Source organism: Crocuta crocuta, unplaced genomic scaffold (genome assembly GCF_008692635.1).
Source record: "Crocuta crocuta isolate KB4526 unplaced genomic scaffold, BGI_CrCroc_1.0 scaffold196, whole genome shotgun sequence".
Classification (NCBI taxonomy): Eukaryota; Metazoa; Chordata; class Mammalia; order Carnivora; family Hyaenidae; genus Crocuta; species Crocuta crocuta.
In genome coordinates, this window is record NW_027531026.1 from 3,970,104 (window position 1) to 4,114,282 (window position 144,179).

At 36.6% G+C, this 144,179-nt stretch overlaps 1 protein-coding gene and 1 long non-coding RNA gene across 2 annotated transcripts in view; both read right to left on the minus strand.

The window, feature by feature from the left end:
* Positions 1 to 21,673: 21,673 nt before the first annotated feature.
* On the minus strand, positions 21,674 to 102,549 carry LOC144237331 (uncharacterized). The gene is made up of 3 exons (XR_013336829.1): positions 102,454 to 102,549; positions 29,499 to 29,625; positions 21,674 to 21,966 (listed from the first exon to the last, which is right to left on the minus strand). It is a non-coding gene; the product is annotated as an uncharacterized LOC144237331 (long non-coding RNA).
* Positions 102,550 to 132,097: 29,548 nt separating this feature from the next.
* Positions 132,098 to 144,179, minus strand: part of CETN3 (centrin 3) — a 17,407-nt gene continuing 5,325 nt past the window's right edge. The window contains exons 4-5 of the mRNA XM_077770987.1: positions 139,856 to 140,047; positions 132,098 to 132,439 (exon numbers count right to left, since the gene is read on the minus strand). Coding sequence (XP_077627113.1) covers positions 132,396 to 132,439; positions 139,856 to 140,047 — 236 coding nt within the window. The 3' untranslated portion in view covers positions 132,098 to 132,395. The remainder of the gene's footprint in view (positions 132,440 to 139,855; positions 140,048 to 144,179) is intronic.

A 144,179-nucleotide genomic window follows, 5' to 3' on the forward strand; every position in this document is an offset into this window, starting at 1 on the left:
TATAAGTATGATAAAACAGTATATTTTTGTAATTAATCATCAAATCTCTAATGATTCAAATAAGTGATTAAGTCCAGCTTTTTAAAAACATTTTTTAAATGTTTATTTTTGAGAGAGAGAGAGAGAGAGAAACAGAGTGCGAGCAGGGGAGAGGCAGAGGGAGAGGGAGACAGAATCTGAAACAGGCTCCAGGGTCTGAGCTGTCAGCACACCTGAACCACAAGATCAGGACCTGACCTGAAGTCAGATGCTTAACCCACTGAGCCATGCAGGCACCCCAAGTCTAGCTTTAATGCTAAGAGAATAAGCCTGATCTGAACAACCCAAATTAAAAATGTTAAAACATGGACTACTGCATATAGATAGTTTGAGGACTTCTGTCCCATGTTTATCTACATCCAAAAGTGATCATTTGGGGGTGCCTTGATGGCTCAGTAGGTAGACCATGTTACTCCTAATCTCAGGGTTGTGAGTTTTAGTCATACATTGGGCATGGAGCCTACTTAAAACAAGTTTTTTTTTTTTAATGGAAATTTGGGAATCAGCAAGATCTATATAAGATTTGTCATTTACTAGATGTCTAACTGTAGAAAAGTTAGTCTCATTTTCTTCATTACAAATAAGAATAGTAGGGGCGCCTGGGTGGCTTAGTTGGTTAAGCGTCCGACTTTCGCTTAGGTCATGATCTCGTGGTTCGTGGGTTCGAGCCCCGCGTCGGGCTCTGTGCTGACTGCCAGCTCAGAGCCTGGAGCCTGTTTCAGAGTCTGTGACTCCCTCTCTCTCTGACCCTCCCCTACTCATGCTGTCTCTCTCCTAGAAATAAATAAAACATTTAAAAAAAAAACAAATAAGAATAGTAATAACAATATTGTGAGAAGCAATATATAAAAGAAATGCCTGCATTCATACATAATACACTGTCAAAATTATAACCAGAAATGGAATGTGAGAAAAGTAAATGATAATGTTCCATGTCACTGCATCCACAAGAGTTGTTGCTAAATAATGTTGAGAACAATATTAATAAAATTATAGAAATCCCAAATTATGCTTGGCAATATATTTCTATCATTTTTGTATATGATTTTATCTTTATTTTCTCCCCAGGTTAGGTTGAGACAGAAGTTTTATCACTAGGACACTTAATAATTTCCACCCGTGCCTTAATTGTACTTAGTTGATGAGACTCCTATCTATCAAGACTAGTAATAGCATTTTCATTTTTCTTCTCATAAGGCAGTCAGAAAAAAATATAATAAAATATTCAAATGCACTAATTGCCCAAGACAGCAATAGTGACAAATTCAAATGACTGTCTAGGAGGCAACGATGCCTTTTGTCAGCTCAGGTGTGGATGGTGCAATTTGTGAAAGAGATGCTGCACTTATATAGTAACCACTACTACATGCGGCTATTTAAAATAATTAACATCAAATAAAATTTTAAATTCAGTTTCTCACTAGTCATATTTCAAGTGACCAATAGCCCCATGTGGCTAATGGCTACCACAATGCACAGCATAGAGAACATTTCAAAAATCACAGAAAATTCAGCTGAATGCAGCTCATTCAGAGACTTTCCCTTGTGCAAGGTTTGAATATGTAACTATTTTCTAAAGCCTGTCAGTGCTTCACTCATTATATTTCACCCTTTACTTTCTATTCTCACAGCTTTGCTTTCTGAGTTCAAGATGCCCATGAGTTAGCTACGGCAATAATCTGTAAACGGTTTCACTATATCTAGTCTCTTCTCCAGCTAACCCATCCTATAACCCAAAGTTTATTAATTTTTCTCAAGGAATGTTTCTTCCCCCACCCAAAACTTTCAGGGTGTTAACCTTATGATATATGGCACATATATATGTACTAAGCAAAAATGTTTAGTTCATAAGAATCTTCCATCAACTGGCTTATTTCTGTCTCCTACAAAGAGATCTCTAAACCTAAGCCAGTCTTCTGTTGCATCACAGATATCAGCTCATTGTCCCCTCATTATACTTTGCCCATTTCCACTTTTGCTTAAGCTTTCCTTTTCTACTCGGAAATACTTGTAGATTGTATCCTGCATACTTGAATGTTATCCCATCATCCTAACAAATCCAGTTGGTCTGATATTATCCAGACAGCTGGATTTGACCACCTCACATCACAGCTATCTCTAACCACCCATGTTGGTGATATCTCTTCTGTAATTCTGTTAGTCTCCATATCTTATGATGTTCATGATGGCTGCTGTTCCTCACACTCAAGGAATTTACAATCTTTTCTCTAAAGAGAATTATTTATCTATAAACAGTAACCAAGACCTGTGGGAGTCTTTTTGGGTGCTCCACACCATCTACTGCCCGTGTTCATTACGGTTAGTTTTTAAAATAATAGTCAAATTTTATCTAGAAAAGGGAATGAAATGGTAGAGATAAATAATATTTCCTTTTTCAAAATTTTTTAATGTTTTTACTCATTTCTGAGAGAAAAAGAGACAGCATGAGCAGGGGAGGGTCAGAAAGAGAGGAAGACCCAGAGTCCGAAACAGTCTCCAGGCTCTGAGCTAGCTTTCAGCACAGAGCCCGACGCGGGGCTGAACCCACAAACTGTGAGATCATGACCTGAACCGAAGTCGGACACTTAACGACTGAGCCACCCAGGTGCCCCGAGATAAATAATATTTCCTGATCATAACTCTGGGTCCACACAAATTATTATTAGTTCCATTTTATATATGAGGTTCAGAGAAGTTGTGTAAATTATTTGAGGTTATAGCTAAGAAATGGTAGATCACAGATTTTAAAACAAATTCTACAGTGCATGACCTTTTAACTAAAAGTCACGTCTCCTTCAAGAAAGAGCTTAGGCTTTTTCCTCTAGAGCCAGTACTTTGAAAAGTGCTCATGGCACACAATCAAAAGTTATCTCTATGATTTCTGTCTTCCTTTGTACTTTTAAACGTGATCAAGCAGGAAATTCATTCCTGTCGTTGAATTAAAAGTCAAGGAGTCCCCATGATTTTCTACTCTCTTCTTGGTAATAGAAATCCCTATGGTCACTTTAACCCTTCTCTCAGACATCAAAGTATTTAAACCAATCTATTAATGAATGCTTCAAACTTCTTTCACAACTAAGACTCTTGCACTACTCTCTAGCTAAGCCTGGCAGCAGATGGGCCACCCGCCTTCAGGAATGAGATGTGGTCCATTTCTTCTCTCTTTCCCTTACTTTTCTTATCTTTCTCCCATAATCAATAGCTGCTGGGTCTTGTTCTTACAGGTTCAAAAGCGTGGTGAGAGGTGGGAGAGGAAAAAGACATAGAAAAGTTCTTATCAACTTTACCGACATGGAGAGGTAACCATGTTCTTCAGATCTCACAAAATCATTCTTTCATAGGTGTATTTGGAAATTCTTTAGGGACTTTCATGCTAGGCACCTTCAAATGTGATTCACTTGACCAAGGCAGTGCCTCACCTATGACTGGCTGCTCCTAAACCTCCTGTGGCTTCTGACTTGAGTGGCATACCCCTTAGCCACTGACTCTGGGATCTCTTTGCCCTAATGCACCATCTTCTTTTGCAAAGTTCCATGTTTAATTGACTTCAGGCTAATGTTTTTACTGAATTTTCGCCATGCTACAATTGATGCACCTTTGGCCCCTAACAGAGGCATATACAGAAACTTTGCAGACATGTTCCTCTTTCATGAAAGGCTGCTTCAACTTACTCAGGCATGAATCAGATGTCAGTCCACTCTCTTCCTAACTGTAAAAAACACACATGTAGTTCCCTGAGCCGCAGTTCTCTCACAAGACTCCAATCACTCCTGTGTAGAGGAGGGGCGACCCCCACAGAACTCAAAGTTCTCTCCAAAAGCTCCCCTCATGAAATCCTGCTCTCTTCCCTCTTTCTTGGTCCTCAACATAATCTTCATATCTCTGATTCTCAGGTAAGGGGTCTCCCTCATAATTGATTCTTGAATGCAGTCTCCAACATCTTCATGACTCAACCAAAATTGAGAGAAGTCTCATTTTAACAACCTATTACACGTGTTAAGGTGCAATTACCTCAGCCAGATAGCATCTCCATTGTGGGTTACAGAGAGTATTGATCACAAAGTGGCAACTTATTTCTCTAAAGTACCCATTTTCTATGTATCAACTCACCTTGCCTCCTTTCAGTTCCCAACCATTGTTTCATGGCAACATGATTTTTCTCACTGTTTTCATGACTGTACATATCATACTCAAATCTTCCAAGTACTTAATTATATTTTGTTTTCCTTTTCATCTCAACTATCACGTTGGCTTTCTTCCTCCTTTCACCTTTCTCCATTTACCTAGCTAATTGTTGTTCATTGATATTCCTCATCTCCACATATTTTGAGTCAGAAAAAGCAAAAAGCAGATATTGTTTTCTCTGCTTCTAATTTCAGAGAAATTGCTAGTCTTACTGCAAGTAGTAATCTTCCCTCATCCAGTTGTCTTTCACAAATAGAGCAAAGCAGAATCTGCTTCTAAGTTAAACAAAAAGCAGAAATCAGAATGTCAAATTATAATTGGCATATCCCAGACATGATCAATATTGCCTTTTGCAAGTTCCTCCCACAGTAAAAGCAAACCCTGGTTAGCGCTGGCCAAATCTTGACTAATTTGGCTTCAAGTTATTACCATACTTAATATCTCTGAATCAACAGTGATGACTAAGATAAAGTGAACTACAAGAAATGATCAGTCTTCAGTGCAAAAACTTTTTCACTTTGTGCCAACTATTGCTGGTGCACCTGTTTTATGTTCAGAGTGGGAAGAAAATCAAAAAAGACATGGCCAATTTTGAAAGAGACACAATGTTTTCAATGTCTCAAAATAGCTCAAATACATAGCATTGCTTCTACTACTTATTCAAACTACAAGGCTAATTAAGCATATGTGGAAGGCAGCATGCAAAGAAAAAAATTACCTATTCACATCCCACCTTACTCTCCCAGGTTCCAGTTTCTTATCTAAGAATTGATACTGCACCAAGTAGAGACAGAGAGAAGCCAGTAAGCCAGGGAGTTTTCAATGGGGTATACCCAAAGAAGCAGTATGCGAGGAATTCCAGAATTTCTGATACTGCATTTGCTAAGGACTCTAGAAATTATCTACACCAGAGTCTGCTTTTCAGAGGGAGAACTTAAATTGTAGTTAAAATAGAGTCCCCTGGTTCAGCTAACATGATAGTTCAATAAAGCCTCTGTGATCTAAATCTAGAAAACTGAGAAGTGGAGTTTATATTAACTAGAGTCAGATTTTTTTCCTGAAGTTATAATCCTAGAACCATGACAGGACTCACAGATCAGTGATAAGAATGTATTTTAGGGGCGCCTGGGTGGCTTAGTCGGTTAAGCGTCCGACTTTCTCTTAGGTCATGATCTCGCGGTTCGTGGGTTCGAGCCCTGCGTTGGGCTCTGTGCTGACAGCCAGCTCAGAGCCTGGAGCCTGTTTCAGTCTGTGACTCCCTCTCTCTCTGACCCTCCCCTGCTCACGCTGTCTCTCTCTCTCTCTCCTAGAAATAAATTAAAAAACATTAAAAAAAAGAATGTATTTTAAAGGACTATTAAGTGAATAAATCAGTATAATTTGCCTGGAGATCTCATGGAGGGAAAGTTGAACTACGAAGAATCATGTTCTAGATTCATTCCTCTACCAATTTTGTGGGTGCCATGACTCCTTTCAGGGTTCAGGACAAAACAAGGGATTACATACAGAGCGGAGGTCTGAGACTCATGATTGTGCCCAGCAGGTGTAGCTTGTGAATGACAAGAGACTATGTCCAACCATCAAGCACAATGGATGGATACACTGTAATGAGACCTAAGTGTGACTCAGAACTGTAGATAAATCTGTGGGGGGGAGGGGGAAGATACCCAGGGTTTTCATACAAGTAGCTACAAATTCAAACCAAGTTCAAGATTCAGAGTGTATACCCAAGAAATACGGGACAGAAAGTGGTTAGAAATCCATATGGGTAAGGATGCATGTCCAAAGAAGATCTAAGCACCCACTAGCAGAACAGTGGAGAACATAATGATACAATGCCTCACTGAAGGGTAAATATACATTGTTTGTATGGATATTTTTCTATTTATCAAAAACGTCATTTCCTTTCATCTTCAAGGGAAATTTTGTTAATTAAGTTGACAAAATGGCATTTTAAATAATCCATCAACCCTTTCTAAAACTATTAGGTCACATTTTTTTGGCAATTGATCTGTAATTGAATTTTAAATCAACTTAATACAATATAAGGCAAAAATATGTTTCCTTTAGCTATCTGGAACAAGATAACCAAGACACAATGATGAACAAATAGAGGATTCACCTTCACAGAATTCATAGTGTGACAGTGAAAATACCCAAACAATTAAAAATGTGATGAGTGTTGGGAAATGACTGTTATGGGAGTACTACAAAGGGAATTCAGTCTAGTATACAGAATCAGAAAATGTCTCCTAGACAAAGTGATATCTAACTGAGATTTAGAGACAGAGTATAAATTTTCCAGATGAAAATTTAAAACAAAGGGGGGAATTTTGGACTATCATCATAACTAGAGAGGCTCAACTGGCATTTATAGTAATTAACTACCCAACCAACCAACTAATTTGTGAGAAATAATATAGCATTGTTGCTCTAAACCATTCAGTTTGGGGGTATTTTATTATTTTGCTTTCAGATGGCCTAGGAAGGTGCTAATAAAGCAAAAATGGTCTTCTGATAATACTGAGACACTACTGATTTCTTGTGCTTTTGCAGACTAAAATCTATGGGTGCCCAAGATTGAATCAGACATTTAAGTATTTTATTTCCATAGTGATAGAGGGTGCTAATACCATTTAGTGGATGGTGCCAAGGAATGCCGGACATCTTGCACCATAAGAAATTAGTAAGCATCTCTTTTGACTTGAGGATATCATGCCAAATATTGAATTAGGTGAAAAACCTGAGCTTACCACTTAAGTTCCTTCTACATATAAACACAAAGTATGCTTTGCACAGTCTTTAGGTCCATAATATTCAAAGAATGTAGCTACTATGGAAAGTGAGAGGAGACTGTATTTTATTTTGTTTGAAAGCATACTCATAGTTGTTCATTATTCTGGAAAATCACATCCCTGAGAGCAATACCACTCATGGTATCTGGACTGCTAGTATAACACAACTATGTCAGTTTGCATTTGTATCACTAAATCCACAGCAATTCCTCAAGTAGGAACATACATCTGTTTACTCCATTCTGTCTTTTAGGGTCACTTTGCCAGAACATTCACATGTAGAAATATATACTGTTTTAATATTAATATTTTCATTTATTTTCTTTTATATAGAAATAGTAGTGTTATTGATCTTATATTATCTGTGGATTTTATTTAAGGAAAGTATAGGTGACATTACCAAATAAATATTGTAAAAAGAGAACTTTGGATCAAAGAGAACTAAGTTCTAAAGGAAAAATGTGTCCATCATGACCCATCAAATTCTTGAAAGCATTTTAAATGTTGGCATTTTAAAGGAAGATATTATCTTTGCATCCAACTGATCATTGCCCCATTTTTTGATAATTGAGATATGACTCAAATGTGCAATGCTTACAGCCAGTCTTAATGCATATAGTTATTGACTGCCATCCATGTGTCTCACAGCTTGGGTGAATCTCTCAGCAGTTTGTCCCTATTTTCCTGCTAACCAAAGGACAGGATCTCTTTGGTCATTAGTGAAGCCCAATTTTTTTCATTCAGAGTTTCAATCAATTCATCTATTGAATATAAAAATTGCCTTCTTTGAACAACTCAACCATGCGTTTGCATCAGGACTTTACTTTGTCCACACAAGTTCCCTGAATTAACCTTTCTTGCTTTTCCTCAAATTATTTCATTTTCCATCTTTACTCACTGCTTTATCTATGGATTCTCCTCATAAAATTCCAAGAGACATATTCCTTGTATACTGAATTTTCCAGCACTCTTACACTTTCTATACTACCATCTACACTGCCATGTGAGTCTTCAAATCTCTCCTGGTCACTAGATCTTAATTCAATAAATCTCTAAGTCAGGCACCCACTTTCCTGATTTTTTGCCTCTTCCTACACAAATCCCTTAAACTTGAGTCCATATAGAATTTTGTTAAAAGGTTTTGTCATGCAAGAAAAAAGGTGAGATGTTTTGTATAACCTTGAGTTTTTGTGTAATTTAAGCAAATCACTTCACCTCTTTTGGCCTTAATATCCTGATATATAAATTGAGGTCAATAAGAAAAGCCTAATCTCACAGAGTTGTGAGGATTAAATGAACTAATATAGGTTAAGCAATGAATACCAGTATATAATATATTATTATTATGTACAACTTTATAAGTTATATTTTACAGTCTAGCTTGGTTTTTAAAGGCAATAATTTTAACTGTACTTAGTAAAACACACCAATTTCCACTTAATTAGAAAATGTGCTGATTATACAAATATAAACATACACTATAAAATTCTAGCATCCCCCAGAATCTGAGTTGTTTCCAAATTGAATTAGCTTCAACACCAGCAGCATGGTCCTGGCCCTTGGCATTCACTAGTGTTTTGGTCCGAATGAAGCTTAGTAAGCCCTCCAATGTGGCAGCATCATAAGTTCACTCCAGGTTATAGGATGTGAAAAGACATCCATTGAGCTTTCTAGAAGATTCAGTCTCTTGGGAAAATGGCTCACCATGTAAGCAGTTGTTCTATGCATGCCAAAGAAACAAAAAAGCCCAGAGAAGGTAAGAAATCAGCTTAAGGTCTTTCCAGTAAGAAAATTAATCAGGCTAATGTTCTATTCTTCCCCTTAGCTTTCAAATCTGTGCTTTAATTAGACTGGTGAGGGGGAACCAGACAATAAACTGAAACCAGTCATGAACCTCATTTCATTAAGCCTCTGGCAGGCTTCCTTATTAATTGCCTACCCAACATCTTCCTTGACTGATAAGTTCATCCAGTTGTGCAAAGGTCCAAAATAGAATTCTAATTGTATGGTTGAGGCCCCTACATCATGTCTAACACTTCATTCTGAGATTCTCAGGAAAGAGACAGGTATGTCCCAAGCACTTAGTTTCAGCAATTAAGATTGGGTGTGAAAAGGAAATATGAACACTGCAAAGCCAACAGTATTTAAATCACCAGAAGAGAGATGGTTTAAAGAGATGCTGGTTCCCACGTTCTCAGTTCCACAGGCACCAAGATGATCCTGGCCTTCAGATAAAGGTAGGCTTTGGGGAGAAGCAGAGGCATGGGTTGCAAAAACAGTAGAGTAGCCAAGAAAGAGATATTGAGTGCCAGGCAACAGTCATGGATTTCAATAGACATTGGGTAGGAGAAAGATGCTTTTCCAAACCTTTGGAAAGAAAAGTTAGAGCTTAGGCAGTAGAACAAAGAAATATATGAATTCAAAATGCAATGAATTAAAGATTCTGTCCTCAGACTCTTCCCTTTTCTCTTTCCCTCAGTGTCTCTCATTTTTTAACTGGCCATGGTATAAAATTGTATTTTGAGGCACCTGGGTGGTTGGGTCAGTTAAGCATCTAGCTCTTGATTTCAGCTAAGGTCATGATCTCACCGTTTATGAGATCAAGCCCTACATCGGGCTCTGCACTGAGAGCGGGGAGCCTGATCGGAATTCTCTCTCTCCCCTTCTTTCAGCCTCTCCACCACTCATGTTCTCTCTTTCTCCCTGTTTCTTTGTCTCTCTCTCTCTCTCAAAATAAATAAACATTAAAAAAAATAAAATTGTATTTTTGTATAGCTTGTGGAATGTATATTTATGCCTCTCACTAGAAAATAGATTATAGTGCTTGAGCTTGGAAGTTGGGGGCTTTTCCTTCTTCTTCTTTTTTTTTTTTTTTTTTTTTTTTTTTTTTTGGCTAAGGAACATTTGCCCTTCACAGGAAAAAAAAAAAAAGTAGCTACATTGAGTAGTTCCTTTGCTAAAGCAGTAAATTGTATAGCATAGTTATCAACTTTTTTAAAGGACATGAAATTTATCTGAAGAATTTTATTGATTGAAGATGTGAATTAACATACAGAAAATTCATCATGTGGATGGTTCACTCAATTCTGGATAGTTACAAAGTTATAGAAGCAAAATAATGGTTTCGATGACAAGCAGAAAATATTATCTCCATTTCTTCCAAATGGTTATTTTTTAGCAAGAGATTTCAAAAGCATCTCTAGTGTGCTTTAATTACCCTTTATGCCTCATGCCATTTCTTTAGAAGGTATTTATTAAACATTTTAAATGATATCACTTCCTATTTATATGGGGTATTTAGTTTATAAGATCTTTTCATATCGTGGCATTTGACAATCACCACAGTTCTATAAGGGAGATGGAAAAGTAACTTTTTATTTGAATTCGCTAGATAAGGAAATTCAGACTCAGAATATATGACATTCCAAGCATTCACTTAGCGCCAATTGGCAGAGTTAATATTCAAGCCAGGGTCTTCCAATTATAAGTTTAGTGTATTTACCCTACACCACAGGACTTCTTTGGTTAGAACCACCAATCAAGGGATATCACAGTTTGAGCAAATGATTTACAATTATGTAAGAGGCGAGTCCATGAGTAAAAAGAAAGTACAATACTTAGATTTATCTTCAAATAATACAGTTTTGTATCATTTAAATATATTGAAGTCCAAAAGAGGGAAACAACCATCCACTTTTCAGGAGTTATATTGACAGAATATAAACAGTGCTTCTACTCAGATAATACAGAAAATATTAATAACAAAAGAGAGTCAGATAATCCCACCATGTCACACCCCAACATAACCAGACACATCCACAGTAGCCCACTCCACCCATAAGATACCAAATTTTTTAAGTAAGAACCTATGTTAATAGCCTGAGTGTCCTCAACTCCTCCAACTGTATTTAATCTTCCTTACGTTAAATACATTTTTAGAAAATTAACATTATCTCACAATATGATGAATAGAAAATCCAGTCTTGAAGAGCCTGGATTGCTGAGTTGGTTAAGCATCCAATTCTTGATTTCAGCTCAGGTGAAATCATGACTGTGTCATGATCTCACAGTTCATGAGTTCAAGCCCTGCAAAGGGCTCTGCACTGATGGTACATAGCCTACTTGGGATTCTCTGTCTCCCTCTCTCTCTGCCCCTCCCCTACTCGTTTGCGCTCTCTCTCTCCAAAAATAAATATTTATTTAAAAAAAAGAAGGAAAGAAAGAGAGAGAGAGAAACAGGCAGGAAGGAAGGAAGGAAGGAAGGAAACCCAGTCTCAAGTCCACCCTCCCATAAACATCCTCAAGGTTCTCTGATTAGTTATTATTCTTCTGTTCACGCAATTATGAAATATGGCCCATATTTCCATCAATTCTCCCCTGAGTACCACTAATAAAAAGTACTAATGAATAAAAGGCAGTGTGTGAAGTGTAGTGTTTTTTTTTTATTTTTTTAATGTTTTATTTATTTCTGAGAGAGAGAGAGACAGCATGAGTAGGGGAGAGTCAGAGAGAGAGGGAGACACAGAATCCAAAGTAGGCTCCAGGCTCTGAGCTAGCTGTCCGCACAGAGCCTGACGCAGGGCTCGAACCCAGGAACCACGAGATCATGACCTGAGCCGAAGTCAGATACTTAACCGACTAAGCCACCCAGGTGCCCCATGAAGTGTAGATTTTTGACTACAGGTTAAATAGAATGTGTCTGAAGACAGAGGTAATACATGGAAGCATTGTGCAAACCAAAAACTTAAAAATGTATTCCACACATCCCTACTCCTTATGTGCTTGTGCCCACCCTATCACACCATTTTTTTTTTTCCACAGGCAATGTTTGCTCTTTAGGCCTTGGCCTCTGGCCCTCTCACATCACCCTTTCCCTTCTTGCTTTATAGCTACTGGTTTCTCTCCTATCACTTGCCCATTACCACCTCCCTGTTTGGAAGCCCTTGAAAAAAACATATTTTTCCAGCAGAGCTAGTGAGCCCTCACCTTCCAGACCACATCCTGAGACCTATCTTTTCACACTCAAATGGCCCAATTATTTGCTTTGCTAGGAGAAAAAAAATCTCTCCCAAAGAGGAAGTATGATTAAAACTTTTAGAATAACCTCATTTTCCTCTCACCACGAAAGTCTTGATTTTTATCCTATAAACCCCAGAATTTCCAGTAGAAATGTTCTAGTATATTCTATAAAACAACTATCTTTGATATAAAGTATTGTTTTGGCTTTTCATAAAGTAAAATCAATACTCAGAATACATTCACAGAGAACATTAAGACAAATAGATGGAAGTTACAGGAAAATAGGATTTTGTTCAAAAAAAAGTTAAAACAGTCCCTAGAGTTATTTGAAGTCTCACAAGCTAAAGGTGTTGGAAACTGGAAAGGGTCAGAAAGACACTAGATAATGACTTATGGGATAGGGCACGGAGAGAGACATTCGTAATGTGGAAAGTTGGGTCCCATGGTCTCTTAGGTCCCTTCCAACCCTCAGAGCCTAGATGCCCAATTTCACTGCTCACTGCAGAGCATAAGTCTCTGCACACTTGCAGGCCTGCCTGTGGTTGGCAGTATGTCTTTATTACTTGGTTCAAATTCTTTTCTATGTCCAAATATTTGTACTTAATATTCAAACAATAATATAAAGCATATTACAAATTTCAATAAAAGAAACATTTAGAGAGATGTTCACACAACTAATCTGCTTTAGTGGTACATATAGCCAAGACTTAGTTATGTTGGTTATTATGGATAATATCTATAGATTTAAAAAATTGTTCTAAATATTATCTTATCTAATCATGCATGTTAACGATCATTAATCACATATATAGAGTTAAAGAAAAAAGAAACTCAGCCTTCAAACATCCACATATCAGCTGATTCACACAGGAAAATAAATAACAAGCTCTGTATGGAAACTGGATATATGAGAATGCAGAGCACAGAATCTATAATCTAGTGGAAACATCCTTATACCATGCACTTCACAAAACGTTTCCTAGAAGTCTTCTTTATATCACTCATAATTATATGGTATATAAGAATTCTGCTAGGTGATGCCAACAATTTTAATTAAGCAAATACTTGTAGTTTTTGTTTCATAACCCTATGTATCAAGTGTCAGTTATGAAATCTAGAGTATTCCATATTCATGCCCTTGACAGTACAATGTTAACATGGTCAGGTATCCAAACTTCTTGGAATTTCAGACAGTTTTCCCATAAGAAATTCAAATTATCGTCAAGATTTTTTAAGTCAATCTTCCTTGGTATAGACTTATTTATTCAACCAACCAAAATGTCCAAAACATCTATTAAGTGTTAAAAACTAAGGATAAAAGATACTACTCCGACTGATGCCAACAACAACAAACAATACTTATCACACACATAGTGTACACCAGGCACAGTTATGCATTTTACTTGCATTGTCCTTTTAAATTAATAATCCATTATAATAGATTTAGAAATGCCAAACTTGTCTGGTCACACATTTGATTAGGACTGTGTAACTTCAAAGGCCACCTTCCAAGCCACTCTTCTCTATACCAGAGCTACACAAAACACTGAACCCACAGAGACAACACAATTAAATCACATGGTAGAGCCAAGCACAGAATGCTAGAAAAGCCCCTAATTCCACCTAGTAAGGGGGTGCCTGAGTCAGGAGCAGGGGCTGTTTCAGTGCTTATCAGAGATGGGTTTTGATCTGAGACTTATGGAATGATTTGGAGTTAGCCAGAACACTAAAAAGAAAGGGGAGAGCCAGCGAAAGAAAGAAAGAAAGAAAGAAAGAAAGAAAGAAAGAAAGAAAGAAAGAAAAGAAAAGAAAAGAAAAGAAGAGAGAGAGAGAGAATTTGAAAAGTCACAGCCTTATGAAAGACCAGGTGTATGTCAAAATCTACATTTCACTGTAACTTAAATGGGAATGGCAGGAGATGAAAACAGACAAACAGGTAGCTGGGAGACATCAGTTGTTTATTAAAGACTTTGTCTGACTGGCCAATAAATTTTATTTGAAGATAATAAAAAGTCACTGAAGAATTTTAAGTGAAGGAATGAAGTGATTAACTGCATTTAAGAAAACTCATTCTAACTGCCTTACTTGGTCAACTGATATGGAGGAAAGAAGATGGATTCAAGAAATAGGCTTTAGGGACCAGATGAGGGTGAGAGGAGAAAGGAGAACAGAGGAACTGTAAAACGTCCATGTTCTGACTTAATCAAACGGGTTGATGGTGGTGCATTTGCTGCAATAGTGAAGAAAGTGATAGAACAACTATGGGGTAAAATAGCTGTTCTATTCTGCTTTAGATTGTTGAAACCTAAGGTTGAAGATTTGAATTACTTTAAATTTAAATTTGAACGGTCGAATCAAGATTCCTTAGCTTTTGACTCAGAGGTCTATCAAACTCAGAAATCAAAAGAATACAAAAAACAGCCTTTGGATGTCTAAACTTGCACCCTCTTTAGACTTGGAGAACATAGGGAAAGAGAGGGAGAAGGACCCTATTGTCATATTTACTACTAGCTAAGGAAGGAATCTGTTGTAGGTGATACCGGTAATCTGCAGCTGTGAACATGTGACTGAACACTAGTGACAATGGACCTAGGATTACAAGGCGAAAGCAGACCATGAGACGTAGGGGTGGCTTGCTTAAAGATTTTACCTATTCAAGTGAATGTAACTGGAATTTGAAAATTATAGCTGGAAGCTTTGGATTCCAAATCTCCTACCTTGACAAATGGCTCCTTCTTACTACTACAGATACTTTTCCTCTGACGTCTATTTCATCTGCAACTCATAAATGCTTTCGTTAATGCCCTGTCTACATCATCTTGTATGGTGTGAAGAGGTGAATTTGTGGTACATGTGTATCTGAGTAATGGTAACAGGGCTACAACTAGTACATAATTAGAAAAATATCACTCTTTAAGATGTATAAATTATACAAGAACAATACTCTGAATAGTGAATTATTAAATATTCCCCTAGTTGGGATAGACCAACTAGCAAAAGGTGCCCCCTTCCTAGGGAAAGACACAGTCCCATGATATGATGCATTTTCCAATCCCCAGCCAGCCCCTCAGGAGAACACAACCATACATGGGGGCCCTCAGTGCAAATAACATCCTATTTCATAATCCTTACAGACAACAAAGCACGATCAATATGTCATAGCCCCAGGGCCATCCCAATGCACAATTCCCAGGGACACCAAGCACATGGAAACGTTGTGAGGGTCCCCCTGGAGTTGTGCCATATGGCTGCACTGCACAGTATTTCTCTTCAAAGGATGGAATTACTGTACAATTGTGTGGGCGGTTAGTGGGGTAGGAAGTCTCTGACACGTGATATTCTCGTAAACCCTTCCCTACCACACATTGCTCAACAGCCATTCTATCATTCTACCTATCAATTCAGTATCCATTCAATATTCGGAATCTAACAATCAACTCAAATTATATCTTTGTTCCATGTCCCTCTCTCCATCCCCACCTTCTTCTCTGAGACACCATCCTCTCTTAGCTCAACCTCTGTTCTCATGTTTCTACTATGTTCCCTCCTCCAGTATATTTTCCACAAATAGCCACAGTGATCTTCTTTAAATAAAATTCTGATCATGTCAATCCTTCTTAAAATTTTTCAATTGTTTTCTATGTCTCTTAAAAGAAAATCCTAAATTCCATATCAGCATAGTCTTTGTACGGTCTTCTCCAGCATGTGCTGTTTACCCTTGCCTGGAATTCTCTTCCTCCCAATCTTCCACCAGACACAATTGCTGCTTCCATAGAGAAGCTTCCTAACCTAAATCGGGTCCCATCATGAGGCAATAATCTCTCTTCTCTTGTGCTTTACTGAATACTAATCACAATTTACGATGAGATAATTATTTCTATCATGTGTCAATGCAACTCCCTGGGGGTAAGTGCCGCCAGGGCAAGAGCAGTGTCTCTTCTGTTGAACACCGGATCCACTCACTGTACCTAGCTCAGGGCCTACTATATTTGATGAATAACAAGGTAGGTAATGGCTCATTAACCATTAATCCATCAACCTATTGCTTTAAAACATTAATAGTAAGGATATACGCTGAAACATCCCTATGTATGGGCAGGCTTATGCCCAAGCAAGTCAATTCCCTGCTACCCAGGTGAAAAAAGAAATATCTATGTGAAAATAATGGTAGAATTTGTGGTAGTGGCCTTGAAAGTAGCAATGAGGTTGGCAATGGTGATAAAGAGAAATTCCTATTTTTCCTACTCACCGTTTTCTGCGCAATTTTAGTAACCTGTTTTGATGTCAAACTTTATCACAGCCGAGTACTAACTTCTAAGCATATAAACTACGGAGCATAAAATCCTCCTCTTTGAAAACCATAGGCAGTTTTGACAATATATTTGAATTCATTAACCTCTCAACTCTGGTACAAGTCCATATTCACAAGTATGACAATGATTAAGTTAATGAGTTAATCATTCCCTTCTAGTTACAGTCTTTCTTAATTAGTTGATTTAAATTGGGGAGTGGGAGGAGGAAGGGGAAGAAATCTTCTGTGGAGTCTATTTTCATAGTGCCAGATAAAATTTCTGAAGGCTTTTTTTTGAAAGATTTAGAAATGTAGACATCTTTTCCATACCGTTTATGATTTTTTAAGCTACCAAGTCCTACTAAGCTGATTATCATATCTTAGCAAAATAAATCACTTGGCAAGCATTTCCTACATGCCCGCCCTGCAGAGACCATACCCTAAAATCAGGCCCTCCAGGAAAGACAGAGAGGCTAAGGGATGTGACATGGGCTTTGCAAGCTGGTGAATTTAAAGTTTGTTAGTCATCTAACCAAAAATCAAGGGCCATGGATCATATTTTCAGGATCAGCTGCATCCCCTTGAAGGGCCCTAGTTCACATGCACCATGGTGTTCCCAGGTTTTAAAAAAGAGTGTGAAAATTTACTCTAATGTCCTCGCATAAATTGGACCAGGCCCCAAAATGCCCTATCATTATATTATACAGACATTGTTCAAATAATAGTCTCAGCATTTTAATTTCCCTTTCTCGCTTATGATTTTAAAAGCTCTCTCAAGCGACCTTAAAAAAATGCTAGACGTTAGTCTCAAATTTCCTCACTTCAATAATTTTTCTCTTAGCAGTGCACTTGCAAGTTTTTTAATATCTTTGTTCTTCCCCGTACCCCCTCCTCCCACACACACACATAGTACACCTAATTGGGATGGTACATACTTGTTTTATACCTTGGGAGTTCAAGAGCCTTTATACTTTTATATCCCAGTGTGAGCAGAAAGAAGCAGCAAAGGTGTGTTATTTAGTAAAAGAAAGACAAGCTGAAGAACTTGGAAGGTGATACCAGGGATTCAGTGAGGCACTTGAGAGAAGTGACTTACATCCAACTTCCCTTTCTACTTCTGTTCTCCTCCACTCCCTCCAACACTGCTCACTCTGCTTCTAGGAGTCTATTTCACATACCTCATATAAGCAGGCGCATACAGTAGTTGTCTTTCTGTGACTGCCTTGTTTCAGGTAGCATAATGTCCTCCCGTTTCATCCATGGTGTCACATATACAGGATTTCCTTCTTTCCTAAAGCTGAATAAGAAAAGCAGAGAGTGGCATGGTGATTACCAGAGATTTGAGAGAGGGAGAAGTGGGGAGTTGTTCAACTCGTATGTAGTTTCACTTATGCAAGATGAATAAGTTCTAGAGATTTGCTACAACATGATGACTATGGTTAATGATACTGCATTGTACAACTAAAAATGTGTTGAGTGGGCAGATCTCATGTCAGGTGTTCTTACCACAATAATAATAATTTGTTTAATTTTTCAATTTCTCTCCCCCTACACTAATCCCCCCCATACATATATACACATACACACATATGTATGTATATATAGTTGTCTTCTTCCTACAAGTATCTTCGCTTCTTCAAATAAAAATCTTACTAGGATAAATTGATATTTTTTCTTTCCACTACTTTTTAATCAAACTCAAAACACACTTTCATTTAAATATTTTTAGGGTTTTGGTGTTTTGCCTCTGCATTAATCTCCAGGACCCAAAGTAATCAAAATTGGAACTTTGTGATGATGCTATCATTTGGAAGCATAGAAAAGAGAATTTTTTCTTTAGAAGGTTTGTTAGATACCACCTACTTGTTTATAAATTTTTACAAATTTATCTTACTTTACAAATGAGAATATTAAGGTCTCCCTGGGAGTAAACTGCCATAATTTTCTTTAGTAAATTTAATTCATTATAATAAAGAAAGAAAGCTTTGAAAAGGCAAGAATGTAATGAAAACTGAATCCTTTTTCAAAAAGGCCACTGATACCAGACTTCCTCCTGGTTCTACAGAAAGATCTGGTCCTTTGTTTAGCTTCTCCTTGGCTTAAATATCCCCCCTCAAGGCAAGGGGGGTGGGGTCTCAGTGTAGCTGAGGTCCCTAATAGGACCAAGGGAAGAAAAAAGAAGTGGGGCTGGGGGAACGAGAAGCAAGCTAAGCACTGACTCTGCACAACCATTCTGTCATTTAGTTACTGATTTGCATTTTTTCACATATTCTGAAAAACAAAGAGTATAAGAATTATATGTGAGAAATCAAAAACATTGGGGCGCCTGGGTGGCTCAGTCGCTTAAGCTTCCAACTTCGGCTCAGGTCATGATCTCACGGTTCATGGGTTCGAGCCCCACGTCAGGCTCTGTGCTGACAGCCACCTCAGAGCCTGGAGCCTGCTTCGGATTCTGTGTCTCCCTCTCTCTCTGACCCTCCCCTGCTCACGCTGCCTCTCTCCCTCTCTCAGAAATAAATAAAACATTTTTTAAAATTTTTTTAAAAAGAAAGAAAAAACATAATCAGACAAAGAAAAATAAGTCCCCAACAAATAAGAATATGTAACTCACGAACTTGACTTGATATAGCACAGGATAAAAAAATAATAGGGCACCTGGGTGACTCAATGGGTTGAGTGTCTGCCTCTTGATTTTGGCTCAGGATCATGGGACTGAGCCCCTGCATGGGCTCCACACTGAGCATGCAGCCTGTTTGGGACTCTCTCTCTCTCCCTGGGCCCCTTCCCCCACCCCACCCCTACACCCCCATTTTCACTCACGAAAAAGAAGAAAAGAAATATTTAACCATTATAAGTCCAACAGTACAATATAAGCAGCCAATGTTTCGATTAAAATGGTCATTTTCCACACTGGGTTATGCAGTTTGACAATTTCACTTCTTTTTTTTTTTTTTTTTGTTTTTATTTNAGGTGCCCCGACAATTTCACTTTCTATATCAATTCATTTAAACAGGTTGATCTATGTCACCACCTAAATTCTTTCCACATGGATATAGTTTAAGAATGTTACATGAATCTAAGAAAGCTCATATGCATAATCATTTCATAAATGGTTGACCAAAAATGAAATTTCCAATACTAGATAAAACAGTTCAAGTACGTGGATGGTGGTGGAAATAATGTCTGTAGTTTAAAGCTCTGAAACATATGGTTCCCTAGATGTGTGTCCTGTTTTGGAAAGCTGCCCCCAGGCAGCCTTGTAGAAGGGTTAGGGACAGGATCACAGAGGCTCACAGAAGCATCTCTGGGCTAAGAAAGGGACTTGCAGGCCACAGCATTCTCTTGAGTTCCAAGGAGTCATTCTCAGTGAGAGAGACCACATTCGAAGAGGATTGACAGTTTAGACTGAAAACAGCTTTCAAAGAGACTAATCTTATAAAGTATTGCAAATGAATAAGGGCAACAGGAGTAGGTGTTCACCTGCCAGTCTCCGCCATGCAAGATGAGAGCCTGTCTGTACTCACACATGTGCTGACTTAGAAAAAAAAATCACATAAAAAACAACATCTTTGCTTCGGAGACGTTTTTAACAAGTATTACAGAAAGAGCACCAGCTACCAAAAAGAGTTGCCAAGGCCAGAAGGAGCCATCAATCGAAACAGTTTACATTTCAAAGTTTTTCCAAGAAGAGTGAAAAACGTCTCCCTGCCTTGATGGAAAACAGAGGCGCGGTAGTAAAGAATCTATGTGCTGCCTTCTCAGTCAAGTTTCTTTCTCTAGAGCGGCCTTTTAAACCTTGGGTTGGTACCTACGGGTAGAGAGAAATAGAAGTGTTAGCATCTCCTGGGGCTTGAGCCCTGAGCAGCTTAGTGGCCTGTGGAATCAGGATAAACATTCTCTTCCTTTTATGAGTTTCACAAGGAAAAAAGCCTTATTACTCTTAGGCACTGTTTGAGATTAATCAGTCACTTTTACTTCTATACTATGTGCTTCCTGACATCACATAACAAATAATTATACATATCTGCCTTGGAATGTTTTCTTCCCCTGGAGATAAATCTGGAATCAAGTCTTACTTACGGAGTCTCGGCCTCTTTTACAATGGAGGGAATGAATGCTAACAATGCTACATTTTAACCAGGGTGTGCATTTGTTTGTCCCTTGTAAAGAAAATACTTTTTTATTTGAAAGAAAAAGTCTGGATGCTTTTCTTTGGCCCCGGGGAAGGAAAAGAAAGAACATTTCTTAAATTCAGTAAGGATTTTCAAAAGATACGTCATCTAATGGATACTTTTGGTTTTAACTTTTAATTTTCTGCTTAATTTTTCCATGACATTACTAAACACCAAATCTAATTTCCTAAATCTATTAGAATAATTTCTAAATACTTTCATTTTTCGTTCCAGAAGCAGGTCAAATGGAAACAATAGTCTAAGGAAAAATTTTAATTTCATAATTAAGACTTGGGAAAGGAAGATAACAGTGAGAACCTTTTGTCATTGATTTGTGTCCCATGAAAATGGTTATTTGTGCATCTCCCTCCCACACACAATATGCCAACAATCTCTCCACTGGATCCAAATATGTCACCACATCTCTTTGACCAAAAAGCAATGTGTATCACCGTACCAAAGACTCAAAGACTGGGTAATGCCCTGATTACCCAGAAGTAGTGCCATGACCATTTTCTTAGATTGCAACAGAAGAGATTAGAAAAGGACCACCCTCTCTTTTTGCACAAACACACACACATACCCTGTTCATTATGATTACAAAGGTTACAGTCAGTTTCTTAGGTTGACCTATTGATACAAATTACACAATATCACTGAAAAATATTACCAATTTCCATACCAACATCCTTTGTAAATACCATTGGTTCTCAGTGAACTCCTTCTGACCTCCTGGTCTGAGGCTGTCACCATATGATGCACATAATTCTCTCAACACTGATCCATTACTTCTGCTCAGTGTTGAGGGTCAGGCCAATAGTGTAAAGTCAAAGATAATTAGCGACCCTATCAATAACCAGCTCCAGAATTGTCGCCTAAGTGACAGGCCAGAAAAGCCAAGAAAAGAGGTAGCAATAGAAAGTAGAAGAAAAGTGCTGGTACATTCTGTGGTTCGAGCAGCTGCTATGGACTATCAGCATCACCAGGAGACCTCATTGCATTAGCATAAATTCAAATGACAAATGCACAGTGCTATTCAGAGACTCATTAATTTGCAATGGGTGCAGTGCTCATGACATATTAGTGCAAAATTCAAATGTCTTTGTAGCAATGTGAATTTAGTTGTGAGACCAAAGTCGCTAAAATGAAAATGTGTGGTTTTTTTAGCAGTTTATTAAATTATGAACTGTGATGACTATATCCGTGCATCTTTTTAAGCAGATGAGGTCCAGCGTGCTCCAGCGGCAAATCGCATGGTTTGTGTTGATATTTTTCTGTCAGACAATTTCCAAGCAGCAGATAAGATACTAGACTGTCTGCTTTGCTCTGCTGCATGCGGACTGAGAGCTCCCCCTTCTGGACAAATGACATGGCCACTCTAAAAAAATACTCGAGCATTTATTGTCTTCTTTTTGTATCTTTAACAACAGGTTTTGATGTAAAGAATTTCAGTGTCCACCTAAAGCTGAAAGAAAATAATTAGGTATCATTTACTGTAAAGGGTAGTATATGATAACTTTCTACGAAACGCAGAAGTCACCCTCAGTTGAAATTGGTCTTACATAATTTTCCATGAAGCGACTCCAAGATCTCATTTACAAGCATCTTTTTAAAAAGAATAGCCTGGTTTAGGTATTGCTAAAATATAAGCAAAATAATTTTTTAATTGTTATTATCATATCGTTTCCATAATACCATAAACAAGCTTATATTTACTAAGCATTCAATTGTATAAAGAAAATAGCATTCATATACGTAGACAGAGCCTTTTAAACAAAGCTACTAAGTATATCTTGTACTCAACTTGGTTGAATCAGATTATGAATAGACACAGACAAGGAAAGCCAGAACATACCTGTGCCATTTGTGTCTAGTGGACTAATTTGTCTTTTTAACGCAACAAACCTTCTGCCCAATGATTTCAAGTTAGTCAAAGCAAATTTATCACTGCTGTGCCTTTTCAAAACTGTATATATACATATATATATACACATACATATATACACAGATATAGATATAGATATATATGACTCAGATCATTACAATAATGGAATGAAGAAGGTTAACTTTGTCTGCAGTATTGATGTAACCCAAATATACGAAATGAAATGTCACACCTGGACTTCTCAGTATCCAGAATTCATAGTTTCTTAGAGCAGACCTGAATCCTGGTTTATATTACACAAATACTCAAGTTCATAGCTAATACTCATAAAGACATACATTTATCATTTTTCAGTAGAAGCAATAGCTTTCCAAATCATGTATCATACCTCTGCAAAAATTGAAAAGCAGGCTACCATTTGAAAATTGCTGTTAGGAGAATAGGAAATCTAAAAGTAAAAGATTTACCCTTTGGCCAAATGAACTAACTAATCTCCACTGGGCTATCCAAAGTGTGCTTTAGGAGATCTTTATGAAAAACTATGTTTATCACTTTCTAAACTTTGAATACATTATATCATGTAAAAAGGGGGCTATGTCACCCTATTATTGCTTCTAGACTTAATTATGTACTCGCTGAACACTAGATTTATATATAGTGAATTTGGGGAAAGTCATTACACTAAAAGCTGTGTACTTCTAAATTACATTTTATAATATCATTGATGCTTTGTGTCATCTTCAACAATTAAAAGTAAGATCACTATAATCTATTCTACTTACTTGAAATTGAATTGGTCTTGAGTTATTTAGCAGGCTCATTTTATTTTACAGTAACTGCTACATGAAAGATACAGAACTAATGAGAATTGAGAAGGATCGCTGTACATTAAACATGTGGAAGGAGCATGTAACTGAGCAATATCAGATTTATCTCTGTAGCCGGGTGTCTCGGCATTGCTTATCCTTACTGCCTTCCCTTTCACCAAGTAATTAGAAACCCAGACTCACAGAATGTTAGGGCTGGAAGGGCCATTGTTGATCATCTCTCATTTTACAGACACAAGCAGAGTCTCCAAAAAGTTCAGCAAATTTCCAAGATCTAACAGCTAGAAAGTGTTAGAACTTGAGAAAAGAGCTCTGGTCTCCAGACATTCCTTCTCAAACTTTAGCACACAAAAGAATCTCTTGAAGGGCTTGTTAAAACAGATTGCTGGGCCTGCTACCAGAGTTTCTGATTCAGTACTGGGGGAAGGGTTCTCATTTCTAGCAAGCTCCAGGTCTACCAAGCTCTAATACTCCTCTTGCTGGCCCAAGGGCCACATCTTCAGATATTAAGAACTACTGTTCTTTAACCAGTTTTTTGTAAACTGCTGTTATCTTATTTCTCATAACTTCTCTAATCATGATACACAAATCACACTCAAGTCAATATCACATTACTTTTCTGTCATCTCTCTAATAGAGGATAGGGGTAATACCTACAGTGGTAAAAATCAGGAAGGGCACAGGAAAACAAAACAAAACAAAACAAAACAAAAATCAAGGTACCCAGAGCCAGATTAAGGCATTTAGAGACACTAAACACTGAAAAGATTATGACCACTGAGGTGAATCGCTATTCCAATTCAACCCATCTCAATTTCAAGGTAAAAAGCAATATTAAACCATACACAGTGTAAAAGAACCAATCAAAGCCTTAAAGCCTTAAGGTTCTCTCTCTCTCTCTCTCTCTCTCTGTCTCCCTCTCTCCGCATCCCCCCTCCCTAAACCCTCACTTACACCCTAAGCATTTCATAGTGTATCAGGTTATTCTAAAGACAGCTCTATTTCTAAGCTACTCTTTTTCATTTTGTTCTGCCATGATTACTTGTCTATTTTGTGAGTGTAATATGAACTCTGAGCTGCAGTTTTCTTAAATCATTACTTAGAAGCCAAATATAGGCAAGATAGCCTTACCTCCGCTGCTTTCCCCCACTAGGTATCAATATTGAGGCAAACAGAAGTTTACCTTCTTTTAAGTCTCTAAAATAAGGTAGCATTTACAGACCTAATGCATCAAAGTGCAACTTACCATTGCCTATATAATGTATTAGCAAATTTAGGTCACAAGAACCAGAAAGAAAGAGCTCCTGGGTAAGGAGACTTGAAATTGCCTGTCCTTGAAGAACCAGCTCAGAAGAACAGGAGCATCTTCAAGAATTTCACCCAAGCATTTGCCAGTTCCTGAGCCTACTGCACAGAATTCAACAAAACCTGTTCGGCACTCTGGTTTCACAGTTGCCTTTTTTTCCTGGTTCGGAGAACGGCTGTAATGAAGTGAATCACCAAAAAACAATATATACATCTATATATTGTTTTTAAAATAGTGTCAGTTTGGAAAATGAAAGTGACTAATGATAGGAAAGTATTTTAATTATATATATATATATATATACACATATATATATATATGCCTTGATATTNGATTTTAAAAATTACCTTTTATCAGTTTCTAGAAATTTTCTGAATTCATGGAAGAGATTTCTTCCAATTCATACTATGAATACTGCATTTTTGTGAGCATTAAGAATCTCCTCCCAAAAAATTACATCCTTATTTCTGGAGTTCTTTAGTAAGTTACAACATTAAAATTCGCTTTAATGTATTACTTAAACTTCTGCAGAAAATTAACTTTTCATTTCAAAATAATTTGCAAATACAGTTTCCATGCAGATTTTGCTGTGTTTTTGCCTTATATTTTCTACCATCGTCCCCATTTTTCAGATAAGCCAACCAATCACAGAAAAATTAACACAGGTTTGTCATGATTGCCGGTGCACCCACGCTGTTCCTGAGCTTATTACATGCCTAAAGCAACATGGTATGTTGACCATCATTTCACCAGACCTTCCAGTAATACAAAATTCTTTCCCACACTAGATGCTTCCTTTCACATTTCTTCTTCGGGTTTAGATAAAATAGATCTCCTATCTACCACAGTCCTTGAATGCTATGCAATTTCTAAATTGTAACGAAGTTTTATTTTCCTCTGTCTATATTAAACTGAATTACTTAGTGTTTCAATGAGTGGCAAACACAGAATTTGTTTATTCAGGACAAAAGACTGAGAATATGATTCTTCTTTACAACACAACACAATACTTATTCCTTCCAAAAAATTCTGCCCTTTAAAAAAATGTATTAAGTGAGATCAAGTATTGTAACTCAGAGGTTATTTGGAAAAAAGTTTTACTAATGTAAATGACTAAAATCTAGCCTCATATGAATACTAAGGCAAATAAATAGCAGTCTATTAATCAGGTTATCTGCTCTACAACTCCATTTTTATTTATATACTTTCATTTCAAAATATATGCGCATTTACTATTTTTATCTCTTAGTAAAAATAAAGCTAGATATTTTCTGGTATATTAAGGAAGTCTGTTTTACCTGTTTCTAAAATCTTCTCTCTGATATTTTTAAGACAGTTATCTTACACAGACTCTAGAAATGCAAAGGCAATACAAATGAATCGTTTTGTTTCATGCAGGAATCTTTATTAATGAATATGTGAACATTCTCTGTACAATTTAATATGCTGTATCCACTCATATAATTCTACAAAGAAGTATATTTTTGTGCATAAGCTGATTGGTAAATTTGATTTTAATAAGAAATCAGTAAAATATGCATATTACAAGTGAAGAGAGTACAGGTTCCTAGCTGCCATTTATAGTAAGATCTTCTATTTCAGAGCTTAATAATGAACCTCCCTGGGGAAGATTTAATAAAGCAGGTGCTCTGGTATTGCAGGCACTTTTGCTTCTGTCTTTCCTTTTTTTCCTATCCCCATGGAAAAAAAAAAACTCAGTAAGATTCATGACCCTGTTTATCAAGGATAAATCTAGTATAGTCTGGACTATATACCACCCAAGCTGATCCAGATCTCCAACCCAACCCACTGTTTGTCACTGCATTTATAGAGCAGAACATGCCCTGTGAAATTATGTTTAAGCATTCTCCGTCCTTACCACAAGAAGCAGAAAACCAGTTTAGAGTAACTGTCAATTGCACAGTGTTACAAATTTTTAAAAATACAAGTTGGTGGGGGGAAGGGGGAGTAGATCGTAACTATTCTTTTCTCCTACAGAACACTGAACGTCTAAAACATGTTCAATCCTGTTAATGCTTGTCAAATATTTCACAGTTCAGCTTTGTTCACATTTTTTACTGACTATGAAAAATCAATTTGGTGGGATTCATATTCTAGAGATGGAAGAGATGGAAGAGACCTTAAATAACCTTGTTCTACCAGGTTTATAGGTGAAAAACTGAGTCCCAAGAAAATTAAGTGACTTGCCCAAGGTTTTGCAAAGAATCCAGTTTAAAACTCAAGTCTACAGACACGTACTTCAGCATCCTTCTCACTGTTCATTTCATTTGATTTTTTCTTTAATAATTAACAAATTCAAGAAGATACACAATGTGATTTCACAATTAAGATAAAGCAGCCACATTACATCCAGGATTGTGTAGAATTTCACTCGTACAGCGTTTCATCTGGTATTTAGTCATTATAGTCACATAGTATCATTATCTTTCAATTACAGAGATCAATTCTAGTTCATTAGCAAAATAAAATGATTGCAGAAGGTCCACATGAATTCTTCAGAGTTGCAATCTTCCTAATGTCAGAAGTGAAATACATTTCATAAAAAAACAAAATTTAACAAAAGTAGTTAAGGTTAAATTAAACTGTGCAAGCCTGACTCACCTAAGTTATCACAGATCTATATTAAAAAGTATAATTCAAAGATCTGAAAAAAATACATGCCAAGACCAACTAATAATAGCCATTTCCCCCTATTGCTTGGTTTTAGTAACTTTTCTAAGAAAGATTAGGGTCACAGAATATTATAACATGAAGAAAGATTTATAAGTATAGATTCAAACTAAGATGACCTAGAACTACATAAAAGGAAGACTAGATTAATATTTAAGCCTTACAAGAGAATTCTACCTGTAGGTAAAAACAATGGCCCAAACAATATAGTTACTAAAGACAGTGGCAACATTATCAGGCTTTCTGAATGGACAGCCTTAATTTTTTTAAAATAGTTTATTGTCAAGTTGGTTTCCATATAACACNTTTATCTGATATGGACAGCTTTAATTGATATTCAAGCAAATAAGCAGAGCTAAAAGGCATAAGGGTAACAATATTATTAATCAAAACTGATGCTAATATCTTGTCAATAAAACTATATTGGTGTCTCTTGGAAGAAGTCAACATTTACAAAATATATAGAGAGCTGTAGCTCTTTAATATGTTCAGTTATTATAAAGTTATCATATTACAGTTTCAAAGATGATATGAACATTTCAATGTCAATTGTTAGAATATGTAAACTAAAATTATAGCCTTTGGCTTTCCAACATATTTTTAATTGTACTTTTTTCTAAATAAAAGAATTGATGATTGGGTTGTGGGAGGGGGCAATGGGCTAAATGGGTAAGGGGCATTAAGGAATCTACACCTTAAATCATTCTTGCACTATATGCTAACTTGGATGTTAATTTAAAAAAATAAATTAAAAAAAAGTAATTGATGATCTACTCAGACCATGATGTGGCCATACAAATAGCACAACTAGTTATGATCATGGTATAATCAGGCTTGTAATAAATGGGATTTTCCCCCCATTATATATGGGCAAAATTTTTAAATAAAAAAAGCTGAAGATAGTTACATTGTGCTTTTATATATCAACACTTTTCAATAGGAATCAACCCTTCATAAAGTCGGTTATCCAATTTAACATACATTATCTCATTCTTCTTAGTAATTATTTATTTCATGGGACACAATCCCTAGAATTCTCAATTACTAGAAACTCAAGATGTTTATCTTGTTAAATAGTTTGCTAATATAGAAGAATGATCTTTTTGTGTCATACTAAACAAAGGACAGTGGTAGCCAGGAAGCCTGGATAGTATGTAAAGCAGGCAATTAAGTAAGCAGGTATCATGGATGCAATAATAGTTGTCAGTACACAAGAGGAAGAGCCAGGTAAGAAAGTAAGTGAAGAGAAGCAGATGTAGCCTAATAAGTGAAAGGGCCCTAAAGGATTGAAGAAAAGTCTGGCCTAGAGAGTAAACTTCCGGGCAGAAGATAATACCCTTGTCTAATAGGAGGGAAGAATACCCAGATTAAGTGTGGGATTCTCAATGGGCAGATTGAAGAAACTCTGTGTTCAGCAATGGGATTTCGAAAGAGAAAAATTGTGGGCATAATTAAGACTAGGGGTGCCTGGGTGGCTCAGTGGTTAAGCAGCTGACTTCGGCTCAGGTCATGCTCTAGCACTTCATGAGTTCAAGCTCCCCATCAGGCTCTGTACTGACAGCTCAGAGCCTGAAGCCTACTTCAGATTCTGTTTCTCCCTAGCTCTCTGTCCCTTCCTTGCTCACTCTCCTTCTCTCTCTCTCTCTCTCAAAAATAAATAAACATTAAAAAAAACTCTTTTTAAAGGCTGGACACTGAGACCCCGCTGAAGAACACCCAAAGTCATCTTCCTTCAAAAGACCAGGTGTGCGAACCCCAGTGAAGTTCGGTGCTGCACAGACTAGCAGATGGAGAAAGTCTGGGGCTCAGTAGCAAAATATGTCAGTGAAAAGCAAACTGATGGCAGCCAAGGATACAAAACTGATGCAGGGCTCATCTGTATGCATGAGTGCTGTTGGGGAGGGCTTCCTTTTTGTCAGCATAATTTCTGAAATTCTTAGACAAACTTGTAAACTGGTTGGCCCCCACGAATGCAATACTATACTTCTAGCCAATATGGCCTCTGGAGGCATGAGCCAGTCCTAATGGAACCTAGCAAAGGAAAAGCCATACATCAAGAGTCTGGGGATTGGTTTATCCAAATCATACTGTGTTGGTGTCTCTTCTATTTTAAAAATACCCCTACTGAAAGTAAATGCTACATATGCAGATCAAAGGGAAAACTCCACTACACTAAACTCTTGATGTGTGTTGTACTTTTCACCTGCAAATTTAGTCTTTTGGATTATGATATTTGTAAGTAAAAACTTATACACAAAATGTAGTGTTGTTCCTATTCTTACTCTTACACTTTAGTCCAGCAATAACTCCAGAACATGGAGTGTTAGTGTTCTGAATGCTGCCATTACTTGGATATTTTCAGCAATGCCCTGTAGTTTCATGAAACGTTGCTCAGCATTCTTCACTTATGTTCACCTTTTAAAAAGAAAATAAAAACAAAAGAAATGCTTAGAGATATTTATGTTCTCTTAACTTAGAGACAAAGGAAACAATGTTAACCATGGGTGAGTCTAAAAAATACTAGAATGGCTAAGAATGAAACTCTCCTTCCATAAAAACTTTTAAGTAGAAAAATACCAGGCTATCTTGAATAACTTAGATGTTCTGTTTAAGGGCAAGCATATGGAAAACATAACTTTAACTTATTTTAATTTAGGGGGCACCTGAGTGGCTCAATCCAGTTAAGTTTCTGACTTTGGCTCAGGTCATGATCTCATGGTTAGTGGGTTTGAGCCCCATGTCGGGCTCTGTGCTGACAGCTCAGAGCCTGGAGCCTGCTTCAGATTCTGTGCCTCCCTCTCTCTCTGCTCTTCCCTCAGCCACTTCTGTCTCTCTCTCTTTCAAAAATAAAGTGAACATTAAAATTTTTTTGTAAACAAAAACATAAATTATAATAATTTTTAATTTTTCAAATGACAAATTAATGCATGTGCACTAAACTACAAATGTTACAAAGAATTCTAAAGTCACACTCCATTCATCACCCCAATCCAAATCAGCTCCCATGAGGTAAGCACTGATACCAGTTAAAAGTGTATTCTTCTAAACTATTTGTTATGCACTTATAAAGATATAAAGAATAAGTGTACAACTGCCTTTATACATATAATTAGTGCATTGGGATATATCAATTTTATTTTGCTTTTACATGAACAGAGAGGAGATACCCTTTAATTCTAGGATTACATAATTTCATTAATTGTCCTGAGAAAATAAAACACTTCCTTGGAACTATTAGCCCAGAGCTAGTATTGCATTTTGCTTCTGAAATAGCCTATTAGGAGGAGCATCCCTTGCCTAAAGAAGAAAAATCTGCTTCAGTAGCCCTATCATGTCCTTTGCAACCCTCTGACAAACAGCATATATTTAGCTTCAGGTTCATCGACAAACTACCAATGTCATTCGTACTCAGTATCCATTATAAAAACTTTCACCTGATGAACCTCAAAGCAAGTTTCCAGATCACATACCCTTTTGGTCCAGCAATCCACTTTATTCATCTTTTATCATCATTGCTTGTTAAATTTGCAACGCACACACGCACAAATATGCAGCTATGGAGAGAATTAAACCCTACACTGTTCTCCCCTTGGGGTGAAGGGAAGGAAAGAAAAACAGGAAAGTCAATATTCAATATTTGCTGTGGTTATTTAAGTATATATACACTTGTTATATATATATAAACCCATAGAGGATGGGTTTACAGAAACTTTAAAAAAGTGGGTCATTCACTGTAAGATGCACAGAGACTTAACTTTTTTCCAACTCTATTATTTGGGGCTGTTCGATTTAATGTTTGATATGAAATTAAGAGCTTTAAAGAAATGCTTGGAAACTATACGGAATGGCAGTATTTAGCAATCTTGTTTTCTTTACATAACATAACACACTAATGGACTACATTTTTCTTTGCTTTTTGCCATTAACTCTGAAAATAAGCAAGTTACTGTCCAAATCAGAGCCAAAAACACCACAGGGTTTCTGGCTGCAAAGGGACACTTCATGCATGAATGTGGGAAAGGAAAAAGTTGATAAACAGCCAGTTGGGAAGTGTGAAGAGATTATTTTTATTTCATGGTGTTTTCAGTGTGTAGTATCTCAGATGTTCAAAAATATATCACTGTGCCTGAGAGTTTACAATCCCCATAGCAGATATTATCCAATGTAGTGGATGTGAAACGCTTATAATGAGGATGCTCTCCCTCCATCTCTCCCTCTTGCCCTTCCTCTCTCTTTTCTCTAGTCCAAATCTAATAGGGTTAAAATGCAGCTTCACAGAAAGCAAGCATAGGCACACTGGAATTTTAATGAATGGGTCCATGAGATGCGATTCCCAAAAAAGTGAAACAGATGCTGTCCCTCTGCTGCTGTTCTCTCTTCCTGGTTATTTTTATTTCTTTGCCAGTCAAAAGAATCTGGTGCTTCGGGGTGATTTTCCTTTGCTAACCATCCTCTTTCCAACACTGAACACCGAAGTATTATGTTCAGACCTCAAGGTTTGCAATAATAGTGTTTGAACAAAATTAGGGGGAAAAAAACTTAACAAATTACAGTCTACATTTCACTGTTGATCCTGTAGAATTTTATATTTATCTATATCTATATATATAAATGCACACACACACATGTATACATACACATACAATAGGACTAGCCTGGGTCTCCAAAATGATAAAAATTAATTATCTGACCAAAGTGCTGACCTCCAATATCTTTGGAAGGTTTTGGTGTGTGATACACATTTTCTGTCTACATGAAACATTACCTTTGCTAGTCTTGCTCATTAGTTCATCCTTCTTATTGCCATTGCCTCTTTTTATTTTATTAATTATGATCTTGAATTTTTTATTATTATTTATAGTCTGTACTGGTTTTATAATATAAGAAACATTTAAAATTTAATAAAGCAAAATTATAATTGTCTTATTTAATCATTAAAGGTGTGTTGTTTGGGAGCATAAATGGGAAGTTAATTTGTTTTGCAGAATAAATGCCACAATAATGGAAAGACAAAAATATTCAAAATTCTCTTAATAAAGGACAGAGTGGAGAATATTTTCTTCTGATACCTTAGAATAAAGGAGAATGAAAATATAATCAATTGACCCTTGTATAATCATATAATTATATAATTATAAATATATGTATATATCTGCCTCCCTCAAAAAAGCTAAAAGCAAAGAAATTAGCACATGTGAACTCAAAAGTACTCACATCTATAGAATATATCTTCTGCTCATACATAATAAATCTGTTGAATGAGGGGCACCTGCGCAGCTCAGTCGGTTAAGCCTCTGACTCTTGATTTTGGCTCAAATCTTAATCTCACAGAGTTGTGAGATTAAGCCCCACATCTGACTCTACACTGAGCATGGAACCTGCTTAAGATTCTCTCTCACCATCTGCTCCTTTTGCCCACTCACACTTTCTCTCTGTCTCTCTCTCTCTCAAGTAAAAAATAAAGAAAGAAAGAATAAATTTGTTGAGTGAACATTCTAAAAGGCAGAGGATTAGAGTTTTGTGAAGTTAGGAAACAATTTGAAAACACTGTCTAATCAAAATAGGTAGTTAATCCGTGTGTTGCTCCTCTACATATCCCATGCCTGTTCATTAGTTGAAAACAACAAAACTCAGTATAAAACTTATTTCTTGGACCCTCCATCCAAAAGAAACCAAATTACAGAATTCCCAATTTAATTTTAGAAGCTAGTCCACCCTCTGTTTAAACTTCTGAAATAATATTGGTAAAACGGTCAAAAACACAGACTTCTATCTGTTAGCTTTCCAAAGATATGTGGTCCTTCTGTACTTATGCAACAAAGAGGTTTATTTCTAGTAAATAAATTATTTCCTAGAAAAAAATTATTTCATAAAGATAAAACTAATACTTTCACAAAAAGTAAAGAAAAAAACAGCGTGCTTATATTGTATGATAGTTTCTTTATGTATTAGCAGCTGCTCATCAAAACAAGGAAATAACATCGTTCTGAAGATATTAAAAGATTAACCTCTGGGGGCGCCTGGGTGGCTTAGTCAGTTAAGCGTCCGACTTTCGCTTAGGTCATGATTTCACGGTTCATGGGTTCAAGCCCCATGTCGGGCTCTGTGCTGACTGCCAGCTCAGAGCCTGGAGCCTGTTTCAGAGTCTGTGTCTCCCTCTCTCTCTGACCCTTCCCTGCTCACGCTGTCTCTCTCTCTCTCCTAGAAATAAATAAAACATTAAAATTTTTAAAAAAAGATTAACCTCTGAAGATAAGTGATGTTTGACAAGTACAAAGGAAAAAACATAGGGATGTTTCTTTTTCTAACTGTAAAGGTTGGTAAATAAATCTAAGAAATACAAGGGACTCAGTAGCACCGAGAGAAGTGTTGGATGCAGAGAAAATTCTTAACTAAAAATCTCCTGCCAAATTTCTTACTTTGTTTTATGAATAAATCTATTGATGGAATAGGCGGTTGGGTGTTAAGTCTTGAGTCTTCTTAGTTTAGAAATAACCAAAAAAACTATGCTCCCATTATGGGTTAGAAAATGACTTACATCTTTATACTTCAATCCTTTGAGGAAATGGTCTATACATAGATGGCCACCCTGAACTCCCTCTCCTGGGTAACCTCCATGAGAATACCTTTATGGCTGTCTTGCCTACAAAATTAACTCCATAGTTCCTCAAAAACTTTAAAATAGAATGATCATACAATCCACCAATTCTACTCCTAGGTATATAAACTACAAAAAAAAAGAAAGAAAGAAAAAACCCTGAAAATAGGTGTTCAAACAAAGACTTTTATAAAAATGTTCATAACAGCACTATTCAAAATAATCCAAAAGTAGAAACAGCCAAATGTCCATCCATAGATGAACAGACAATGGAATATAATGTACCCATGGAAAGTAGTGAAGTACTGATGCATGCTGCTACGTGGACAAACCCTGAAAACGTTATGTTAAGTCAAAGAAGTCAGACACAGAGGGCATATATTATACAATTTCACTTATATGGAATATCCAGAAAAGGCAAATGCATAGGGACAAAAAACAGTTTACTGCTTGCCAGGGGTCAAGTAGAATGGGGAATACTGACTGATTCCTTAATACGAATGAGCCTTCCTCTTGGGGTAATAAAAGTGTCTCCTAACCAGATAGTGTGGATGGCTGTACAACATTGTATACTATAAGACACTAAACTGTAAATGGTTAAAATGGTAAACTATATGTTACGTGAATTTTAGCTCGGTTAAAAAAAAAAAAACTAAACTAAACTAAATTCCAGTGTTTGTGATCTGGCCCAAAAACTCTTCAGGGGTGCCTGGCATAAGTGAGCTGGGCCCCTGGCAGCCAAGACTCCTCACAGCAGTATTGGAGAGGTCATTTTTAAGTTGGGTCAAGTTCCCACTTCAGTGCCTAAATAAACTTTCTTAAAATGTGGCCCAAAAGGCAAAAACCCTGTTATGTTGACTTTTATTAGTCATTTTAACAGTATGCATTTCAAGAGATGTAGATCTTGGATTTTTTTTTTTTTTTTTCAAATTCAAGACCTTCTACCTTTCAGCTCTTTGGCCATTAGATTAAAGAAATTTTTTCAGAGGATATGATGAATTGGCCTCCTTATAGGGTAACCATACATCCAGTTTCCTAAAAGACTTCTGAGTTATATCTATTAACTTAGTAATTAATGGTAGTGTCCCTACTGCTCTCAAACATGTCCCAGTCTGGATGATGCATTGAATGATCTCCCTACTTCACAGAGACCACAGTTAAGCTTCCCTGACTGATCTGTCCAACAAGAGTCTTTTTTTTGCGGCAGCTTTGATCCAGTTCTCTGGCAAGTTAGATGTGATTTGTCTTAATATATGCATTCTGTTTGCCAAGGCATACATAGCATGTTTGGACAATATGGTCTCATTTCATGATCTTTTGCTCTTATTTTTTCTTCATACCCTATGATACAGTTAATCATTTGTGGGAACCAAAATGTTAGGACTGATGCCACAGCAACACTTTCCTAAAAGATATACTTTCTAAAGTGGATTAGTTTTTTTTTAAAAAAAGGCTTAATATATTCACTTTGGTAGACCCTGATGTTACTATATGGTAGTATTGAGCTAACCTTGGTTGAAATTTCCCTCACAGCTACTTGATAGGATCAAGTGCTCTAGATAATTTCATAGTTATCTCCCTATGCTTATGAACACCCCTCTAGGTAAAAATTAGTCATCCTTTTTTTTTCTTTTTTAAACTATGCATAGTCTCAGAACCTATGTCCATATGAGATTAGATCAGAGAAGTAGGTAGGCTGAGAAGACTGACAGGAGCTGAGAGATTTTGAAATCAGATTACCAATGAGCATATTAAATTTGATGCATCCTTTTAAACAATGCTGTTTGCTTCTTATATCTAGAAATGTAGTGGCATAGTGATTATATATTTCAATATTTGCTGTCAAGATCACCCTAAACAAAAATTAATCAGGCAGTGTTTTAGTTGGATTCCTTTGAATACAAGAGAGATTGGCATAGGCCATCATAAGAAAAGCAAAGTTAATTATGAGATTACCCACAGCCTTGAAGAATAAGTTGCTTTTTATCTCTGTAAGCTACGTAAAAACTTTGGTTTCATTATGGTCCACTCTGGTGCCAGCTTCACACCAGAGCATCCTTTCAGCTCTAGCTCTTACTTCTTTCCATTAATTTAGTTCAAATAACTAAAAGGGAGTATCTAATTGGTCTGACTCACCTTGCTGTATTAGGCCATAGCACAGGTCACTGGCTCCTCTACAAAACAGCTGCCCCTATTTCAGATTCATTACCCTCTTACCATCCCCTCAAGCAAGATAAACTGTTCTGGCCAAAGAAGAAAGGCTCAGTCATGTAGTATAGTTAAAATCCCCCCACCTTCCTGCCAGCAGGGGTTTTAAGTGAGGCAGTCAGTTTCCCTCAGAATGGGAGATTCTATATGCCCAACGGGGGCAATTTTTCTCTTGTGTTTTCTTCTCATTCTTTCCAACTCCTCTTAGTGAAAAGCTAGCTCTGGAAAAATGCTTTAACTCCATTCTGTTCAACCTACCGTGGACCCATTCTCATTAACTCTTACACTTAGATATCAAAAATTTCCAGTATCAATTGTTAATGACACCCTGATGCTACTCTCAAGAGATTACTTTTAAATTAGCAACTCCTCACAGCTAAGAACCTCTCTGCGCTACTAGAGAAATATTTAGAAACAAGAACTCCTGCCAAGCACCTTCCGAGCCCCCATTATATCATATTTCTGTCCATGTACTTGACCAGCTCAGAATTTTCTTGCTTTTCCATTTAATTCAAAATACAGTCAAAACATATTTTGCTTTATGTTTATAATTCTGTAACTGTTTCAAAGCACAAATATTCATACAATGAGGCAAGTCTTATTTTTTAAGTATTCTTCAATTATAAATATAAGATGTATTTGAAAGTCCTTTCTTTCAAATGAAATGAAAGAATCAAATCAAATGAAAGAAATGAAGAGCAGCCACCAATGGATTAAACATGCTGTGTATCTGTGGTCTTTGCTGCACAGTCTGCAAAGCCGTTTCTGTGAAGTTTTTAAAAACTGAAAAATATTTACTAAGCGACTACCTGGCATAATACAGTAGTGCAAAGTAATTGATTTCTTTTATAAAAACTATCTCCCTGCCCTTGAAAAACCTATATTCAGTTCACAGGCTCCTCAACATTCCCACTTTTGCTCAGTTTCTCAAGTTGTCTAAATGAAAAACTCATTCAGAGACCTGGGAAAAGAGCAAGTAGACAGCCCTAGAAAGCTTCTCTGGGCAGAAAAAAATCCCACGGGGGGACCTGGGTGGCTCAGTCAGTTAGGCATTCGACTCCTGATTTCAGCTCAGGTCAAGATCTCATGGTTTGTGGGATCCATTCCCCCCACCCCAACCCCACCCCCTCGTAGGGCTCTGTGCTGACAGCGCGGAGCTTTCTTGGGATTCTCTCTCCCTCTCTCTCTCTCTGCATCTCTCTCTATCAAAATAAATTAAATAAACTGAAAAAAATTCCATGAAATTTAATGTCTTAAGAAAATATCTTTCTTGGGGCGCCTGGGTGGCTCAGCCGGTTAAGCGACCGACTTCGGCTCAGGTCATGATCTCACAGTTGGTGGGTTCGAGCCCAACGGGCTCTGTGCTGACTGTCAGTCAGCTCAGAGCCTGGAGCCTGTTTCAGATTCTTTATCTCCCTCTCTCTCTGTCCCTCCCCAGCTCATGCTGTCAGTCTCTCTCTCTCTCTCTCTCTCACTCTCAGAAATAAATAAATCATTAAAAATTTTTTTTTAAAAAGAGAATAAATCTTTCTTATCTCTCTGGTCCCCTAAGCAAATCTATTGAATTTTCCTTCTTGTCTGTGTAAGGGACCACACCGGCAGTCAGAGTTCAGAAGAGTGGCATGTAGGGACGGCTGGGTGGCTCAGTCAGTTAAGCATCCGACTTCAGCTCAGGTCAAGATCTTACAGTTTGCGGGTTTGAGCCCCACATCGGGCTCTGTGCTGACGGCTCAGAGCCTGTTTCAGATTCTGTGTCTCCCTTTCTCTCTGCCCCTTCCCCACTCATTCTCGGTCTCTCAAAATTGAATAAATGTTTTAAAAAATTTAAAAAAAAAAAGAGTGTCATGTACTAAGCAGAGGGACGCATCCAGAGCAAGGGCAGAAAATAAAGACACACCTATCTTTAAGGGGTTGTGTGTTTGGGAAAATTTTTGTTCTTTCTGTTTTCCTAGGAAACATCATTTTGGAAAGTGAAGGTATGACAAATGGAGAGAAGGCAGATACCAGATGAGGGAAAGAGAGGGGAAGTAGATAAAGAGGCTGGCATTTCAGTATGTGACGATTTTCCCTTTTCTAGGAAGTTAAAAAAGAAAAGTCTCCTCAAGGAAATTTAACACTTTCATACTATGATTAATATATTAACACTTTAAAAAAAACAGTGATATAAACTCTAGCTAATTCTGTGTTGAAGATACTGAATTCAGGCACAAATCATGCAAACAGTCCTCAAGCTTACAATGAAATACACTCCCGGAAGAGGAGCTATCAATAATATGATGCTACTAGATCTAGCTTTTTCAATAGAAGTAATGTCATAAGTGTGTGGAGGGAGGTAAATCCCTGGCTAAAGCTTGACATTAAACATTTTACAGACTAGGCAGCAAAAAGCTATTTAATCTCCCTAGCATAATGTTTGCTTCAAAGTGGTACAGATTAAAACCTTCTAAACTATACTGAAATTGAACCGCACTCAGTTTTGAATCCCAGCTCTATCATTATCTAGCTATGTCACTTCAGTAAGTTACCCTGAGACAGGGAAACTAAAGGGACCCCATGAAAACCTTTTTTTCCCTCCTTTTCCTGCTTCTATTTTTGCTAGGACCTTGACCTCCACCTTACACACATGCCTTATAAAACAGATAATAACATGTGTCCTCCATGGAAAGGTCAATGAGTTTTTCCAGTCTTCCAACACAGTCAATAACATCTATCATGGAGGACACATGAGCATTCTTGTCCGTCTTTTGACCAGTTTCTAGATGCCTGAGTGGACACGTACACCAGACCACAATCCTTAGTAAAACCCCAGTCCCCAAGCAAGGACAAGGCTCACTCACCTTTCTTTCTGAGTCTCCCATGGAGACTTCTGAGTCTTTCTTTCTGCGTCATCCCAGGGACGCTCTGTCCATATCTGCACTCTCTGCATATCTTCCATCTGCTCTCACTTCCTCTTGGCTTCACTTTGATTTCTATCCTGCTCAAAGCCAAGGACCCTCTTGACTGGTCCTGTGGAACTCTCTCTGGGTCCCCAGACCCTGCCTGCCTGCCTCAGTCCTCTCAGACCCAGTTTCCTCTTCTATAAAATTAGATTATAAAGATATCTATCTCATAAAGTATGAATTTGTGATAAAACAAGCAATATGTATTTTGGTCTTCATTCCCTGGCTCCCCACCAGAGCTCCTAAAACCTTCACAATTTACTAAGTGAAAAAGGTGTGAGGGGTATCTTTTGTTGTAATATTTGGTTTTTGTCCCTGGCTCCTGATATAGCTCTAGAGTGATAGAGGTGAGAGGAGAATCTTTTGTTATTTATAATAAAACCTTTTCAACCACACCTGAGTTTATGTTAATGAAGCGACTTTGGAAAGCCCCTAAGAATGGGAAGGCTTGTTGCCAGGGGAACCAACAATGTGATGAGAGGTTGGCACTTTCAGCCCCATCCCCCCAGCAACCCAGTGAAGGAGAGGGGATGGAAGTTAAGTTAATCACTAATTGCTGAGGATTTAATCAGTTTATTTATCTAGTAAAGCCTTTGTAAAAACTCTGACCCAAGGGGCTCAGAGAGCTTCCAGGTTCAAGGTGAGGGGAGGGTGACCCACCCAGAGAAGTCATAGAAGCTCCACACCATTTCCCACATATATTGTCTTATGCATCGCTACCATCTGTCTGTTCCTGAGTTGTATTTTTCACAATAAAACAGTAACAGTAAGCAAAGCCCTTTCCAGAGTTCTGTGAGCCGTTCTAGCAAATTATCAAACCCAGAGAAGGGGTTGCAGAATCCCTGATTTATAGCAAGTCACTCAGAACTACAGGTGACAACCTGGGACATCCAATTGGTGTCTGAAGTGGGGAGCACTCTTCTGGGACTGAGCCCTTAACCTGTAGGTTCTTCACTAATTCCAGTCAGGGTCAGAATTGGGTTATATTGTAGGACTCCCAGCTGGCATCCTCCAAGAAATGGAGAATTGCGTGGTTTATAAAAGTTCACGCATTTGGTGTCAGAAGTACTATGAAAATAGAGAAAAGGAGTTTTCCTTGTATATGGTGTTCAAAAAAACACAAAACACAACGGGTCCAAAATAGAGTCACTTTTCCTAAGCCCTACTACAGCAAAATAGGTCTTAAAACCTAACCTAATTGCAGTTTCAACCTCTCCCAAAGACTAGAATTTTAAACGTATCAGTCTGGAATTTACTGATCAATCTTAAAGAGGTAATCAGCCCAATAGACCCCGGTCCACTCCCCTTCCCCAGAGGAAGGTGAGCTTGCCTGAAATAATACTATCTTTTGTTTATGACTTCCTTGTCCCTGCCCCCTTCTGCCTATAAAAGCTTTCTATTTTCTACAGCTCCTCAGAGCTCCTTTCTGCTTGTTAGATGGGACGAAACCCAATTGTGGAGTAAAGCCAATTAGATCTTCAAATTTAGTCAGTTGAATTTTTGGTCTTTAGCAAGGGTATTGTAAGATTTAATTAAATAAGCTATATAAAGCACTTAGAAATGCCTAACCAATACTATGCATTCAATAAAGGTTAGTTGTAATTATTATCTATGTACACATAATAAACATGTTCCTCTATTGTCACTCATCCTGTAAAGTGGACTAGTTCATCAAAACACCATGTAGCCCATATGCCCTAGACAAAAATACTAGCCAACTGTGTCATAGAGCACCCACTATATTTATTTCTGATATTATTTTGATTTAGTCAGTTCACCTGGCTTGAATCATACCTCTGGCTTCCAACAGCCTCTTTGTGCCCTCATTTGTTCTAGCCCCTATCTTCATCCCCAACACCTCATCGAGACCTGCTAGAGCCAGCTATGCTACCTGCACCAACCTTCCCCGGTCAGTGAAAAGATTTAGATCATTGTAATTAATCGTGTAAAGTTATATGTAAATAATGCAGTATAAATGTATAAAACATTTTCCTTAATTTAGTTGAATCTTGATTCTTCCCCTACTTCTATCCCATCAAAAACTGCTCTTCCTAAGAACTCCTCATTTCAGTAAAGAGTGATCCCCAAGATCCCCAAAATTCTAGGTGTCAAATCCTCTCTTTTTCCACTCCCTAAAGTCAATTCATCGGCAAGTTCTACCACCATAATTGTAAAGTACATTCTGAATCTTTCCCCTTTTGTTTATATTATTAGCATCTTTGTTCATTGGAGAGTCGGCATCAGTATCATCTGGGAACTTGTTCAACAGTTCTTAGGCCCCATCCCAGAAATACTGACTCAGACACCTGGTGGAGGGAAGGAGAGGAATCAGAGGTGAATGTGACAAACACTCTGGCCTGCAAACCACTGCTCCCATCAAAACCACTGCCAGCTCCCAGTGTCTGTGTGTAGCAATATCAAAGCAGCATTATAGGAGTCTCTACTCTTGCTCCCCTACCATCCATTTTCCTCTCAGCAACAGAAATAGTATTTTTATTTTTACTTGAAATCTTCCAGTGACTCTCCATGTCCATTAAACTAAAATTGTTTTCCTTGCTCTGGCTTACAAATCCCTACATGACCTAGCTACATGCGTCTTCTCCAATCACATTGCTCTCCATCTTTTATGCTCTACCAACACTGGTCTTTCTCTTTCCATAATTTAAACACACCATGCTGGGCATTTGTAAAAATTTGCTCCTTTGCTGGTCTCATCCTTATCATTCAGGTCTCAGCTTCAACGTTTTCTCCTCAGAAAGGTCTTCACACTATGGGAAGCTTCTGGTGTCCAATAATTAGTTATTCACAGATAACCAACATTCATTCTCTACATGTCACTTACTGTGACCTCAGAGCTTTCTTATTTGCTATTTTTACAGTTTATTATCTTTCTTCTACTAGATGGCCTGAGAGGAATGATTTGTCCATTATATTCGCCTTTGTTGATTCAGAAACCAGAATAATCATGGGCTTACAGCAAATGTTTAATAAATATTGATTGAAATAATTAATTAAGTGTAACAAAGCAGCAGAGGAAGAAATACTTGCATCAGTATCAGGAAATTTGGAAAATCTTTGAGAAGATTGTGTCAAGTGACTCTAAAAGGAGACAGAGGAGGACAATGGATCAAAACTAAAGCTGAAGTCAGATCTAACAGGACTCAAGTCCCAACTCTGCCCCTCACAAGGTACAGGACCTGGAGCAAATTTCTATCTTTTTTCTTTTTTCTTTTTTTTCTTTAACAAATAGTTTATTGTCAAATTAGTTTCCACATAACACTNTGCCATCTTCCCCCCAATTCCGACACTTGTATTTTTCAAAATCACTCAGGTTCGTTGTGTTTCCTTACACCACACAGGGAACACAAAGCCCACAGAAACATTTCTCAAAATCCCTACTTATCTGTGTCCTACTCTTGTTACTTCCTGCAGCTTCTCTTGCACTCTTTCACTTCCAAACTCCCCCAGCCCCCAGCCCTGGACTAAGACTCTGCACATCTCTCCTTCTCTCTCTTTTTTTTTAACCTTTTCAGTATCATCCTCCCAGGGTTGTCATTGGGAATAACTCAAATAATATAACAGGAAACTTAACACATGGTAAATACACTGTAATTATAATTTGGAAATTTACAGCAGATTTGGAGTTCTTTGAAAAATATGTTATATATTATATATGATAATAGAAATGTTAATCAAAATGAAATAAAAGAAAAATTCACCTATAATCTTGTTACCTCAAAAAACAGTTTCATCTTGTCATTTCCCTTTTATATACATAGAATATTTTTACATAATAAAAATCCTAAAGTAGATTCAGTTTTGTAATTTTTTGACTTTTTGAAAACTCAATTCAGAGATGTCTCTTTTTCCATCTCGTTTTTAAATTTCCATCAAGCAGGCAGAGAGAAGCAATCAAGTTTCTGGCTTCCCTGTCTTTGAAGCTGAAAGCTTTACTACCTTCTTGAACTGCAATCTCTACTTTAGCGATTTCATCTTGCACTCTGATATTATGAATGTCATGTCTTTATAATGCATGAAACAACTTTTATTTGCACTAAAATCCCCAGCCTTTGATCATTTCCCATCCTTTTGTCTCAAAAATAACTGCTCCAGGTTTTGACTAGAAGAGTGGTCAACTCAAAGGCATACATCTCTGTGTTTGATCATGAATCTACAAAATTAAAAGGCTTTGTTTTCATTGGAGGAGTGCTAGTAGCAGGGAGAGGAATGAATTCTGAAGGCAGATGGAAGGTGGAAGTCACAGTGGCATGATGACTATTGTTGAAGAGAAAGCCCGAGTACCATAATTTTTTGAGTACTCGTGGTCACTCTAAGCAACGGGAAGGAACACCATAAGTGTAGTGAGAAGATCATTGTAAACTGATGAATTTTCAAAAGTAAACAGAGGAAAGTGAAAGTCTCTAAATTCAGTCTGTCTAAACAATATTAATCAAATGGCTACTATATGCCATGCAACGTGTTAAGTGCTGGGGGGATCACGATGATCAAAAAATAAATAAATACATAAAACTGAAACCTAAGTATGGTTCCTATCCCCAAAATGTATAATCTTGTGTAAGAAACACCAATAAGCCAAATAAACACTCAAGAAAACATAAATTTGTAACTGAGATTACTGTTGGGAAAAAAACACATGTAGTGTTATAAGGTCATGAAATAATTGTATCTCAGCTAGATTTGGGAATAAGGAAGGCCTTTCTGAGCAGGAAGCATTTCAGCTAGATCTGAAAGTAGATGTTAACTGGATAATTGCTTTTGACTTGGGAGTAGGAGGGAATGGGTGTGCAGAACATTCCAGAGAGAGAACAGCATACACAATGGCCCTGAGTTAGGAAGAACAAAGCATATTAATGGAACTGATAGAAAATCAATACTATTATGACCAAAGCTGTTCAGAAGGTCAGCTGAAACATGCTGCCAGTCAAGGTTGGATGTATCTGCATTGGTAATGGGGTTCTAACTCACAAAGTCTGTTGTAGGGATCAAATAAATTAAATGAGAACATCCTGGTAAAGGTATAGTGTTTGGCACAAAATAAAGTGCCTCGTAAGTGCTCTCATTTGGCATTACCATGTCCACTGTTTATACGTTAATTATTTTCCATCATTTCTGCCACTGTATCTGGTCAGCTCAGGCTGCTATTGTCCCTCACATGGACTCCCTACAATAGCTCCACTCTCCACACTGAAACCTCCGCTTCCCACATGAAAGCATTTAAGGACTCCACCTCTGGTTAGTTGTATATAATGTTGGTTTGGTATATTGTATATTGCATATGAAGATGATAAGATTAAAAGCCAGAGTTATTTATACTGGCCAAAATATACATAAAATACAATGTCATTATTACCTGAGAGAGCAGTACAGAGAGTTTAAATAATATAAATTTAAAATATAAGATAGAATTAAAATACTATTCAGAGTAATTATCATTTTAACTAAGAGTCACATGTCGGTACAAGCTGTAAAAATCAAAAGCTCAGATAGGGTAGCTAGGTAGATAGACAGGGTAGGGAAGACAAGACCACACCTGCTGGGTCGAAGACCAAGAGAGAGATGAGAACCCTAACTTGAGTCTCTGGCCACTTCACAGTAATACCAGCCTTCAGGAACATCTCTCCAAAACGAAGTTCCAAGAGAGTCACAGTCTCTGCTCCTGCCAACTAATCCAAAACCCTAGCCCAAGTGTCTCCCACTCTTTCTGACCCAGGATTTTAACTTCCTGTTCAACAGGATAAGAGATGAGAGTGGGAGGAGACCGAAAAGCAATCAAATGACTGCTTAAAGATCTCCCAATCCTCTTCTTCCTTTACTTTCAAATTACTTCCCGCTAGCCGGCAGGTAAATACCTACTATAACAACAGAACCTACACAGAGGACTCTTCAAACCCAAGAGACGTACAAAGGCCCCTGAGTGGTTCAGTAGGTTGAGCATCTAACTCTTCAACTCAAGTTATGATCCCAGAGTCATGGGATTGATCCCTGTGTCAATCAACACACTGAGCATGGAGCCTGCTTAAGATTCTCTCTCCAGCTCACTCTCTTCTCTCTCTCTAAAATAAAACAAACAAACAGAAAACAAGATAAGTACCAATATAAGGGAGTATTTTCTTGATCCAAAACCCTACTGCAGATTCACCATTGCATCAAGATAAAACCCTAACCTCTCAGCACTCCGTGTAGGGCCTCTATGATCTGTGTCCTCTGGTGCCTCCAACTTTACCTTTCATTACAGCTCCATTCACTGAACTCTAAACAGTCTTTTTTTTTTTTTTTTTTTTCTAGGAGAGAGAGAGAGACAGACAGCGTGAGCAGGGGAGGGTCAGAGAGAGAGGGAGTCACAGACTCTGAAACAGGCTCCAGGCTCTGAGCTGGCAGTCAGCACAGAGCCCGACGCGGGGCTCGAACCCACGAACCGCGAGATCATGACCTAAGCGAAAGTCGGACGCTTAACCGACTAAGCCACCCAGGCGCCCCCCCCCCATTTTTTTTAATGTTTATTTATTTTTAAGAGAGAGAGAGAGAGCACGAGCAGGGGAGGGGTAGAGAGAGAATCTGAATCAAGCTCCAGGCTCTAAGCTGTCAGCACCGAGCCTGACACAGGGCTCGAACTCTCAAGCCATGAGATAGTGACTTGAGCTGAAGTCAGACACTTAACCGACTGAGCCACCCAAATGCTCCTTAACTCCAAACAATCTTAACCATAGGTTTTGAAGTTTCTTCTGTGGACAACACTCCAGCTCACCTTTGGTCTTGGTGCATGTGTGCTGCTCTCTTTGCCTAGAATTTGTTCTCTCCTTCTCACAACTCCTCCAGCATTCTAATTAGAAATCACCTTCTACAAGAAGTGCATCCTAGATGCCATATTCTGAGTTTTGTATCCCACCTAAATGCTCCACATAAAAAAAAAAAAACCTTTTCTATGCTTATCATGATGCACCCATTGCCCATGTAAATTTTGCCCCAACTAAATTGTCACCTCCACAAAGGAGAGAAAACGGTGTCCTCATTCATTTATTTTTCCATTCATACACCACAGTGAGGGCTTTCTTTATAGCACTGAATAAAGTCCCTGTCTTCAAGGGATTTATTTATTTGTTTGTTTGTTTATATGACATTATATACCTCATTTAGCTTGTCTTTCTAACATGCAGCAGAGAACCTAGTATATGGTAAACACTCAATAAATAGGTGAGGAGGAGAGTTTGGGTGGATAGCAGCTGTTCCATCATGGTTATTGACTGGGAAACCTCTAAGCATAAGAGTTGAGAACAATTTACTCTGTTTGCATTACTTGATTATCTGCTTACTGAAAAGTACATTCGGTATAGAGAATTTGAAAAATAAGTATTAAAAACCATGAAGAAGCAAGTAGAAAAACAGCTGAAATTCACATGAAGCCTTTATTAATATTTTGATATATTTCTTTACAATATGATTCTTCTGTGCTTATGTTTGGGTATGAATACTTTTTTAAAAATATTCTTATTTATTTCTAGGAGAGAGAGAGAGAGACAGCATGAGCAGGGGAGGGTCAGAGAGAGAGGGAGACACAGACTCTGAAGTAGGCTCCAGGCTCTGAGTTGGCAGTCAGCACAGAGCCAGACATGGGGCTCGAACCCACGAACTGCGAGATCACGACCTAAGCGAAAGTCGGACGCTTAACCGACCAAGCCACCCAGGCGCCCCTGAGTATGAATACTTTTAACAGCTTTATTGATATATTCATATACTATTGAGTTTACCCTTTTAAAATATACAGTAAATGTTTCTTAGTAAGTTCACAGTGTCATGCCACCATCACCACAATCACTTTTAGAAAGTTTTCTTCCTCCCCCAAATTAACCCCTATATCATTTACTTAAGAGCCACTCCCTAGTCATTCCAGTGGTCCACCCCCCAGCCCAGGCAACCACTCCACTACTTTCTGAATCTACAGATTTGCCTATTCTGGGCATTTCATATAAACAGAATCTTACAATATGCAGTTTGTATGACTTACTTTTCACTTAGTATAAGATTTTCAAAGTTTATCCATAGTACAGTGCATACCAATACTTCATTCCTTTTTATAGTTGAAAAGTACCTCATTGTATAGATATACCATATTTCATTTATCCATCAATTAATGGACACTTGGGTTTTTTTCTACTTTTTGGCAATTAGGAATAATGCTGCTATTAATATTTATGTACAAGTTTTGTGTGGATATATGTTTCCACTCCTCTGGGATTTATACTAGGGAGTAGAGTTGCTAGTCTATATGCTAACACCATGGTTAACATTTTGAACAATTGCTGAACTGTTCTCAAAATGGCTACACTATTTTACACTCCCTCCAGCAACGTATGAGGGTTTCAATTGCTTCTATACTTTCTAAGTTAAGAACTTGGTGCATATGAAATTGTGCCTCGAAGGGTTAATAAGGTTAAACTGTCACCAGGAAGACCCCCACAGACCCCATTCTTCTTCACAGGAATGTTAACCTTATCTTTTAGAGTCAAACAATGGGAAGAGCTCCCACTGGCTTAGACCAGTTTGAGCTTAACCACTGACTCAATCCTGAGCAGATGGACCATGAAGTGTCCCACAGTTACCTCTGCCTCATTATAATGTTAAAATCTCTACCTAAATTGAAGCATGAGCTTCATTTACATAACATGGATACATGTATAGGTGTGTTTCCTAAGTACCCACCGCTACATGTGATGACAAAACTCCCCTTTCTGAATATTCATCCTAACCCTAACGAACAGAAGCCCCCTTACCCCGCTCAGGGAGTCAAAGCTTTAGAAGTTGTTTCTCGTGATCTCTATTTGCTGCAAATAGTTTACAAACTACAGAAGTGCTTTTCTCTTTAAAAGAATTTCTTTTAATGGCTTACTAGTCTGTTCAGGCTGCCATAGCAAAATACTATGGATTGGGATGCTTAAACAACAGAAATTTATTTTCTCAGTTCTATAGGTTAAAAAGTGTAGGATCAAGGTTCTGGCAAGGTTGGATTTCTGGTAATAACTCTTTTCCTGGTTTGCAAATGGCCACCTTTCTGCTTTATCCTCAAATGACCTTTCCTCAGAACACATGGGAAAAAACAGAGAGACATCTGGTCTCTGTTTCTCTTCTAGAAGTACACCAGTCCTATCAGATTAGGGCCCCACCATTATGACCTTTTTTTAACCTTTATTACCTCCTTATAAGGCCCTATCTTCAAATACAGTCACATTGGTTGCTGGGCTTCAATATATGAATTTCAGGGGGATACAATTCAGTCCATAGCAATGACTAAACAATAGTCTGAAAAATTCTATATGAGAATAATGCTCCAGGAGCAACATACTAAAGTTAAGAAACTTTTTCCTTAAAATATATTATTTTCAAATTTCCTTTAAAATTCATTTTGTTGTGTTAGCTACATACCCTTCACGTCCAAGTGTGGGTAAAAGTGTCTTTCTGAAATTTCTCACCTGCATCTACTTGCAATCTGGAAGAACAGACTTCACACTCTTTCAAAAGATATTTAAATTTTCTGTGTAGCTCAACTGTTGTTGTCTCTAACTCCATTTCTATGCTAAAGAAAATGATGCCTTTTACACCATTGAGAGCCTGAATAATCTTGAAAGTTTTCATATGAACTGATGGAGGAAAAGAGGCCATCCTAGAGTTAGCCTTATTGGAAGCTTCTACTAAGCAAAAAACTTTAGAATTCCAAAGAAAACTAATTGGAACCCTGAAGCAGATGGGAAAAGCAGAAATTTCAGAACACCTTTGTGACCTCATTACAGGCATAATGAAGGAGGCAACGATGGAGTTAATTAGAAAAGAGGCAAGAAAAAGATTAAATGAGAGTACAAAAACAACAAAATGTAACTCACAGAAAGGGAAGCGTTTAGCAAGAAATAGAATATGCTGATCTCTGCAAAACTATTCAGAACCAAAGAAGATGGGAGCTAGAATCAAACAAAAGGAATATAAACCAAGTGGCCACTGAGGATGAAAAGTCTGTAGAAAACACAAAAAGCAGGCACCTGGGAAGCAACTAGCAGGTATCTGCATCAAGCAAAAAATATAGCCCTAGTAGCCAGGGGAATTTAGCTGGTTATACAAGAGGAGTCATTCTTAGTTGGGCAGCACTAATTGTGTACCTATGTAGGTGATGAATAAAACTCATGGGTTTCTTAGTAGCCACAAATAGACATTAGTCCAAATTTGTCCTTCGTCACCTAAGACCATCTTAAACTGTTAACATCTTTACCAATTTCCACTACGTGTAGAGACTGAAAATGACCTCTAAAGATCAATGATAATTTTCACAAGCAGTATATGTCCAGATATAGTCTGTAGACAGTAAATTTTAAAATCTGTTAATAAAATGTCATTGTACACATGCACTTTGTCCATCTATGTTGTTTTGACAAGAAGAAGACAGTGTCATAAGCCCAATTTCACTGTGAAAGTTTCTGATAGATGAAAAGTACCATTCTTTTTAAGTTTACTTATTTATTTTGAGAGAGAGAGAGCATGAATGGGAGAGGGGCAGAGAGAGAGGAAGAGAGAGACTCCCAAGCAGGCTCTGAATGATCAGGGCAGAGCCTGACATAGGCCTCAGTCCCATGAACAGCAAGATCATGATCTGAGCCCAAATTCTGAGTTGGACACTCAACCAACTGAGCCACCTAGGTGCTCCCCCCCAACTTTTTTTTAATAGCCTTACTTTTTTATTTTTTGAGAGAGAGAACACATGCAAGTAGGGGAGGGTCAGACCTAGAGGAGAGAGAGACAGAGAGAGAGAGAAAGGGAGAGAATCCCAAGCAGGCTCTACACTCCATGCCAAACCCGACACAGGGCTCCATCCCACAATTCTGTAATCATGACCTGAGCCAAAATCAGGAGTCAGATGTTCAACCAACTGAGCCACCCAGGCACCCCAAGAGTACCATGCTTTCTGATCCAAATATAGCCATGCTACTTGTATAGACCGGTGGTTTAGATTGTGAGGAATAAGTAGAGAAGGGATCAGGAAATTATTCAGTTTATACAAGACAAATTCTGGCAAGTTCAGCCCAAAATCTTGTTTCTGAATTATATAGATGAGCTAGTAACAATGAGTACAGAGATGAGACATTTTCTACATAATTTCTTTATTTATATTTAAAATAATCCATGTCTGTATGATGTGATTAAATTGAACATGAAACCATAAAATATGACTTGCTATGATTCACCTTAATACCACAATGGTGATAAATTTAAGGCTCCAGGGACTTACTCATGCACTGCACCGGGAATGTCACTGAACAGGCATCAAGTTGGACTGACCAGTCATTTTTGCTATAGTCACACAGCTCTGTGTATCAAGAATGTAAGATTTCTTCTAGCTCAAGATTGATACATGAGTAATGTAGGAGGTACATTTCTCACGTGTACCACATCTTTAAACCTCTCACAGAAACCTTACATTGTAAAGATACATGAAAAGTTAATGTCTCAAACATCCTTTACAGTGTAAAGGAAGAAATGAAAATTTGAAATATAAACAGAGGGAAGGGTCAGATTATTTTGAATATGACTTTTGGAGAGTTTATAGCACCTGAGAGAAAGATAGAACTTACTTAAGAATGTATACCATGACAGCCTGTATCACTTAACTCCATCATGACAATTATTTCCTAGCAATTAGTCTCTCCTAGAAAGTCAGAACCTCATTTTATCTAGTCCACTAATGTCTTTAATCACTCCACCTCAAACCTTTCCAATTATCTGCATCGCCAATTCCAAAGCCTCAAATTCCTAACTGTTGTCTTCTTCTTCTGTTCTGAGATTAGATCATTTCTAAAAGAAGTCACATAGCAATATACATTGGCTTCTACAAACTCCTACCATGTATTTTTTTCCCTCAATTGCCTTTAACATGCAAGATTTCCACCATTGAAGAAACAACAGGAGCTGTTCTCATGTCAGCTCTGAAGTTGTTCCTGGAATTGTTTTGTTTTGTTTTTTAATAACTTCACCCCAGCCTTTTTAAAGATGATTGTATTTGTTAATAATCTTGACTCTTTATATAGATTCCTCTCTTGACTGGCCACTTGGATTTGAGCCAGGTTTTGAATAGTAGTTATTTGTACTTGGCTTTCCTTTTTTACAAGGTGCATTCACTGCAAAATACACTAGTTAATCTTTGATGATAGGTCTCAGTCACCCTTGATTCCTACACACAAAGATACCATTGCAGACAGTGATTGGTATCCTGTCCCCATAATCCACCCAAAAGTTCCTAACTAACCTGGTGCTCCTTCTTCTTGGCTGCTTCCAGGTGGAGATCAATTCCAAAACGTTTTCCACCTTATTCAGGCCTCAACACTATTTGATAATCCTTTTCCAATTCCTGGTTTAATTGTATCATGTTTCCTCCTGTGTTCTTCCCAGCTTCTACCATTCTCCAGAAGGCTGCCAACCACTCTACTCCTTTGCAAGAGACATCCTACTCTATTAATCAGTCCAAAGTCTTTCAATATTATTAAACAAAAATATTCAACAATATTAAGGTGCTCACCTTCTTAACATCGTAAGGGCAAGAATCACTTTCTCAAAAACTGAGTTTGGAAATGCCCTGAGTTTGGAATGGCCATCTATAGCCCTAACTCTTGAGGCTGCTTGCAGGATCCTTACAAGTATGGCAGAAGCAAGATGGTCTCCAAACATAAATGCCCTCAACTGGAGTTCTGCTGGCTAAATTGGTTTTGTTTGAAACAGGTTGGAAAACTTAATAAAGGAATGGGTATAAAATGTCAAAGGCACAAATGAAGAAAAAAGGCTACTAATATCAAACTGTGCTCATGAGGATCTTGGAAAATATTTAAAAAACTCATCAATCAAGGTGTAAAAGGTAACATCAGTCTCTAGGAAGTTTCAGAGTACACAAAACGAGCAGTAGTAGGTAGAACTGCATATACCAGAATGATCACGCACATAGAGCAGGGTGGGAGTAAAGGCATGTCTGCCTTAGACGGACCTGAGCTGTAGATGACAGTGATGCAGGGTGGTGACAAGGGTAGAATGAATCACATTGACTAAGCCAAGAACCAAGTGCCAAGTCCTCTACTCTCACAGCAGAGTGAGGAGAGGAAATAAGACCACATTATTAAAAGGGCACCTAGCTGGTTCAGTCGACTAAGTGCCTGACTCTTGATTTTGGCCCAGGTCAGTGATCTCACAGTTTGTGAGATCGAGCCCTCCATCAGGATGCTGATAGCATGAAGTCTCTTAGGATTCTCATTCTCTCTCTCTCTCTCTCTCTCTCTCTCTCACACACACACACACACACAATAAATAAACTTCTTTTAAAAAGACCACATTAACAAATCATGCTCCTCTGATCATTTTACAGCAAGATGGATAGTATGGGAAGGTCTAAGGGCTGCCAGGAGCACACAGGCACCATTTTGTGTGCATCTGTATCTAAACTATCCTGGGATTAATTTGGGCCTGTGATCCTTCAGGATTCAAGAAACACTATTAAGATTTTTTAAAAAATTTTTAAATGATTATTCTTTTTTTTCTTGAGAGAGAGAGAGAGAGAGAGAGTAATTGGGGTAGGGTCAGTCATAAGAAGGGAGACAAAGAATCTGAAGCAGGCTCCAGGCTCTGAGCTGTCAGCCCAGAGCCCAACACACGGCCCAAACCCAGGAACCGCAAGATCACAGAGCCAAAGTCAGACACCCAACCAACTGAACCACCCAGGTGCCCCCCATTAAGATTTTTTAATGGTGCTACACTACATTTTCTGAGACTACAGAATATAATCTCAGTTCTGCAAAATGTTTATATTATACATATGTATGTATCTAATTTTTTAAATGTAATTGCTTTACATTTAAGTTTCCTAATATTAAGCATGAATTAATTTCAAATAATAAGGTTCTTTTCTTTCAGTTAATTCCTTGGTCTGTTTTGAACACCTTAGTGCCACATAATAAGTGGAATTCAAACAGAAATAGAAGCAGATAATGCAGTATAATTGTTTCACATGGATATAGCATCAATGTCTCTGAAAGAGTTAATATAACTTCCAAAAATACCAAACCAAGGACTATAGGAAAGCAGTGAGAAAACTGGTTCAATATGATATTGATTTGTGGAATTCTTGAGTTCAGAGCAAGAGTTCCCCACTTGGTCTATAGATCTAGATATTCCTGGAACCACTATCCATAGTTCAGACAGAGCTCACTAGTGATCCAGCAATCTCTAACCTTGGACCAAATTAATCCCAGGATAGTTTAGATACAGATGCACACAAAATGGTGCCTGTGTGCTCCTGGCAGCCCTTATGCCTTCCCATACTATCCATCTTGCTGTAAAATGTCCCGATAAACCCCAGCAGCCAGGTAAATAATAGATGGCATTTAATAAAAGCAAATCAAATTTAATGTTTTGAATCAATTTCTTGCCCTAATATAGCAGCAGAAATTTAAAGCAAATGCTTTAATTGTGCATTTCCTCTGGTCGATCTCATTCTAACATTAAAACAGTGCCTCCCACAACTCTGTCACTCCCACCTGCCAGGACTAATGTTGTAGTTATACAGGCATAACCCATGTGCAGTTAGGTCCAAATTTAAAATATTATGGAAGTTAGTGTTCCTTTTCAGTGTACATTTCCATATACAAACAGGAAGACGTTAAGCCTAGACAAAATCTGCATCTCTTAAGACATTTTTGTCTTTTTTTGTTTTTTGAGGTATAATTAACATAGGACATTTTGTCTTAAGCATTTTCCTCACACTTGTTAATCTTCTTCATAAAATTGCTTTGTCAAATAAGAGCAGCTAAATTCTTAACAAAAACAGCAGAGAAATGTAAATAAATAAAGAACAGTTAAATAGTTCCTTGCTCCAAATTAATACATTTCCTATTATATTCTGTCAGTGTAGTTACAGCTTAAAAGATATAAAAGGACTGTCCAAAACAGCAGCATAAACAATAAATATTATCTAAAAATGAAACTCACTTTATGAGCTATTTAGGACTTTCTATTTCTTTTGGCTAATAAAGTGAATAATTCAGATATATTTGAAGCTGATTCATAAATCCATCAAAGAGCTTATTTTCCTTCAATCACAACTTCCAAGACATATGGAAAATTGCCTTAAGGTAGAGAAAGTTGTTGCCTTTATCATACTGTGCATCTAAATTCCCAAGATGATTGATTTAACGAGGTTTGCACATTAGAAGCCTTTTCCATTGTTACAATAAGAGGAAATCACAAGAAAGATTAATGCCCTCTGCATGGTGCCACTGTATTAAAATGTCTTTGAAATGTCTTCACTCCAGGAGCACTTCCTAACCATGCCTGTGCTTAGTAAAGTTGGTCTCAGTGTAAAGAATTTATTAGTTATGGCGATGAAGCTGTTGTGCTGGAAATAAATACCTGTGACATGCTTACTTTCAAAGAGAAGTATAAGCCAGTCAGTTTCCAAACAAAATTTGATTTCATGGCTTGGTTACAAGGAAAGCACATCTCTGAGGTGTTTGCAAGTGAGGCCACCCACAGGTCTGCCATGGTATCTAGGATCTTGTCACAACAATTGCAGTGTTAGCAAAGCGGAGCAATCCTCCTAACACTTGGAAAGCTTCTCACACTTAGATCTTTACTGGTGTTTTCTCTGAAGTGACAATGTTTTTCTTGCCCTCACCTTCCCTCTTCATCGCAGACACAGGAGAAAGGAAAATATTTCAATCCAGTCTCACAAATCACTGCGATGGTGACATATACCTGAGTCTGTCCCTTCTTACACCACTCTAATTATATAAAGACTTCAGAGAATAATTTTCTTTTTAAAGAGAGAGAATGTGTGCTTGACTTCAGGAGAGGGGCAGAGGGAGAGAAAGGGGGAAAGACACAGAAAGAGAGAGAGAGAGAGAGAGAGAGAGAGAGAATGAGAATGAATCAGAGACAATCTCCATGCTCAGCGAGGTGCCTGATGCAGGGATCAATCCTATGACCACGGGACATGACCTAAGCTGAAATCAAGAGTCTGAGGTCAGATGCTCAACCAACTGAGCCACCCAGGTGCCCCAAGTATAATTTTTAAAAAAAAAAAATCTATTTAAGCCTTATACATCATATGTAATCAATTATCACACTAATAACATTAACTGGGCACCAATCATATGCCTGGTATTATGCTAAAGGCTGGGATATACACATGAAACAATTTATGAACCAAAAAATATTAGTACTTTGTTACCACAAAGGAAAATAATGAAGTCCAAAGAGTGCAGCAAAGCAAGTTAGAAATATTGAAAAGCAACAGAACTGTGGCTGACAGTTACCAAAATGTGCATGGCACAGAAAGATAACTGTTGGCACACATCAAATATTAACCTAACAAGCACGAAAACAGAAGGATTTCTATCTATCACTTCAGCCTTATTCCCTGGCATTCGTACATTTCTGTTTCTTTGTCTTTACTCATGCTCCCTTGGTCTGGAATGTTTTCTCCCCTCTTCATCCATCCAAGGGATGCTCTCCTGAAAGAGCCAGCTGAAATCCCATGTCTCCCATAGCAACTCCCAACCCCAGCAACCTCTTATTTCTATGAATTCTCATACTTTTTCTAATCTCCACCTTCTACTTCAGCAGATGTTGTCCCATACTCCTTGCTCTTGTTTCCACTTGGTTAATTTTATAATCCTACCTACCTTCAACTGTAACTTCAGCCTCTCCACCATACTGATTACAGAGTGAACACATTATTATCTACATGTGATAAGTACTTGACAATGTGTTCTAGGATGTCCTGTTACCAAAAGGGCTTTATGAGATTACAAAAAAAAAAAAAAAAAAAAGTGGAGAATTACAGAATGGATCATGTATTCATTCACCACTTTGTAGTAAAAAATGAAAACAGTTATCAAAATATATAGAAAACTCAGACACTGAGCTACAAATAATAAAGTGGCAAGTGTTATTTAGGTCAGTGGTTTAGAACACTAAAGATTAGAATTATGAAAAAAATCCACAAACAAACATAACAGGAACAAATATTAATGTATGAGGAGAATTCATAGCGCCTTTGCCTGACTCCAAAAACTCTAGCATTGCTTCCTGGCCATCTCCTTCCCTTGCATTGGAAAAGTTAAGATTTACTCGGTAGATCAGGCTGTGAGACACAGAGGATCTGTACACATGAGATATTCTGGGAGTCATTCTGGAAGAGAATTTAAAGAGAGGATAAAGAGAAAAGCTATTGGGGAAGGTACTGGTGAGAGAGGCAGGAGTGAAAGTAAAGACCAAGGTTCCAGTTCTATCCAGCTACTACGGAGCAGAAAGATTTGGGAAAGTTATCTAAACCCTTAAATTACAGATTGCTTATCTGTAAAGTCAGAGCAATAAAACCTAGCACACTAGGCTGTTGGGAGGATTGAGTGAGTTCTCAGCCTATGAGTGATTCTCAGTAAATGGAGTAAATGTAACCATGTTATTAAGAATAACAGGCTTTGAAATTTTGACTGATAATTATTTGAAAGAAAAAAATGATTTGAAAACATGTTTCCTCTTACGAAGCAGTATATCCATAGGCAAGTTTCAAGAAGCGGGCACAATCAGAGGACATAATCACACCAGAGACTCATCCAGTGAGCTGGTGGTGCAGAGAGGAAACAGGAGAGCCTGGCAAATGCTAAATAAACTTTCCACAATTCTCCTTTCTCTCCATTTTGCAGTTCACCCTTCCCTTTCTTTTCACTCTTTGTTCAAGCATTGTGGCCCTCTTCCTACTTACATCCTATCTTCACCCTTCCTCTTTTCTTATATTTTCACAACTCCCCTTTCATCCACTTTATTGGCTATATATATTGCTCTTAAGAACACAGAAATGCAAAATTGAAAAGTCTTGATTCTCTTTCATGCATGTAATAAATGAACCATACGAAATTGTAATTTTGTAGGGAAAATGTATATAAACAAAATATACAGTATGCTTATAATGGTATGTCCGCCTACAACTACTACAGATATCTTCTAATGTTCTTACTATTTTGAGTAGGTGAAAAATGAAGGTAACTTCACTTTGGTAACATTGCAAAGTCCTGTTCAAAGTGTGTTGAAATTTCAACTGGTTTTGAATAACGTTAAAGCTCTTTTTCATTTGGCCAAGATGTGACTAAATTTGTAAGCTAAATGCTTTTTCAAAAAAATGAATGATAAAACATGGATGAGTGTGTGTGGATATGCAGTTAGGGTTCTTTGATTTTAAGCAGTAGAGGCCAGCTCTGGATAACTTACACATAAAAGGGTAAGGGATAGTTCAGAGAATTTTTTAAAACTCTGAACAATCAGTTCTTGGTAAAAAGAGAAAGCCAACCATGGGATCTCAGAAACAAAAAATTCATGTTTAGAAGCTTTAGGAAGCTCCCAAAGAATGACAAAGCTCCATTGGAAAAAAAAAATAGACTTTATATTTTAGGTAAGTTTTAAGTTCATGGCAAAACTGAGTGGAAGGTACATAGATTTCCCATATACTCCCCGTATCCATCTGTGCATAGCCTCCCCCATCATCAATGGCCCCGGCCAGAGTGGTACATTTGGTATAATCGATGAATCTACAGTGACGCATCATTTTCACCCAGAGTGCAGAGTTTACATGAAGGTTCATTCTTGGTGTTGTACGTTGGACAAGTTTTGACAGACATATAATGGCATGTATCCACCATTATAGGCCCATACAGGGTAGTTTCATTCCCCTAACAAATCCTCTGTTTTCCACCTATTCATCCCTCCCGCCCCCAACCCCTAGCAACCACTGATCTTTTTACTGTCTCCAGTTGTGCCTTTTCCAGAAAGCCATAAAGTTGGGATCTACAGTGTCTTAGAATTTGTCTGAAGGAAAAAATAGGAATAATTTTCCTACCTCACAGCGTTGTGTATCATTACATAAGTTAATGCATGTAGAGTGCTTAGAACATGGTTTAGAGCATCAGAATGCTCAATAGAAATCAGCTGGATATTATTGTCCCAACTCTCCTGTTATTAATTCTACTATTGCAGTCACCCCACACCCTTTAAGCTTATATTTATACAAATCTCTTTAGACTATGAGCTTGGCTTTTTCCTCAGAAACATTTTTTTTTTTTTTTGCCTCCTCTCTCAGAAAACCAACAAAGAACACTCTTTTTGGTTAGACATTATTTTCTTCCTGCACACATATTACCCCAGAATCAATCTCTTAGTCTGATCTCTTATGATTTCACATATGTGAGCAAACCAATGAAGAATCTAACCCTAGGTATTCAAGACATCACCCTCATGTTGTATAGAAAAGATCATAGTAATTAGAAGGCATCAATGTGGATGGTAAAATCACCAGCTCTTTGGGACTAGAATATAGCTAACTTGGGATAAAACCCCACATTATGGAAATTTGACTCATCTACGGTAAAAATTATCTTTCCAGTGTTCTTCTATGCTTCAATTCCACACAGAAGTTGCAAATACTAATCAAGTGCCTTGGGGAGCAAGAACTCAATGGTTCTCAGATCGGCCCCAGGAAAGGATTCAGACCATGGAAGCACAAAGTGATGGCAAGCCATTGAAGGAGAAGGAAGTAACACAGCGAGGTCAATTTACCTTACAAGTTGCAATGGATTTGGTTAACATGTAAAAGTAAAGATTTAAAGAATGTGAAGTGTAGTCAGAGTACACAGGGTAAGCATAAGGTTTATTTTAGTAAATGCTATTAACTTGCTAGTGATCAAAAATCAAAGAGGTAACAACCACATGCATATAGACAGTAGTGTTCCACTGTGCTTTGTTGTTGCTACCCACTAACAGTTTTTCTGCCTTTTCATTACTAAATACACCCCGTTCATTCAAACATTAAGTCAAACATATTCTTCTCAAAAGACGGGGCTTGTGTGGTTCAAGTCAATTGTTGTAATTCCATTTCCTTTGCAAATGATTACTCTAAAAATGGACGTGTGTTGCACAAGTAGCAAGCAGGAAGTACGGAGAAACTTTTGAAGATGGTTGAATGGGCAAATTTCATCACTCTTAAAAAAACAGGAGAAAATAAAAAATAAGGAAAAGAAAGTATAAAGCATTTCTTTGGTTTCCTAATTTTGAGTAACCAAATAGTTGATAAGGAAAAATTCTTCTTCATTCAAGAATTCCAATTAATAAATACAACCATTAAGAGGTAATGAAGCTAGGCAACAAGCATCAGTAGATGCCAAAATATTATGCAAAACTTGGTGTGGACTTTTATACAGAATGGAACTTACCGGAAGCTTCTAAATTCACTAATGAATCTTAATATCACCAACAGTGGAACAACATTACCTGTGCTCTAACTTGAACTTTTAGGAAGTAAACAGTATCAGTTATGGAATATTCTTCCAAAACAAACAAAAGTAAATCTGAATCTATTCAAGTCTCTATATTTCAAACCTCTATTTTTGAAAAATGAGGAACAGGATCAAGTTAAATGCATCACAAGGAAGCAATCAGCCACATTCAGAATGTGGATAGTCTACAGGATAAATAACACAGTTTCTTCAATAAATAAATGGACAGAGATGGTTAAAGACTAAATGAGGCATAGAGAACTATAACAACCAAATGTTGTATAAGGACCCTATTTGAATTATTATTTTTCTTTAGATGGTTGAGGAAAATTGAACATAGATTAGTGTGTAAATGATTTTAAGAAATTTTTATGATGTTTATATGTGATAAAGATATTATGATTAAGAAAAAAATGCCCATATTTGCTAAATGCAGGCTGAAATGTTTACAGGCAAAATATGTAATGCTTGATTTAATGTACTCAAGCAAAAAAAACAGAGGAAAGAAATAAATGAAACAGAATGGCAAAATGTCAATAATTATTAAAGCAGTGTAAAAGGTGTATGCTTGAAATTTTCTAATATTGAAAGATTTTAGAGACATGGGAAAAATCTGACATAAGAAAGGACACACCCTCTTCCTGTTTCCAGCCTCTGAACATTACTATGAACCGACAGGCAACTGTATTTATGGCAGAACAGAGAGAGTGGATGAAACTCATTCATTGATGACATCATTGAGCCATGGATTAACTGGCCCTGAAAGTATTCTAGTCCATGATGTGATGATGTCAAGTAGCAAATGCTTTATTATTTCAGATAATTTTCAGATGAGTTTTCTATCACTTGCAGCCAAAATATCCTGTGTTATTCTACTCTAAGTGTTATGTAAAATTATTCTATTGCCATTTTAAAAATTATTTTTTAATTAAACAAATAATTACGTACTCATTGAAACTAGTTGCTACTAGTAGTAGAAACTAGTAACCACTACTCGTCACTACTACTACTCTGAAAAGAAAAACAGTAGAAAAGAATATAAGGCACAGAATTATTATCCCCTTTCATGCCCCCCTAATCTTACTCCTTATCAGATGCAACCACTATTAACACATTTTGATTTAAATGTCATTGGAGTATCTGCTCCTATGTTTGCCTAGATAACACTGTTTGCAGGCACCCCTTTGTGATTCCATGTTCCTCTGTATCCACGTATACCCTCGCGTGGGACCTAATCCTTTTGGCACAAGGAACTTGTCGTTTCATTCACCTATAATTATCTCCCCAAGTGGATAATGTGGCACTAAAATTTCACCAGGCACTCAGTAAACAATGGTTTGTAGGTGATACTGATGTTAAGAAGAATAGCTGAGCTTATAAGAATTATTTCCAAAGTGCACACAAACTGAACTCCAAGTCTGAAAATGCAATATTGTACCTTCCCCATCCCCGCAGAAAAATAACAATAGAACACAACCGAAGATACCAGCAGGTGTGCAACATGCAAATGGCAAGCATGGAAACCCAAGTGACTGACATTCTGAAGACATTTTCCAGCAAGATAAATTGTCAAAGCTGAGAACATTTGAACAGCAGGGCACAGCAAAGAGGCATTACATCTTCACATTTCAAGTCATTTGGCTGTGCACAGCAGAGTTACTTACAAAACTTAGTAAAGAGAAATCTACATTAACTGTTGAGCCATCCATAGGACTGCATTTGGTAAGGAGAGAGGGCATATGTGCCCATCTGTTCCGGATCTAGCTACCTTCCCAACCTTCCCTCTCTTGTCATTTTTAGAATGTAAACATTTTGAATGTAGGGAGGAACTGGGTTCTGTGGTACGTTCTGAACAGTTTCCAGCACTTTGAGCACTTAGAACATTTTTAAGGAATAACAACATTTTGCATTGGACTGGAGGGAATAGAACTTCCCCTTCATTTGCTAAAATGAGAATATCTTTTATTCACCAAAAGCTGTTCTTTGGCTGACCAATTTAGTAAAAGAATAAAGAACTCCTCCTCTCATGCTTAGAAGAGACCTGTTCTTAGACAATGAAATGGTAATTGAAGGAGACATTTAGCAGCAGAGAGCCAGTTTGTGAAAGTATTTCTCTGAACAGGAAACATAGTTGCGGAATGTAGACACTCCCTGGGCCCAGCCAGCGGTTCTGCTTTGAGAGCCCCACACTCCTCTAGAGCAGGTATAGAAGCAGAGTGCGCAAGTTTCGGCCAGCCATTTACAAAGGAAACAGAAAACTTGATTCCACATGTCCAAATTTAAAAAGGGGGAAATGGCTGGTGTCAATCTTGTGAAATCTTTAAGGAGTATTAGCAACCTGTTTCTTAGAAAGAAACTCACAGATTTTTAAATCTCATTTGGATTTATCCTACAGATATCATTGCTCAAATGTGAAACAAGGATAAAAATAGAGTAAGTCCTTATTGCACTATAATTGTGAAATATTGGAAACAACGTGAATATCCATCAATAGGGGACGGGTTGACTCATTTATAGTGCATCAATACAATAGAATACTATGTAACTGTAAAAAAGAATTAAAAAGTGATACACTTTAAGTTTGAGAAAAAATAGAGAATAATGTTTGTGATACAATGTTTTATGATAAAGAAATGATTAATAGTTGTATTTGTGGCAAGTATATATTATGCATAAACAAAACTCTGTAAAGGCACATTTAGAAACTTCACAGTAACTACCTGGTGGAGAGCGGGAACTGAGCATGGCAAAGATAAGAATTGCAGTGCTGTTTTACACTGCATAGTTTTTCATAGTTTCTCATTTTGAATCACATCGCTCTTAAAAATATTGTGAGGAAGGGGCTTTTTTGAAGTTTTTATTTATTTATTTTAAGAGAGAGAGAGAGAAAGGAGGGTGGGGAACAGAATCCCAAGCAGGCCCCATGCTGTCAGCACAGAGCCCAGTGCAGGGCTCAATCTCATATACCCTGAGATCATGACCTGAGCTGAAACTGAGAGTCAGATGCCCAAGCACCTGACCCACCCAGATGGCCCTACAAAAACATTTTTAATGAGGGGTGCCTGCGTGGCTCAGTTGGCTAAACTGTCCGACTCAACTTAGGTCACGTCTCACAGTTCGTGAGATTGAGCCCCACATCGGGCTCTCTGCTGTCATCACAGAGCCTGCTTTGGATCCTCTGTCTCCTTCTCTCTCTGCCCCTCCCACCCCCACTCTCTTTATCACAAATAAGTTAACTTAAAAAATATTTTTAGTGGGGGCACCTGGGTGGCTCATTTGGTTGAGTGTCCGACTTCAGCTCAGGTCATGATCTCACAGTCTGTGGGTTCGAGCCCCGCGTCGGGCTCTGTGCTGACTGTCAGCTCAGAGCCTGGAGGCTGTTTCAGATTCTGTATCCCCCTCTCTCTCTGATCCCCCCCTGCTCATGCTTCTCTCTCTCTCTCTCTCAGAAATAAATAAAAACATTAAAAAATTTCCAAAAAAAAATTTTTAGTGAGCTTTTGTTTAAACCTTTATTAAAGCTTAAAATCAATGACAGGCCAAATTTCTTCTTTAGGATTTTTTTTAAATGTATTCTTCCAAGTACTACAAAGGAAGGCCATATGCTGCCTCTCCTGATCGGCTCAAAAAATAAAAAATAAATAAAAAATTGGAGCAGGTAAAAGGATTTAAGTGTACAATACCCTATTTTTCCCTAGACAGCTGATAACCTGAATATATAAATATTTGAAATGCTGAGTTGCTAATGTAAAATGAAAGATGTAACCTCAGGGGTAGAACTGAATTCACAAGGGAATGACTACAATTTAGAGGAAGAAAAATACATATAGTCAGACTAATGCTAAAGCCTCAATTGTGTCCACAGAGACTGTAAACAAGAAGTCTAGGTGAGTGACAAACATTATAAGATCTTCAACAATGAATGCTAGTTTATATGCTCCACTCCATTTATGTCAATAACAGTTATATTTATGGAATATATAGATGGCCTCACCCAAAGGCCCTATTACCATAGAAAATAAAAGTGTGGGATAAAGGTCAACTCTGCCCCTTGTCTCTGGAGAAAATAAATTGCTGAAGATACAACCTAGTCAAAGAATAAATGCCTAAAGGCCTCTGTTAAAAGTTTTAACTTAATTCCTGAAACCTTTTGTTGTATCTTTATTTTCTGTTATTTCTCAATTGTTTTGAAAATAAGTACTTACATGAGTAGGGGAAAATAAAAGCTATATTAGGTCTCTGTCAAGGCAATACGTATTCTTCTCTCTTAACAATAACACAGAACAGAACATAAAATTCAAGTACTGTTGTTGCCTTCATTTTACCCTTTTCTTATTAAAAAAATTATTTAAGAAAATCACCAATGCTTTTTCATGTTGATTAAATGAGAAATAAGCCAATAATACGCTTCAAAACGCAATGAACATAACGGTAAACCAGCTAACATTATTATATTTGCTATTTAATTTATAAGATATTAATTATAAATGTAAATCAGTATAATGTAGGCATAATGTTTTCTTAAAGTGATAATTCCATATTGTGATTCACATAAAAATCTTTCATTTAAAAATGAAGTAACTTTTTAAAATCGGGGAAAATATACTTGGGAAGACTGGAGTCTCTCCAAATAACCCAAAGAAGCAGAAACATGAGTTAATAATCTGAGTGTCATTTCGATTCAGTGTTTGTAAGGAATCAGATATGTGAAAAACTGCGGTGAAAAACAAGGTGGAAAACAAGTCTCCACAATATTATTATAAGATATTTTATTTCTGTATACGATCTTGAGGTTTGTTTAAAATCAGGATTCTTGCCTAAAGTCCAGACCACAGTATATCATAGATGACATTATTTCATTTGTCTAATATTCAAATTTGTATCCAAGTAGCTATCATAGTGGCAACTTGAAAAAATTAGAAAAAACTCTTTAACAATTTGGGTATGCCAGCATGAGCAAAACAAACAAACAAACAAACAAAAATCCAAATGCAAAAGTACAAATGCAATCACTCATCCTGAAATTCTGCCTGTCCACTTGAGGACTGGAAGGCTCCTAGACGTTTTAGTAATACAACAATCCTTTACAGATAATGATCATTTACACTGGATAATTAGGTGAGTGCTTGCAATGATGGGAAATTAACAGCCAGGAGTTCCTTGTTGAATAGCTCTAATTCTTACTGGAAAGGTTTTCCTGATTTCAGTAATAGCCCCCAGACCTTATATCAATTATTCCAAAGTAAACTACAAAAAAAGCCTCTTTCATGGCAGCCTTTCAAATATCCAAACATGGCTGCCATGTATCCAGGTTCTTTATGGTTCCAAACCAAACATGTCCACATTATTCACGTGTTTTCTTATACTTTTCAGACTCTCCACCTTCTACCTTCCCCCTTTCTCATTGATATCCTAGTACATCAATGTCCCTCTTAGAGGGGGACACCTAGAACTGAATATAACACAAGTTTGATCTAACCAGCAGACACTGCCTCAGGAAAAGTGTCTCTCTTGAGACATGTCATGCCTCGACTAATGCAACCTGTAATTATATGCCTCAACAGTCAAAACATATTTTATTTGTCTCATATTGCATTTAGGATTAACCACAATGCCAATAAGGTCTCAGCAATATTATACTTTCTAACTATTTATATTATTTTAATAACCATAGGACTTTACATTAATATCTGCAAAATTTATCTAATTGGTTTTATTCCATCTTTCCAATGAGTTTTAATCTTGTTATTCAATATATTCACTGTACCTCAAAGTTTATATTAATTGTAATGTTTATAAGATTGGGTACTGTTGCCAAAGCAGTAAAAAAGAATGTTTAATAGGGAAACTAGAGCATTATGAAACTTCACTAGAGAGAGTCTTAAAAATTGATATTGGTGCATTAATTAATCCAATTTCTTTGAATTCAGTTGTACAATCACATATAATTCCAGTTAACTGCAGTATCTAATTCTATATTTTATCACCTGCTCAAAGAGTACGTAACGAAGGTTTGTCAAATGACCAAGCCACACTATACCATAGAATATTGCTGACCCATCAACTAAGCAATCCATAAGAGAAATGAAAACGGCATTCTTTAAGAAGGACTTTTAGCTGGTGAATACATGCTGCCACCCAGAGATTATATTTCACATTTCTATATACCATCTACAAACTTATTTCTTCACCAAAAAATAGTATGTATCCACACATACGACCTTGGAATTTGGAATTCAACTGTTCTGAAATGTGAAATTTTTAAAAAGCTAAACACTAATGAAATTTCTAAGAGAAGTCAAAAGAAGAAACAGAATTCTGGTATGATTCCTCAGCTCCAGTTATGTCTGCATGTCTTCTATCCAGCTCTTTCTCTAGTGTAGTAATAACATAAGATATGCTGGAGAAGATGGACTTCTTTTAAACATGGGTCTTAGTAATGTTATCCAAAGTTGCATATGTATTTGCTTTCAAATGACTTCTCTTCTGCTAACACTTTTTATCTTCTTGGCAAATAGGTGAAGAGTCTGGCCACAAAGTGCTCTTCCTTAGTTATGATAGCACCTATGGTGAGCAAGTGAATGAACTATTAAATATGAGAAAGACGGGGAAGGGGGAGTGAAAATTTTTTTACTAACAAATTGGTCTTGTAACTCTCTTTATCAGGGTATAAATGCATTCCTTAAGCGGCTTATAGTGGGAAAGTGAACTCACTGAGGAGAAGGACACAGAGGAAATGAGAAAGAGTTACACTAATGACTTGAGACAATAGCACCCAAATCTTTCACATAAGTTCTTGGACAGAGTTGGCTAATTTATTCCAAAAGAATTTTTTTAAGTTTATTTATTTATTTTGAGAGAGAGAGAGAGAGAAGGGCAGAGAGAGAACCCCAAGCATTCTCTGTGCTGTCAGATCGGAGCCCTACAGGGGGCTCAAACTTATGAACCGTGAAATCATGACCTGAGCTGAAACCAAGAGTAAGACATTTAACAGAGCCACTCAGGTGCCCTAATTCCAAAAGAATTTTTAATTTTTAATAGGGAGATATAAAACCCCTGAAATCCGATCTATGGACCAATACAGAAACCTCACAAGCCAGTTAAGAGACAGTCCATCTACATCTACATGCAACATTTTGAAAGTCTTAATTAAAATTGTAAAAATGACATAAATTATTTCTTCAATTATTTTTTTAAGTTTCTTTTTATAAAAATGATTCTAACGTAAGACACTGTTTTTTCAAAGAGAACAAAATAAACTTGAAATGAATAGATTTTTAGAAAAAACTAATTGAATTGATATAATTATGGTACAAGTACACTACGTAGAGATTAACTGGTCTAATATTCTCAATTTTTAAGTAGGTTTATTCTTTAAGATTTCTTTAAGATGCTCTAAGCTGTTTGGAACCCTGAAGCTAGAAAAACTGGCACTTGAAAACTGTGAGCAACCTTACGTTCTCTAGGATGTGAAAATAATAGACCACTTTTTCCTTTGTACTTGAAAAAATACAATGAGTCCCTTCATTACACAACATAATGTAGCAATGTTTGGGAAGCTATGGCTCCAAAGGGCTGAATTATTCACTGAGATCATGGAAAAGGCTCCATTTGACCTCTGCAGACCCTTTCTTTAAAGAAAAATTCCCTTAAATCTCCCTTTTCATTACAGCATACCTGCAAACACCTGCTTTCCTTGTGGATGAGGAAGTGTGATACATCCAATGGGGAAGGGCAGAAACTAAGATTCAGAAATATCAGAAAGATACCTGATATTATATTGATTTCAAGGATATAACGGTGAACTGGAGTCAGAATCTCTGGGGATGGAACTTGCACGTGGATATTTGTAGAAAGTTCCAAGCAGCTTCTGATGCACAGCCAGGTTGGAAAAGCCTTCTACTACAACGGATTGCAGGAAACTCCCTCACGGTTTAAATTAAGATTAACCCAGACTTTGAAAATACTCAGATGTTGGGCTCTTATGTTCTGACGAGATTGTTTAGAGCAAAGATACACCAGAAATGGACTAAGACCAGGGTTTCCCTAGAAAGAAGTGCAAGTGGAAAGATACAGGAATAGGAGAGGCCACCTGAGTCACGTGCGAGACTGGGATGGCGAAAATGTCTCTGCTCATGTTGAGCCTTAAGAGTTCAGAGCGCAGGACCTGGGCGCATTAAGACTAGAAGGTGTTCCTGGCTATGGGATAAGCTGAACTGCATTTGTGAAAGCAGACCAGGAGCTGGACTAGAAAGCACACGGGGACGGACAGAGCACTGACAGCTTCACCTACACTCAGGTACTAGGTCACATGTGCGTGGAGTTTGCACAATACTGCACCATATTGCACAATGTTGTCTATTTCTCTTTTGTGTGTTTGTGTGTGTGTGCACGCGCGCACGCGCGCACTTCTGTGTGCTGGAGTTTGCTAAATTTGATTCTGCCCTTTGGTACAAAGATTATTCAAGATACTACAAATCTTTACTAGTTCACAATATTCTTGACACCCAGTACAAACAAAGGGAGCAGAAAAGTTTTATCTGGCATCTCTGCATTCGACACCTTCTCCATCAACAGCTCAAGATGAAATGCAAGCGCTTGCACATTCTCCAGGCCCTGACAGAAGAAAATGTGTGAAGACCAGCAATTCTTGCTACCATGTTCAGATTCAGATGCACAACGGAGATGACTTTGCAGGTAGCCTCAGATTCAGTGATGAGACTACATCTCATGTAAACAGGAAGTGTAACACCATACTATCTGTCTATGCACACTGAAAAGTAACGTGTTGCAAGGAAACATGCAGGATCCACAATGTTTACTGATTTTTGTGCCATATAATGCACAAAGTACTCTGGACCTTCGTTTTTGGCTGATGGATCTCATGACTACAATGGACACAGTGAATTTTCCCATGGCTATAGGCAGACTATTTAACAATTTGCACAGATTTATCCGTAAGATTCCTACTTCTGGGTAAAAAGTCACCCGTTATTTTGTTAGATACTACGATTTCCTTCCAAATAAGTTATGCCATTTTACAGCCTCTTCCCCCGGCAGTGTAGAAAAGTCCCTTTTCCTACAGGCTTGACAACAGAATGTATTACACCAAACTTTTATGTGTTGATAAGCTGATAAGTGACACATGCACTTTGGTGTCATTTTAACCTCTTTCACTTATTATGAGTTAAGATTGAGTATCTGCTCAGATGGCTAAGGATCACATGCATTTTTCTTTCTTGGGTAGTGTCCGTTTGAGCCCTTTGCTTTATTTTTTATTGGGTTGCTGGTCTTTTGCTTCTCAATTTCTACGAATTTAAACATTCCCTAAATTAGCTTACAAATTTAATACAAATCCAATAAAAATACCAATAGATTGTCTTTTTTTCTGAGATAGACAAGAAGTGCTGGGTTTTTTGGGCACATCTTGATTGTTTATTTTTCTCTGTAAATTGAGAAGCAACTTGGGTTTTTATAAATATATAGAACAATTTATAAGATTTGCATATTTCTTGTTAACTTTTATCTAGTACTGTATTTTATCTTTTTTCTTGATATTGTAAATGGAGTCCTGTCTTCAATGATATCTTCTGACTCATTTTTTGTGCCTACTAAGGTTATTTATTTGTGTATGTTAATTTGAGTATTGTTTGTAGTTGTTTTTTTTTTAAGCAGATTCTCTTACAATTCTCCAATTATTCATTCCTTTCCTATTCTTGTTTTAATTTTCTTCTCTTACCTAATTGTGCTACCTAACACTGCTGGTAAGTAGTAGTTAAAGAACAGTGCTGAAAACTAGTATCATTTTCTTATTCTTGACTACTGAGAACACCTCCAATGCTTTCTTATCATGGAAGATGTTGTGTTGGGGATAGATACAAATATGCACATATGTGTGTATATATGTTTATATCTAAATATACGTATTTCTACTTATAGTTAATTTATCAATTGCCATCTTATTTTCTTATAAAGCAGACGTGGAGACTGAATTTTGTCAAATGCTTTTTTGGGCACCTACAGACAGAATCATGTTTTCTTTCCTTCATTCTTTTAAATTACTAGTATCAAACCATCCTCACTTTTCTGGGGTAAACCCCCATTTGGTCATGAAGTGTTCTTTTTTTAATGCATTGTTGAATACTGTTTGCTTATGCTCTATTGAATAGAGTTTCATCAGTATTTAGAATTGATATTGTTCTGTGGGTTTGTTTTTTTTTTGTCTTTTGCAACTTTAGTAATTTTGGTATCCATACTCTGCTCACTTCATTAATGAATTTGGACACATTCCTATGTTTTCTTGATTAAACTGGAACAGCTTAAATAGCATAGAAAACATCTAGCCATAGTAATATTGTAAGGGAAAACAGTTTGACTGATTTTTCTATTTCTCCTAAACTCTTCTTCTCCCTACCTTCCTTTCTCCCATAATCCAAGTTAAGTCAACAATTCTTTTCCATAATGTATATTTTCAGAATCTTATATATGCCTACCATTCTACTTCCTGATTTGCCATCTTAAAATGATATTACTTTACCTCCAGTTACGAATTACACAGAGCACAATTGAGCTTATCCTACTTGCTACCATCTGTCCTCAGTCTCCTCCCATTTTTCCTCGGGTGTTCACTTCTTACATCATTAAGGCCTATGACATTTGTACCCCTTTATATCACCCTTATTCCCCTATATGTTTGTTCTATTCTTGCTACTATATTTATGTCTGTGTATTACTGCTGGTCCTTCTGCCACTACTTCTTGGTTGGAAAAGTGCATCTGTAAATTCTTATTTGTTTTATACTTTTTATCTGAAACTTCTACATATGAAGGAAAGTTTGGCTAGATGTGTATTCCTTGGCTCCCACTTTCTTTCTGGAGTACCAAGCTCTACAATGCTCTGTCAGCCTCGAATATTGGTATTGAAAAGTCTGGTGTAACTTGTTTTTTTTTTTCTTCATAAGTGACTTGGACTTCTCACCTAGAGGATTACCCAGAGGATTATTTTTTATTCTTTAAAGTTCAATAATTTATGTTTATCTCCTTAAGTCTTAATATTAATCACTGTGGATTAGTTTCTTAGGTATATGATAAGCCCTTTCAATCTGTAGATTCAAATTTGGTATGATATTAGGGGTGTTCCCATGAATTGTAAATTTAAATATATATTAGGTCACATTTTTTGTTTTTCTTCCTCAAAACCTAGTTATATGTTTGTAGGTCTTCCTCGTCTTCTCTATCATTTTTCTCCCTAGCTTTTTATTTCTCACTTGTTCTTTTTTCTTTTCTTCCCTGTACCCTTACATTTTCAAGATATTTAGTGTCTCTTGTGCTTTTTATAATTTAATTTGCATTTCTGAAATAATTGTATGTTTTTCTCCAGTTTCTTTCCTGAATTCTGTCAGTTCTTATTTTTGTCTTTCTATTGTCTGGCCATCTTATTTTTTTTAATGTTTATTTTTGAGAGAGAGTGCAAGCAGGGGAGAAGCAGAGAAGGAGGGAGACACAGAATGCCAAGCAGGCTCTAGGCTCCAAGTCGTCAGCATGGAGCCCAATACTGGGCTCGAACTCACTAACTGTGAGATCATGACCTGAACCAAAGTCAGATGCTTAACCGACTGAGCCACCCAGGAGCCCCTTGTGTGGCCCTCTTTTCTCTAAATTCCTTTATTTCTATTTTGAGATTTTTTTTATAGCTGGGATTGCTTCATGTGTATATAGGTTTTCCTTACAATAACATTGTTTGCAATTTTCCTCTAATTGTGGTGGCGTTTTCCTTCTACTGCTAAGCTCTAGCTTTTCTGTCTTCCCTTATGACATCTCTGTGTGGATGTAGCATTTTTACTTTTTTACTCATAATTGAACGACTTTCTTTTTCCTGGCTTCCCTATTATCAAAAGAACCTAGTGAATGGGAGAAGAGAGGTAAGGATTGCTTTCCCAGTTCCTTAGCTCGGGGATCTGCCTTGTGCTCTTACTGTGACAGGCATTTTCTTTAGTGTCTTCCAATGCAGCCTTCCACAGTTGTTCTCTCTGCTTCCCCCAGCCCTAATGCCCACCGCAGTTCTCACTCAGGTAGGGTTCCCTCCTCTGGAGGGTGAATGTTCGCTGTTATTTTCTGTATTCTGCTTCTGCTATAAAATCTCACTTCCAGTTCTTTCCCACAGCACCTGCCACCCTACTCCGTTTGGCAGCCCATGCTGTTCTGGTTTCATGCTCTTCCCTCAACTTCTATTTTGTTCGGAGTTTGTAGATCTTCCTGACTCTCCTCATTTTACTGCAGGAGTAGGCTGTGGGGTGGATTTCTTGTTGTGACCTTCTGTTGTTTTCACTGGAAGACAGAATTCCTCTAGTATAAACGTCAAGGTATTATCTCTGTTGTTCTAACCTTCTGTTATCCAGGAACCTTCAGTTCATTTTGATAAAACTAATAACCAGGTCTCTAACAGATTGTAGAAAACTAAGAGAAACATCTGTGCTCAGGTATGGCATCAAATATAAGGTGTGGAGGCTACTCTTAGCAACCTAAGGATTGGCAGCCATCTGAGACCAGAGAAAGTATTCTGAGTGGAAAAAGGCTAGAGTCAGAGTACATCTGCAATGTGGAAACAGGCAAATTAACACATCATGTGTTATTGTTTGCTATTATTATTTATGAAACTAGTAGGCAAATTCAGGTGCCCCTGCAAGTTCTTGTGGAGTAGAAATAATAATAATTACAGCAATAACAGTTAATACAGCTAAATGTTAGAGTGCCTGCTATGTGCCAAGCGTTGTCCTAAGCACTTCATGTGTATCAGCTCTTTGATCTCTCATAAAGAGCACATAAAAGTGCTCTTATCCCTACTTCACAGATAAGAAAATTGAGACACAGAAAGTATGAGTACTTTACAAAAGATCACACAGCTACTGAGTGGTAGAAGCCAATGTGCTCCAAATTCCTTGCTTTTGAGCAGTGTGGGATCTGTATCTGTCAAACTTTTTGAAAAAGATAAGACATCTTCAGGAAAGCCTGCTTTTTAAAACTTTTTAAATATTTATTTATTTTTGAGAGAGAGCATGCAAGCAGGGAAAGGCAGAGAGACGAAGACACAGAACCCAAAGCAGAATCCAGGCTCTGAGCTGTCAGCACAGAGCCAAACATGGGGCTCAAACTCATGGAGTGCCAAGATCATGACCTGAGCCAAAGTCAGATGCTCAACTGACAGAGCCACACAGGCACCCATAGGAAAGCTGACTTTTCAAGTGTCCTAAATAGAGAACTCTACTTCTTCAGTTTCTTAGGATGCATACCCAAAGCCACCTCTGGGTAGCAATGTTACTATGACTGCAAGTGAGTGAGAGGCCAATATGTCAGAGAAACTTTGCACATATACATAAAGAACAAACACTGTTCTGGTACTTTAGAACCCAGCAGGTGAAATTTCAAATCTGGAAGATAGTCATTTAATTGAGAGTGTAAATGGTTTACTTCAAGATGACAATGACTTGATATGCTCCACATTAAGTATAAAACCCAATTAACTTTGTAACGACCACCACTGACTTATTAGAGTCACAATCATCAGAAAGTATAAACATCTCATGGACAATCCATGCTTTTGATCCCAAACTACTAATCTTTCTGGGGGGGAAAGTATTTTCAGGAAATTGGAATTTTCTGTGGTATCTTGAAATATTTTATCAGAGATGTCTAAAACTGGTTACTCTGGTTCATAAAACATCCTAAAATTTTTTTGAGGAAGCTCACAGTGTCAGAATTAAAAATGTCTGCTTATCAGGAAAACACCATTAAGAAAATGAATAGATAAGGCAATGGCTCAGAAGAAAACAAAAATGCGCGCGCGCACACACACACACACACACACACACACACACACACTACATATGTCTGAAAAATGGCTCAAGTTATGTAAAAACTCTTGTAAATAAACAGTAAAATCACAAGTAACATAATAAAAAAATGGGCAAAAGATGTAAACACTTCACAGAGGATTTGGAAATGATCAATAAAAAAGTTTGTTTTTTTTAAAGGGCTTAAGATGGGGCACCTGGGTGGCTCAGTTGGTTGAGTGTCTGACTCTTGATTTTGGCTCAGGTCATGATCTCACAGTTTTGTGAGTTGGAGTCCCATGTCAGGCTCCTTGTTGCCAGTGAAGAGCCTGCTTGGGATTCTTTCTCTCCCTCCCTTTCTGCCTTTCCCCCACTTGCACTCTCTGTGTCTCTCTCAAAATAAATAAATAAACTTAAAAGGGCTTAACGTTATTAATTTTTAAAGAAATTCAAATTAAAACCACGATATCATCCCAAACAGACTAAAATAATCAAAAATAATTGTTAACGACAATGCAAAATGTTGGCAAGTATATGGAGTAACTACAACTCTTGTACTTTGCTCTTAAGAGTATAAATGGTACAACCACCTTGAGAAATGAGTCGACAGTTACTTATGAAAGTAAGCATACATCTATACTGTCATCACTCCTGGGTACTTACTCAAGAAATTAAAACAAATGTCCACAAAAAGACTTACACAGGAATATTTGTAGCCCAAAACTGGGACACAATCCAAACATCCATCAACAGGGGAAAGAATAAACTAATTATATTACATTTGTACAATGGAGGGGTACCTGGGTGGCTCAGTCGGCTAAGCGTCCGACTTTGGCTCAGGTCATGATCTCATGGTTCATGGGTTCGAGCCCCACATCGGGCTCTGTGCTGGCAGCTCAGAGCCTGGAGCCTGTCTTCCGATTCTGTGTCTCCCTATCTCTCTCTGACCGTCCCCTGCTCACGCTGTCTCTCTCTCTCTCTCAAAAATAAATAAAACATTAAGAAAATTAAAAAATAAAACAATGGAATACTATACAGTAATTCACAAGAATGACCTCTGAAACACACACAACATGCATGAATCTTAAAAATCATTGTGCTAAGCAAATGAAACAAGACACATAAGAATATCTATTGTGTGATTCCTTTTATCTGAAATCCAAGAATAGGTGGTCTGTAGTGATGGATATCAGAAAGTGGTCACCTCTGGAGGGTCGGAAGAGTGACTACAAGGGGACATAGAGCTCTTTTGGGGATGACAGAAATGCTTTTTTAATCTTGTTTGTAGTGATGTTTATAAATGTGAATCCAGCTATTAGACTCATCAAACTGAACACTTAACATTTTATTTTACATTTTATTTACATTAAATTTTATTTTACTTTTTATCCTACCTCTTTTCAGGGGGGATGAGAAATATATTTCAACAATGAAAAAAGGAAAATTAACAATGGTTATTTTTTATTTATCTATTCAAAAACATTTCTTGAATAAGTTAGTATATTTACACATCATTTTAATATTTAGACTTATAATGATAAATGCAATATATTTTCTGTGTCCAAGGATCTTAACGTTCATTACTATTTCCTTCTATTAAAAAAAGAAGGAAAGACTAGTATCTGGAGTGAACCTTACATTTTTTGAGTGGTAAAGAACAGAACTTCATATACTGTTCATTCATTCATAAACTGAATGAACAGATTACTTCAAATAATAAGAATATATTGTGAGCATAATCTCCAGAAAATCCAGTAAAAAACATCAATGGACCTCTGGAATTTGGAACCATTCAAAAATTGAAGGACTCAAACCAGGTATGGGAGTTAATTAGCCTATCACCTCTTCAACAGAAGGATTTTGTGAGTTTTTTTCTGTTACCTACTTGTATGGGTATAGATATATGTTTACAACTTTTGCTTCTTCTGCTCTTGCTACTACCAAGCCAACTATCTCACCCTGTGCTATAGCATGTCTTTTGCCACTTGCTTATGATGCATGATTTCTGCTTGCTCATAGCTTACTCGCTAAGTGACAACTGCTTACTTCAGCTCACTCACCCTACTGCTGCTAATAAAATAACTCCTACTTTCTCCATATATCTTCAGTAAGATGCACCCAAATAGAACATCTGAGTTGGCCTAAATAATCATCCATGTTTCAACAGAACTTTCATGCAAAGTCACCTCACAGGCAATTCACTGGACCAGCTGCACTGAGCCAGTTGTCCTTCCTTGGGTCAACCAGCTTGATATAAAGACATGATAGGTAATAGATTGTAAGATATGGGTGAGAAGCCATATATAGCTTTTCTCTCAACATAGAGCTCCCTATACGCAGAGCAATCTCCCTTAGATAGCACAGTAATTGGTAAGAACTGTGATTGTCCTGTCCTTTGGGTTGTAATAATCTAAAAATTATACCTGAAGTCCATGGTAGATTTTTACAGGGGAAAGAAGAGACTTGCAGGAGCGAATATCCCTATCCTTAGAGATAATACATAATTTGCACTAAGTACCCTAAAGTTCATGGAAGGGAGATGAAGTATAATCATTGTGTTCTTGGTAGATTTTTTTAAAAAGACTATCAGAAGCCAAGTCTGGAGTAAAGGTCAAGTCACCCCATTTGCGTGAGCAGCTGGTTAGATTAACATAATAATAGTATGTTACATGTATATGTACAATAACACAGTAAGAATTACATGGCACTTGCTACACATCAGCAGCTGTTCTAAGCACTTTGCATTATTTATACTCTTAATTCTCAGATACTCTGTGAGGAAACGGAGATGGCGACACACACGGAATAAGTTACTTGTTCAATGCCAAATATCCAGTAAATGGCAGAGGTGGGATTTGATCATAAGCAGCCTGACTCTGGAATCTCTTTGAACCACTATGTTATTTGGAATCTTTCTAGCTAATCATCAATTTAGCAAGATAGAATCTAGTTTGAAAATAAAGGATTTATGCCCATTTTAAGGTTTTTTGTTTTTTGTTTGTTTTTTAAGTAAGCTCTACACCCAATGCATAGCTTGAACTCACAAACCCCAAGGCTAAGAGTCACACACTCCACTGACTGAGCCAATCAGGCACCCTGATGCCTATTTTAAAGGAGAGAACAAAACCCTACTCTCAGTGAGTAGGCTGCTTCCATAAGGGTGACTTGATTAAAACTGGTAAGACGCCACTAGGAGAAGAGCTCCTTAACTGTGTACTTTGAGAATAAAGTACAAGTGACTCTTAGATGTGAAGGGAAAAGAACACAGACTCCATTTCTGATACTCTCTGGATACGATTGGTGAGAGAAAGAACCTTCACCTGGAGGTCAAAATAGATATGAATAAAAACCAAAGTCAGCTCCATCTGGCAGTGGCTGTTCAATCACCTCCCACACTTGTACCCAGGAAACACCTCACCTCTCCTCACTTTACCTTACCTTACATTATTACACAGCACCTAATGATTTTCACAGTATCTCTATTCCTATTTAGAGCTTGCATCAACCCACTAAAGTGGGTGGGCCTTTATCACCCACATTTCCAGGTTATGTGATGCAGGTTCTCAGAGGTTAAGAGATCATGCAAAGCCACATAAAAAGCTAAATAATAAGAAAGGATGAAGACACAGGGCTTCTGTCCTCAGATGCAGTGTCCTCTCCACGGCATGTCACTAATGTGGACATGTGAGTGACAACCCAAGTTGTCAACAATGTTCCATACAACAATGGGACAACTTGGCCAGGCTTCCCAGGTGAGGTCCTAAGATCAGTAAAATTCAAACACCTAAGAGTGTCACCCTACGTATATCACAGCTCGTCACTTCTAATTTCTAGTCCAGTGAAGACAGATAATACATTTGGTTTTCTGTATATTTGCCTTTTGAAGTCAACCATCTAGTCAGTAATAACTGGATATTAAGAGAAATGTTAGGTCTGTTAACCAAACATATGCCTATGTTTTCACGGGGGTGAATAAGGATTTATATGGGTTAAAACTAGCTGAATTTCCACTACAAGACAACCTAAACCAAAACAAATGATCCATCAATATATTTGGGTGTAATGCTAAATTCTACTAGTAGTCTATTTTTGCAAAAACTTAGTTTAAAAATGAACTAAGTAGTTCTATGATTCCAAATTATGAACAAAACCATTGTTTAAAATTCTCAAGAAATGTCTCACTGATGAGGAAGTAATGCATTTATTTTGAGAATCAAACTACATTTGACCAAGACTTCATATTTGCCTTTTGAAGTCGACCATCTATTCATCTAGTCAATAATAACCAGATATTAAGAGAAATGTTAGGTCTGTTAACCAAACATGTGCCTAAGTTTTCATGGCAGTGAATAAGGATTTATATGGGTTAAAACTAGCTGAACTTCCACTACAAGTACATTCCAACAGATTAAAATCAGTTGTCCTAAACCAACACAAATGATCCATCAATTTATTTGGGTGTAACACTAAATTCTACTAGTAGTCTATTTCTCAAAAACTTAGTTTAAAAATGAATTAAGTAGTTCTATGATTCCAAATTATGAACAAGACCATTGTTTAAATTTCCCAAGAAATGTATCACTCATGAGGAAATAATGCATTTATTTTGAGAATCAAATTACATTTGACCAAGACTTCATGAATTCAAATAATTCACTTCAGGAAATACATCTCTGTCATAGTTTCTTTGTATATAACAAACACTTTCTAAAGTTCTCACTCATTCACTTATTTATTCCTTGAAAAACAGTTACTGAGTACCTGAACCATGGTGGACAACGAGGATACAATAGTGACAAAAACTAATTTTTAAAAAAATCCTTGGCCTCTTGGAGATAGCTCTGGGGGAGGAAGCAAACCAACTGATCGTAAACAAGATAAGCAGGTAAAACGTAGTGTGTGTTATATTAGATGGCGATAAATGCTAAGAAAAACAGTAAAAGAGGGAAACCAGATAAGAGAAGCTGCAATTTAAATAGGGTGACCAAAGCATCTTAGTTTGCATAGGACTTAGCTTTAAAACTAAAAGTCCCATGCCCTAAGAATCTTCAGACTCGGACGAAACAGGATAATTTGTCACTCTAAATCTACACTGAGGGGGCAGAAAGGGCATATTATGAAGATGTTTATTTGACTATAAAGAACATGCCAGGTAGAGGAAATGGGACGCACAAAGGCGGAAGCAGGAACACGCCGGTTTATTGGGGCAAGAGCAAGGACTGGTGTGGTTGGGGGCGCTGTGTAAGCAAGATGTAAGAGAAGTAAAAGAGGAGATCGAACTGTGACCCGGGGAGGTGCTTCAGGAAAAGGCTCAGTGTCCTCAGCAGGAAGAAGGAGTTTTGTCAGGACTGCTACTTCTCACCAGGAAGAAACCCGTCCCAGATCCTGGCTGTTCCAGTTCTGGCTCGTGGGACTTCTGGGGAAACCAAGGAACAGAAGTGGACAAGAATCGTAGTTGAGGAAGTAGAAAGAGCCGAGCCCTGCCCCAGAGGAAAGGACTCCTCCCACAAATTCATCTGCCTCAAGGAAGTTTCAGGTTAAATCCTTGGATGTGCCTGTGTATTTATCCCATCTCTTCATTTCTTCCTCTCTAATCCTGTTCAACTAGGCTCCTTCTGTTTGTTGACAACTCAGGGTTTTAAAGTTAGTACTACCACCAGGCACTCCTGCTAATGGAAGAAGTCCAAATTCTATTTGGCCACGAATACAATTACACCCACAGAAGTATATTTTTGCTCCCAGCTTCAGTCTTCTTTTTGCCAGGTAGATAATTTATACAGAGCTAGAAAAAGACTGCTTAGGGGCAAATGACACAATATACTTGCCACAGATAGATTCAGCCACCGTTTCTGAGACCAAAGCACTAAGCAAGTCGTTTAACTTTTCAACTCCCATTTCAACATCCTTTTTCACTTAAATGGAGTTGATATTTCTTTACCATCTACGAGTACCAGAAGGGTATCATGAGGACATTTTCAAATGCTTTGAACTAACCAAGATGAAAGATACTTTATGAGCATTAGGCAAGGCTGTCACTGAGTCTTCATTCTCACTAGCCCTATTTATGTGTCTCTCTTTTTTATTTTCAACAAACATAATCACGCAGTACACCCATTGTCTGCATACTTGGCAAATTTGCTAACTATGAATTTGTGTGCTCTTTCAGGTGTTTCATCCATATTTATTGATATTCATCAAAGAAGCAGGAGTAGTGATACAGTCTTTTGGCTTTTTTTTTCCCCTGCTGCTGCTGCTGCTCAAGTTGTAGACGAATTAAATTGTCTCTCAGATGTTATCAGCAGCTGTCAAAAAACATACCTTACTCAAAAATCTATTTTGTATTCAGAAAGCATGAAATCACACAACACAGTGACTCCAGCAGCAAATTCTACAGTTATCTATGGCTGTTTACTGAAGGCCAACTATGTGTCAATCACCAAATTCTTAAGATTGTATGTGGGTACATACATTCCTAGGAATGGGTAACCAGCATATGATATGCTATATATGATTTCAAAGACTCCCAACAAAAATCCTTCCCCTTAACGTACTTTCTTAAACAGTTACACTGTAATAACGTAATGAGCCCATTAATGATCTCCAGGACTTCAGTGGAGGCTTCACAAGTAATTTCAGGCCCAAAAACCCTGGTAAGAGGGATGAGTTTAGATTTGGAGGAGGGGGAGGAAGGGGGTGAAAGCATTAAGTGTAAGAAATGCACTTGAAGGACACTGAAGTGGGGTGTGAGACCTCTGCCTGATAGGAAAATGGAGAGCAAAAATGGAAATATTGTATTTCAAAGGGTATTTTTTAAAGTATTTTAAGTCATTCAACTACAATTCACAACTGCTACCTTGCAAGAGTTCCTAATGTAGCAAATGTGTATTCTCTAGAAATTGATATTACAAATGTTAACATAGCAGGTTTTGCTGTTGTTGTTCAGCTCTCTTTTTTCTTTGTATTTTGTTTTGTTCTCTTTCTTCAAGAGGGAAGTAAAATGTTTCACTAGAGCATGTGTGTGTGTGCGCACACACACACACACACACACACACTGAGGGGGAAAACAAGTTTGAATTTCTGAATCTCATTCTTCTACTTCAGATCGTGGGCCATTCCTTTCACCTTCATATGTATTGATTTCCTAATCTGCAAGATGGTCATAATAGTACCATCCTTCTCATCACAGAGCTACTTCATTACGTGAGATACAAAACAGAGTGTTTACAAAAGCACTCTGAAAAATACGTCACTATGCAAATATTACATAGAAATCGTTATTTTTCTTATAGTTAAACTATTAATTTTATGCTCCCTTCTGTCCACCAAAGGTCACCCTGAACAAACTTGCAAAAGGAAACCTTTTGTGTCTGCATATGTAGTGGCACTCTGCCACTTCCATGGGTGAATATGTTTATCTTTGTCCAGCCCCTGGCAAGCACATCACTCCACCCTATGTAGCCAGACAGAAAGAATAGTCCTGAATAAAAAGTAAGGGTTAATCATTCAAGTGACATAAATTTCCTCAAGTTCAGGGACCTATTTGTCATGATGAGAAGCAACAAAACTATGCTTGCATTGGAAGTTCAAAAAGAAAATTAAGAGAAAAGAAAAAGAAAAACCTGAGCAATCATTGCATATTTTTCCTTTGAGGGAACAGTCCTCAGTCTGTTTCAAGAAGGTATTTTTGTTAAGGATTTTTTTTGTAGATTTCCCAATATGTAACCTTATAATGATGTAACCTGCATCTCTATAAATTATATAGCATGTGTCAGAATCAAGTGCTCTTAAAATATTATCAAAGGTTGCTAAATATATTTTGCACATTCCTTCCTAACTCTATGTTATACAGTAATTGATACAGAGCCCACAAAACATCTAAAAATACTTTTACAGCAAAATAAATGCCTGCAATTTCTTTCTACTCTATGGTAAACGTGGACCACAAAAACCAATATAGAAATTCAAAAGTACAATTCAGGAAGCAAAGGAAAGGAAAGATAAAACAGTGGTCTCCACAACTCAACGTTTACTTCATCACCCCCTAATTACCAAGCTACACATAGTTCAAAGAGTTAGAATCCATTAGAATTATGACCTTTCCCCCCAATGATATGGAAGTATTTTTTTTCCTCTGGTCAGGAGGCCAAATTTGAATTAAGGAAATATGAAGGAGTAGCAAGCAATGTGGTTGGACACACTGCTGTTTCTCTATCCCACACCCATTCTCCCTTCCTCCTTCCTAACAAAAAGATGATTTTTCTTAAGTATCCATGCCTCCTCCCCCTGACTCAGGGTAGGGTCTCCTCATTACTTCTCTCCCGAGCAAACAAAACATTGTGTACCTCTCAAAACAGCTTTTGGTCCAGGGTAGGATATGTCTTTAATTATGTCTACCAAAAGAAACGACTTGATTCCATACTTGAGGCAGAGGATCTCAGTCTCTCCTGTTCAATGTCAACAAGAAGTCATATGGCTCTGATGGCCCTGATGGTCACCACAAGGGAGAAACAGGAGTAAGATGAAGCTCATGTCATGTATGCCAGAACATACAGGCAGAAAGATGCTAGATCCTCAATGACTTGACACCAGCAATTGTATGACAAAAGTCTGCCTTACTCCTGACTTGCCGATTATATAACTGGCAACCAATTCTTGTTTAATCAATTCAGATCGATTGTTTTTGTTGTTACACATAGCCAAACACATTGCAACTATTAACAGCCACATTCTTTTCAAGTATTCTTTTATTTTGTGCAGCTTCTTTTTTTTCTTTTTTTTTAATATTTTTTTAATTTATTTCTAGGAAAGAGAGAGAGAGACAGCGTAAGCAAGGGAGGGTCAGAGAGAGAGGGAGATACAGACTCTGAAATAGGCTCCAGGCTCTGAGCTGGCAGTCAGCACAGAGCCCGACGCGGGGCTCGAACCCACGAACCGCGAGATCATGACCTAAGCGAAAGTCAGATGCTTAACCGACTAAGCCACCCAGGCGCCCCTATTTTGTGCAGCTTCTTAATGAGAAGACCTGTTAAATAGGTAAGAGCGAGGTCCAACAGGCAAGTTTGCATTCACTGTATTATATGCAAGTAAGTAGCTCAGCTAGTTGCTGTTACTAGGGGAGTAGTCAACCTTGAAAAGGTTTCACTCATCTCCATAGGAAGGTATTTGTTTTAGTACCTGCTTGCACAAAGCAAATACTGGCTCTTCCCTGCTAGGAGTTATTTAAAACAAGATTCCCATCACAAGTGTACAAAAAGTATTTATGAAAGAAAGCTTAATCCACTGAAGAGACTACATGCTATTTCATCTTCCTGGAAGAGTCTTTTCATTCTTCCTCTCCACCTTATCTAGCTGAGTCCCACTCACTCTTCAGGGCTCAATTTTACTACCTCTTCTCCTGGACCCATGAAGACTAAACTAGATGCCCTTCTTACATGTCCCCATGGCATTCTCAATTTATCCCAAACACAGCTCTCTATTATATGGCAATTACCTTTTTGTTCATTTGTGCTCTCCACTGACATGTACAAACCCCTATGGTTGGGATGGAATCTAATTCCCTATTACATCCATAGTATCTAGCCCAATGTCTACTCATCACAGGTGCTTAGAAATATTTGCAGAATAAACATAGGCCTGGAATGCTTTGAATAGAACAAGACAGTTGCAGCATAAAATAGTCACTTCTTTTAGAAAGTTAAATAGGAGGAGGTGGCTGGCTGGCAACTCTTGATCTCTAGGCTGTGAATTCGAGCCCAACTTTGGGTGTAGAGATTATTTAAAAATAAAATCTTTAAAAAAAAAAAAAAAAAAAGGTGGCACCTGGGTGGCTCAATCAGTTGAACATCCAACTTTGGCTCAGGTCATGACCTCGCGGTCCATGGGTTTGAGCCTGGCATCAGGCTCTATGCTAACAGCTTAGAGTCTGGAGTCTGTTTCTGATTCTGTCTCTTTCACTTTCTGCCTCTCCCCCAACTTGCATGCACTTTCTCTCTCTCTCTTAGTCTCTCTCTCTCAAAAATAAGATTAACACTAAAAAAATTAAATATTTTTTAAAAAGAAAATTAAATATGAAACATTTTGGAAAAAACAAAATTTCCAAAAAAGACTTTTTTTAAGGTCAATTTTGAGCATTTGTAATTAGATATTTCAAAAGCTTTAATAAAGGTCCTGATGCAAGAAAAAGATGTATTTTATCATATGCTATAAGATATATAGATACAGATATATTTTAAAAAACTATAAACTATGGAAGAAAGCCTTTTATAGTTTGTTGTCCTTAAATGCAGTTATACAGTTTGGTCATTTCCAACAATTTTTTAGGGTTCATAAACAAAGGTCCAGATTAAAGAATCTTTCCAAGTAGTTTTGATATAGGCAAATCCCACTTGATTATTTTACCCTAAAGACTCTATTGCCCAAAATGATGATTTCTATTATGTATGAAGCTTTTAATAATTATCTTTTTAAATTTTAATCACTGGTAACATTACTCTGGGTGTATATAATTTTAGAGGTCAATTACTATTTAAAATGGAAAAATGGACTACCAAAATCACTTTATTACACCATAATTTTAGTATCAAATAATTACAAAAACTGAAGCTTCACTAGAACTTGGAAATCTCCTCAAAGCACTTTTCCAACAGAAGACTTTGTTAAAAATAAAACTTGTTTTATGCCATTAGAAAATGTCAAAATTTTAATAATATAAATTGTAACAGAAGGCTTTCATTTTGCCTAATTAGAGGAAAGAAATTTGTTTTGTTTTTAAAGTAATATTTTTATTCATAAACAGCAACACCCCAAAGAGGCCATAAAGGGTGTGAAGAGCAGATTTTATGGGAGATAAAGCAGAATAGTCACACTACATTTCCAGAGTATTTGCATTTGGTTTTTATTCGATGCCTATTTATACTGATTTCTAGTGTTATAGTGATAACAAGATTTTCCAATTTTATTTCTGTTGAAAGATCAAGATTGTAATTGCATACCTCCAGATGACACCTACAGAAGCCTTAGGGCGTCCCTAATATGGACACTCCAGGTATAATTTATTCAAAGCAAGCAAGCAAACAAACAAACTAGGATCACTGAATTTCTTTTGTCAGTTACCATTTCTATCCATCAATGTTTACTGAAAACCTATTGTAGTTATGACTCAGTCCCTGCACGGGTGAGGAGTAGGGGGTTGAAGAGGTGGTATTTAAAAGACTTCCGTCTTGCATCCTAGCATCTCGATTCTTGCTTTTTGCCAATAGAAAGAAAGAGCAAGAGATGTCAGGAGAGAAGACAGAGTCAGTGACAGAAGCTAACTTAGTCAACTCCAAGGGCCCTTTGGGCCTCTTATAACCCCACGAAGGGTCTCGGTTCACTTTTATTGAGCATGTACCCACTTAAATCTGAGCTTGTTAATTGGGACAGCCTACTCTGTTATGGCATGGTTGGTAGGCTGGTTGATTTTTGTTGTTGAGGAAAACAGTATACTATTCTCTAGACTACTATTTGTACTGCTAGTTTGTTGAGGAAGTGACTATTCTTGTATGGTCACATTAATGCTATCCCCAAAATATATTATATTTGTGTCTCAGTCTCAAGTTCTAGCTCTCTATCTCTCGAATCTTCTCTAATTTACCACAGGTAGGTCGCTTTTGAAAAAAAAAAGCTATGAATATTAAATATGAAATTATATACCCTACAATTATATGTATTCCATTCTAGTAGAGAAGACTGGATAGGAGAGAAATCCAAAAGCTACGAATAGATTGTACTGCCTACATAACAGAATAGAAAGAAGAGATGTCAGAGAGTAAACTGACCAATTTGAGAGGGACTAGGTAGAGTTCCAAGAATGACAGTATTTGGAGCCTAAATATTTGTGAAACTATATTTCATAGTACATCACACTGACCAAAAAGCTTGTGTTAAGTGAAGAGAATGGAAATAGGAGAAACATGACATATGAAAGGGAGAAAGGTATAAGCTGGTTAAAATCCAAAGATTAAGTGGGAGGAAGGTGGCACTGAGAATAGTGAGAAAGAAATCTGAGACAACAGAAATACTGACAAACCCCATCACTTCTCCAATCAGCATAAAGGAAAAGTAGATAGTAAAGTGGGACCAAAAAAAGATGGGTTTATCTTAGAAAAGAACAATGTTATCAAGAGTGGAAAAAGTCAATAAAGGGAAAAATTAAGTAGAAAGGAAGTGCAAGTTATAAAAATAATTAAATGGGATTTGGGGGGCATTTGGTTGACTCAGTCGTTAAATATCCAACTCTTTATTTCAGCTCAGATCATGATCTCACAGTTTTGTGAGTTCGAGCCCCACATGGACTCTGAGCTGACAGAGTGGAAACTGTTTGAGATTCTCCCTCTTCCCCTGCCCCTCCCCCATTCACATTCCCTCTGTCTCTCTCAAAATAAATAAATCAACTTTAAAAAAATGGGATTTTGAATATTTACTTACACATACATATATGAAATGTCTGCTTAACAAACTGAATGCAGAACAGTGGAGAAGACGTTCAGTTTGAAGCCCCTTTATTGAGTGACAGTGAGTCTTAGGACCACACCTCCCTATGCTTGCTAATACATTAATGTCAAAACCTAATATTGATATTAAATAAATCACTGAATCTTTGCTAAAGTCTATAATATGTAACTAGAAATAATTTTCTAAAGATGTGTGGATAAATGTGAATACTCATAATAGTGTGCTGTGAGTACTACTATAAGCACTTTTTCCTTTTTTGATATTTCAATATCCAGCAGTGTGTAATTATATAATGTCAACCTGTTATGTTTGAAAATAATACCCCCACAGGGGTTGGCTTATATCACAAGATCTTTGAATATGAATGTGGTTATAAGAATTTTCCTTTTGATTATACCTATGTTGAGGTAGTTTGTTGCTATAGGTTATGGTAATAATACTTCACATTTTATAGCCTATTCATCCAAGGATTTGGGAAATGTTGCTAAAAATAGGAGAGCTAAAACTCAATAGCTATAAAACCTAACATCGTGGTTCTTTCCCTACTTATTGTGGAACATATTTTTCTTACAAAAAAGTAAGTTTTTTTTACTATTTCTCAAATTTTTCCTTGGTAACTGAGGAAGATTATGCTAATATAAATGTAGAGGCAATTACAAGAAACATACATAATGAACTAGAGTAGATACAATTGAAGAAACTTTATATCTAAAGCAAAGAATAGATAAGCAGTTAAAAATTGCTTTGAACACTAATGAAAAACACACTATATTTAAAAGTACAATGACACTAGTGAGCTTCTATTTTAATTCCTTTCTTGGGCATATAACCGGACCCATGTTTGCAAAACAGAAGACTATGCCTAGAGTGTTAGCTAATTCACCACTTGGAATTAAATGTACAACTAGCTCATAATCCACTGAACAAATCCATGACTCACAAAGGCAGCTCCTCCTTAATACAAAGAGTAGACCAAAGAGAAGGAAGCTTTTAAGACTAGCAGAGGAAGAATAGGATATAATTTGTTTACACACAAAAACTATTGTACAAATGTTGTAAGTATATTCATGCGTAATGAAAATAATGATGCTAGAGTATTACAGCACTTTAAGGAAGAAAATATTTATGATATTTAATATCAACTTATGTGCATCTCATATTGAAACTGATGTTATATTTTCTTCCCTTCTTGCCTGTCAACCTAAAACTTCTTATGTAACCTTACATGTGGATGGTTCTATTTTTGTTGTTGCTTTGCTTTGTTTTAATAATGTATTCAAGTAGTAGAAATACAGAGTATCTCAGGGTGGTTTGAAATTGAATACATGTTTCCAATTCCATTGCTTATTCATTCAATAAATATTTAAAGAGGTCTTAATATGACCCAGGCACTAGACTAAGAGCTAGGGAGAAAGCCATGAATTAAAGAGATGTGGCCTCTGTCTTCATGGGCCTAACAGCCCAGAAAGGAAGACAGATCCCAGGAAAGCAAGTGTTGTGAGGGATGAAAAGAAGTGCAGGAGCCATGAGAGTATTGAGCAGGATGGCTGTGGGGGAGAGCGGTGTCACATAAGCCATGAAGGACGAGTTAAGAGGTAGGGCTTAGTGAGGTAGAATAATAAAGGGTAAGGGGAAGAGGAAGGGCCCTTCCTGAGAGAGGGACCAAGGATTCTGTGGCAAGAAATAACACGACAAATGAGGATAAGCCAAGAGTCTTCGATTGCATAGTCAGCACCATACCAGCAGTAGCCGTGTTATTTTTTGGGTTCATTGATATATCATCCTAGTGCCTAGCACACAGTAGTCAGCCAATTAATTTTTGCTAAATGAATGTGGTTCAAGGATAGGTAACTAAGAGAAGATCAACATAAAATGATTCTTTACAGATAAATTAAGACCAGATATCCAGGACCTCATAGGCATGTTAAGAATGTTTAAGTTTACCCTAAAATGGGAAATCACTGAAGGTCCTGTGCAGGGTAGTAATATATTCAGAAAGATGGTTTTTCCTATTATCATATTTCGTCAACTCTAAGATGCTACTGAATATAGAATGTGTCATCAGGTAATATATGACTTATTAAAAAAACAAATGCTACTAATTAAACTACAAATGCAAAATCAGTTGTAAGACTTATCTTGATTTCAAAGAAGTCCAAATGTAAAAAAAAAAAAAGTGTGTATTGCAGTTAATAAAATATATTGTGTGGAGAATGGATTAAAAGTGGGAAATCACAGGTACAGAGCAACTAGTTAGAAGGGTATTATCATGATTGCATCAATGACTCAGGCTATTGCAGAAGTGTAAGACTGAACCATAACCATGGCAGTTAAGAAAGAGGAAAGAAAGAAAAGCTATTCAGGAAGTAGAACTGTGAGAACTTGTAACTGTTGAGTATTAGAGTGAGAAAGTCTAAGGCACTGGGTGGATGGTTTATTGAATTGGAAACATTAGTGTGGATGCTATGAAGTAAAATCTAGGCTAGAGATATAAATTTGTGATTTATCAGCATATAGATCATGAATGAAGTCATGGGAGCAAAGAGAATTCTTTTTTTAGGGCAGCAGGTTTTAACCAGGGGCCATGACTCCAGCTGCATTACTGAGTGTGAGTTGGAAATGACCATGATGGGAGACAGTAAAAGAAATCAAAATCTTCCTGACATAATACAAAAGAAAGAAATGAGGGCCTGACAAAGGCATGAGCAGTGAAACAGAAAGAGGGTTCAGATTGCCCAGATATTGTAAAGGTGAGAGCCTAGGACTTAGGGACTAAACTGGCTGTGGAGGCTGTGAAAGCAGAACTCTTCAGCTCTTCACAGGTTCCTGGGTAGATCTTAGTGCTATTAACTATATAATAAGAGACAAAAAAGAAGGAGAAGGAGGAAGAGAAGAAGGAGGAGGAGGAGGAGGAGAGGGGGGAGGGGGAGAGTAAGGGAAAGAGGAGGGAGAGGAAGAGGGGAGAGGAGAAGGGGGAAGAGGAGGGGAGAGGAGAAAGGGGAGGGACAAAGGAAAGGGAGAAGGGGAGGGGGAGGAAGGAGAAGAAAGAAGCAGCTTGCAGGGATAAGCTCTAGTTTAAGGCCTTTTAATGGTTGACTCTGACCTATAGAACATCCCAGAGAAGATGTCTACCAGGTAATTTTAATGTTCAAACAAAAACAACAACATTATACCATGCTATATTAGAACCTAGTTCATCCTACAAACAACACTGGAGACATCCTGAGCATACCAATTTTGTTCAAGAAGAGGTATCATCATAATATCTAAGAGTTCAATCTCTATGGTTAGATGGTCTGGAAGACAGTCTTTGCTCCAATGCTACTGGCTAAGAGATCTTGGGCTAGACACTTGACATCTCTGAGCCTTGGTTTCCTCATTGGTAAACCGAGGATAATATTTAGCTTCTAAAGGTGTTTTACAAATGAAATAAGAAACAAAAACATGTAGAACAGTGCTTGGCATGTGTAAAGCATTTGATACATTGCAGCTATTTTTATTATCTGTTTTGGTGTGGGAAATTTGTTTAATGTTGATGATTGTATTTATTCTTGTCATTCTTACTTCAATTATTTATTGGCCCCTGCTATGTGGGAGATACTGGTAACCAACTGCTTCTACCATCTCTCTCATCTTTTGTTCTAATCATTGAATCAGTTGCTATTCCTTAATTTTTTTTTCTGTTTCCTATGTTCTTTGATGTCTCACCCTCAGTCTGGGCTAAAATATCAGCAAGACCTCACATGCATGCCAGCACCTAGTCATACAAACTTTCTTCCTCACCAAATAATAGGATATAAGGAAGACAGACATGCTTCAAGGTACAGAGGACCCATGTTTGAACCAACAACTTATATTTCTACATAGTTTATGTATTACAAGACAAAGGTAATTTCAACATCAGAGCGAGTCAGTTCCTCAAAATGATTTAAATCTTTTTCTGCTACTCTNTCATTTGTGATTCTCTTTTTATAACATTTATAATTTTAATACTTATATGTACCTTTCTTCCTTCAGGGCTTTGTTCCTCTTTGCTACTGTTTTGTTATCATTAAAATGCTTTGAAACAAAGTCATTTTGAAGCTATTCTTGCTTATGCTTTTATTTTTCTCTACTTGGCTTTAACACTAGTTTTTAAATTCTTACCCAGAGTTGCCTGTTGGAAACTGCCCTTGTTATTGAAGAGGTCATCATGATTTACAATAGATATAGATATATATTCTTTTGTGGTTTCTAGATTTCCCTTTGCTTACTTGTTTTGGGAAATTCTTCAATCTGCCTCTATCTGCAAATTGATTACTTACTCAGCTAGAATTTCATTACTTTACTTTGAAATTGTTTCCTTTTATTTAATTTTTGTCTTCTTCTGGTCTGTGTACGCCAGTAGGATAAAAGGAAAAATATCCTACATATCACTATCCTAGTTTAAAAAGACTCCCATATGATAGCCACCTGTTGTCTCTTCACTCATGGCAGACCACCCAGGATCCCACGCAGAAATGGAAATCTCACATCAGTTCCTTCACCAAAGAACACAGACTCCAGAATTAAAACACAGGCATATATTTCCTGTATTTAGGGGAACAACAGCTATGGAGCATATTTTTTATGTGTCAAGATAGCACTCCTTTGTTAACTGTAAAAGCTCATAATCTAGTTGGGAGAGAAAAAAACACCATGGAACAGTTCAAGGATCACCACACACACAAAAATGAAGTGCAAGGGGCACCTGGGTGGCTCAGTAGGTTAAGCTTCCTTAACCTCTTGATTTTGGCTCAGGTCATGATCTCACAGTTGGTGAGACTGAGTCTACCCTGGGCTCTGCCCTGACAGCACGGAGCCTTCTTGGGATTCTCTCTTCCTCACTCCCTCTGCTCTTCCTTGCTTGTACTCTAAAAAGAAAAAATAATAATTGCAAATTTTAAAGTAATGTAGATAAACTGAATATACAAGTCACTCAAAGAGGATACAGAGCAAGTGACTATTTCTGATCAAATAGAATGAAAGAGATCCTAGGAAGAAGAAATTTTTTAATTAAGTGAAAAAATCTGGTAGACATTTAACAAAAGCAATTTTGATTATTTCAAATAGGCAATAGTATGGAGGTTTCAGAGAGCCAAGAGGCACAGAGACCAATGAAATAGTTTGAGACTCACTCTATTCTCAATTCAAATAATATATCTGATGCTTTCACATTGGTTTCAGTTCTCTAATAATCTGGATATTTCTCCTGCAATGTTTAGCTGATATAACTTCCCTACCTCTTAAAAATAGGGGAGAAAGTACAAAGAGTTTTTGCCTGAAAGTAGGTGACAACTTCAAAAGGGAAATAGGTTCCTTTATAACTGTCATGGAACAAAAATGTTTAGAAGTGATAGTAGCCCATCTTAACTCTATTTCCTCATGTGAAATTGTCTGATAGGCAGAGTCCTTTCCATTCTTTGGTAAGAATATGAAAATGAAGCTGACATGATTTTTAGATGGAGATTTCTTACAGAAACTCTCCAAGCATTATATGTTACATTTGTTACAAAATGTCTAAATTGTCTTCTGAAAAAAGATCTTATTTGTTTCACATAGATCATAAAGAAAAAGTAAGTCATGGTGTGCTTTGGTGGCTCAGTTGGTTAAGCATCCAACTTCAGCTCAGGTCATGATCTCACAGCCATGAGTTTGAGCCCCACGTTGAGCTCCGTGCTGACAGCTCAGAGACTGGAGCCTGGTTTGGATTCTGTGTCTCCCTCTCTCTCTGTCCCTCTCTTGCTCATGCTCTGTCTCTCTGTCTCAAAAACAAATATTTTTTTTTAAAAAAAACTTTAAGTAAATTATTAATTGTGTGGTGAATACATGGGGAAATTTTTACCAAGTCTCTCCAGGGTCAAAGATATGTTGAGAGGAAGCAAAAGGGAAGAGCTTTTTGGAGCAGATCAAAAGAAAACAAAATAAGAAACTTAACAGAAGTTTTTAGGCTTTGGGCAAAAACACAGTAGGAGAGTTAAACAAGAAACTTTATTCTCTATGAAATAAAATGGATATAGTCTATTGGGAAGAATAATCTTGACTTAGAGAAAAGTCTCAATTAGAAAATAATTTCTCCAGAGTGTAGTATTCATAATTTCAAGCATAAAATAGAAACTATAATGAAAAAATATATTAGTAAAATTACATTAGAGTTTGAAAATTTATAATTAATTATAGAGGATGAAAATACAAGAATTTACTACTCAAAAGAGAAGGTAAAGGTGTGTCACAAAAATTCCTATTTCATGAATCACTTAGTTTTGAAAAGAATTGGATGTCTTCATGTTTGTGAGTGAAACCTAAAATGTCCAAATAAAACAACAACAAGAATACCTCACTCAAAAATGAGGACTTTCATAACAGGGTTTTAGCTCTAACTTTATCATTTACTGTGTTCCTTCAGTATTTTCATTATATATATTAATACCTACTATGGAAATTTGTTGTGATATATATAAAGAACCTAAAATTTCCTGTTAAGTATGATGTGTTAAACACACCTATTCTCTGGTCCTTCCCCAAATCTCTAGACTTTAAACACACACACACATACACAAAAAGAAAAGAAAAATTCTAAGCAAAAATCCACAAGGACAATAAAAATGAGTGAGAAGAATGTAGGAGACAAGAGATGACATGATAATTTTAGAAGCTAAAAAGCAAATGGGTGAAAGGGAAGTGTGTCAACATAGAGAAAGCTGAAAACTAAGTCTATGATCAAATTGCACCACAGAGCTTGGAAAGCCTCAAGAACTAACGGCACCAAGTATTTCTGAAGGTAGGTATACAGGGGGACTTCAAACAAAATTATAGACAAATCTTTTTCATCCATTGGAGAGGATAAACTAGAGAAGTTCTGAATCCAAGGACAGGTTACAGCTGAAGGCATGGGAAAGGTATCAAGCTGAAACAAGGGCTTTAAGTGGAAGTTTACTTCAAGATACCCCACGACATAAGATTAAAGATTCTTCTCTGAATTGGCCCAAGGGAAAAGATATAGAAAGAGAAACGAAAGAAAAATAGAAAGAGAAATGAGAGAGAAAACAGTTAAACATTTAGGGATCCATTTAACAGATCCAATATTAAAATATCAGGAATTGCTGAAAGAAAAAAAAACAAAAACCTAAAATGGACAGTGATAAATTATTACAGAGCTAAAACAAAAAAAATTCAAATCCTGAAAGTCAAGTTCTCCAAATTAACATCTGGGTAAAAACAGTTCTTTTAAAGCACTGAAGACAACTAAGCCAGCCAGGATTTGAAGAGCCAAGATCACAGAGAAAGGGTAATGCATTGAAGTGAACCTTACATTCACTGATGGTCCTCAGAGCATTTGTTAATTTGTATCATGGGGTTTCGAAGCTGAACAAAAAGGGTTGGTCTAAACTTTGTTGTCAGTATCAATGGTTTGGGGAGAAACAAATTCAAGTTCAGGGATACCCAGGCTTCCAAACTTGAGGAACCAATATCCTAAAGAAAAGAGGATGAGAGGGAGGATTAAACCTGACATTCCTTGGAACTTTTTCTCCTCAAGGCATTTGCAGAGTCTTAAGTTTTTCAGGATTAGAAGCAAAAAAAAACAAGCAGAAATTTGCAGATAGAAGTTAAAAATGAAGCAGAATCTTTAACTGACCACAGTGTCAGGACAAAAATTAAAATTTAAAGCCAACCAAGGATAAGAGATAGTGATAAACAGTCCCAGACTTTTAGCCAAGATCCTCCAAAATACTCTAGGAGCAAGAACATACTAGGAAGAGACTACCTGCAAATGTACCAAGGTGATTCATCCCTCCTCTAACTGCCTGCTAAAGAAGAGAAAATTCTCTCTGGAAAAAGATAAAAATCATCCAGAGCCTCTATAAGTTTTAATTTACAACACCCAGCATTAAGTCAAAAATCATCATGCATGCAAGGAAGATAAAAATGACTCGAAAAAAAGAAAACATAGACCCATGGGTAGTCTAGGTATTAGAGTTATCAATATGGACTTCAAAATAGCTACAATAACATTCAAGAAAATAAATGGCAAGATGAATAATTTCATCAGAATTGTCTATATTAAAAACAATCCACTGAAAACTTAGAATGAAAAAGTGTTTAAGAACTCAGAATAAGAAATCTATAGACGGGTATAAACAACAGATTAGGCAAGCAAAAGAAAGGATTGATGAATGAGACAATAGCTCATTAGGGAACAAAAATCCAAACTGAAACATAAAGAGAACAAAAGAGCAGAAAATTCAGAAAAAGCATTAGAGTCAAGCAGGCCACAGTAAAAAGTTGTAACAAACATGTAAGTAGAAATTTCAGGATGACAGCTATGGGGCAAATCTATAGAACAACCAGCACAGATGAAGGCAGAAGAACAGAAGTCTAGAAGAGATATTTCTAACACAGTGAATACAGTGGTCATCCAAAGTATTAGAATTTCAGTTCCGTGAGTATTCCACAAAACCAGCAAACATTTCTAATACATTTTAACTTAAACGAGTGATGTCTTACAATATGAGTAGTATGTGATGCTGGATGTCACATGATCATAACTGAACCAATGGTCCTTGAAATTCACTTTGATATACAAGTGCTTTGGATTACAAGCCTGTGTCCGGAATGAATTATGCTCACAAACCAAGGTTTTCCTGTATAATTTTACTGAAAGAATGAGAATGGAGATATATTTCTGTGTTGAAATGATGGGATATAAGAGAGCCAAACCATAAACTTCTAGAGCAGAAAGTCAATAAATAATATTTAAAACTGACAAATCGGGGACGCCTTGGTGGCTCAGCTGGTTAAACGGTTGACTTCAGCTCAGATCAAAATCTCACAATTTGTGAGTTTCAGCCCCATATCAGGCTCTGCACTGACAGTGTGGGATTCTCTCTCTCCCCCACTTGTACATGTGCATGCTCTCTCTCTCTCTCTCAAAATAAATAAAATAAAATAAAATAAACCTTTAAAAAAACTGACAAATCAAAAATAATAATAATAAAAGCTGTTATTTAGATACATGGGAGCAAATATTAAAAAAAACACACACACAACTGGGGCACCTGGGTGGCTCAGTCATTAAGCATCCGACTTTGGCTCAGGTCATGATCTCATGGTTCATGGGTTCAAGCTCATGATGGACTCTGTGCTGACAGCTAGCTCAGAGCCTGGAGCCTGTTTCAGATTTTGTGTCTCCCTCTCTCTCTGACCCTCTCCTGCTCACGCTGCCTCTTTCTCTCTCTCTCAAAAAAAAAAAAATTAAAAAATTTTAGAAAAACAGCTAAAAATAATTTAAAGCAGTTGCTTCTGGAGAGAAGGAATTTGTAGAGAAAAGAAATAAAACAAGGGCCAGCTATTTTTTATGAGTCTTAAAGCATTATTTGATTTCTTAAGCATATGCAAATATGACTTTAAAAAGAAAAAGCTACATTAAGATAAAAAGATAAAGTACCTAATAAAATGACTAGTGTATGGTAGGTATTCCATAAATGTTTACTATATAAATTGTATGACATCAGGGAGTGTAATAAAAGGTAAGTCATTGACAATCTGCTGTGCTCAAGATCTTTCTGGAGTGAAGCATTGCCTGTAATTCTGCCCTAAATGTGTCTTCTGCCCTGAGTGTGTCTTCTTCCCCCATTTTCTAGAGTCTCTCCTGGTAACTATTCAGCAGGACTGTCCTGCCTCAGAGCAGAGTAAGCAGCTCTGTGACAACACTAAATTGTCACATGCCTATAAATGAATCATATGAACTGCCATAGGCCTCGATTTCCCAATTGTTCCAGGCTCATAGAGTTTGGCTACTAACCGAATGGTACGGACGACTGACTTTTCCCTTTGGTTATTAAATTCTAGAGAAACTTCAAGCCCTGATTTGATTCAGATTGTGAGGGCAGGCAGATCTTCTCTGTTAAAAATCTGGAACAGTTTATCCCTCCCCCTACTCCCACCAAACAACAGCAACAACCACAACAATACCATAACACTCACATTCCACCTTCAAGTAGCAATCAAGTCTGCTTAGGTGGCCATATATCTGAGAAACGACATTTATAGTGTGGCTACTTACAGCTTCAAATAGTGCAAGCAAACCTGATAAGTACCTGGAGAGACAAAGCTAGTACATAGCAGAGGCTCAGGGCTTGTTATTAGGAGGGATGGATAGATGCATGGATGTAAGGACAAGTATTGACTCAGGAGACAAATACAGCACACAGCAGCTTCATCTTAGACATACAGGGGCCAAACTCATGAGAGTGAGGCAATACCTTCTGTACTCCTTCCTCCACAATTTGGGGTCCAAATAGGGTTATCTTATATAGTCACAGATCTCAGAATTAGAAGGGCTATTGGGAGATCATTTCATTCTCTTTAACAGGTGAAGAAACCAAAGCTTTAAGAAGTTAAGGTAGGGGAAGATTCTGGGAAGACAGTGGTGGCAGTGGGGTAGTTTTAAATCACCCCAAATTCTGTCATGAAAACAGAAAAACAGCATGGTAGCAAAACCAAAAACCTGCAGACCAATATGTAAAACAAGATAAGTGATATTCTCTTTATTTCAGTTTATTTATTTATTTTGAGAGAGAAAGCACAAGCAGGGGAGGGGCAGAGAAAAAGGAGAGAGAATCCCAACCAGGCTCAACACTGTCAGTGCAGAGCTGACAGTGGGGCTCAAACCTGTGAACTGTGAGATCAGGACTTGAGCCAAAATCAAGAGTCAGACACTTAACCAACTGAGATACCCAGGCACCCTGGTGATAAGGTATTTATTTTATTGAACCCCCAAAACAAACAGCGAAAAAACATCAACAGCTACACAATCAATATGGAGTCACCATTTCTGTGTAAGGAGGTAGAGGAGTGTTTTCACATACCTGAGGACAACAAAACCCCCAAATCACTGGAAAATGTTACAGGCCAAGATCAAGGCTTTTTCCTCATAAAAATAAAATTGTTATTTTAGAGGTATGATTTCAATGTTGATTTCATTGATATCACAAAAGACTCATACACTCTAGTCTGCAGATTAGGTCACAGAAAATCTGAATATCGGTAAGTCATCAGGTTATACCAGTCCATTAATTGGCAATTCTTAAACATTGCTAAGAGAAGAGCAGTTTGAAAGACTATTCATGTGTGTATTTGTGTGTGTGTAAACTTATGTAGATCAATGTATCGATATTTTTAAATAATCTTTGCTTCAAATTATTAGTCTTTTCCTCTTGGCACTAAATCAAATGTTCTAGCAAGTCACTATATTTTAATTTTAAAATTGTTTGGAACTATGAAATTGGCCTTTAAAAATACTAATGTTTCAGCCAAGTGCTAAGGTATCCTTTTAGCATCAGGAATACTTGCTCTCATCTTGCTGATATCAAAACTGCTATTTTCCTCTCAAAATGCAGGGGAAGATGGTCCAGTATACATTGATATGGTGCCCCGAGGATGTCTCTATTTATAATGTGGGGTACTTCATGAACAATTCTGGTTTGAGGCAATAGTGCTCCAAGGCAGAACAGAGTGGTCTATCCCAAGTGAGTTTCTTAGGTGGCCCCTATGATGCAAATTGGGCTGCCCTCGAGGCACCCTATAAATTTATTATAAAAATCCAAAATAAAAAACCACAAAATAACAAAAAAAAAAAGTTTGTCTTAGTAAAATGAAAACTATTCCCCTGAACTCAATGTGACTTTTAAATAGAGCAGAGCAACAGTTCCCATAAGAAACAATGGAAGAGGCCTCTAGAACTATTTTAGTAGGAAATTACATTTTACTAGGAAGAAGCACTCTAGCACTGGTTTCTTGTATGAAAGAAACTGGTTTCTTCTCCGAAAGAAGTAAAAAAAAAAACAATTTTAATTTGAAGTTGCCGAAGTGATCATGGCGCCTTATGTGTTTGGCAATCATTATAGTGCTTTGTGGTTAGACATGAGCATCAACATTGTTACAGTTTATTGTGTCCAGAATTCATTTTAATAACCTTCTTATCACTTACTTTGACATCTCCAGAAATGTATGTTGGCAAGAATGGTTGGACAAATAGTTAAATAAAAAATCTGAAACTGTCTTTTAAGCTCTAGTTTTGTGACATCTGCTTCTGGCCATGGTAGAGGAACAGGGAGCCTTTCACCTTAAGCAATGAGAAAACATGACAAAAATAGAGGAAAGAGTTGTTTTCAGACATTGAACAATAAGCAGCACAGGAGTGTGGAACCTAAGAAAAGGGAAACAATGTGAGCTCTACTACTGTTCCGCCTTACTCCCTAAATGCAGTTTCTAGTTCTCAGAGAAGGGAAGGAAACCAATCTGAGCCCTGTGGTCTTGCTGGGTTTACAAGGCAGAAGCTGGAATTCAGGGAAGCCAAGACAGAATTTCCAAAGCAAAGTGCCAGAGAGAAGGGAGCTCCACAGATAGAGAGTTCCAGAGCTCTGTGCAGGATTTCCCACAGATCTTTAGCTGAGTACCAGTCTGTACGTGCAAGAGAAAGTAGTACCTTTGATCAAATAAAGAGGCAGCAGAAAAGCAGAAGGCCAATTAATCATTCCTACAGGACCAGAAAACTGTGTCTATCCCTACCAACCAGAGTGAGAAGACCTCATAATCCATGAAGCATGAGGGTGTATCTTCAGGTTATGCTGCTTTTGTTGCAAGGCCAAATTAGCCCTAGTTTAAAGGCTGTTCTGGATCTGCCAAAGTTTAAAACTCAGCTGCAGGGCACCTGGGTGGCTCAGTCCATTGAGCATTGAGTTCAGCTTAGGTCATGATCTCACGGTTTGAGCCCCACATCAGGCTCTGTGCTGACAGATCAGAGCCTGAGGCCTACTTTGGATTCTGTCTTTCTCTCTCTCTCTCTCTCTTCTGCCCCTCTCCCCATCTCCCCCTCTCTCTCAAAAATAAATAATAAAAGCAAAAAACAAAAACAAAAAAACTCAGCCTCAAAGGAATCTGGTTCCCAAGACTTAATTGTGTGCCAGGACAAAATACAACACTATTTACAGAAATACCAAAACATTTAGCACTCAAAACAAAAGCACAATATCCAGTATCCAATCAATACTCACCACACAGGAAAAGAAGCATACGTGAGAGTTAACAGAATTAGCTAACACGAGTGTGATGAGAAGAGAAATGAAGTTTTTTTTTTAATGGAACATTTAGAGATGAAAAATTAAGTATCTGAAATAAAATATATACACTGGATATGATTAATAGCAAATTGGGAGCTGCATGGGAGAGGGAGAGTGCATTTGAAGACATGCAATAGCAATTATCCAAAATGAAGCATGGTGAAAAAATAAAAAATTGGGGGTGGGGGGGAGAAGGATATCACTGACCTCTGGGATAATTCTCAAGTTGTCATAATATGGGCTAAAAATCTCCCAAAGTTGGTAAATTCTACTTAGTTTTAAATTCATGGTATCTCTGCAATAATTCTATTCTCCAATGATTAATAAACCTAACACTTGACTTGGGGAGATAAAAAGCCAAAAATTCAAAGCTAGTACTGAGAAATCAAACACAGTGTCTTAACTATGATACCGAGACAGTGAGAGAGAGAGAAAGAGAGAGAGAGAGAGAAAATAATTAACATCCATAAGAAGTGAATTAAGGTTGAAATGTCATGTGGTACTTTAGCCTGAATTCTGAATTTCCTTGTTCTCATCCATCTAAATCAGGCCCTAATGATATTTAAATGAAGCTACTTGTAATTCCCATAATAGGCAAACAGAAGGGAGGTTAAAATAATTCTATTATTTCATGATGATGAAACAGATTGAATATTTCAATTATTCTACTTATTATAGTACACATAGAACAATGCACTGTAATCTGCTTCGATATATATAGGCTCTTTAACCACACCACAGTGGGACTAATACACTCTATTTGGTTGAGCTTCACTCGCTGATTCAGTGTTGGAATAAAGTACTTCACAGATTAGCTTAGTCTGCAGCACTTAAAGGTCAGGATTTATTGTAATGTAAATCACAAAGCAATTTTATCTTGACAGAGATTACATACTGTTACAATATTTCTCGCTGAATCTAGTGATGCGTTTGCTTTTTCTTTGCAACTGCTGTGCAAATTGGACCGTAGCCCAGAAAAGAAAAAGAGATGGCAGGCTGCTTTGGCTTTTTAGAAACAACTTAATTCTCTTCATTTTTCAAAGTTCCACAAGAAAAAAAAAACTCTGAAAATACACATAAAATCATACATAAATACTTGTAAACCTTTACAAACCCTAAGCTCAAGTGCACACAGATATCTGTGAATGACCATCTATCAAATATTTCAATGTGTTTTAGGAAAAAGTATAATATAATTGCTAAGGGCTGACCTCTAATCATTCATACTCAGGTGTCTTGATACATTAGCTAAATTGTCTCCATTTTACAAACAGAATAAGAAGCATTTTAGGCTGATGAAAGACATCACAAACAAAAAGAAAACAAAGTATCAACAACCTCTGTGAAGATTAGGAAGTCCACTGCTGTCGGTGGTTTTTGTAGCAAATATTAAGTGGTAGAATGGCAACACCTTCCCAATTTTTCTTTCTTTGGAGACTGCACTTAAACTAGAAAAGGATTGGTACTAGAAATCAGAAATTCCTTTTTGATTACCAGGGAATTAAGTGAGCTATTCAAACAGTTTGAGGAGTCTTTATTCCTAAATTTCTCAAGACAAGAGAAACTAGTTTCCATCTTAAATTATGTCTCTCAAAAAATAAACACAAATAAAACGTCCCCACAAAGTTTAAACCAGTGTATGTATTAAATTTTGCCAAGTTTTGTCAATTCTTCATACATAGTTTACATTAATAATATGTAAAAATGGTGGTAAAGCCCTAGACTCACCAAAAAATATATCCATGGCTTGGGACACCTGGGTGGCTCAGTCCGTTGAGCGTCAGACGTCAGCTCAGGTCATGATCTCGCAGTTTCTGAGTTTGAGCCTCGCGTTGGGCTCTGTGCTGACAGCTCAGAGCCTGGAGCCTGTTTATGATTCTGTGTCTCCCTCTCTCTCTGCTTCTCTCCCGCTAGTGCTCTGTCTCTCTCTCTCTCTCTCAAAAATAAACATTTTTTTTTAAAACAAAGAAAAGAAAGAAAATGTATCCATGGCTAATCTTCAACTGCCATTACTCTATTTCTATTCCCCTCACCTGGGTCACAATTGGATATTTACCTTAACTCCAACTCTTACAAAGCACCTTTCCTGGAATGAAAGGGGAGATATTATCCTGTTTATCCAAATCCTGAGAAGCTCGTTCTTTCATGCTACCAGCTGTATCCTATCAAGGAGGGTTTTCCCACCTATCACTCATTCAGGGTCAGCCTTCCAGTCATTCCTACATCTGTAATCCAATTTTAGTTTGCTTCATCTTCTTTAAATCAAGTCAAATGTTGGTCTACATGAACTTATTTTTAAAAATTGACTTCCAAAATTATAGATTTGACTTGATAGTTTAAAAAAATTGATGTTTGCTGTATACCACTAGAAAGTCTCATGTGCCAGCTGTTGTCTGTATAGCAGCACATTTGGGGAAATAGAAGCTATACAAAGAGTTATGAAAATAAGAGAGAAGTGGTAGAAGTTCAACTTGTATGTGGGCAAGACATCATATTCTTATTCATAAAATGCAGGAATCCATCTCCATAATCACATGTACAATTACGCACAGGCACTTGACATCTGAAAGTTCTCTGTATACAGGCCGATCACACATCTTGGGTTGCTTGGGATAGTCCCAGTTTATGTCTCTTGTCCTGAAGCTCCCTCTGTCACTCTCAAAAATGTCCTGGTTTGCACCATACCCAAAAGGGCAGAGCAAATCATCCCCAGAAAACCAGAAGGTCGAAGACACTTCTCATGGAGCACACTCCTGTCTTCTATAGACGGCCCTTCAGCTCTTCCATACATGTTCTTGTCACCTTCATAGCAACCCCGTGAGTTAGCAATGTATAAATTACACATAGGCGAACAGGGTTAGGGAGGTGTAATGACTCAGGGTTCATACAGTTATTAAGTGACACAACTAGGATTCACATCCAGGTCTCTGCTCCACGTGAAGGAATTCCTTCTAGGGGATTGGGTGCAGGTGGGGCAGGGAGGGGAGGAAAAGGGTGGGGTTTGGGAGGCATAAATATCCTGAGAAAAAGCCCACTCCTTTTCATATTTGATTTGAAGACATTAGAGCAAGAAACAGGTCTGTGCTGTTGCCGCATTCCCGTTTCATAAGAACTCGTTTTCTATATCATACGTACCGATTAGAATTCCAGGTTTAAAGTGTTTGCTTCAGCAGCACATATACTAAAAACGAGAGAGAGAGAGAGAGAAACTGCCAGGATTATAAACAACAGGCCCCTTGTGATTTAAATGGACAGCTGTGTTCTGCCCTGAAAATCTAATCAAATTCTTAATTACAAGTTAAATTTTATAACTCAGTCTTCTTTTTTGATGCTGAAAAAAAAAAGAAAGAAAGAAAGAACGAAAGAGATAGAGGAAAAGGAGGCACCCCTGTGAGGAGATACGAAGAAAAAGGAAGGACGCGTAACAAAACAGTCAGCCTGTCTTTCCCGTCCGACCCTCCTTTCCTCCGGCACCACTTCACGCTGCCAAACACATCTACCCTCCCAGCTCGCATGCGGGAGGCCCAAAAGCTTTACATTACACCACTGGTTTACACCCTGAGGAACGGCGCGTTAGCTGCAAAATACATTTTGAAGCAACTTTCTAAAAGGCACATCTATATTTACCAATGTGTTCCACATGATTAAACTGTGAAATTTGTCTCCAGTTTGGCAATACCTTTGAGAGATGTTGTGAGGTTTAGAAAGAAAATGCCTGCGAAGTGCCTTGAGTTTCATGAAAGGAAAGCACCGTATACATCCAAAGGTGCTATTCCACGCCTTGGTGCTATATTGGTGCAACAGCAAATAAAATAGCGTAAGTTATGATGTCACAATGTTGTCATGCAACATCATACACAGTGAGAGCAAGAGAAATCTGTTTGTAGAATGCCTCTTTTCCCCTCCTCTTCTGCATGTTAAAGCATATGGCATCCAAAACTAGTTCACAGTGAACTTCATCTCTGCCACTGCTGTAAATGAAGTTTCTTCTCAGGCAGATGTCAGTGCTAAAACTTTGGTGTTCATAAATACCAAATTTACATAAAATCTATACAGCTTTTTAAAGTCTTTCTTGGTTGGTGTAGGCTGATTGGCTAGGATACATAAGTCACTTATTTCTTCCTGAAATGATTATATTTCCAAATTCACTAATTTGAAAAACAATAATTATGAGGGGGGCACAGTGACATTCCTTGAGGTCTCTCTGGCTGTAAATGTTATGTGCCAGGTTGAAAGAAAGACAAAAAATTAGGAAGTTAACTGAGATATTCTTGGATTCTTAATATAGGCCTATGGTCCCAAACTACTCATCACCATTTATTGCAAAAAGCATCATTTGTAGATAGAATAAGAAATCAATCTTACAGGTACTTTATTCCCTGAAAACATTGCCAAAATAACCTGTTCATAAAGCAAATGAGTTTACTGTTTGCCACAGTAAGTGAGACCACTACTTTGACAAGAATCTTGGTGGAGTTTCAGAAGGGGAAAAGTAAAGATCAGACATGTATAAGATTTGGGGAGTTTGGTTTAAGATGGATTTTCTGGTGTGAGAAGAGGGGATTCATTATGATTGGGCAAGTCTGTGATCTAATAGTTTAAGATTGGTAGACATGAAAGGGGGAGGTTTAAAAAAAAAAAGGCTTCAAAGCAATTTTGAAGAGTAAACAGTTTTTAATGTTGCTTTATTTGAGTAGTCTAATATCACTTTAAAAAGATTTTCAGGAAGTTTCTGAAATGAGCAATAAAGTTATTAGCAACTTGATCTTCCCAGGCAACTTTCTGAAACCATAAAATCAGGTTGATGAAGAGAGTGGAATAATAAAGTCACCTTAATGAAGCATCTGAGGGTTTTTTTTAATTTATTTATTATTTATTTTACATTCAAATTAGTTAGCATATGGTTCAATAATGATTTCAGGAGTAGATTCCTTACTCCCCTTACCCATTTATGAAGCATCTGAATTTCAAAGTCATGGTAATATAAACCATAAGCTGTTATAGATATAGATAGTCCTGGTTTTCAACACCTTTAATCACCAGTGTTATTGAAATTCAGCTTTTCTGAAAAATGGATCCACTTTAAACCAGCAAAGCAGGCAAAGGCTTCCTCTCAGATACCACCTTCCATTACTTTGTTTCATTGTCGACCACATTCAGATTGGTCCATTTTTTCTTAAGGAAGTTACTTCCTTATATAAGATCACAGTCAATTCTTATCTTAGGGATTATTCCTTTCTTTTACATGACATAGTATAACTGTGTATACGATATAGTTTAACATTTTGAGGATAAACCTGCAATTCCTTGGAAACCCCTCATTGTTAATGCTATAATAAAAATCCTGATCATCTCTCTATTCTGTTTAAAACTTTTTATTAAGTCTCTGTCCTCTAGATAATATCTAAACTTCACAACATGCCTCTCAAACCATATTTCTCTCTGCTCCTCTCTCATTTCACCACATCTATGAGTACATACTTGAATTCTATATGCCAACTGCATTAAACCACTTGCAACTTCAGAATATACCTGGCTGTCTTCCCACACTGGGAGGTCTTCTCCATGCAGAGCTGTGTCTATCTCCTAATTGTCCATTTATTTGCTAATCTATTCCACTCTGTCAGTAAGCAACTTGAGGACAAGTACTATGCCTTAGCATATTTTTTAGGAAATAGAGGTCACTCAATATATTTTCAATAGGTAGTCAGTGAATTGATAGATCAAATTTTATGATTGTGACAAAAAAAATCATAAAATGATGAGATCTCAAAAATTCAGCTGATAGATCCTAAACAATGAAGAGGAATTCTTTTGTATAATCTTATTAAACATTATTAACACTTAAAAATGTTTATTTATTTTTGAGAGATACAGAGCCTGTGAGCAAGGGAGGGGCAGAGAGAGAGGAGGAGAGAGAGAATCCCAAGCAGGCTCCACAGTGTCAGTGCAGAACCCAATACGGGGCTTTAATTCACAAACCACGAGATCATGACCTGAACTGAAGTCTGTTGCTCAAATGACTGAGCCACCAAGGTGTCTTGAGAAATTCTTAAAGTGTTAGTTCCAAATCAACAGTGAAATTTAAGAGAATTAAAATTAAGGTTTGCACAAGCCAGATTTGGGGGGAGGGGGTACTTCTTTATGTTATTTTAATAGGTAATGCAGTTAGTTACATGATTTAAAAATCAAAAAGTATAAAGTGTTTTGCACAAACCAGCTTAATAAAAATGTAAAAGTATGAGAATGCATTCTGTTGTGAGGCTGTGGAAAGACATGCACTTTCATACATTACTGGCAAATCCTTTAGGAGGGGAATTCAACAATGTCTAATAAAACTATATACACATTTACCTTTTGACCCAGTTAGTTCACTTCTAGGAATTTACCCTGAAGATACACTTACAACAATAGAAAAATACATATGTACAGGGTTATTCACTTGTGGCATTGTTTATAATTGTGAAATATTAGAAACAACTAAAATGCCCATAAATAGAATGGTGATGAATAAACCATGCTACATCCACAGAGAACTATGTGGCTATTAAAAAAAGAATAAGAAAGATCTTTATGAACTGATATCGGGTGATATCCATAATACATGGTTAAGAGAAAACAGTAAAATGCAAGGGTATCTATAGTATTTTGCCTTTCAGGTAAGAAAAAGAAAAGGGAAATATAAGGAAATATACATATGTCTGCTAGTTTTAGCAACAAGACACATAGAAAGGATAAACTGGAAATGAATGAAACTGGGTAGCAACAGGGGTAGAAACAGAATGGAAGGACTGGAGGAAAAGGAACAGGTAAAATGGATGAGTGGGATTATCTCTAAGTATACCTTTGTACACAATTCTGATTTTTAGAACAATGACATTGTTTCACATACACAAAATACAAATAAATGTTAAAATTTTAAGTGGGACTTGGAAAGTGGGAAAGTCAGAATGGAAATATAAACAACAACAAATGAGCCTAATCCTATTAGAAATAAATAACATAACCCTATTTAAGAAGACAAAGAAAAAAAGAACTAACATAAGTCATTGTGGATAACAACATTTTTAATATATACTTTAACACTAAAGACAAAATAAACTGATAAAAGTACTATAACTAATCAATAAATTATTCTGAAACTGTATCTATTCTAGGGTTGAGCAAATAAATATACTGTGGACATTAAGAGCCAGTATCTATCTCACTTTTAGGGAAATAATTTACAAATCATGAAAGGGGGAAGGCTAGAATGGATTCAGTGGTGATGGACAGGAAGTGGGGATGTTAGTATGAATCATGGTTTTTATTATACAGACAGATGAGGAAAGAGAGAGAGAATGTGCTTCCCTGTTATGCCCGTTAATAGGGTCTAGAAGCAATGACACCTGAGTTGTTATGAACACATCTAGCCTCCAGATCTTAGTTTCTAAAGACATAAATAAAAAGAACCACGACTCCTTGGAGAAATGGCTGAATCCAGGGCTGGAGCAGAGAAAATTCCATATGGGTATGGGACATCTAATGGAACCAGAAAAAATGGAAGTGTTCATATAGATCTCTCTCTCTCTCTCTCTCTCTCTCTCTCACACACACACACACACACACACACACACACACACAGAGGCATGCACACAAATTGCATAAAGCTTAAATTAAATAAAGAAGGAAAATATATGAAATTTTAAAAAAATCACCGGTGGCAAGGGAAACTATGGAGAAAAATACATGAAATATTCAAGTTAGATATTTGAAATTAATTAATTTAATCTTTGTTTGAGTTTTCAATTTTACTTTGTCTAGGTACACAGATCCAGCTTCTCCACCCACTTATTAAAGAATGTTTAGAATAAAAGTATAAGCTATAATTTGTATCATTTGCTCTTATACCATAAGCAGGACAAAGGAAACATTTCCATGTGCTTGTTCATTTTAATCCTTCTTCTCTTTGTCTATTATGATCATTACAAAGAAAGATTAAATACTGCATACTTCACCTCTATTCTCAAGAATAATTTGCACAACCAAAAGTAAGTTCCAGTTTTATGTCTTATGAACTTATGTCTTATCAGATTGGTAAATAACTATAGATAACATTCCTTTACACTCCCTGGGTTGCCCTGGAGATCAGCGTAGGGGATATAATTCTGGTTGCCAATATCAGCGTCAGGTGGATATTTCTGTTTTATGTAAAAGTTAACTATTCTTCAGAGAATTGCATTAGCACATATTCATGCTAATGGTGGGTATTCTGACAATTAGTCAGTCACTGCCTGGGTCAGCTCTTCTAAAGTTGCTCTGAATGTTATTTAAATCTTCTATTTTTATTTATCTTTCCATCTCTTTATCCTGTCTCTCTACTAGTGAATCCAAGACACAGGAATTTATCTTAAAATTTCCTCCTTTGCACCTTCTAAAGCATGTATCATGGTATTTGCTTCAAAGAGATACAGTTTGAGTATGAGACTCATTACCTTGCAACTTTGAATCATGCTTTCCTTACAAAGAAGATAGATCAATATTATAAACTGTGAATTGAAAGGACAACCAATTAACCCAAAAATACCTTTACTTATCTTCAAACTGACTATTAGAAAAAAGTAAACACAAATGATAATTTTAAAATGATAAATACCTTTAGTTAAGTTAAATTAATCTAAGTATATTTTATACTGGCCAGAATTTCTCTAAGAAAAAAGAAATGTAAGCATCTATTTGTTTCGTCTTTACAATTACTTTATAATGTAGGAATTAGCCCATTTAATAGATTGAGGCTCAGAGAATTTATTACATTTGCTCACAGTCAACCCCACTAATATGTGGCAGAACTACAAATCACAATTCAGTGTGATTATAAAGCCAATGATCTAACTGTACCCCCCCCACACACACACATAAACCTAATAAAATCCGAAAATGATAAAATCAAAATAGTTGAGTGAAGTTTTAATTATGTTAAAACTAAGAACAGAGCACGAGAGGCAAAAAAAAAAAAATCTTAGATAAAACCAACACAAATAGAACTGGACTAGAAGTAAAGAAACCTTGGTTTTTGACTTTTTCTTAGGCAATACCTCTCTACTCTTCTAATACCTGGCTCATCAAAACCAGTCATTAAATATTCATTGCCTCACTCACTGTCTAACTAAAGGGTACAAATAGAATCTTTAAAACAAAATCAATCAACCCACCATATGATGATAAAATTTCAATTAGCTAGACCAACTAGGAGATTATTTAATATAATCTTTGGTTAACTAATCATGAATAGAAAATCCTTTCTGTAGATTCAACTTTGCTATTGGACATCTTTCTAAAACTGTTTTACTAAGCAGAGCAAATTAATAGTACAGAAGAATTACTGAAGAACTTGCTACATTAGACTCCAGGGCTCTATCTTAAGAGTCCACATTTGAATTTGATATGTATGTATGTAATTCTGGAGTGATTCTGATTCTGGTGTTCAGACTGAAACTCAGAAGCATTAAGTAAAGGATATAGAACATAATAAAGCCTTTTTTGATGACAAGACTTGACAACACCTCAGCCATCATCCTGTCCACTTACCATTTACTTTCTAAACCCCTAATATTAAAGGTATAGAATCCTGGACCAGCATCTAAGAGCCAATAACCCTGGCTTTTACCTTTGTCCTTTAAAGAAAGCGTATTGTAAAAACTCCAAACTGAGGTTAGTTGCCTTCTGGTAAATTGAGGTTTTAAGATTCTCATTAGTCAGAATTATGTGATATGGAATACAAAGTAACAATTGGGATTACTAAAAGCAATGTTTGTGATACATCATTCTTCAGGTTTTATCAAAAATATATGTAAGCATTGCACATGGTGTACACCAGAACTACTATTTCACACCTTTCTATTTGAGTGGATCATAGGCTCAGTTCATTCATGGTTACAGCAAACAGTGCATGATCAGTAGCTGTGGTTGCTAATAGGTATTTTAAGAATTAATGTATAAGTGGCACAGTTTAAAATATATATTAAACAGCTGGCACCAGAATTCTTCTTAGAGAGAGGAAGAATATTTGTTTAGAAAAATACCCTGCTGACCCATTTGGGTAGAAATATTCCGGTCAGAAGGAAAAAAAAAGAAGGGGAGGACTGAACTTGTCTGCATGGAAAATGTAAGAAATTAGGGGAAGGAGGTTTCCTTAAGAGTGGAGGAAGAATGGAGAAGGTTAAAGGTATATAATGCACACTCACACCAAAGTTTGAGAACCATTATGCTAAGTCTTCAGTAATTTGGCTAACAGTTAACTTCGAACCTTCTTAATACTAGCCCCAAGTCCTACCTCCCAAGAAATCTATATTTCTTCTTGGAATATAGTATCATATTAGCCTCTTTCTCATAACAAAATGTCAACTCTGAAAGGGCAGAAGACTGCTTATCTCTACATTGTGCCTAGCACATAATAAATGTTCAATAAATATTAGTTGGATAAATATAAGAATGACTAAATACATAACCATTATTTGGTTAAGAGTGAAGTGCAGTCATCATTTTTTCTTTCCCATTTATCATCGCTTGAACTTGAACTCTTTCAAAGTGACTTCAGCTAAGAACATCTGTTTGTTATCGTATCCATGGAGATGAGATGCTTGTAGTATATAAAAGTATAGATTAAAATGACTAGGCTTGACTTTACAACATATGCTCATTTAGGTGGTTTGAGAAGTTGTTCAACACAAACTGATAATCCATCAATTACTAGCCATCAACAATAGGTCCCTCTAGTGATATGGTCCTTATTAAGGGCTGTTTGAATACCGAAAGGGGATTTGAGGAACCAGGCAAGTTCTAACATTTGCCTGGTATTTGTTCTTATCACTCTATCTAAAACGTGTATTATTCATAGTATCTCTAATTGATTATATGAGTATACAAAAACTAACAGGTAGTAATATAAAGCCCTCAAAATAAGACAGTTCATAATATTAATTCTGTAGCATTTTTAACTAGCTAAATTAAAAAGAAGTCTGTATTCAAATGATTTGGGGTTAGCTTATTAAACAATTTTCATTCCTACTGGACATATCAGAGCTTTTGATATACTAATGTGAATGTGAATTTTCAAAAGTGAATGTAATGAGCAATTCTATTACATATAGCATAGAACCTTTGGGGGAAGCAGCTTATAAAGCTAATACTTTAGGAAACACTGCCCTAGTGTAAATCTTTAACAATTTCTTTACTTCCATGAATTTGAAATTTATTGTTTGGTTTATAAAATATCTCTTCTGGTGATATTTAAATCATTTAAATCAGTATTTCATATACTTCCTATAAACTCTACTCAATACCATTGTCATCTGCATGTTATTATATATTCATTAATATTATGATTGTGTACAAAGTAATTTTTTTATTATAAAGCACAACTTGGTTGTTAAATGACATGCCCCAAATCACATGTTTTCTCTATACATTATTAACCTAAATAAAAGCCATACAGAAATACTTTAACAACTATAACAGCTCAAAGGAACAATTATATAAAATGACTGTGATATTTAACTCCTTTGGGAGTATATTAATAACTTAATTGTACTAATAATACACTAGGGTAATGATGTCCAGTGGTACTTACTGTGTTCCAGCTTCTGCAGCCTACACATTGCAGGGTGTCAGTCTCCTTCTCTGAGTACAAACATTTCACCCTTTCCAGAGACGGGTCTTGGAACCAAGGTGGTACTCAGTAACCTGTCGCCATAGGCTACAAATAATTGGGCCAGATTTGGATACTACACTAAAGCTTGTCCAATCTGTTTCTAGGAAGTTGTATTTAGAATTAAACAATTCTAGTTTGTCTCTGCTGGTGGTAAAAACTGAGTCCATACACATTTGGGAACTTTGGGGTTTTATTTAGATGAAAAAGAAAACTTTACAGTATTTAGATGAAAAAGAAAAATCAATCTGCATAGAAAACCAATAAAACATACACACCAAGGGAAGTGTGTATGATTATGGCACTTGTTTATAGTGGATACTTAGCAGAATTAACAATGAAAAGTTCCTTCAGTTTGTAACCACTTACCTAAAATATAACAGTATGGTTACAAAGTAATAGACAAAGTGTGAGTCACAGAATCATACTTAGAAGCTTCTAGTTTAACACACACAAAAAAATAAGTAAACAAAAAAAATACTAAGCATTCTCCACTGTCCAAGGTCAAAGTTTCCAAGATCCTTTACCCACATCTAAAGCAATGGCCCTATTTTTGTAGATGGCTTTGTGACTGAGCCACAAAATAACTCACATGCTGTTCTCTGACCCTCTATGGGCAGATCTGATTATAGGTAGTGGGCCCTTTATAAAGAAAAACTCATTTCTGTGTGTTTTTCTTTTACTCTCGCATTGCTACCACACTCACAATACTTCTGACATCCAATGTATGGAGGGTTTTTTTCCTCATATCAAGCAATTTTCTGTGTGTCCTATAATTCAATTTAATTCTGTCACTAACTAGAGTTAGTGCAGACCCCACAGGTTAAGAGGTCAGTCCTACAATACTGCCTCCAACTTTAGATGCCAATTGTAAGTAGTAAGTTCCCAGGTTGCTCACAACTTTCATCCAACTTAGCTACATATTAGAGGTTCCCATGATCCCCTTCCTAAGAATCAATCATTTGCTAGAAAAACTCACAGAACTCAGAGAAACACATAGGTCTACCAATTTACAATATTCTAAAGGATATGATTAAAAAATACAGATGAACAGTCAGATGAAGGGAGATACATAGGACAAGATCTGAGGTGTTGACCGTAGGAGATTCATTCCCCAGGAAGACATACCACCTTCCAGCAGTAATGTGTTTGCCAACCCAGAAGCGCCATGAGTCCTGTACTATGGCCTCTTCACATAGGCATGATGAAATACTGTTTCCAGCCTCCCTCCTATCTCCAGAGAATGGAGGGTGTTGGCTGAAAGTCTCAAACTTCCAATCATAACTTGGTCTTTTTGGTGACCAGCCCCACTGAGAAGTCCATCTGGAGTTAATTCATTAGAACAAGACATTCCTATTACCCAGGAAATTCCAAGGAATTTAGGAGCTCTGTGGCAGACACTCCCATTGCTCAGGACATTACAAAGGTCTTAAGAGCTCTGTGTCAGAGACTAGGGTCAAAGATCAATATTAGGACAAAAAGGTTCTCCTAGCACCCGATCTACAAGGGTTTCAAGAGCTCTGTGTCAGGAGCAGTGATTGGGGGTAGAGAATAATATATATATTTTTTATTGTTTTACAGCCATGCTGGAACAAGCCCCACCATTTTATGAACTGCCTGTGACTCATATGGCCCACAGAGAAAGCTAAAGTTAAAACCTAGAAACCTTCTTTCCTCTAAAAGGGATAGATACTAAAAGTATAAATGACTTAATGTCTGAGATTTCAACTCTTCCTGACTCATTAGTGTATGATAAAGATTTGGGTTAAAAAAATCAAATAATTCATTTGAAAAACCAACTATGCAGTGAACTATCTGTGGATGGAAATCTGTGTGGTTAAGATAATTAATATCATAATTTTGTTTACCTTTTTTATTAGTTCAGTGGGACTGGACTATGATGTGATAATAAAAAACTTCTAAAATGTAGCAACTGGGGCGCCTGGGTGGCTTAGTCGGGTAAGCGTCCGACTTTCGCTTAGGTCATGATCTCACGGTTCGCGGGTTCGAGCCCCGTGTCGGGCTCTGTGCTGACTGCCAGCTCAGAGCCTGGAGCCTGCTTCAGATTCTGTGACTCCCTCTCTCTCTGACCCTCCCCTGCTCATGCTGTCTCTCTCTCTCTCTCCTAGAAATAAATAAAATGTAAAAAAATTTAAAAAAAATGTAGCAACTTAACCCATTTAATACTTTCCACACTAAATATGAAAGGAGGAACACAGGAGATTTCAATACTATCATGAAGTCTCTAAGAAATCCAGGCTGTAGGGGTGCATGGGTGGCTCAGTGGGTTAAAGTGTCTGACTTCGGCTCAGGTCATGATCTCGTGGTTCATGAGTTCAAGTCCTGCATCAGGTTCTGTGCTGACAGCTCAGAGCCCATAGCCTGCTTCAGATTCTGTGTCTCATTCTCTCTCTACCCCTCAGCCCACTCTCAAAAACAAATAAACATAGGAAGGAAGGAAGGAAGGAAGGAAGGAAGGAAGGAAGGAAGGAAGGAAGGAAGAAAGGAAGGAAGGAAGGAAAGAAGGAAGGAAAAAGAAAAGAAACCCAGGCTCCATCTTAACAGAGAGTTTCATGATCGTCACAGCAGGAAAACACCATAAAGTGCAGACAGTCTCTTACTACTCCCACTTCTGGCTGATACATAGCACTTTAGCTCAGATTTGATTAGCCAAAACATGTGACATGTCCACCGGGATGAGACGTTCAATCCTTCCAGTGCCTAGAAGTAGAATGGAAATTTTGTGAATACATTATGACATATTTTGCATTTGAGCACCTGACAAATTTTGCATTTGAGCACCTGGCAATTCACATTACTTAATAATTCACATTACTTAGTAAGAAGTAGGAAAACACTAGGACTCCATCCACAGTTCTTCTCACTTAAAGCTCAGCTCTGGCCCAAATATTTCTACTCAGACCCAGCACCTCAAACATTTCTGAGCCAGTTTCTTATGATGCAGAGGAATTCACTATGGATTCTGGCACAGGAACCAGCAATCTTTCAAACATCAGAGGAAGACAATTTGTGTAAGCAAGGGAAATAGTGAGGATTTGCTTTTTACAAATATCTTCTACCACCAAAGTTCATCAGTTTTGCATCTTTAGATTAAAAGTATTAACAAATCAAAACCACACTGAGATACCACCTCACGCCAGTCAGAGTGGCTAAAATGAGCAAATCAGAGAACTCTAGATGCTGGCGAGGATGTGGAGAAACGNAAATTTAAAAATTTAAAAAAGAATGAAGCAAGGAAAAAAAGAGTATTAGAAAACATTTACAGTTAAAAAGGCAATATATGTTCAGAAATTTCAAAAAGGACAGAAAAAAATCAAGACGATTAAAAGTACTCCTTTTTATTAGCTATAAATATCTATTTCTTATTATAGAGAATTTCAAAAGTTATGCAAAAGTACCTAAGCATTTAATAATGATACAGTAGGAATTAACATGAATCTATCTTTGTGCAAACCTCTAAGTATTTATCAGATTGGATTAATACAAATATATTAACAATCAAAAAGTGTGGAAATTTTTTAAAGACCTTAATGGATATTGCTCACTTGTGAAATCCACAAGGTCAGGAACTTTATCTTATTTGCCTCTGGGTCAGCAGAGCCAGAAAACTGACTGGCACATGGTAGACATTCACTAAGAACGTGCCAGATGAATGAATGAATATATTGCCAAGGGGCTTTCCAAAATAAACTGTACATTCAAATACAGTTATTCCCACAGAAAGTTAAGTCTATCACTTGTCACCATCTTGGTCTGATTCATTATTTAGCTAATTTATTTCTTCCTGATACTTAGTAAAGGAATAGGTATATATAATGAGATTCATTTCCTGGTGAGAAAAAATTGGCTGAAAATATTTATATTCTCCTAAAGCCTGGGTAGGAAACAGGTGCATATAGGGGAATATAGGCAATATAAGTAACTAGTGTGTGTGTGTGTGTGTGTGTGTGTATGTATGTGTGTGTGTGTGCACATGCATGCCTGCTAATGGCTACAATAACATCAATTACATTTTGTCTCAGATTAAAAACTGTTCATATTCCTCAAATTAATCCACAACAAAACACATATATTGTTTCCCACACAGTTCTATGACTCCAGAACAGTCTTTGACAAATTCTTTAGCCTGCCTGGCTCACTTTTTTCTAATAATACAAATGAAGTATACATGTAGTATACTTATATACAGAGTAGTACTTTGAGATATAGAACTTCTGTGTCTCTGTTCCTAAATTAAGGCCTTTCACAGAGTTTTTAATAATACAGTCCCATGTTTCTAGAATTACAGGCAAAGTTAAAAATCACTCCTCCTTTGCCTTTCAACAAATTCCAGTTGTCTCCTCTGTGTACATGTAAATTCTACTAATGCTAATGGAGGCGACGCACGTGCATACGACGTGGAATGTATCTCTAAATCACACTTTAATCTTTAGCTACATAACTCTGGCGTTTGTTCAAATGATACATGTGCCTCAAATACACTCTGTATGTCTGTTATTTCTTGTCTGAATATTAAAATTTATTCATGTATTTTTAGAAGCTATTACAACATTTTGGTCAACAAATTTTCTTATTATTGTTATACATGTGTTCAGTTTTAACTGGGTGCTAAATGAGACCGTCAACATTCCTGGTTTATTATAATGCAATTAGAATGTAAATTCAACTCCTGACCAGGTTATATTTGTTTTTAAAAATGAAAATTTTCTGTTGTTTTCCACCTGGTTAAACATATGTAGTAAAGAGAAAACATAATGCAAACAAAATAAACATAAGTAATCTGGTTGCTTGTTTCTGTATTGAATCATAGTTATCTTTACAGAGTAAAAAAAAAATTTTAACACATGCATTTTTAAAAATCCAGTTAAATGATATATTTGGTTTACTTACACTAAAAATATTTTATCAACCATATTGACTTTTTAAAGTGGCCAGCTAAATAATTTTACACCATTTTTGATCCTAATTGATGTTCACATAAATCTAGCAATTAGCCCTTTCTCAAGGGGATCCTATCCATCTCCACCTTCACATTCTTTTTTAAAAAATGTTTTTACATTTATTTATTTTTGAGAGACAGAGAGAGACAGTGCAAAAGTGGGGGAGGGTCAGAGAGAGAATGAGACACAGAATCCGAAGCAGGCTCCAGGCTCTGAGCTGTCAGCAGAGTCCATGGCAGTGCTCAAACCCAGGAACCGTGAAATCATGACCTGAGCCGAAGTCGGACGTTTAACCAACTGAGCCACCCAGGCGCCTTTCTATCTTCACATTCTTTCTTTGTTTTTCCACTTTCCCAGAATGTTTCCTCAAACGGTGAGAAAAGAAAGATAATCCTGAAGTATGTAAAATATAGCATGACCAAAATTTGGATACTTTGAGATGAGGAAAATGATCATTTTTCTCCTTAACTGTTCTCTTATGCTGGAGCCACATTCCTACAGTTGAGAGCAACATGCCAATTGAAAATAATTCCATCTATTTGCATCTTAAGCTCCGGATATTCAGTCAATGCAAAGTTCAAAGTCAAGTCCCTGTTAGGACTGTTTTTCACCTTCCCTCACTCCCCTTCCTTCCCCTTCCACCTTCCTGAGAAGAGTAAAGGCAGAGTGAAGCCTTCATATCCTCAGGCTGTCACTTAAAGGAGCTCCTCTGTGGTGCAGCAGGATTTGCCAATTCTTTTGGACTCAGTCCAGAAAGTCCTTGGCCTCAACCAAAGTCTCCAGCCATAAAATCTACTTTCTGCAAAAACTTCAAACCATATGGGACTTGAACACAATATCAGACCCTTCACCTAGCCCCATTCTTCAGCCATCTAATATCTGACACAGTGACCTATATGGGCTGCGGCTTCATCCTGATTTCAGGATTCCCTAAAAAACTCACAATTTGCTAGGCTATGTCTTGAGAAGCCAGGACTGATGGTCCCTTCACCAGGAATCTGGGTGTTTCTATCACCCTTAAATTCTGCCCATAACACCCCTACCTAAACTCAGCCCGCAAGAAAGCCAGAATGTTCCTTTATGATCCACCAGCTTCCTTTCTCTCTCCCCTTCCCAGTGAAGAATTTTCTACTTTCCCTTCCTATCACACCAGAACTGTTGCTAAAATGTGTATTTCTTCTTCCCTATTCCATGGCATTTGCCCTTCTCTTTCCTTAATCTTTGGTAAAATACTTATTCCTTGCTAAAAATCATCCTAACTTTACTCAAGTATGAGTCAGGGGAGTCATTTCAGTAAAGCTTGTGTCTCTCTCCATCTTCAGAGTACTATTTGGTTTAAGGCAACATTGATAATTCCATTACTCTGGCTACTTAGCTTAGGGATGATATTATGCAATTATGGTATTTGAGATGTAAGGAGGAATGTACTGGGGACTTTTGTCAAAAGTTTCCTTTCTTAAAGAGGAACATGAATATAAATGACCTCTTCTCCTATTGCAGCCCTTGGATAATGTTTATGAGGCCATGAGGCTTGGAACTGGTGCAATTAGTTATCTTGCATCTAAGAGGAGAGTTGCCAGCATACTACAAATTGCAGCCTGAAAGGATAGGAAACCCTGGTCCTTAATAATGACAGTGAGCCATTGAACTAGATACCCCACATATTAACCAACCATCTTGAGATTTCTTTTTATGTATGAGAATATTTCCCCATGGTTAAACACTTCTGGGTGGCTTTGCTATTACTAACTGATTATATCTTCCTTGAAAATAGAGGCCAGATGAAGGAAACTATATAGAAATACAAATTAAAAAGTATTATCCCCATAACAAATATATAGCATCCCTTATCAAGTGCTACGAGAACTATGTAGTACCACTTCAAATTCTCTCTGAAGGGGCTCAACTACAGGAGTTTTTGGTGAAGTCACGCTCCTACCCAAGAGCAATCAGTTTCAATTAGCTACTTGGACAGTGCTGAGACTCAACTAAACCTAGCCTGCATTAATAAAGAGCGCCCAAAGTGCCATTTCCCCATCTGAGGGCATCTTTGATAGAACCCCAGATGTCCACAGTGCTTGAAACAGAACTCCAGAGAGTTCTTAGATGAAAAAAGACAAGAGGTAACTGAGTTTTTCACACTGCCCTCCATTTCTTTTGTTTGTGCTTCTATCAAAGTTATAAATATTAGTTTATGAAGTTGATGAGCTCTACCAAGTTTTCACTTAAAAAACACAAAAAGGCAATCTCTCTTCCCTCCCATCATATCCTGCTTCCCATAAGCAAACACTCTCAGCTCTTTAAATTGAATCTTTTGGCATTCAATTCCAAACCTTTCAATAATATGATAATACATTTGTTTGCCAGGATTGCTGTAACAGAGTATCATAGCCTGAGTGGCTTAAGTAACAGGAATTTATTTTCTTACAGTTCTAGAGGCTAGAAGATCCAAAATCAAAGTGTCAGCAGGCTCGGTTTTTCTTAAGGCATTTCCCTTTGGCTTACAGACATCCACCTTCTCTGTGTGCCACCTGTGAGAAGGACAGGTTGTGTCCACACATGGTTTTTGTTTTTGTTTTTTTAATCTGTGTCCATGTATCCCTTGTGTTTCTCTCTGTAGGTCTTTATTTCTTCTTCTTATAAAGACACCAGTTAGATTAGATTGGGGCCCACCCTAAGAGTCTAATTTTAACTTAATTACCTGTTTAAAGACGTGTGTGGGAATCTCCCCAAATACAGTCTTCCCTAGAGTTGTAAGGTGTTGGGAGTTAGGGCTTCAACATATGAACTTGTGGAGGACCCAGTTTAGCCCATAACAGATAACATAAATTGAAAATATTTATATAGTAGTTACTATATAGCAGTATGATGGTGTTCTAAACTCATGTTTATATTATCCTCACAATAACCCTGTGTGATATGTATTATTACTATTATGTCCATTTTACGTAGAAGTACTGATATACAGAGAAGTAATTTGCCCAAGGTCATACTGCAGCAAAGTAGCATAGCCACAATTCAAACCTAGGTAATCTGGACCTGGTTTATGCTTTTATTACTAAAGTACGCTCCATTCTTGCATTGCTAGCTCTATATAGAAGATGAACATTATTTCTCTTTATAACTCCAGCAAACACACATGCAGGAGCATACACACACATGTGTACAAAACACACTTCCTTCATCTTCCCAGTATGATTTCACAAATTTTGGTTAGATCAATGTTCAATGCTTACCTTTTATGATGTGTTTTTTGTAGACAAGCAATAAAGAACATTATTTATAAAAACTACTTTTTTTCTGGCATAGATTTTCATTTCTCTGGAGTTAAAAATGGTCTTATTTTTACTTTTGCTTAGTTTTCTAGTTGGTTATCACAAATTTTAACCCCAAATTCTCTGAGAATTGTTAAATCTCTTCTCAATTTTTAATTCACATTAGGTATTCTAGTAATTTGATCTTCTTGAATAATTTCTGCTACACTTTCTGACCTGCTCCAATCTGGCTGGTTACTCTCCAAGCCTAGCACTTGGTATTTTTTCTCTTAATCCACATCCATAGAGATTTGCCTTGCTTCTATGTTGATGGTTCTTTTATGAACATCACATCTTTAAGTTTCTTATTATACTCCCTCCTTTTAAGGAAGTATATCTTCTAGGAGCTTCCAGAAAAGACAAGCAGGGAGGTAAATTTTTTGAGACCTTGTAGTTCTGCAGATATCTTTATTCTACCTCACACTTTATAATAGTTTAGCTAGGTATAAAGTATTAGCTTGGAAGTCATTTTTCTTCACCATTTTAAACCTATTGATCTATATATAGTCTTCAAGTTTCCAGTGCATTGTTAAGAAGTCATTCTGATTTGTAATATTTTTTATGTGAACTATCTATTCTCCTTAGAAACTTACAAAGTCTTCTTTATGCCCCTCAGGATTCTGAAATTTTCTGAGGTACTCTATATTCATAATTGGGCCAAGCACTCAACCTGGAAATTAATTTTTAAGTTCTGAGAAATGTTATTGAATTATTTTACCAATAATCATTTTCCCTTTATCCTCCACATGACACCACCTCTCTATTCTCTTTGAAACTTTTATTCAGATACCAGATAATGAGGCTGACCTTCAAAACATCTTTTGTTTCCTCTTTGTCTTTTTCTTCTACTTTCTGAGATTTCCTCAACTTTATCTTACAACCTACATTTTGAGTTTTTTCATGTCTGCCATCAGATGTTTTCTTTAATTTCCATAGCTCTTTTATGTTTTTTCAATGTTTCTTCTATGGTATCTTGATTTTATCTCATGGATTTAATATCTTCTCTTATATACCTGAAGTTATTAATCTTTTTCTTTCCATTTTTTTCTATTCATTTTGATTCTATTGAGAGTAGGATTTCCTGAGACTGAGATTTAGGGGCAGACTGTTAATTGGGGAGTGCCTTCAGGAGAAATACCCTTAAGCAACTAAGAAACTGAATTGTGAGGTACTTCCAACAGCCAATCCCAGAGGGAGCTCTGGAGCTGGGATGACACTTTAGCGGTGTTCCTAATTAAGGCAAAGAAAACACACCTTTTTGCCCACAACTTAAACCACATATCTTAACCAGACTGCATGCAGGCTATTCTGGGGAAGGGATGTAACCCTGAGGTAAAGTGACACTATACAGCCACTCAGCTGTGAGCCTTCAAGTCAACATTAACAGCAGATGGGGGAAAGAATGCCGCAATCCTTGAAGGGCAGAGCTAAGTGGTGCAACACAGCATCCACTATAGTCTTTATCTCTCAAATTAAAAGCTCTCCTTTGGAATTTACTCATCTTGGTTCTTTCCATGTTTCAAAGTAGAGATACTAAAAAGTTGTTTAAAAGCTCTAAGTTCATGCTAGCATTTGTCAACTGTGAGCTTTACAGTAGGTTGTTGTGGTTGGTCCCTTCACTGGGTTCCCCAGATGTCTTTTCTCTTGATTGGTCAGATTTCATAATGAAGCGTCTTCAGTCTAAACTGGATTGTCAACAATCTGGGTACCAAATGGAAAAAGAGAGGGGAGGGAGGGGGTCTTGGTATTCAGTATGCAAATGCTCAGTTAATCATTTGTTTTCCACAAGTTACTGCCCCCTCTCATCCCCACCACTTCCTGGTACATCTCAATCCAGAAAGCTTCATGGTGTTTCTCGTCTAGTTTTTGTTGTTGTTTTGTTTTTTGTTTTTGCCCCTTCTACTCCAAAGCCTAACCTGAAGAATGGAAAAGGGAATTTGTCTGGCTGTGCAATTGTGGATTTAACTATTTCTTAAAGAGGCTGTCGTCCAATCCTATTTTTAGACCCACTTTCAATCTTATTTCCAGAGGTAACTGGTAAAACCAATTCCTGAAACTTTTGGAGAATTTGCAATGTGAAAGCTTCTCAGCTTTTCCCAGCAAAGAATTTGGCTTTCCAGATCTGCTGAGTCAGTACCATTCATTCACCAGCTTTCCAGCTTTCAAAAATTTGCTGTTTCTTCCTCTTCCATTCTCTGTCTTTACAAGTATATGCATTTAAAAATATATATCTCTTTAGTGTCATTTTGGGAGCAAAAGTGTATTGCCTACTTAATCTCTGGCTTATATATTTTCTTTCTCACATACATTTTACAAATAGGTAAAATATTTTCACATGATTCTGAACAAAATGTGTCTCTCCTACCCATCTTTCAGCTATTCTGTTGCCTCTGTTGCCTCCAATCCCAAGCAATTGATCACTTTTATTAATCCCTTGTACATCTCTCAAGAGCTTATGTAGGTACAAGGAAAAATGCATATTCATATTCTTTCCTTTTTACACAAAAGGTAACATAAGGCTGTTCTGTATCTTGCAGTTTTCATTTAATGTTGCTTAAAGTTCTTTGCACATCAGTATAAAGCTTTCTCATTCTTTTTAACAGCTGTAGAGTATTCTATTTAATCAATTCCTATTAAGAAACATTTGTTTCCAATTTTTGCTATAAAAACATATGAATAATCTTAAAATAATTCTGTGTGTGTATAAGAATATCCACAGGATAAATTCCAGAGAACATGTTGCTGAGCCAGGTGGTATCTCTATCATTAATAGTGTTGATAGATGTTATCAATTGCCCTCCATGGTGGTGGCATCAATTTTTAATCCCAACAGTGGAGAATATATGCTTTATTTATTTCCCCCCAACCCCAGCATTTAACAGAACTTATTACAAAAGTAACCAAACAGATGAAATTGTATCTCGGTGCACTTTACCATGCATTTCTCTTAGTACAAGTAAAACTTTTCATATGTCTAGGACACATTTTCATTTCATTTTGCTTAAGTTGCATTCCATTCTTCATAACGTAAAGTTAAAACTCTTTGGAAAGAAAAGTGTGTGTGTGTGTGTGTGTGTGTGTGTGTGTTATAAGCAGAAATTCAAAGGCATCATTACATTGTTGAGCCAAGTGTATTACTCCTGTATCTACAAAAATATCTCTTACTATATCTAAAATACCGTGTGTTGATATTTACTAAGGGCAATGGAAATTATCTGAAGTATAATCTAGAGCAAGGTATTTCTCTTACAGAAAAACATGTCTAATTAGAAAGCACACTAACTCAAATTGTGAGTTCACTAACTTAGGTTGAGGAAATATGTTTGGGATGATGTTTATAACGTCCATATCTGGGACAAGTTAAAATCAATTATGGTATTACGTAAAGTATACTGGGCTTAGAATCAGAAGGCAGAGTACATTACACTACTCAAAGTAGTGTGATCACTCTCAGCTTCAATTTCTGATCTGAAAAATGGGAAGAGTAATATCTGCCCCACAAATTTGTAAACTCTGCTCACTAGTGAGAACCATTAAATTACTTCTAATCAAGAAAATACAAAAGAAGATAGTAAAGATGAGTCAGGTAAAAACAGCTAGAATAATAAAAATGGAATCAGTTGAACCATAAAAAAATATTAAGCAGTATTAAGGGACATTAGTATACAAAAATATGATAATAACTAAAGCTAAGAAAGCATGTATAATCTGAAAGCACAAAATAGAATGTCCTCACAACTAGAAGTGAAGCAAAAATACAGATTTCCCAATTTGTGATTGTAAAACTTACCCACTTTGTAATTATGAATATTTTAGTATGAATGAAAATGTTTCACAAAAACTATAAGCCTTTAGATCCCAGACAAAAGCCAGTAGAGTAGGGAATAAAATAAACTGAATTGGCAAAATTTAGAAAAGTGTTTTGTGAAAGATTTTTTTTCCTGCTTTTCTGTATGTTTTGCTAGATATTCTAAATACAAATTATTTCTGATAAAGGCTTTATATTTTCATTTTATAGTCATTCTACTAAAAAAGGTTAACAAATTTAAAAAACCCTAACGTCTTATATATCTATTTTTATATTTTAATTTTATATATAATGTAAAAATAAAATTATAACATAAGAAATACCATTATGTGGAATATAATAGCATTTTTCAAATGTATGTATATTTCTAAAAAAATAAAAATTACTGTCATGTAACTGGCATGTGAAATGCATGTTCTTCCTCAGATTTAATTTTTTAGTTGCAGCAATAGGTCCCCCTGGTGGAGGTTGGAAAAAAAATTTTTTTTTCTGTTTTTCTCTTTCCAAATCACTATTCTAATTTTAAGAGATTAAGTACCCTCTTCCTTGAAAAAAATGCTTAGGGAAAAATTTAAGAGAAGAATTGGCTGATTAAAGATGGAGGTTAGAAGGCCTCTAGATTGAACGTCATCTGCTTCTACGTGTAAATCTGTTCTTAATACATTCATAATTATCAAAATCAAAACGCCTCCCCCAAAAAAGAACCCCCTCAAAAAACAAAGATTTAGTGAATAGATTAACATAACTGAATATGCAACACAGTAACGCTTTTAAAAATTAGATTCATAGGTTACATGAATCTAGCTAATGATTCCTCTTACTGGTCTATATCTATAATGCATACAAGGCAAATGGGTCCTTTAGGCTTGAAAGCACAATCAGATGCAGGAATGAAACAGGTCTTGAAACAAAACTAAAATCACGTGTTCCCATTCAATTCCATCAGTAGATGGCCACCCACAATCACCTTGTAACAGTATGAAATTCAGATTTCATTCTGTGCCCTTTTTAAAACTGAAGTCAATCAGAGTCAGTACCAAGGCAAAAACTGAAATTTAGAAGATACGGTTTTTCTTTAGGTGTTCCCCACACCCTGAGATCCTGGATATCCCAAACATCCAAGATCAGGTGGTAAATCTATAAATCACTTGAACACACAAGCCAATAACTACTCAGCAGTCTTCTGCCACTCATCATTCCAATTCCTACCAGCTTATCCCACAGCAGTCCTAAATCTCTGGCTTCCTTGAGGCCTAGGAACACCTGACCAGCATAGATATAGTGTAGTCATCAATGCTTAATTCATCAGAATCCTAAGCAGCATTTTAAGATACAAGGCCAAACAATATAGCAATTCTAGTTTCTTTTAATGTCATGTTTCTAGATTTTCTTTAGAAACTAGAATATGGAATGGGTCATTGGGCAAATAATGAATATGCAAATTAATCAGCACTTTAGAAACTTCTACATCAATACTTTAAGTCATATTCTAAGCAAAGCGCTCTTTCACTTTTTGGCTTTCACTCATCTTTAACCCCAGTGTGGCTACCTGCAACAAGTTTCTTGATTCTGTCGTAACAGGTTAACCAAATTAACAATACTAAGGCAGAGCAAGGGACTAGCGTTTTCCCTTCCCTATGGTGCTGGAAGTTGGGGCAGGGGGATGCTGAAGAATGAGGAGGGGCTGTTATAGGTTTTGACCCTTATTTCAGTCAGAGATGCTTCAGTTAACTCAACACTTCTCTATTCCACGGAGGCAAGGGAAGAAGAGAACAAAAGTGGTAAAAAAAAAAAAAAAAGGCAGCAATTTGTGATGAAAACTTAAGTCCAAGGTCTCTGCTCTTAGCCACAGTTAATTCAGGGTTTACATTAACCCCAAATAACTGAAATTGACTTTGATTTGTCTCTTCTTCCATCTGGTTTGTAATCTACTGTTTCTAATTTAATAATAATCTTACAGCATTTGTCTAGTGAAGTTTGCTATAGGTACTTTAGAAAAAGATACAAAGTTTAAATAGAAACAAAGCTCTTTTCAGAAAACATCTGCCTTTTGTTTTTCACATGAATTAACACTTTAGCACTGAAGACCCTAATAGCTGGTAAAAATCAAGCTTAAGTTTTAAGATAAGTTTTAAAAAATCTTTTGACTGTAATAACTAAGTAGAAATACAAATTATGATTTTTAAGCTTATTTTGACCAAACAGAAATAGTTAACAGTATTATCTCCCCCAGATGTTAACAGTATAGGAGTTAGAAAATTCTCTACTTTGAGATACCCCGGGTTCTCACTTGGCTTATCTGCTTATGAATGCTCCAAAGAATAAAACAAATGTGGGTTTAAAATTTACTCCCAAGCATATCCTACCTACTTGGGTCTAGGTACACCCAAGAGTCCCCAAAAAGCCTTGCAGATTCCAGAATTTCCAGTATAAGATTACAGAATTATAGATCACTTGGGCCCATAGACCAATAATTCCAACTATAGGACAAGCTTAACTATAACAATTTATATTTTAATTTTGCAATTCAAAAAATATTTTGGGGGGGCCTGGGTGGCTCAGTCAATTGAGCATCCAACTTCAGCTCAGCTTATGACTTTATGGTTCAGGAGTTTAAGCTCCACATCAGGCTCACTGCTGCCAGTGCAGAACCCACTTTAGATCCTCTGTCCCCCTCTGTCTCTGCACCTTTCCTGGTCATGCTCTTGCTCTCTCTCTCTCTTTCAAAAAAGAACATTAAATTTTTCTCACAAGTATAATCTATTTTTCCCAAAACCAAATAAGTAGATAGAATAGATATTAAACCTTCTAATCCCTCTAAATCTTTCCCAGTTTGTATCTTTTAAATCTTTGCTATAGCAGTGAAACCAACCAATTAGATTTGAAGTTTTTTTCATAAAGAAACATTTTAGAACCCAAAACTTGTTTTTTTTTTCCTTTGAGGGAGTTATTTTGTTTTTATTGCCAATGTTGAACAATGCTCCACCATCCCTTAGGACTTAGATTAACAATTATCTCCCAGCAAGACTGGTATAAGAAAGGTCCCCTGGAAAGTTTAGTTTAGGGCCAGCTATTTCAGATTTAATTGAACACTTTATCTTAATGGAAAATGAAAAAAGAAAATGTAGATCTTGCTTAAAATATGGTTAAATCTACCTGCTTGGCAGGGACTTTCAATGCATGAACTTTCAAGACAAGCAAATGCATATTTTCTAATGAAAGATTGCTCCTCAGTAGGCCAACCCCAAATCTTTAACCTGCTGTTAAATTTAAGGAGGTCCTCAATGATAGGGAATATGATTTGGAAATATTTTTATCACTTAGCATTTAGCTGATATATATTGAGTGATTTTTACTCTAAAGAGCCATCCATCAGGAGTAGGCTTGCATCAGTAAGTTGCCAGAATTTATGTTCTACAACAGTACAGGTTTCCTAGCTGCCAGGCTTACATGGACCTTTTGGAAGACCTTGGGGATATACAGTCATCGTAATGCCATACAGTGAAAATGATCGCTCTTTTCAGAGAACACAGTGGTGTGTTGGACAAATGTTACAAGCGTATTAAAAGTAGAAATGTCGGACTCCAGGGATTCCATTAAGTATCCTTATTTCTTTCATTACAGAATAAAAACCCACTTTAAAATATTTTTAATTAAGTATAAAATGGAAGTAACCCTGCTGATCTTTGATTCTATAAAATGTCAGTAATCTTCCTAAAATTATCATATAATGAAAAAATATCTTACATATTCTCAGACTAGCACAAGAAATACAGGTTTCCAGGGTTCTGAAGGATAATTTGGGTTTTTGTAGTCAGGTAACATTAATAATTTACCTAATAGTGTACACCTCACAGAGGTAACTTGAATGTAAATATATATCTCCGATAAAAGAGATTTGATTTCATTAGTTTTATATTTTATATTTAACTTGGCAACCTTTCAGTCTCAGATGAAGCTTTCAATGAATGCTTTAACTATAGGACAACAGATCCTGAACATACAATCAGTAAATGTAAACAAATTATCTATTTCAACTGGATATGGATGAACCTAGTCTGCTTAATTAACCAAGATCTCCAAGACCTAACTAAACTGTCATCCAGATGACTGCCATATTGCATTCCAAGAATTCCTGCTTGCAACCTAAATCCTGAACAATTTATCATTTTATTCAAATGACCTTTACTGACCCCTTTTCTAACACATGCACCTCCACTGACACCTAGAAGAGCTTTGCTTTAGAGTATCAGGTCCAGGTCCATAAACTCTCCTCCTCTACAGCTTGATGTCTCAAAGACCCTCCCACACATCCTCTTACCAACTGTACTGCTAAACCCAAGCATCCTTCCATTCCCTACTAAGAATTTAAGAATTCTTTCTTCATTCAAACAATTCCCTCCACCCCCCAAAAATCTTCTCCACAAAGGCAAATTGGAAAAAAGATGTTTTAAATTTTACTCTCAAACTGACAATGTTAAAAAAAAATTTTTTTAATGTTTACTTATTTTTGAGAGAGAGAGACAGTGCATGCAGCACCCGGGGAGGGGCAAGAGAGGGAGACAGACTCCAAAGCAGACTCCAGGCTATGAGCTGTCAGCATAGAGGCTGACACAGGGGGTCAAACCCATGAACCGTGAGATCATGACCTGAGGCTGGAGACCTAACAGAATCAGCTACCCAGGAATCCCTCTCAAATTGACAATGCTTTGAGTCAAGCAATTTGTATTGCTTGAACAATAAGTATTTGCTTAATATTGTATTTGCAATTAATATATTTCTTTCCCAAACATCTAGTTTTTCAATGTGTTGCCCTCCTATCAACTATGATTATTAACCTCTAGAGGTCTGGCACGAAACACTAACTCCCAAGGAATAACACATAATAAAATGAATGCCATGCTAGATTAAGCATAATGTCTAATTAATGCTTTTGCTGCTGTCTGGTTTCCAGATATTTTTTCTTTTATAGTTTATTGTCAAGTTGGTTTCCATATAACACCCAGTGTTCATCCCAACAAGTGACCTCCTCCATGCCCATCACTCCCCTTCCCCTCTCCCCAACCCATCAGCCCTCAGTTTGTTCTCAGTACTCAAGAGTCTCTCATGGTTTGCCTCCGTCCCTAGTTTACAGATTTTTAATTTTTTAAAGTCTGATCCTCTATACCTTGAGATACTCCATAAAAGTTACTGTAAGGAGACAGTACAATCTAGTGGTTATGAGCAGGCTCTGGAGTCAGAAAGCTTAGGACCAAATTCCAGTTCCAATTCCTGTTACCTGGAACAAGTAACTTAAACCCTATATAAGTTTTTGGCTTTCTTGTGTGTAGAATAAAATCAATCTAACAGTATCTATCCCAGTTATTAAGATTACAAAAATTTAGTATCTGTACATACCTATATGTGCCTGGAACACAGCACCACTTAATGTTACATTTTTAAAATTTTTTTCCCTTCATAGTTTATTGCCAAGTTGGTTNTCCTGGAACACAGCACCACTTAATGTTACTACATTTTTAAAATTTTTTTCCCTTCATAGTTTATTGCCAAGTTGGTTTCCATATAACACCCAGTGCTCATTCCCACAAGTGCCCTCCTCCATGCCCATCACCTCCCTTCCCTGCACCCCCCCCATCAGCCCTCAGTTTGTTCTCAGCATTCAAGAGTCTCTCATGGTTTGCCTCCCCCTCTCTCCCTATTTTTCCCCTTCTCCTCCCCCATGGTCCTCCATTAAGTTTCTCCTAATCCAGCTATACATGTAAACATATGGTATCTGTCCTTCTCTGCCTGACTTATTTTGCTCAGCATAACACCCTCAAGCTCCATCCAGGTTGCTACACATGGCCAGATTTCATTCTTTCTCATTGCCATGTAGTATTCCATTGTTACTAAATTTTTAAAAAGACGTTTCCTTTATAAAACTTAGCTACAAAGAATATATACAATATTCATGTGGAAAGAAAAACTTTTATTTTTATAGTTTCTTATAAGTGTAAAGGAAAACAAAGAAATAATCTTTTCTGAAACAATGGTAACTATTCTCAGAGATCAAGTAACCAGATCTCTGACTTTGCCTAGGACAGTTTTGAACACCTGTTGTCCCTAACATAAATGACAGTCTCCTTCAACCCCCTACACTAATAACCTAGTTCCAAAGATGAAAAATATATATGGCCCATAGTGCTGGTTATTAAGCTATCTTTTTTCCATAGCTCCAAACCATGATTCTGTACTTAACTACAAAATACAGGGGTTGGAACTGTGTAAACATTTCTCCTTTGCTAGCAAAATTTTTGTTAGGCTTCACTCGGGAGGACTAGAAGAGTGAAAAAGAAAGGGAGCAGGGCAATGAATCCTACTGTTGCCTCTTTGCTTATTGTTCCTATTAGCATCCTCAGGGCTAAAATTCATCATTCCAGTGGCAGCACTTGGTTGTAGTCTCCAGCTTCTTCTCATCATTACCCACAATATTGGTGATACCCTTTCCTCAAATGTCTTCAAGTCCCTGCTCTATAGAACCTTTCCTCCAAGCTTCTAGTTTCTGGTAATCACAACCTTTGTCTTCTGTTCCCTAAGCTGTAGGCGTAGTACTTGCTTCCTATGTCAGTGTTTCCTTTATGAATTTTTTAAAATTTAAAAAAAAATTTTATTTTTTAAATTGTTTTTAAAATTTTTGAGAGAGAAACCGTGAGTGGGAGAAGGGCAGAGAGCAAGGAAGACACAGAATCAGAAGGAGGCTCCAGGCTCTTAGCTGTCAGCACAGAGACCGACGTGGGGCTTGAACTCACGGGCTGTGAGATAATGACCTGAGCCAAAGTCGGATGCTCAACCGACTGAGCCACCCAGGCGCCCCTCCTTTCTGAATTTTTTGTTCTCAAGTATCAAATTAACCCATTCTTCTTACTACACTATTAAAACATCTAGTTGTACTCTTCCTTCTGTCTGAAATCTGACACTGATATTCAGAAAGGGGTGGGGATACGGGTTTAAAAAATTTTTTTAGCCTTTATATGTGTTTATGTATTACTTTAATTTTTTAAATGATTTTTAAAAATTCTTTTCCCTTCTTCACATTGGTGTTTAAAACACTGTAATCTTTTTAAGAATACATCACTAGTAAATCCCCCAGAAAATTTATTTCCAGATACTAGTATCAGAAAGATAGCTTTTGAAGTTGAAGCCATTAGCCACTCAACTAAATAATCTACTTATGGTCTTGTTTGCTAATGGAAGACCATTAACACAGGCACATCAACTACATTTTAAAGTCTTCCATTATAAGGAGTACCTGGGTGGCCCAGTTGGTTAAGTGCCTGCCTCTTAATTTTCACTTAGGTCACAATCTCACTGTTGGTGAGTTCAAGTCCCACTTTGGGCTCTGGGCTCCATGCTGTCATCAAAGAGACTGCTTGGGATTCTCTCTCTCCCTCTCTCTTCCCTTTCCATAGTCACTCTCTTTCAAAATAAATAAACTTAAAAAAAAAGTGAAGTCTTCCATTAGAGTACTGTATGAATTTTCTGCAACAAAGAATTCAGTAAGTGTAGAACAGTACCTACTTATCAGTGCATAACAAATATATTTATTTCCTCCACATCTCAAATACTTACCACCACCCTAACCTATGGGCTCCTAACAGGCACACAGGTTCCTTAGAGAGTAGGCTTGTTGGCTCATAACAAAGATGAAGGAAAAGATCTTAGCTGACAAATCCCAAACTATCAAAGTCAAAATAGCAATTAAGTAGGCAAGTGTAGCAAAAACAAATTATTTTTTTTACATCATGAAATGCCATAGCATGAGAAATATAACAACAAATAAGACGAATACCTACCTCCACTTCCTTCTTAAAGCAAATTCACTCCTACTGCCACCTCTACTAGCAATTTTACTGGCCTTTCAACTCTACGGTTACTATTAACAATGAAAAAAATTATTCACCCCCTTCTGCAGGAGAAAGCTTCGACAAACATGAAGAACTGAGGTGAGTACTTTTCCCTCAAACCAGAGTATAAAGGGAAAAAACAAAACTGCTGGTATCCCCCAAAATAAGCATTTCTATTAAGAATAAAGAAGTTATCTTAGTAAGTGGCAAGAAGTAGCCTGGATTATTTGTTTTAATAAAGTGACAGAGGAGCAAGCCTAGATTTATTTTTATCTGTGTTTTATTCTTCACTTTTATTTTTTAATTTCCTGGAAATCAACATATTTTGTGACCAAGACATAGAAGGCAATTCATCAGTAAGGGTGATAAAAATTTTTCTAATTTCAAAGAATATTTGTTGTCCTGTGTATTGTTACTACTGTGAAAACTGATTTCATATTCAAAATTAAATTTTAATATGGTGAGCAATTATCTTGCTTTCTAATTAACTATTTGAAATGTCACCACTTGGAGCTCCTGGGTGGCTCAGTCAACTAAGCGTCTGACTGGCTCAGGTCATGATCTCATGGTTCGTGGGTTCGAGCCCTGCATTGGGCTCTGTGCAGACAGCTAGCTCAGAGCCTGGAGACTGCTTCCGATTCTGTGTCTCCCTCTCTCTCTGACCCTCCCCTGCTCACGCTGCCTCTCTCTCACTCTCTCAGAAATAAATAAAACATTTTTAAAAAATCAGAAAAAAATGAAATGTCACGACTGTTATATTATTCCCTACTGATTTGTTTGTTACATTTCTAGTGGGTAACTCGTTATGGAATACTCTAGGAAGCTCACAATATATCAAGTGCCTCAAATTATTACTGTACTTTAAATTTAAAGCAAGAAATTTAAAGAAAGGTCATTGAAATAGACAACCTTCTTCCAGAGAGTCCATACCACCAGAACCAGATTATTAGTGAAGGATCAGTATGCACACCAATTCCCTATAACCTATTTCCCATTACCACATCTCCCCTCTAACATACATTTTTACAAGGCAGAAGAATCCACCAATACCTGGAAAGTCTGTCTCTACGGTTTCCTGGTGAATCACAAAATGTTCCTTTATACAGGTAAAACATAATCTTACATATGTCTATAGCTTAGTTTTCTATTTTCATCATTGTGACGTTTAATTGAGTGATAATTATCTTAACGGATCAAAATTCCAAAATTTAAATCTCACTCTGTCAAGAAATCAGATGATTCAAACTGTACTCAATTAGTTTAAGAAGGAAATATCCAGATTCAACTGTCACAACTTAAGTTAAAACACGAGAAGTGCTATAGAACGTAATACATGAGGATAAATGGGTCTATATGCACAACACTTTTTCCTTCCAAATTGAAAGACATGACTCTTAAAAAAGGAATTATGCATGTATTGAGTCATCATTTTGTATTGAAATATAAAATGTCAAACTTGTAATGGAAAGAAGTGCTATTCTGTTGCTATTTGTATTTCAATTTTTGTTTCTGAAACTACTAGTACAAAGAGAAACGATTTAAGGAAGATACTACTGAGCGTTGACACTCAGAATCAAAATAAAACAGAAAATGTACCGTACTTTAAAATACTAAAATAAACATTTTATTAATCAGTCTGTATAATATGTGCATCAAAACAAAAGTGACTACTGATGCCGAATAAAAAACTTTCAGAGAATGGGTACCACATGATTCAATTTTTTAAAACTTTATATATATATATATATAAAAGCTGTATTATAAATACAAAGCTAAACTATTAGAGTGCTAACAATACTGCTCATACAAATAAAATTAACAGTAGTAAACTATGAATACATAAGACACTTATTTTTGGTCCTTTTGGAAAAAGAGAACTAAGTTGGGTTTCTTTTTAACATGGCTCCGGCACAAAAATAGAATATAAGATGATAACTGCAACATTCTTAGTGTTTATTCTTGTAATTCCTTAAATGTCACCCGTCATAATAGCAATGAACTCCTCTTGATTTACTGTGGTAAGAAAGAAAATATAAAGTCAGAAATACAAATTTTTTCCACAGGACAATACTACTATTTTAACACTAAGTATTTTTAAAAGTTATACAAAATTGTTAATAAACTAAGACATACTATTTTGCTTTTAGTTCTTTAAAAGGAAGTTGGCCATGTTTTGTAAGCAGAATCTCATGAATACAAAAATATATAAAATGTGATAAACTACATAAATATTTGTTAATATTAATGACAAAAGTCATATTTAAGTTACAAAAAAGTCCATCATAATAATAATATTTATACTTGCAAAAATAGTTTTAAAGCTTGAAATTTTTAAATGGTTAAAGCCTCTTTGTAATTGTTATTCTACTAGTCCATTTAGTAATCCCTTCCTTCCTAAAGAAGTTAAATCTTCCACACATGTATATTAAAATTCTAAAGGAAGAAAATATTTTTAAAGTCAAATTGTTGTTTTTTGATCTTTTATATATTTAAAAGCCTACTTAAAAAATTTGAAAATATCTAGAGTAACAGTAATTTTAAAAGATACAAATTTAGTCTTAATTAGCTAGATAATATAGTAAGTATAAAATATAGATGTAAATGCAGAAATCATCACTCATAAAGACAAATTGTTAGTTTACCAAAACTGTAAATAAAATTCAGTAAGAACCTACAGTTTATAAAGTGCAATATGTAAGAAGGCAACCTAGAAATAAATAGGTAATAATCTTATTAAATATAATTTTCAAAACCAATATACACAAATATACACAAATAGAAATGTTCAGAAAAGAATGCTTCCTCTTTGTAAAACAGGTAATTTCATGGGCTCCAGAACTTAACACATACCTTAACAAAACACAAGTTAAAATGATCATTTTGATAATAAGAACACCAGAATGAGAAAAATAAGAGACCTGGATTCCAGTCATATTTCTGATAAGGAATAGTTCTGTGTTTCAGCTTCTTCATCTGAAAATACTGAACTAGGAGATTATCTTTTTAGGTTGTTTCTGCATGGTAATAAGTGAAAACAATCCACTGACTGCAACATTTTTAAGTGCCTAGTCAATGACTACATCATCCTAAGAGTTGTGTCACATACCAAAACAGACACCACAGTTCCTAATGTATAGTATCTTGAAATTTAAGTGAAGATATTAGGTGATATAAAATTATTTTTAGTTGTCTTAGGAATAACAATCGTATCACAATTTTGAAAAACAATATCCTTATTCTTAGCAGATGTATGCTAAAATGTTAGGGAGGTCAAATTCATGATATATTTTTCAAATGATCCAGAAAAAAATACATACTACAGATAAAGCAAATACAGTAAAATGTTAATTATTGAAACTAGGTAGAAGGTATAAAGGTGTTCATTGTAGTAACATTTTTTCCCTCTATGTTTGAAAAGATTCATAATGGGAAGTTAGAAAAATATTAAACCAATAAAAAAACATTGAGGAGATAAAATATGTACATCAGTAAGTAAAAGAATATACTGGTTCCAGTTTCAATAATTACGTAGGTTATGTTTCATATGAGAAACAGAACTGCTGTATAAGACAAAACATGATCTATTATTAAAGTAATACACATATCTGTCTTGAAAAATTCTATCATAATGGGAAAAATCATTACTTCTGAAAAAATTCAGGCAAGAATAAATTTGACTTGGGCTTTAAAATAAAAACATAGAATTTGGTTTGACAGGAGGTGGAAAGAAAGCTAAGGTATAAGAATACCATCAGCAACATAGTTTAAAAAAGAAAATAGTGCAAAAATAAGCTCTACGGAATTAAGAAGAATAAGTTGGCCAGAAGATGGTAATGAACCATCAATCTGATGCATTTCAATACTAAACATCTGTAAGACATTATGACAGAGTAGAACAGAACACATAACCTGTAATACATTCAATGATCTTTTAAAAAAAAATTTTTAATGTTTTTTATTTATTTTTTTTTGAGAGAGAGAGAGAGAGAGAGACAGCATGAGCAGGGGAGGGTCAGAGAGAGAGGGAGATACAGAATCTGAAGACAGCCTCCAGGCTCTGAGCTGTCAGCAGAGCCCAACGTGGTACTCGAACCCACAAACCGTGAGATTGTGACCTGAACTGAAGTTGGATGCCCAACTGACTGCGCCACCCAGGCACCCCAGAAATATAATTATTTCTTCATTGAAGAAATTAATTTGAGCACTGCATTGGCTCAGTTCATGGTCTTGCAGTTTGTGAGTTCGAGCACCGAGTCAGGCTCTGTGCTGAGAGCTCAGAGCTTGAAGCCTCCTTCAGATTCTGTCTCCACCCCTCTGCCTGCCCCTCCCCTGCTCATGCTCTGTCTCTGTCTCTCAATAATGAATAAAAATGTAAAAAAAAACTTAAGAAAAAATAAACACTTAAAAGTATTAAAGCATTGGGGCACCTGGGTGGCTCAGTCGGTTAAGCGTCCGACTTTGCTTAGGTCATGATCTCGCGGTTGGTGGGTTCGGCCCCGCGTCAGGCTCTGTGCTGACTGCCAGCTCAGAGCCTGGAGCCTGCTTCAGATTCTGTATGTCCCTCTCTCTCTGACCCTCCCCTGCTCACGCTGTCTCTCTCTCTCTCTCAGAAATAAAAGTATTAAAGCATTTAAACATATTTTAAACTATTCCATAATTTCTATAACCTAAAAACAGAATACTTAAATCCAAAAAAAGGAGAAAGCTGAAGGGAAGAAAGTAACTAAAGAAAGTAAATTAGCTCATCTAGTACCATTGAGCGTTTCAGACAATTAAGATAATCTGTGCTTTTGTATATCTCATTTCATAACCTTATGAATAATATCTTATATCAACTTCCTATATCTAATAAATCTAGCACAATACCTACTTTTAAATAGGCATCTGATATATTTATTGAATCAAACAAATATAACACTTCATTTTCTCCTACACTGCCTCTTTAAACAAATCATTCATTTCATAGGGTAAACTTATTACAGGTATTTTAAATAAAGAATTTAGAGAAATTAAGTAGATTAAGTATCTTAGAGATACTATCTGGCTTTGGAGGGAAAAAAACAAATTTTAGCAACTGAAGTGACAGCTGAATATTTTATTGAATATTGAGTACTGAATATTTTAGACATTAAAATAGCATGTGATTTTTAAAACTTCATAAACATAGAAAACTACTTAATATTTTACTTTTTTATCATAAGAGGCAACACAGTGTTATGGATAAAAGCACAGGCAGGTTATAAATCTCTCAGAGCTTTGGTTCCTTCATCTATAGATGCATCCATGTACCCTATACATTAATAGAGATAATACTGTATTTACTTCAGAAAAGCTATTATGAAAATTAAGTGACATTATATACAATGTAAACGCTAAGCACAGAATCTAACATATATTAACTACTAAGTAAGTGTTAACACTTCATAATTATTTAAAAGATGGCCCACTTTGGATTTTTAAATGTTGCTTTTATTTTTCCAAAAATATACACTGTGTTTTACATATCTTGGGAGTGATAGTGGGGAAGGTATTCTTTCTCTATCATAACCACAGTTCTATTTAGATCTTGCATTGTATCTTCTTTTACTTTAACTGCTCCTTCAGCATATTATTCTAAATAAACAATAATAAACATTTCATTTTCACTGCTCCTAAAGACTACACTATGAAACATTCATAAAGACAGAAGAATTACTGAAGTCCACAAAAAAAGACAGCAAGTATTATGATCTTTACTAGTTTAACATATACAAAGAAAACAGGTTATATCTAAACAAAACTGCAGCCAAAAGAATCCAAATTAAGTAATCTAATTAACAAGTTTTTCTAAAATGTCACTTGTACTTTTTCCAAAATAGGCAGATTTTCATACAGCTGCAGAGACCCATGTAAGTTAAGGCAGTACCCCCAAAGTCAGACTAAAAATGGATTATGGTTCTCATTGTTTCTGAATATGAAAATGCCTTTCAACAATGATTTCCTGGACTTGCCACAATAGCTACACTTAGTATGTCTTATTTGAGAAATAGATAATGTAAAATAGCTACAATGAACTCTGAATAAGTGTATTTATCAACTATAAGAGCATTTACATATATAAATAAAAACAGCATTTTATGTATGAATGTGCAATTCTATTATTCATATGGTCAGAGATGCATACACCCAGACCCTGTGCAACACTTCAGAAAGCCCTCACCCCCAGAAATTCAAATCCCAAACTGGATACTAGATTAAATGAATTTAGTATGTTAAGAACACCCTCCTCCCCCTGCAAAAAAGACAAATCTTAACAATAAAAGACTATGCATCACTGTATTATATTTGTGACCAAATATTTCTAAAAAAATATTGGAAAAAAAAAGGGAAAATGTTACTTGCCTGTTAGTCATTTGAATAAGTGATAGTAGGATAACCAAGCAAGAGTTGTACAGTGACTTAAAGTAAAATAAGCATGGAGAACAAAAAAAATGTTTTAAGGATGCACTAAAATCTTCAAGCAATGGGGCATAGGTATGAACTCTTGAGCTTCAAAGGCAACAAAGAGAGCAGACTAACAAGAGATGCAAGAAATGGACACATTTTTTAAGCGAAGTTTCACATAGTTTTAAGAGACAGTTTCGTAATTAATATTTTCCTCTAATGTCAAATTAAACTAATACCAAAATCTAATTTGCATGTGCCTTGCACAGGAAAGGAAAAGAACTCTAATCTTTTGGCAAGGGTAGTAGCCGTTACTGACGATTTATGAAACAGACAAACCAAAATTTTCTATGTTACTTAAAATAATACCCTTACAGAACAAAGTTGCTTTAAAACTAGTTTAGGGTAGGGCACCTGGGTGGCTCAGTCGGTTAAGCATCCGACTTCGTCTCAGGTCATAATCTCATGGTTTGTAGGGGTTTGTGGGTTCAAGGCCCGCATCGGGCTCTGTGCTAACAACTGAGAGCCTGGAGCCTGTCTTCACAGTCTGTGTCTCCCTCTCTCTCTGACCCTCCCCTGCTCACGCTGTCTCTCTCTCTCTCTCTCAAAAAATAAATTAAAAAAAAAAAAACAAAAACCTAGGGTAACAGCCAACAGTTGGGGAAATTACAAAATTTTTTTAAATATGAAGGCAGTGAATACTAAATCCAAATATTAGAGTGATAGCTCGAGAAATAATTTAAATTTCCTCAAGTTTTAATCATCTTTGTTTTAAAATATAAATAGGTGCGTTTGGGTGGCTCAGTCCATTAAACCAACTTTGGCTCAGGCCAAGATCTTACAGTTTTTGAGTTTGAGCCCTGCGTCAGGCTCTGTGCTGACAGCTCGGAGCCTGAAGCCTGTTTTGGATTCTGTGTGTGTCTCTCTCTTCTACTTCCCCACTCTCTCTCTTTCTCTCTCTCTCTCTCAAAAATAAACATTAGAAAATAAATAGACTCATAAATACAGAGAAAAAAACTGAGGGTTGAAGAGGGGATGCAGGAGAGGGAAATGGGTGATGGGCACTGAGGAGGACACTTGTTGGGATGAACACTGGATGTGGTATACAAGCGATGAGCCACGGGAATTTACCCCCAAAACCAAGAGCACTCTGTACATGCTGTATGTTAGCCAATTTGACAATAAATTTAAAATAAATAAATACAAATAAATCTATCAATACCCTTCAAAGAACTAGCATTAAGTTTTATAATACTCAAATAATATTTACATAAATATGAGAAAGTATAATACACAACTCTAAAGTACAATCTACAAACCTGAGCTTATAGCTAATGTCTTACCTCCTTATTAAAGCATGACAGTATTTCCAAAGTAAACTATGTATTATGTACATATTTATGCATGTATGCATAGTTTAATACTGTATCAACATATATCTACTGTAACAAGCACTCCTGCTCAGGGCTTTAAATCAACAAACATCAGAGCACTCATGGTGTTCAAGAAAATGGAGGGAATATAAAGATGAGTAAAGATACAAAAAAAGGAAAACAAGTTTCCATATAATGATAGGCACTTTCAAATATCTTCCTTTAAATACTTATAACCACTCTGGAAGGTATTCCCATTCTCATTTTAAAAAATGGGAAACCACGACTCAGAAAACACTGAAAACTTGCACAACATTACAGAGCAACTATGTAAGTGGCAGAGATTCAATTCAAATCCAGATCTTTAGGATTCCAAAGTTAAATGGCCTTTCACACTATAGGATTCCATACTGCTCTTAAGGAACTTACAATATATTGGAGAGTTACACATGTATAAAACTAACAGAAGGCACTGTACAAAAGTGTCAAAATACTCCATTTCCTCTAAATGCTATGGACTCTCACTGGAAGTCTCTGTAATTGGCAATTAGAATATTCCAGGATTAAGGAACAGCACAGCATAAAAACGTGTTTTCAGGATAGAGTGTATTTGGTCAAGGCATGTATGTACAGGAGGAGAAGGTTAAAGCAGAACAGTGGAAGATCTCAGTAGGAAATAAAACTAGATAGTTAGGGCAGAACCTTAGAAAGCTTTGAAATTTACTCTGTAGGCAGTGAAGAATCATTCAGTGTTTGAAGAGGGGAATGACATCATCAAACCTTTATTTTAGGAAAAGAATGTTATCAAGAGACTAAATTAGAAGGTAGAGGTTCATAGGCATAGAGGGCAATTAAGAGACTAAAGGGACCATAGAGTCAGTGAGGGCAGAGACCACATCTGCCTTCTTCATTGTGTAGCAGCACCAGTTAGTACACAAGGCACCATTATCCAGCAGGCATTCAAGGAAATAATGAGGCTATAACATTCCTACAAAGAAATTAGGGCCTGAACTAGGGCAGCAGCAGTGAACAAAGATATAAAACAGTTTCGAAACATTTAACGGGTAGAACCAATAGAACTTAACAGTTTAGAAGAGCATGAAGATTAAGGAAGAAGTTATTAAAAGCTGATGTTTTACGGGTCTGTGCATGGCTTAGTGGGTTAAGCATCTGATTCCTGATTTCAGCACAAATGATAATCTCATGGTTTGTGGGATTGAGCCCCGTGTTGGGCTCAGTGCCGACAGCGCAGAGCCTGCTTGGGATTCTCTCTCCCCCTCCCAACTCATGCATGCATGCTCTCTCTCTCTCAAAATAAATAATACGCACGTTTTAAAAAGCGACATTTTTTTCACTGTAGTTGAATTTTGGTGATGTTTCATCCTCAAAGAAAAGGAAAGTACCTTCTTGAAGTCTGGAACCTCATATTACAATCAGTATATTTGGTTTTAAAGGTCAACTTCATTCTCAATTGAATTATGTGAAATATTTGGGCAAAATCCCATTATCAGGTGAACAACAATTATACCAAATAGAGATACTTTGCAATGAGTCTTGAAAATTTGATTTTAGAAAAATTTACTATATGCATACATCAGTAATACCCAGAATATGCATTTTACTCAAAACTTACTTTCTCCATCACCATCTTTATCAAATTCTTCTATCATAGCCCGAAGTTCTTCATCACTCATGTTTTCACCCAATTCTCTGGCAACACGTCGCAAATTTCTCAAGCTTATTTTACCTGAATCATCATCATCAAATAGTTTAAATGCCTTTAATATTTCTTCATGTGGATCTCTTTCCAATATCCAATCTGTCACTACAGTTAAAAAGAAATTAAAAAAAAATTTAAAAACATTTCATAATCACAAATACATTCATTTGTGAAATCAGTATTAGATGAGAATTAAAGTCATGAATCTTTCAACATTTAGTTTGATAATAAAATGCCAAACCAGAGCCCAAACACCCAAAAGAAAAACCTCCTATCATAAAACTCAAATCCAGGTTTTAAAATTTAATATTTATGTTATCAACTATTTATCCTATTATAAGAATAAGGAAAACTATCTCACACAGAGGCAAAATAAAAAGGACTATAGACCATATTTATTTAAGGTCTACTGCTATCAAGAATTGTAATAGGTTCCACTAACACCAAACACAAAAGTCTAGGAGTTTGTGACTTAGCTGCAGAGATGGTATACCAACAAAACAAGCCTACTCAGATAAAAGCTGTCTGATGGCTGAACTTCAGCATAACATTACTGTTCCTTAAATTTAATCCCATATAAAAACCAAAAATTCCTAACAAATAAAATGCACTGCCATCATTAATACAGATACAATGTCAGACACATGAAAACTCTACCGACAGCTTCATGATTTGAGGAAACTCTTGGTTTTCCAAAATATGAAAAGTAGTTACTGAATATATTTGTAGTTAACAACCACCCCCACCACCCCCAGAAAAGAAAAAGTCTGGAAAGATCTCTCTAAAGTCAGGCCCATTTTGTTCAACAAGATAATAACTCTCAACTATAATTAAAAGAGAGGAATATCTGATTTGAAAAGCAACAATGTATTTTTATACATTAAACATAATCTAGAATAATGTAGTAAATCTAAACACTATTTTCAATATTCATAGTTGTTAATCAATAGCCACAACAACAAAAATTAAAGTAAAAATCTGTGGTATAAAAATTTTTAAGTTACTAGATAAAATTTTGAAAATATCTAAGTAAATATCTCTGATGTAATTCTACAAGCCAGTCTACTACTATAACAAAAATCATTTAAGACTTTCACCATGCATTAAAAATAATTCAATTCTAGTAACGTTTACAGAATCACTAAAAACTTGCAACTGCTTGTAGATGGAAAGTAATGGAATGTTTAATGCATTCAAAAGGAAAACTACAATTCAAACCCACAAAAAATGATTGTTGTTTTGCCAGTTTCACCGTATATGGTTAAGTAAGCTTTAGAGTAAGTGCCTATTTAAGCTAATGTTAAATTATCTACATATACATTTAATAGTTTTCTATCATCCATTAATTGTATCCAAAAAGTCAAGTAACTAATTGAAGTATATTACTATAAGTATGCAAATCACCAAAGCTCATAAATATTCAGTCAAAAAGGAATTGGCATATACACAGCCATAACACCAAAATAAAATACCATGCTTAACTCTATGGCTCATACTCAACTTATTTTGAATTTAGTCCTAACAAAAAAGCAGGACAAGGAAAAAAAAAAAGTGTTAAGAAATTTTCTTCACCAATTAAATAATTTACATGACAGGTGAACCAAAAAAGCAGCTTGCTGAAAGTATTAATGTACTTAAAGAAGCAACAGGGTGATGTGGGGAACAGATGGGGCTCCAAGATGTATAAATTCTTATCCCACTAGTGCTTTAATTGTGTTAGTTACTTCAGACTTATGTGTATATATAATCTTTTATCAATACTTTGCCTCAGAATACAACTTTTCTCAGGAATTATAAATACTCATCATTCTGGACAGCTAAAACATTGTATCTTTATGGCAACTCTCCTCCATGCCTTCATGCTCTATTCCTATTCCATAAAGTAGAATTATAAGAAACACATTTTTCCAGTAAAAATAAATCAACTAATGTACAGACAGTTAAAGTGAGTTCAATCTAATCGTAAATTTCTGTCCATGTACCTTTATTTTCAAAAAATTATACTACCAGAAATATACTTCCTTACACATAAAAACCACTTCACACAGCACTTTAAAAACATTGGGGGTTTCTATCCAAAAATACAAGTTACTTTACACTCAACATTTTAGAACCCGAATTCCTCCTACCACTAAGATAGCTGTTTATGCCCAGTCTCAAAAAAGGTAACAGCATCATTAACAATCTTTCATATCTGAAATCTAAACATTTTTTAAGCTGATTAATCTAATCAGTGATTTATTCCTATAGTGCTAAGGATACTACCTGTTTTACTCTTAAATGTACCTCTTTTCATTCTCACCGTCCTCAGCATAAACAGTCTACTACTTCCTGTCTGCAGTCTCTTCCCTTCAACCCATCTTTAATGCTCTCAACAGACTTCCCTTTCTAAAACATATCATCTTCTCCTCCTCAGAAACTGACAATGATCATCTGCTGACTAAAGTCCAAGCTCTAACATGTGATGCCAAGACTACCTATTTGGTCCAGTACTATTTTTCCATTTCCCGAAACCTCTAGAACAGGAGACTACCTCAAAGTGTCTCAAACATACTGTATACTTCCAGTACCACGCTGTTGTTGCTGTTTTCTCTGCCTCCAAAGTCTTTCTCTACTGGGTCTCACAATCTTCTCCTGAGGATGAAATCCTAGTCACATTCCCAAAGGTCTGCATTAAAAATTCCCTCTGCAAGGTCTTTTTCAATTGCTCCAGACCAGGAATTGACAATTCTTGTTGTTGTTGTTATAGGACAGATAGTAAATATTTTAGGCTTTGTGGGGGCATAAGGTCTTTTCTAAACTACTTTCTGTGCCAACTCCTGCTTTAAACAAAATTATAATTTACCACACAACACCATAGCATTAAAATGGTAATCTCCTTGGAAGACCCTCTTGGTAACTTTTAATTAATTCCCCTTCCTCAACCCAACAGAGTACCTAAGGCCAAAAAACTAGCAAGCATTTGTTAAATAAGCAAAACAAAATGGTAATACAATATTCTAAACAGGCAATGGAATGTGCCCAAAAAATATGTGCCCCCAAAAAAGCAAATACAAACATCTGGCTTATTTTGGTCTTACTGTAAAGCAGCATTTCTAAAACACCTTTGTTACTCACTAACCTCAAGGTGTCTGGATTCTTAACTTACTTTAAACACATTTTAGGATTTTTTTCTAGCATTGGGAAGACTCTGGTTAAGTGTCAGACTTCATCCAGAAATATCTGTGGCACAATATTCTTCACTAGTAATAAATTATACATAAAACTAAGACTCAAATGTTCTGATTTGGAGTTATCCATCCCAAAATATAAAATATACCTTCATCTGTGGTCAGTTATTATTGAAAAATAATCCACAAATGGAGAGAATGCAGAGTTCTTGACTTTGAATTTTAAATAGTAATAAATTTTTACTTGACTACTGATATTTTCAATAGGTAGCCCTAGGACAGCTAAAGTATGTGCTAAGTGGGTCAAAAGTTTAATTTTTGAAAGTCAGAGAGAAATTGAGCCATGGCCATTTATTCTCGAAGAGACCCAGTAATCATGCTCTGTTTTCTTTTTTTAAGTTTATTTACTTATTTTGAGACAGAAGGAGGGAGGCAGGGAAAGGGGACAGAGGGAGACAGGATCCCAAGAAGCCTCCACATGTCAGTGCAGAGCCAGATTCAGGGCGCAAACTCATGGAACTGTGCGACCATGACCTGAGCCAAAACCAAGAGTCAGATGCCTAACCTCCTGAGCCACTCAAGTGCCCCTCATGCTCTGTTATTAACACAGAGAAGATGAAGGGTCAGGATTTTGGCTTCAACTGCTAATAAGATCACAAATTTAAAACTGTGTTTAAGATGACATGTGTTGCATAAAATTATTAATGATAATTATATAATGATTAAAATAGCCTGCTACTATGAAAAAAAGGTAATAAGAAAAATATAAACACATAAAGTACAATACTTTTTATGTTGCAGTGATGCATATACAATTACTACTAGGCACTAAAACAAAATAAAACAAAGACAATTTTTTAAAGTAATAATAACAAATACTTAATAGTACTTACTATAGCTAGGCCCCTAAGCACTTTACATATTAACTTATTTATTCTTCACAGGAACCCACAAGGTTGAGACAGAGAAGTAAAATGACCAAATTATACAGTTAATAAGTGGCAAAAGCAAGATCTGAACCCAGGCAATGTTTCCAAACTGTCCATGCTAAACCACTACTTTGTACC